Source organism: Trichosurus vulpecula, chromosome 4 (assembly GCF_011100635.1).
Source record: "Trichosurus vulpecula isolate mTriVul1 chromosome 4, mTriVul1.pri, whole genome shotgun sequence".
Lineage (NCBI taxonomy): Eukaryota > Metazoa > Chordata > Mammalia > Diprotodontia > Phalangeridae > Trichosurus > Trichosurus vulpecula.
The window spans coordinates 42,603,612-42,747,790 of NC_050576.1; positions in this window are offsets into that span (position 1 = coordinate 42,603,612).

Sequence of the window (144,179 nt, forward strand, 5' to 3'; positions counted from 1 at the left end):
TCTTCCTTTCTATTTCTCAGCCAGTACCAGATAATTTGGATAATTACTGCCTTATAATATAGATTGTGATCTGGTACTGCTAAACTTCCTTCCTTTACATTTTTATTAGTTTCTTTGATATTCTTGATTTTTTTTTCTTCCATTGAATTTTGTTATTTTTTTCTAATTCATAAAATAATTTTTTGGTCACTTAATTGGGATGACATTGAATATATAGATTAGGTAAAATGGTCATTTTTATTATATTGGTCCTTCCTACCCATGAGCAATTAATATTTCTCCAATTGTTTAAATTTGATTTTATTTGTATAAAAAGGTTTTTATAATTTTGTTTATATAGTTCCTGAGTTTATATGGTAGGTATACTCCAAGATATTTTATCCTATATAGAATTATTTTAAATGGGGTATCTCTTACTATCTCTTCCTGTAGTGTTTTGTTTGGGATATATAAGAATGATGATGATTTATGTAGGTTTGAATTATGCAAGAAAATTGACTTAATTGTTCATACCCTTTGACCTATTACTGGATATATACCCCCAAGGATGCCAGTGGCAGCAAGAAAGGTTCCACATAAAAATATTCATGGAAGAAATTTTTGTGTTAGTAAGAAAGAAAAAAAGAAACCAGGTAAGTGCCCCCTAATTGGAAAATAATTAGAGAAAATTGCAGTATATTAATGTAATAGAATATTTCTGTGCTATAAGAAATTTTGCAGCTGATAAAGAAATGGCCTCAAAGTCAGGAAGACTAGATTCAAGTCCTAGGATCATAGATTTAGACATGGAATGGACCTTAAAGAAACCTAATCCAACCCCCTCATTTTATAGATGAGGGAGCAGAGTTCTAGAGAGGTTGTCTATGCTGTCAGCTTGTGTCTGATGTGGAGTTAGAACCCAGGTCTTCCTGCCTCCATCAAGAGACCTCACAGGGTTGATCTAATCCAAATCCTACTTTTGATTGATAACTACACTAAATCTTAGAAGGGTGACATATCCCAGACCACACAGTGAGTTTGTCCCATATGTACAGCACCTCTGAGTCAGGCTAGAGAGCCTCTCTGATTCTGACCTCTACTGGCTTTGAGATCATAGATGAGTCACTTAACCTCTCTTTGCCCAAGGAAACTCTCTACAATCATACACTGCAGTCACTCTAGTCTCCATTAGTAACAAGAGCTTCTTCACTGGCTGTTTCCTACTCTAATGAAATCATAGGTCCAGGCCAAAAAAAAAATAAAGAAATTATGGATGAAGATTTCAGAAACGCACGTGAAGACTTATATGGGATGTCTAGTAGAAAAAAAAAAACAAAAGCAAGAGAATAATGTACTTGATACTACAACAATAAAACAACTCTAAAAAGCAGTTAACTATGTTGAATTATAATAAACCCTTTCAGTCTTAAGGAACTGATAAGGAAATTCACCTTTCTCTTCAGAGAGGTGGGAACTACAGATATGATTGTAGGGTATGCATATTAGATGCCTTAGCCATGGCCATTGGTTTTGCTTGAATTATATTTGTTGTTACAGAAAAAGGCTGGGGGAGGGAATTTAATGAGGAGAGGGGAAAGGAGGGAGAAAAAAGTTAAGAAGAAATAACTGAGGAGAAAAAGGGCAATAAGACAACTTTAAAGAAAATAAAAAGAAATGTGCATTGGACTGGAGAAGGCATGTATATCCAAGTAAGTATATTATAAAGAATCGTTGGATTCAGGGCCCATAGCACCATCTAATTGATCATCAAAAGGAGAAACATTTCCCCGATTCAAACTACAGAGGGATTTCAGAAAGCATAAAAAGCAATAAACAAGGAAGAAATTGCTTTGGTTTGCTACCTTGTGCTACCTTTTCCCCAGACATTTCATGGAATTTTTATCGTGATATAGGGTTGCAGGATGAGAAGCAGTGTGGGGAGTGGATAGAAAGCTGATTTTAGTGTCATGAAGACCAGGGTTCAAATCCTGCCCAGCTGGGCCATAAGGCAATTCACTTAACTTCTCTGAGACTCAAGCCACTGTCTAAGATTTATCTGACATCACACATTACTGATGGATGCTCATAGACCTTTAGAGATCTAAAGGTTCCTTTGAGGTCCATCTTCTTTATTTTACAGGTGAGGAAAGTGAGTCTCAGGGAGAAATAACTTATTCAAGGGCACCCAGGTAGCAAGTATAAGGCTAGGATTAGAATCCCAAAGCTCTAACTCTAAACGAAGTTGTCTTTCCATGATGCCAATCTGCACATGTGCCATCATACTCCAATTAGATTGGAAGCTTTTGGAGGCACAAACATGTTTTCATCATTGTATTTCCAGTTTCTAGGACATACTTAGCACATAGTGGGTGCCTAATGAATGTTTGTTGTTGACGTGATTTGTTAGCCAATGCCTCATTGTGCTAAGATGTTGGTTACCTTAGGTTCTCAAGGGCTATGCCAAGAAACCTTCCAAGATTCTATCAAGCTGGAAAAATTGAAATTTGGGCCTGGCGAGGTGCCATATGTCTGTTGTTGAAGGATCAAGGTAAGCCCCTTGAGGACAAGCACCATCTCATTTTTGTCTTTGTCTACCCAGTACAGTGCCCAGCCACCCCACAGATCCGAGATAACACTTCCTCTTTACCTCCATCTCGCACAGTCCCTCCCTTTCTTTAAGATGCAGCCCAAGCACCATTTTCTGCATGAATTTTTTTCCTGATGCCTCTACCTTCTTGAACCTTTAAACTACCTTGTGTTTAACTACTGTGTATTTGATTTATTTTTATACACTATATAATTATGCTATACACGTTAATATGTAGCTGTGGACGTCTCCATTAGAACGTAAGCTCTTTGAGAGTGGGAATTGCTTCATTCTTAGGTTAATAATAGCACCCACCTCCCAGGGCTGTCATCAGGATCAAATGAGATAATATTTGTAAAGTTCTTTGCAAACCTTAAAACACTGTATTAATGCTAGCTGCTATTAATAATAATAATAATAATAATAATAGTAGCTAACATTCCTATGGCACTATTCCTAAATGCTGTACAAATATTATTTCATTTGATCCTGATGACATCTTCATTTTACAGATGAGGAAACTGAGGCTGAAAGAGGTGAAATGATATAATAATAAGTAGCATTTATAAAGCACCCAAAGGTTCACAAAGAAATAATTCATTTTACTCTTAGAACTATGGTAGGTAGGTGTTGTTATCTCCATTTTAAAAACAGGGAAACTGAGTCTGACAGGTTAAGTGACTTGCCCAGAGTCATACAGCTAGTATCCATGGCTAAATTTGAACTTGCGTCTTCCTGACTCTAGCTCCAGAACTCTGTGCTCAATGCTACCTAGTTGTCATTAAACAATCATGAGGAAGGCAAGGAGACAAAGGGCATCCCTGAAAATAGGATTGAACCCCCAAATTCTAGCTGAAAGCATATAATCCTAGGACATCTTAGTTGATCTGTTAACTGGGATGAAATCAGGCCTTGGAAAAAATCACATACAGGGTCTCAGAGAGTCTTATCCTGATATTTCAGCAGAAATAAAACTGTTACATGAATGAACAATCCCACAGCATTGAATAAATGCAGGACACATGCACAACACCTGTGCCGGTGTTGATGCAGCAAAGACCATAGAGCTTGAAGGCACCACAACAGTCAAATGAGAAACTGAAGGACAAATAGGTTATATGACTTGTCCAAGGACATTAGGTAGTAAGTAACAGACCTAGGATTTGGGATCATAGAATCAAGATTCAGAACAGAAAGAAGCTTTGAAGAAAAGGAATCCTACTCACCCTGGAGAAACCTCCTCCCTGAGGTCCTACTCTCCTGATTGGTGTCTCCCACCCCTGCATGATTAATTCAGGAAGGGTCTCAGCCATGCTTCACCTCACTCAAGCCTCAACATAATCACTTTTCAACTCATTCTTCAGATGACTTCTCCTCACCAGCTGCCTTATCCTGGAACAGGGCCCTTTCTCCCCTCCTCCTCCTTTTCCAACTCCCTATATGTGCTGTCTTCCCTCATTAGGGTGAGTATAGAGATTGTTTTTTGCTTGTGTTTATCCCCAGCATTTAGCACAGTGCACATAGTAAGCACATAATAAATGCTTTATCTACCTACTTACCTATCTACCTGTTCATTTATCTATCATCTATCTATCTATTTATCTATCTATCCATTCATCCATTTACCTATCCATCCATCCATCCATCTATCCATCTATCTATCTATCTGTCCGTCTATCTATCTATCTATCTATATATATATATATCTGTCTATCTCCCTATATGCCTATCTATCCATCCATCTATCTATTTACCTGTCCATCCATCCATCCATCCATCTATCCATCTATCTATCTGTCCGTCTATATATCTATATCTATATATATATGTATATATCTGTCTATCTCCCTATATGCCTATCTATCCATCCATCCATCTATTTACCTATCCATCCATCCATCCATCTATCCATCCATCCATCCATCCATCCATCTATCTATCTATCTATCTGTCCGTCTGTCTATCTGTCTATCTCCCTATATGCCTATCTATCCATCCATCCATCTATTTACCTATCCATCCATCCATCCATCTATCCATCCATCCATCCATCCATCCATCCATCCATCTATCTATCTATCTATCTATCTATCTATCCGTCTGTCTGTCTATCTATCTCCCTATATGCCTATCTATCCATCTATCCTCTATCTATCTATCTATCTATCTATCTATCTATCTATCTATTTATCTATCTAATTTTACAGATGAGGAAACTGAAGTTAAGACAGGTTAGATTACCAGCCCAGTGCCACACAGCTAAAACACTTTTCATGATAGTCTTCTACTCCCCTGACTTCTGGAATCTTCTCAGACTCAGGCCTTTGCTACTCTTGCCACTGCCAATGGAACCTTCTGAATCTGCTCTTGTGCCAGGAGATGGAAGAGTCAGCTCCGTTCTACTGAAACACACCTTCACAAGGTGTGATAATTGGAAAGTGAAGAGCACAGTTCTTACACAAAAGAGAAGCAGCACTTGAAAAATAAAATAAAAAGCCCATGGAGAAGGCCTTGAAAGTATCAGAAGTGATTGACATGCGTACTCTGCAGGGAAATTGATGGGTCTTTCACAACTCTACCGCACCCCTGGCTTCTTCCCCTCCCATTTATCATTCTCTAGTCTCTGATCCACTTTCTTGACTTGGTCTATCCTTCAGAGTGGCCTTCTATTATTTTTTTCCTCCAAATTTTTATTGCCAGTGATTCGAATTTGTCCTTCCCTGTAGAGGTAGGGCTTCAATAATAATAATAATAACAGCAACAGCAACAACAAATATTTATGCAGTTCTTGAAGGTTTGCAAAGCACTTTCTATATAATCATCTCATTTAACCTGTAACAACTCATTATCCCCATATCATTATCCCCATTTTACAGACAAGGAAACTGAATCCCAGTTCATCCATATAAAGAACTTTCTGATGATGAAACTCCCTTGACCACCTTGGTTGGTATCTTCTCTGAATCTTATGGGCAGTTTAAGTCTACAAGCATTAGAGGTTAAGTGACTTGTCCAGGGTCACACAGCTACTTAAGTTTCAAATGCAGGATTTGAACTCATGCCTGCCTTACTCCAAATCAAACACTCCAGCCACTGGACCATCTAGTTTTCTTGTTCAAGTATCTTCTCCATGGTCTCCCTTTTTCTTTACTTTCTCCTATGACTAAGTCATCTTTCCTAACATAGAAAGTGTAGAACAAAGAGAAATCCTGTATTTAAACAGGGGTGGGGGGAGATTCCTTCCCCGTTCTACTTCCCCGATATAACCCTGATTGGCCTTAATCCACTGGAGAAGGAAATGGCAAATCACTCTGATATCTTTGCCAAGAAAACCCCAAATGAGATCACGAAGAGTTGGACTGAACAACAATGTTGTATTGTATTTTTTATTTATTTTGTTAAACATTTTCCAATTACTTCTAAAATTTTACTTTATTTTAATTTTTTAGCATTCATTTTTTTAAATTCCAAATCCTCTCCCCTCTTCCAGCCCTTCTCCTATCCATTAAGAAGGTAAGCAATATGACACACATTTTACATGTGATGTCATGTAAAATATATTTCCATATCAGCCATGTTGCAAAAAAATCAAGAAAAATAAGGAAAGTGAAAACAATATGCTTCAATCTGTACTGATAGTACATCAGGTTTCTCTCTGGTGGTAGGTAGCATTTTTAATCACAAGTCCTTTGGAATTGTTGTGGATCATTGTTTTGATCAGAGTAGCTAAGTCGCTCACCATCGATCATTGTACAATATTGCTGTTACTGTGTACAACATTCTCCTGGTTCTGTTCACTTCACTTTGCATGAGTTTATACAGATCTTCCCGGGATTTTCTGAAATCTTCCTGCTCATCATTTCTTAGAGCACAATAGTATTCCATCACATTCGTAAACCACAATTTGTTTAGCCATTCCCAATTGGTGGACATCTTGTCAATTTCCAATTCTTTTCCACCACAAAAAGAACAGATATAAATATTTTTGCGTATGTGTACACACACACGCACACACACACACACGCACACACACACATATATATCCTTTTCCTTTTTCTTTGATCTCTTTGGGGTACAGACCTAGTAGTACTATTGCTGGGTCAAAGGGTATGCACAGTTTAATAGCCCTTGGGCTGTAGTTCCACTCAATTACATTTTTATCTGGTTCAAGCTGCACAAGTAATTTTGCAGGGCATGAGTTTGACACTTCCACAGCTAGGAAACTCTTAAAAGACCCCTCCATCCCTGTTGCTGTCTCACTTTAGAAGATCCTTGGAATCACTTCCTCTGATTGGTCACTTCTTCCATAAGGGAAGTACCCAGGCCAGTTTCACTCATTCTTTTGTTGCCCTCAGGACTCTGTTCCTGACTCCCTGGACTGCTTTCTCTACCATTTCCCCAAGGGAGTACTTTCCTCTCCTTGCACTGACTCTTTATCTCCTTTTTATATGTTGTCTTTCCCCATTAGAATGAAAGCCTGTTGAGGACAGTTTTTGTCATTCTTTTTGTCTTTCTTTGTATTCCTGGCACTTGGCACAGTGCCTGCCATAGAGTAAGTGCTTAATAAATGCTTGTAGACTTAAACTACCCATAAGATGCAGAGAAAACATCAATAATGGTGGTAAAGGGAGTTTCCTCATTTAAGAGTTATTTATATGAATGAAAATAAGGGTCCACTCCTTATCCCTAGTACTTAGTACAGCATCTGGCACATAGTAAGCATTTAATAGATGCATGTTCTGTTGATTGATTGGACATACATCTATTGTTCCTGTTGTCTTTGGAGTTCCTCATTGGTCATCGGTTAGTCAGCTCGCACTCCTCCCTCATACCCTCCATGGACTTCTCCTTTATCCTTTATGTTATTAGGTAGCTTTAATTCTTCAGAGATAATTGTGATCCATGTATACCCATGTGCCCCTCCCTACCCTCCACCTCTCCATACAACCACGCCAGTAGAAAACTGGCATTAAAAAGATAGAGCATTGTTTCTATGGGAAGCTTGGGGTCACTAAAGGAGCTTTGCAATTTCCCATCCAAAATCCATTCTGCTCTCTCCTTAGTAAACTCTGGGTCCAGATCATTTTCTATTTGTACTGTCTGTACCAGAGGTAATCTTCTATGACAAACGATAGGTTTTCCATCCTAGTTCACGTCATAACCTGGTCAATAAACTGGCACATAGTAGGCACTTGACAAATGCTTGGTGAAATTGAATAGAATGATTCTGAGATGGATCTTCCATTCTCTGACCCCTAAGGCCTCTCTTTTGAGCAATAATTTGTGAAGCACTTAATTTTTAAAAAATTCCACTCTATTACGAACTTGACAAACCATTAACAAGCATGATCATTCTTATACACAAAGAATAGAAAAAGAAGATTACATATGAACACATTAAGTCTCTATTATGTATAGATTAGTGTTTTAAAAGCATATAATAAATTTAACCAAAGAGTTCCAAAATTGCCTTGCATATGCAAATTTCCTTCTGTCATTCAACAACAGGATTCAACAAGGATTTATTAAGGACTTTCTGTGTGGTAAGAATTGGACAACACGAAGAAATGTAAAAAATAAAGTTTCTGACCATAAGGGGCTCCCATTCTATGTGGGAGACAACATGTAAGCAAGTATGTCCGTACAAGAAATAGACATGTAAATCTAAATGTGAATGGAAGGTAATTTCAGAGGGAAGGAGGTGGGCACAAGAATTAGGAAAGGTCTCCTGCAGAAGGGGAGATTTGCATTGAGTTTTGAAGGAAGTCAGAGAAGACAGGAGGCCAAGGTGATGATGGGAGAAGATTCTATGCATCAAGGGCAGCCAGGAAAAAGCCATGACAGGGTTAGGAGATGGGGCGTCTGTGAGGAACAGCCAAAAAACTAGTGGCCCTGGAGAGTAGAGATTGTAGAACTTCCTGTTGTCCTCTTCTTTGTATTTTCAAAATACCTAAATATTTAAAATATTTTTAAAATTTTAAAGTATTTTTAAAACATTTCAAATATCTTGTCCTTTTTTTCATTCCTTAAGTACCAGCCCCAAACCCCTCCCCCAGATAAAATCCTTCCTTTATACAACACTTTAAAATTTTTAAGTACTTTAGAGATAGTCTCTCATTTAACCTTCACTATACCCCTGCAGAGCAGATACTTCAGGGTTAGAGGAAGGATTTGAAACTGAGGCTTACTGACTTGCTCTCAGTCCAGACATCTAGCCATTGCCCCACACTGTATTCTAATTACTTCCAACATCCTATTCCCATCTCACTTTCCAAACGCTTAAAATATGCACTTCCAAGAAAGTGCAACGATGATGATATTTCATTTCCCAGTGACCTGGCAGTTTCTAACTGTTTCTGTCACCTTTTTAGGGCCTTGTCCAAATCCCTCCTTTTCAGACACCAGATTGCAAAATTTCATATAAAGATTTACAGCAATTACAAATGATGTTTTGTCACCTTATTGGATGCTCCACTCTCTAGATAGCATCCGTCAGGGTGGGAATAAGCAAATCCATTTAAACCATCACAAACCCTCCTCCTTCCCCCTCCCCACTCTAATTAAAGCCTCCTGAAAGCTATCACTCTCCAACACCTTTTTATTGATAAGTGTGAAAATATGAAATATTAAAACAGACTGTTACAGCAAAGGTCTCTTGGAGTACTGTCTGCCTAGTTTAGGGTTTCAAAAAGTCAGAAATCGCATGCTCTGTCCAAGGAAGGGGAGGAACTGATAAAAGGAAGATATTATGAAAAGTGTGGACACTGTTGTTTTCCCCCAAAGTTTGGTCCTTCTGGTGCAGAGCAGCAAGTCTTGCTAACTCTGCTAGAAGGGGAGGCATCACACACATCAACCCAACCCTCCCTCAAGCCTTTCATTTCAATTTCCTGCCACATCTTCCCCCTGCCAAGGAGGGCAACAAGTGAGAGAATCAGCTCAATTGCTGGTCTATCCCAATCTACTCAGGCACTTCCTCTGATGGAGTCATTTGCTAACTGAGCAAGGGTGGTCAGCAGAGTGGAGAAAGTGCCCTCCCTGGGCTTGGACCAAGAACAAGCTTACATGTTAGATAATCCTCAATTGATTACAATACATACACACACACACACACACACACACACACACACATGTATATATATACACGTATATGCAACTGGCTGATCATTTAATTTTTAAAAAAAATTTAATTTTATTGGTTGTTTTTAGTTTTCTTATTAGTTTCATTTCTGAATTTATCTCTTCCCTTCCCCAAAGTGCCATCCTCTAAAGAAAAGAATAATAAGAAAAATAAAGTAGTTTAGCAAAACTAAGTCTGGCAATGAATGCAATGGTCTATACCCATAGCCTCCTACCTCCCAAACAGTTTTAGTATTTCAATCCCATGACCAACCACACTGGAAGCAAAAAAGTGGAGGATAAAAATAACTCACATTGCCTAAGGTTTGCAAAGTTGTTGTGGTAGTGGTTATCTCATTCTAGCTTCACAACATACCCATAATTCCTCATCCTTGCAAAGAAGGAGAGGAGTATTTTCTCATCTCTTATTTGGGGCCAAGCTTGGTCAGCTTGGGGAAGGGTTTTTTTTTTAATCTTTCCATTTATATGGTTGTAGTCATTTTGCATATTCTTTTCCTGGTTCTGCTCATTTCAATCTGCATCAGTTCATATAAATCTTTTCATGCTTCTCTGAATTCTTCCTATTGATTGTTCCCTAAGAAGCAGGAATATTCCATCACATCTATCTGCCATGGTTTGTTTAACCATTGCCCAAATGAAATGCAGCCAGGTCGCTTTTAATCCATCAAACTTTCAGGGTCAATGAATATCAGAAGGGTCCTTGCAACACTCTGGCAGGGATGATGCCTCAACTTCCACCCATTCAAGCTGTGTCCATGTTTTCCTTGAGCCTGGATGAAAAACAAATCTTCGCACTTGTATGAGATCCAGCTGTGTGGATGAATATGGTCCATTTAACACCTTACAGTGGTGTCTTACTGCCATTACAGACAATCATGTAAATAAGTCATTATGGACTTTTATATAAATTCACTATTTACTCAATAACCCTAGATGGGAGCCGTGATCCCTCTCCCCGTAATTATGGAAGTGCATAATTATGGACTTTTTACGTGCGTATTTTTTTGTAGACATTCACTTATTATAATAGATCCTTCAAAGTTGGCTGGTTTTTATCACATGAAAGGCTCAAGGAGAAAAGTTTCAGTTCTCAGTCTTTATTGACCTAATTGTGTGCAAAAGCTTCTTTAGAGAGGCAGTGCACTGATGCTGGAGAGCAAGCTATCACCCCAGGACAGACCTTTATGCGGGACATCTGGGCTTGAAGTCAAACTCACCGTCACACACACTCCTGAAATCCACACAGAATGATCCCATTTCAGAATTAGAAGAGGCTTCAATAACTACTCAGACTCCACTGGGGTTAAGTGACTTGCTCAGGGTTACACAGCTAGTAAGTATCCGAGGCTGGATTTGAACTCAGGTCTTTCTGACTCCAGGCCCTGTGCTTTCTCCACTGTGCCACTTTACGGTCTGCCTGGCACACAGTAGGCACTAAATAAATGTTTATTGATCGATCGATTGATCAATCCCTAATGAGTTTCCTGACTTGGGGTCACTGGACTTGACTTCGTACTTTTTTGATCTTTTTGAGTCTCAGTCCTATGAAAGCCCCAGTTATACTCAAATATACACATATGCACACACACATACATCATTTATATGGATTATATATGTGTTCAAAAGATTGCAACGGTAAGGATATGAAATAAAATCAGAATATGGCATTTCACAGCTGCAAGGGAGTCAGAGTGAAATCTCCTGTAACTGTATGTAGACCAGCCCCATAACAATAATAGCCAAGGCAGCTAGGTGGTACTGTGGATAGAACACCTGCCCTGGAAGCGGAAGGACTTGAGTTCAAATCCAGCCTCAGACACTTACTAACCCTGGGCAAGTCACTTAACCCCGATTGCCTCTAAAACCAAAATAGTAATAGCTAACATTCATATCACACTTGGGAGTTTGTAAAGCACTTACAAATATTATTTCATTTTATCTCCACAATAACCTTAGCAGGTAGGTGCTATAATCAGCTCCATTTTTAGGTGAGGAAATTGAGGCACAGAGATGTTAAGTGACTTGCCCTGGGTCACACAGCTAGTAAGTATCTGAAGCAGGACTTGAACTCAAGGCTTCCTGACTCCAGATCCAGAGCTCTGTCTACTGGGCCACCTAGCCAGGCCTTTAGGGAGCTGCTACAGTGATGTTTCAGGCAATAACAGGGCTCTTTAGTAGGCCAACTAAAGATCCCTATTCCTGGGCTTTCTGCAGCGAGATACAGAGCATCCCTAGCTGCTTTTGACTGGGACAAGAGACTGCCCAGGTATTGCTGTGGCATCCTCTGCTCCTGTTCCAGTCCTAATAAGGCCAACAGAAGGGAAACTGTGTATTTGTGACTACAGATATCGTTCAATTGTAACACTGCAATTTAGCTCTTCCAAAAGTGAATTCCCAAAGAGAGAAGGAGAGCTGAGGGAAATCAGTGAATCGGCAAACATTTAGGAAGAGCCAACTATGTGCCCTGTAGCACACAGAGTCTTCAGTTGGGAGTCAGAGGACTTGGGTTTGAATGGGAGCCTGGTGACTCACTACTTTGTGGGCCTCTGTTTCCTCATCTTTAAAATAAGGGGCAGGGGGGAGTTGGACTAGGTTATAACAGAATCATATAATATTAGAGTTAGAAGGTAGGTCTACCCTAACTAAACTATACCCCCAAATGACTCCCCCACTAGAACTTACCTGGGGCAGCCACGAGGTGCAGTGGACAGAGCACTGGGCCTTGGAATCAGAAAGACTCATCTTCATGAGTTCAAATCTAATCTCAGATACTTTCTAGCTCTGTGACCCTGGGTAAGTCACTTAACCCTGGTTGCCTCAGTTTCTTCATCCGTAAAATGGAGAAGGAAATGGCAAAATATTCCAGTATCTTCACCAAGAAAACCCCAGAATGGGGTCATGAATAGCCAGACATGGCTGAAACAACTGAATGACAAAGGACATAACTAACCAGTAGTCATCCGGACTTTGTTTCAATACTAACAGGGAAGTCCCTCTACCCCTTGCCTCCTAAGAGTTCCCTAAAAGTCTTTTCTGGATCTATGATCCTAAATTCCAAGAGCTTTGGAAATGGATTACAGATCATAGGAGCATAGAACTGGAAGGAACCTTGGAGATAATCTGGGTAGAAGCCAGCTCCTTGAGGGCAGACAGAGATTGACTCCCAAAGCTTAGCACAGTGCTTGGCACATGACAGGGGCCTAATGAATGCTTATTGAGGGACTGATTGATTTGGTGGTCCAAGCCCTTATTTTACAGATGATTACACTAGGTTCCACAGGTGTGGGTAAGAACAGTGCCCGGAGTAGATGGAGCCTAACTTGGTAAGAAAGGAACAGTTTCTCGACTCCAGTTTAACTTGGCTGATTCCCAAGGTCTATCAGTGCTTCAGTTTTCTCACTTGTAAATCAGGGAGAATATCACCTGCCTCACAGGGATGGCATTTGAATCCCTGAGCAGGCAGGGGTAAAGCACTTGGCATTTATGTGGTTCCTATCTCTAAGGATCTGAAAAGAGTAGTATTATTACTTCTGAAAATGGAAACTCTCATTCCAAAGGGTTATTTCAATCAAAAGGCTTTCTTCAGGAACAATCCATAAAGAAAAAAAAAATGAAAGTGTGAACATTCTCCATGGTATCATCATAATTAGTCCCAGTAACAGTTGGGCCATTTTTTTTTCAGTTCATTTATAGTCAGATTCAGCAAAATCGAAAACATCCAACATCTGGGCTAAAAACTGATACAAAGCCAGAAAGCCCCCAAAATGGGCAAGGGTAGGCTTCAGTGGCATATGAGCCAGATGTAGATTTTGCCTCAACTACTTTCTTTCAACCTTCGAGGGGAAGAAAAGGAAGCAATCAGTACATTTTTGTGTTGTTTTGCTAAAAAAAATACATTTTCTTTAAATTAACTAGGAGATATATATGTTTGTATGCATATAAATACACATATTTGTTGTTATGTGGGTATATATGTTTTCTGTATACACAGAATGTATTTTTAAGAGCTTCCCCAGCTTCTTAGAAATGAGAGCCACCAGGCATGGTAGTGTATGCCTGTAGTTCCCACAGCTGAAGAGGCTGACACTGGTGGATTGCTTGAGTTCAGGAGTTCTGAGCATCAGTTGGGCTGAAGCAGATCTGAACTAATTCCAGTACCAATATTGTGAGTCCTTAGGAGCAGGGGGACCACCAGGATGCCTTCGAAGGGTTAGAGAGGGCTTAAGTGCCAATCAGTAGTGGGATTGGGCCATGAATGATCATTGAACTTCTGGTTTAGGGAAAATAAAGAGACCAAGTCTCAAAACACAAACACACACACACACACACACACACACACACACACACACACACACACAGCATTTGAGGGCCCAACTCCAGTTATATCAATCAATTTTCTAGTCAGGCAAATGGATGGAGATCCATTCAAAGTACCTGTGTGACCCCAGGCCACTCATTCAAGCTCTGTGAGCCTCAGTTGCCACATCTGTAAAATAAATGGGTTGTATTATATGTCTTGTGAGATCCCTTACCACTCTACATCTGTGCTTTTGATTCTGTGATTCTATGAAGTCAAATTAGTAAGAGTGTATTAAGCACCTACTATTTGCCAAGCCCTATACTGCTGCATCTGGATGCTAGATTAAGAGTGAGAGGCTGAGAGTCTGAATTCCAGCTTTGCTACACCCTGTATGACTTTGACCAAGTCCTTTAACCTCTCTGGTCTTATTTTCTATATCTACGAGGCCAGATTGCCTCTGGAGTCCCTTTTTGTTCCAGATCCAGATCATAAGACCTACCCTACCTATCTCTGACCACATCACCATCCCTTAGGACACCATGCACATGAATGTCCCTCACCTCCAATATCAAAAGACAGTCATTTGATCTCCAAGCATTTATTAAGCACCCACTGTGTGCCAGGCACTATCCTAGTCCCTGGTGCTACAAAATTCCTGCCTTTAAGGAGTCTTCTACCATAAATAGGGGTTGGTTGAACAGCAAATAACTCTCTCATTCCTCAGTTTATGCCCTAGATTAGATATGTATGCAGCATCTTCTCTCCCAGCTCTCTTTAGTTAAATAAAAGATGCTCTGTATTCCTGCAGCTTTTAGAATGAATGCTACCACACAACACCAGAGAGGAGGGAGCTTCCCTTCAGAGGGAGAGGAGATTGACAAAATGGCCAAACCATCTTGAAATTCTACCAGCAGAACTAAGTGCTTTGTGAACAAAGATAAAGGGATCCCATTAGCCTTTCCTTGTTTCCTGAGAAAAAGGGAACACTGATACAAAGCCTTGATTACAAAAATCTCCATTTCCCAACCCCAGGTAAGAGCTGCTGCCCTGGGGCAATACCCCTGTTCCCACACTCCCCTCCTCTGCCATGTTTTTTCATAGCAAAGACCTGCTTAGACTCTGAGGGCTGGGTGAGATGAAACTGGAAGGGTTTCCGCGCACAGCATTTAACTTTAAACATTCTTCATGGAAATTTACAATGCACGTAATTTACATATTCAATACCAGTGACAATTTACTTCTCCCATCTGAACAGGGCTTTCAACTATGCCACTTGAACTAAATTAATAAACAGTAATTACAGAATGTTGTGCGAGCTAGCTGTTGATGTTGAACAGATTCTAATCAACACCTTCTTTTAAGGGCCAATTAAAGCGGAATGTATGCAATATAAACATCTTCTAGTATTTAGACATGAACCACAGAACAAGGTAAAAAATAAAAATCCAAACAATTCAGTGAGAGATGATAGAGCTGAGACCTGAAGAAACGGACCTTGTCCTCCCTGGCTCCCAAGTTCTGTTAATTCCCTGAAGCACTTTCCCTCCATGCAGCAGAGAGGGGGAGCTCCTAGGACTCACTGGGGTGAGCCCCGCCATGTTTGAGATCTCTCAGACATCTCAAAATGATTTTCCAGTGGCTTTAAAGTTCCATGGCTTTTTCTTTTAAATTGCCTCAAACACTTTTCCCCCTTAACTCATGTGCATCTCAGCGAAAACTTAATCTCCATATTTCTGACTCATTTATGTATAAATCATCTCCATGTTATTTGGTGTCTAAAAAACCTTCCCCTAGGCCATATTTAAGGGCTCTCCCAGCATTCCAGGTGCTGCACAAAACACAGAGTGAGACACGGTCCTGATAAGTGGGTTTTACATCCTAACTAGACGAGCAAATCACTCATGAGACGATGTGAGGCCACAAGGAGAAGAAGGCCAACAGCGTTTCTGTCATTGGTTATTCCCATCCCTGATTGCTCTGGGGCCATTCCATAACTGGTTCCAAGTGGAGCCCTTTCTAAATAATGGGGCCCCTGAAAGATACCCATAATTCAAGGCGTACTTTAGGTCAGTATCCATTCAATATCACAACTCATGAGCCCCTACTGATTTATTTTTAACCAGCCCATTCAGAAGACACTTTAGTTCAAAGCAAAAGGCAAGGTGAGCTGAATCTGTAATCAGATATTACTCTGGTACCCATGCCCAACATGGTTACTTCCTCCTCACATGTGTTTAGCAAGTGGGAACCAGTTACAGAATGCCCACACATGCTCCAGTCTCTAGAACATACTCCCCCTGGATATGGAAGAAATAACACATTTGCTCAAAGGTCAAACATAAGGAACAGGGTAAGGTTAAGAAAAGGATGACTAATAGGAAATGCATGTCCATGGCATCCACCGATGGTTCTAACGAAAGGTTTAGAGAGGAGGAAAAATTGGAGTAAACAAACGAGAATTCATTCAAAGTGTGATAGAGTGAGAAGAGCCCTGGATTTGGAGTCAGGGAACCTAGGTTCACCCCACCTGTCACCTGTGTGACCTTGGGCAAGTCACAAGCTGGGCCTCTGTTTCCTCATTTGGAAAGTGACAAGGTTGGACTGGAAGTTCCAGAGCTATGACCCTAAGTGCCTCTCACAGCCAACCTTTCCAACCATCTCTCCCACTGCTCTCCAGTGTGTCTGCTTTACACCAACCAGGGCATTCCTTGCCCCAGTTGTGCTCAAAAGAACAATCAATGGATTTTAAATCAGGGAACATGAATTTGAATCCCTGCCACTTACTCATTGTGTGACTTTGGGTAAGGCATGCAACTTCATTGGTCCTCTGTTTACTCATTTATAAAAATCAAGAAATTGGGTTGGATGGGCTCTGATCTATGATCCCACAGTTCCCTGACAACAGTTCACCTTTAAAAAAAACCTTTCTGGATCACTCCAGAACTCAGTGGCTCTTCTCATGGCATATCTCCTTTAACACTCATCAACTGACATTTATGAATCTACTGCCCCACGATACTATTTATACTGCTGTGCTGTTCCTTAAACTTAAGTGTTTTAAAATGACTCTATTTAATTTTCTGGTTTTACATCACCACCATTTTGTACTACATCTCCCAGAGTAACTCGTGTGATAATAATAATAGCTTTTGTATAACATAATATTACATTCATATTATAGTAAATTTATATAACATTTATATCATTGTTAGTTATTGGTTTTATTATTAGTTTTTATCACCTGCCTCAATAAGGACTAGGTGGCACAGTGGATTGAGCTCAGGTCTGGAATCAGAAGACCTGAGTTCAAATCCAGCCACAGACACTTACTAGCTGTGTGACCCTGGGCAAGTCCCTTAATCCTGTCTGCCTCAGTTTCCTCCTCTGTAAAATGAGCTGGAGAAGGAAATGGTAAACCACTCCAGTATCTTTGCAAAGAAAACCTATAACGGGACCACAAAGAGTCAGACACAACTGAAACAAATGAACAACAGTAACTACTCAGCCAGGCACTGTTCTAAACATTTTACAAATATTATCTCATTTGATACTCACAACCACCCTTCAATTATCTCCATTTTACAGTTGAGGAAACTGAGACAAACAAAGATTAAGTTATTTGCCCAATGGCACACAGTTAGGAAGGTTTGAAGGCAAGATTTGAACTCAGGTCTTGCTGACTCCAGCCCAGGAATTCTTCCCGCTGTATCACCATTAACTTCTTGCATCTGTACTTTCTATCTTGTCTCTTGAACTAGACAGATTTTTAAACCCCTTGAAGACAGGCACTGTGTCTTATGCTTCTTATTTCCCATAGTACCTAGCTTAATTTATTGACACAGTAAGCATTCACTAAAGAGTTCTTGAATGAATATGGATGAATCTCTCTTTAAAGCCAACAAAATGAAAGTCTCCATTTGGCTTCAAATATTTTCTCAACAAAATTCAGAAGTACTCTGACAGATAGACTTTGTGCCAGAAATTGAAATTTCAGGATAGTCATTATTCACTATCCACATGGTAAAGAGCAGGATTATGGAACCATGAAGTAGAGAGGATTTAATTCAAGTCCTACTTCAACGCTCCATCATAGCATGGAGGTGACCTGGGGTTCTTGAAGTCTTTGATGGAGGAACGCCAGTTCTGGGAGGACCTGCCAAAGTCAAAAGGCCTTGAGTTTAGGCCTAGTGAGAGATATTATGTGTGTCATGTAAAGAACAAACTCACTAAATTAAGATCCATCATCACCAGAAATGAAGGAGGTGTCTCCTTCATTCTATGAATGAAGTTTGATCCCAGAGAAGAGTTGAGAAAAATGTATTTCCCTTTCTTCTTTTCAAAGGCATGAAGTCATGGGTGTGGAATATTGCTTATAATGTCCGGTACAGTAGATGTGTTGATTTTTTTTTCTTTTTAGTAAATTTTTCTTTTCTTTCTTTATAAAAATCCTTTTCACAAAGGAGTTAATTTGCATGTAGGGGAGAGAGGAGGGATATATTGAGAAATGAAGTGGATGCAAAAACAAAAGCTATCCTCAAAAACTCTATGGCTATATATGAATATTTTTTATGAACTGATACAGAGTGATATAAGCAGAACCAAGAATATAATGCATACAGTTGTACTCTTGACATGAGATCACATGGTCTTCTCAGACAGATCATTGATTGCTTCTCTGCTCATGGGACAAGTTGACAATAATTGTCCTTTGTTTTCAAAGAGGACCAATTACATCAAGGGGGGATATTTTGACTCCAACGTGAATTGTATTTAAGTGAGGCAGAGTTGCATAAAGTCATCAGCCTCACTCTCTCTTCTAGTCATTAAAGTCCAGTGGCAAGACCAAAATCAAGATGACTGATGATGGCTCAAGATGCAGTGGATGACTTTGGCATTTTTAATGTCTGATCAAGCTCTGAACTCTCCATGGAGCCTGTTCCAGCCACCTTCATGGCTGCTGGAACAAATTGTTCTCATCCAACAATTCTGCAGGGGAAAGTCTTCACCTACTTGGGGTAGACACCCCCCTAATTCATTGATGGATCAGAGGCCTGTTGGTTACCTTTAACCTGGTTTAGCCTGTTTGTCAGGACAATTCTACCAGGGTGTGGCTACTGCACATGCTACAGCTTCTTGGAGTCACAGGTGAGAATTGGGTGACCAGTTGGACACCAAAGATGGATGAGCAGCTCTGAAAAGGGCTCAGCACCTCACCAGAGATATCAGTCCTCCCTTAACACCCTATCTATCCCTGACAATGAGAATTGTTAATTAAGAGCTCATAATGCCAGGCACTGTGCTAAGCACAAAGGATACAAAGAAAGTCAAAAGCACCATCCGTGACCTCAAGGAGCTCACAATTGTGTACATACAAGAAACAGGAGATTATCTGAGAGGGAAGGTACTTGGAGGAGAGGAGGAGTAGCCTAGGAAAGGCCTCTAGCAGAAGGTAGCATTGGCCCTGAATCTTGAAAGAAGCTTTGGAAGCCAGGAAGTGAAGGCGAAGAAGGAAAACACTGCAGCACAGCCAGTGAATGGCATGGTGTCTGGAGATGGAGAGTCGTATGTGAGAACAGTGCTACTGGCTCATAGAGTATGTGGAAGGAAGTAAAGTATAAAAAGATTGGAATGGTAAGAAGGGGCAAGGTTAGGAAGGTCTTTAAAAGCAGAATACAGAATGTAATATTTGATCCTGGAGGTAATAAAAAAAACAACAGTAGTAGCTTTCCTTTTCCACCAGAAGTCAAGAGAGTCAGGAGCAGAGGCTGTAGAGAAAGGAGCTGAACATGGTTGGTCCTTCCTTAGAGTGGAGCTTGCAGGAAGAGCTGACTAGCCAGAGGAAGGAGTTATACAGGTGGTAACATCTTCCAGGTTTTGAAGGTTCCTGGGATATGGTGGTAGAGTCATCTTCCAGGGTATGAAGGCTTCTGGAACATAATCAGTGATTCAAAAAAAAACATTTGTTAAATGCTTAATATGTGCCAGACACTGTGCTAAGTGGATGTTAACAAAGATGGAGAAATGGTAGGAAAAGAAGTCTGAAGAGTCAGGAGCAGAGACCGGAGAAGAATTAAGCACTGAGGGGTTCCATAACTTTGGGCCAGTCTCTGAGTTTCAGTGTCCTCACTTAAAAAGATAAAAGGGGAAATGACCTCTCAGGTCCATTCCAGCTGCAAATCTATGATCCTATAACAGAAGAAGACCACTTTAATTATCACAATGCCAAGAAAAATCAAGGAAGGCTCTCAGCATACTGGATCAAACCCTTGTGGAAGATCAATAGGAGAATATGGACGAGAGGCTCATAGGAGAGTCAGGCATACACAGGTTCATTTGTATCTTTGGTATAAATACACACTTAAAGGATCACACATCTATTGGAAAAATAATCATTTAAGCCCCTTCCCTGCCAACACGTCTGTGATTTGATTCAATACATAACTATCATTTTCTGAACTGAAACTGTTTTGAACTCCAGCATACCTTTTTAAGCATGAGCTCTACAAATATGTTGTTTTTTGACCCGACAACCCAATCAGCTTGTTCTCCAAGTCTCAGGCAGGCAAACTATAGCGGGTCAATAAAGGTGAGGAAGTGTTACTCTACTGCACCCACATCCATCAACCAGAGCGATTAAATCTCTATCCATCATTTGGCATAACAGAAATAAAGTCATTGTCGTTGAACACAATCACATGACCCACATCCTCTGGCTTGAAAATAAATGTCTTGGCTTTGCTTCATATATTCCCACTCCTACATACTCCTTCTTCACTGATGGCAAATTTCTTCCATCCTTGGGCAATCTCAGTTCTATTCCTCATTTGTTTCAAAAGTTTTGCTAAATCACTTGATGCCCCAGGCATTTCCTTCTGATCCTGGGGGATGGGGGTGGGGGGTGGGGGCACAGGCAGGTGGAGGAGAAGTTGATTAGAGCGTACTGCCCTTTTAGTTAAGGTAATCAGGCCTCTTTGGCTCATGGGTTACCATGGCCAAAGAATCCAGTGGCCAATCTGTAAGCGAGCACTGGGGTGAGCCACAGATACTAGACAAAGTCTTTGCTGGGATTGTCCTTTCCAGTTGGTAGAATCTGCTGTATCCTGAGCTCTGCTGATAAATTTCTTAACAAGTCAAGATTGCTGGGACACCACTTTCATTCAGAGTCGGATTCTTGTTCATGCTAAATGCCTGACAATAGGATTCATAACCATACCAGCAAGATTGGCCTGCTAGAGTTTCCTTGTACATAACTCTCCAACTCCTGCCTTTGTGCTATTCTAAAGGCAGGTCCCCATGACTCCTATCTCAAAATAGTCATGATGTTTGGGGGTAGCTGGTCATACAGTGGATAAAGCCCTGCAGTATAAAGTCAAGAAGACCAAGTTCAAATCTGGCCTCAGACACTTAGTAGCTGCATGTCCCTTAACCTCATCTATAAAATGACCACGATAACAGCATCTATCTTCCAGTATTGTTGTGAGGATCAACTGGGATAATAAATGTAAAGCACTTGGTCCCATGCATAGCGCATAGTAGGTGCTATATAAATGGTAGCTATTACTATTAACTTTGTCATTGGTGATAATAATGGGGATGACAACGATACATATAGCTGAGGGTTTAGAACACTATAGTTTCCAAAAACCAGAGGGCGATGGAGAGCTCCGTGGTGGGTTATACTACATTATGAAGAAGAAATTGAAGAACTTAAGAAATTATGATGGAGAATCATTGCAATTCCTCCTAATAGTTGCTTCATAGAATCCCCAGATTTCCTGAAAGCCGACCTCCTGTATTAAGCCTGTCCTCCCAATGCTAAGACCCTCTATCCCAGAAATTACTTCACCCATATTTTGTATTGTGTGTGTGTATGCTTGTTATGTTTTCTCCAAATGGAATGGAAGCTCCTTGAGGGCAGGAGCTCTTTCATTTTTGTCTTTGTATCTTCAGCACCTAGGCACACCTTAGCATCCTTCATTCCCCGCCCCCCCACTTATTTGTTTTCTCTTCCTCTAAAAATAATTTTGTAATACTTTGTATTTACTTACTTTGTATACACAGACACACATATACTCTCACATATGTGAGAATAGAGTGTAAGCCCCTTGAGGTCAGGGACTTTTGTTTTTGTGTTTTTTTATGCCCTGTGCCTAGCATAGTACTTTGCACAAAGTAGGTACTTCCAAAATGTATTTGTTAAATTGTTAAACACTACAGTAAGGTTAAAGATTTATGGTGGGAATAAGAGGATTGCAATTGCCAATAATAACATCCTCAGGAAATGATATAAAATATCGAACAAGAAATGTTTAATCAGAAAAGATGGTGTTCAAGTCCTCAAGAGAAACAGATGGACACTCTTAGCCACCCAGTCTTAAGACCCAGACCTTGCCACCAGCATGTTGGATGAAATCACCATGGAAAGGACAGGGACAAGAATTGCAATTCAAAGCAACAAGCATTTATTAAGTACCTACTGTATGCCAAGCAGTGTGCCACATGCTGAGGATGCAAAGTCAAACAGCAATGAAACGGAAAAATTAATTCAAAATACATACAATGTAATGTTCATTACACGACAGAGCTAACGAAAAGGGCAGGGATTCCAGACAAGAAAATGGACTAGTAAGTAAGTAGAGTGGCATAGGGAAACAGGAGGGATGGGGCTGGCACTCACACATGGATATGAGTGGTGGCCAGAGAAGGCAGAATTCAGAATGGGTGTACCCAGAGGTGAGCAGATTGTTATGCCCTTCTCAATATTAACGACGTGTGTTTGATTATCAATTTCCTCAGTCAGAGTGGAAAGGGGAGATGAGGAGGTTAGGGGTACATGTGTAGGGACTGGGCTGACAGTGAGGCCCTGGGGTTCCTTGGGGCCTGGATGGTTATAGAGAGGTGAGGTATCACCCTCCAATCAATAGCCAGGTCAGCTCTGCCCCCAGGGTTCATTCTAAATGTTGAGCAGATCAACACTTGAAGGGGGAAAAACTACATGAATGAGGTCATGGATCCATAGACACACAAATGACACACAAATGTCAATGCAAACTTGGGGTGTCAGAAGCCAGGTACAACCAGGTGCACCAGATGAAGACTGGTCTGGGAGAATACAGAGCCAGCCACTGACGGCCCTAACCCCAGGCAAGAAAGGTCATCCTAACACCGAAATCATATGGCAGACTTCTGGTTTGGGACTGGCCGGCAACTGCCACTATTTCCAAGGCCCAGAAGTACAGAAGAGGCCCCAGACCCTAGGAGGCTGATACACAGCCCACCCTCTACTGGCAGCACAAAAGTAGATGTCTGGTTTATTGCCTGTCCCAGTCATCGTGCCCATGACTACAGCCCCGCTCAGGAGCCTGGCACTAGTTGGCACTTAGCAGAGCAACATGTCAGCCAGCCCAAGGCTGAGTTAATGCTGAGCACAGCTGCCCTTCACGAGGGGCCCCCCAGACATGAGGAATCAAGGGACACTCTATACTCATACCACCCCCCAACTTCAGGCCCCCTCCCAGCATTAAGCTCTTTCTTTAAAAAAATTATTTTTTCAATTGACAAAAATAATTTTTCTTTCTACTTCCTCTTTGCCCCTAAGAAAAACAAAAACCAAAACCTCAAAACAAATATTCACAGTCAAGCACAACAGATTCCCACATTGTCCATGTCCAAAACTTCTATGAATCCTTCTGTATCCTAAGTCCAGGGTTATATATTTTTAGTTTTTTTTTGGAGGGGGGAAGGCAGGGCAATTGGGGTTAAGTGACTTGCCCAGGGTCACACAGCTAGTAAGTGTGTCAAGTTGAGGCCAGATTTGAACTCAGGTCCTCCTGACTCCAGGGCCAGTGCTGTACTCACTGTGCCACTTAGCTGCCCCTAGTCCAGGGTTATTATCTAAAGAAAAGGTCAAAGGCTAGTTCTTTCCTTCTCAAAAGTCTTCCCCATGGGTCCCCACTGCCTGTGGAATATAGGCCTGGCCTAACTAGGCTTCCTTCTCTCTCACTACTTTGACCTATCCTCTGACCAAAGCGAACTACTCATTTTTCCCTCAAGATGCTCTTTGATTTCCAGAAGCAGGGCTTTTGACCATGCTGTTCTCTGCCTGGTACGTCTTCTACCAACAGCTCTTCCTTACCCATCCTTCAAAGTCCAGCTCAAATGGGACCATTTCCAGGAAGCCTTCCTTTCCCCCCAGTTACATGGCAAACTTTTCTTCCTCTCTATTCACCTAAAACGGCTTTATTTTTCTTTAATTTAGTGACATGTGGCAGAATAGAAAGTATTAGAGTTGGACTTGAGTTCAAATATTGCCTTAGATGCTGTATGTGTTTGATCCTGTATACATATATACACTTAAATACTAGCCATATAACACTGAACGCATTGCTTAACCTGTCTCTGCCTCGGTTTCCTTCTCTGTTTAAAACAACAACAGAAAGACTGGAGTTGCCACGGACTGGGACTTGATGCATCTTTGTTTTCTCTACAGTATCTAGCCAGTGTCTTACACATACCAGGTCTCAATGAATACTTATTATATTATAGGATCCTCATGTAGGAAGGGGATGGAGCTGGTGAGGAGTGGGACAATGTTTAGAGCTCATTAAAGGTTGTAAAGCACTCTGTACTAGTTTATTGGAGCCACGCACCAACCTTGTGATGTAACTGGGGACTTTGCTGTTAAATCATTTTTGGGGAGCATCTGACTCTCCATGATCCCATTTGGGGTTTTCTTGGCTGCCATTTCCTTCTCCAGCTCATTTTACAGATAAGGAAACTGAGGCAAAGAGAGGTAAGTGACTTGCCCAAGGTCACACAGCCAGCAAATGTCTGAGGCCAGGTTTTATTTAACTCAGGAAGGTGAGTCTTCCTGACTCCAAGGCAGGGAGCTCTGTGCACTATGGCGCCACCTAGCTGCCGTTAAGTGGGGATTAGCATCATCTTATTCTACAGATGAGGAAACAGAGGCTCAGAGGGGTTAATCAAATTGTCCATAGTTCAGGGATGTGCTAGAGACAGCTCATACAATCCAAAGAGAGCTGATTGTTCAATTTTCAATATAAGCATTTACACCTGAGATAAACAAATGCTACAAATCAAGCCTTGATTTATTTTTTTTTAATTGTCGACTTAAGAAAGTGGTAGAGAAAATATCCGTAATGCACTTTAAACTTAAAAGAATGTCGTGTAGGAATTTCTCTCCCCTCCCCACCCCCATCAGCCCATTGTTAAACATCTGCCAGCATGGCCATGTCCAAGTCTATCCCTCTTTCTACACTAGCCTCCAAGGGGCATTTTGGGGTTACCCATGTGGGCCTCACTCTACCATCTCCGGGTCAGGCCAATTAGAACTTAGGCTTCTTTTCATCGCCAGGTAAAAATGGCCTCAGGGACAGAGAAGGCCTAGCCCAGACCATTGAGACAACACAGCAGCTGGGGGCCAATTAAATGCCACAGCTGTCACAAGCCTTTCAGACTCATTTCATTCTAATTGCCTCTTCCTGATTAGGAGAGACAAAGTGGGCTAGCTGCAGGCTTCGCTTAAGGTAGTCTCTGAGTAGTCGAGTAAATAAAGGGCCAGGCGTTGCACCAGGAAGACCTGGGGTGCTGTGGCACCTCGGACTCCTACCAGCTGTAAGACCATGAGCAGGTCACCTCATTTCTCTGTGTCTCAAGTGACAAAGACCCCAAAGTACAGAAGGGCTGTGTCTGCTGAGCTGGCAGAGGGAGTTCCCACAGCAGCAAATTCTATCCTCTGTTAGCTTATTAGTGGAGAAAGAGCTGGCCTAGGAGCTAGTTAGAACTGGGTTCAAGGGCCACTCCTGCCACATACTAGTTCTGTGGCCCTGGGGAGATCATTTAACCTCTCACTTGAACCCAGGCAGCTCTCAGAGACTAAGAGACTTTAAAAGAAAAAAAATGCTGATCTGCACTGCTAAACAGAGGCCCTCTCAGGGAGCTTCCCCACATCAGTGATGGATACTGTTAAAAGAAAGGGAAGGAAGAGAAGAGAAAGGAAAGGAGAGGAGAGGAGGAAAGGGAAAGAAAGAAAGAAGGGAAGGAAGGAAGGAAGGAAGGAAGGAAGGAAGGAAGGAAGGAAGGAAGGAAGGGAAAGGGAAGGGAAAGGGAAAGGGAAAGGGAAAGGGAAAGGGAAAGGGAAAGGGAAAGGGAAAGGGAAAGGGAGAGGGAAGGGGAAAGGGAGAGGGAAGGGGAAGGGGAAAGGGAAAGGGAAGGGAAAGGGAAAGGGAAGGGAAATCTTCCAAGCATACTTGCTTGTTGTTCCCTGTAGGATTGTTGCCTGGACTGTGGCAATAACCTTCTAACTGTTCTCCCTGACTCGAGTCTCAAGTTTCACGCGGGCAGAGACTGTTTCCTTTTCAATATTGTATCCCTATTAACCAGTCCAATGCTTGGCACATAGTAGGCACTCAAAAATGCTTGTGGAATTGGACTAAACTGAATTTCCAGTGGTATATGCTTCAGTTCTGGCTGCACAGTCCCTCCCCCAGTTTCACCACAAATGTCTTGCTATACCCCACGAACGGAAGCCCATTCTGTAATAAGTCTCAAGCTCCACAGGGAACTACTGGGACCATAGCATCCTCCAGGCCATTTCTGTTGAGAAGCCAAGACTACCCCACTGACCACCAACAAACAACAAAGCCCTCTTATGAAATTTGCCCCAAGGTCACTGGGTCACCCTTCTGGGAAGGGAGATGAGATCTGAGCTCTTGTTATCCACCCTACTCTGCCATACCCTTTCTTTCTCTGGCTGAACAGAGCCTTCACAGCCTGTATGTTTTCAGCTTTGATGTTGAAAAGAAACCATGTGCCCATTGCTGGGTTCTGGGATGACACCAAGGGTGCTAGGTCACTGGAAGTTTGCGGCCTGCCTCAATCCCCAAACAGATGTGCGACTTCTCTTTCAATCTCATCATGTGCTAGCCATGTGCCTCTCAACAATGCAGGGACTCCACCCCCCAACACACACACTTGAATAAACCAGTTGTGTTTGGGTTGGTTTGCAAACACACGAATCCCATAAAGCATTAGAAGGAAACTGCTCCAGACTGACCTGACCCCACATTTACTTTGTTTGGTCATTTCAATCACATCTAATTCTTCCTGACTCCATTTGGGGTTTTCTTGGCAAAGAGTTATTTGCTATTTACTTCTCCAGCTCATTTTACAAGTGAGGAAACTGAGGCAAACAGTGTTAACTGACTTGCCCAGCATCAGTATCTGAGGCTGGATTTGAACTGAGGACTCTGGCCATGGTGCTCTATCCACTGCGCCACCTAGCTGCCCCAGTGTTTAATACACTTAGAGGCGGACAGATGACTCAGTGACCAAATGTTGGACTTGGAATCTGAAGAGTGGAGTTTGAATCTTGTCTGTCACCAATTAACTTTTCTCTCTCCTTATTTCTTTTACTCTTCTTTTCCTCCTCATTGTTCATTTCCTTCTGTTGATCTGTGTAAGCCAATTTCTTAAGCACTCTAGAGGCACCTATGGGAGATTAATTGTTGAATGTTAAAATCTGAAGGACATTTGGCTCAGCCCCTCCATTTTACAGGTGGAAAAACTGAGCTCCAGGGAGGTTGGTACTGGTCCAGCATCACAAATGGCTAGTAAGTAGTGGGGCTGGGACTTGAACCCAGGGTCTTCTGAGTACTAATCCAGCACCTCACCTCATCTTATCAATTAGTCCCGTAGGTAGCATTCAGTAATAAAGAACAACGAATTCTAGACGCACCTTCAGGAATCTGAAAGATGACCATCCCCCTAGGACAAGTAGAGATTTACCTGAGGAAAGAACATGGATGATCATGGAGCCAAGTCTTCATGGGGATTTTACGCAGGGTTTCTTTAACTCAAAGAGCTAATTTCCCTTAAATTATCCTAAAAAAAGATTCTACATATCACAGTCTCTCACTTTCTTGGATTTAAATACCTTTAGGGGTTAGCCATAGATTCATAGGATTTCATACCCAAGAGTCTAGGGAAGAGATCTGAAGAGTGTGTTACGAGGTATAAACTTTCCATATAATGACAATTTGGGGGATTAACCCTTCACTGCCATTGGCTATATACAAAGAAAGGAGAAAAGATGGATTGTTTCCTTAAAAGCTACTAGTGGCCGCTCCTGCTTACTAATGAGATTGTTCCTCTCAAAGTAGGATGAGGCGCTCTTGCATGCTGGGTAAGAGGTATTGTCCACCAGAGATTCTCTGCCTTCCTTTTAACTCTTGTGCTTCCATTTATCACAAGCAAATATTTAATGTCATGGAGGGTGACATCTTCTAGCATTATACGTATGTGTTGCTATCAAAGGTAAGAGAAGGGCAGTGAGGCATTGTGGGAAGAGAATTGGGTCCAGAGTCAAGAAAGCCTGGCTTTGTGGTGCTGAGCAAGTCACTGCTTTCCAATGCTCCCAGAAATCTCTCTAATACCATATAAATTGCTGGACAGATGCTCCATGGCATTGGTAGACAGATTTCCTTACTGGGAATCTCCTATCCTAATGAAACCACAGGTCCAGCTCAGTCCCATCCAATAAATATAAAAAAAAAACTTTCTTTGTGCCCCTCTACATGTTGTATCCCAGGCTGCTGCCTAGTTGCCTATCCTTAGTCCCTGCACTAAACTATCAGACAATTGCCATTTCTCAGCCTCTGTCTTTACCTCTTTTTTTTTTTTTAAATCTGCTCTTTCTTTCTGTTCTTCGTTTTGGTTACTAAAATGGAAGAAAGCCCCCAAAGCTCATTTTATTTTTCTTTCTCTTGCCAACATTCTAGCTCTCTCTCCTTGGACTCTGAAGCACTAAGTCAGCTGCTCACTTTTGCCCTCCTTGTTCCTGTCTCCAATTCCTTCCCAGCCTCCAACTGCTGCTCACCCCTCAACCTCCCTCCTTACCCCCTGGGCATAGGCAGGGATTATTTTCCAAATTATTCTCCCAGAACTAGCTTCCCTTCGATATTATATTACTTTACTATTTATCCTACTCTCTATCCTTGGACTATTTTTATTTTCATCTCAAATGTTGTTAGGAGACTCCTATGAGGGGGAAATTATCTCTAATAGGACAGTAATGTTAAAAGGTTCAGTTTCCTAGGAAATGATTGAACCCAAGAGGGGTTCACATTCATTCAAAATTTGGAGACCAAAGTCATAAGAGATATTGTTTCTCCAAGTAGATTATTTGAACACCTGCCCTTTCTCCTCCTTCTTCTTATTGATTTTCCATTTCTGATGGTCAGACTTTGCTATAGACACAGTTTCTGCCAGTCCAGAATACAATGGCCTTCCTTCTTGTGCTCATGAGTGATACCTAAATATGTCTGATATGGAAGGTGTTTCAGAGCTTGGCAAACACCATTCCTCAGAGGCTCTGTAGATCAACACGGTGGAATTCACAGAAGGGTAGAATCTCAGAGTTCAAAAAGATCAGAGAAGCCACCTAGAGTGACCCAAACATGAATGAGTCCTCTGATATTCCCAGAGGACTTTCTTTGGAGGTTTCCAGTGATGGTGACCACAGTGTAGTGGATAAAAGATCCTGGATTTGGAACCAAAGAAGACTTTGGTTGAAATCCTTCCTCAGACACTTAACTAGCTGTGTGACTCTGGGCAGGTCATTTAATCGCTATGTGCCTCAGTTTCCTCATCTGTAAAATGAGGGAATTAGACTCAGTGGCCTCCATTGTCCTTCCTGGCCCTAAACCTGAAGTCCTCTAAATCATAGATGTCTGACATTTCCTTGACATTTCCAGCAATGCTATGTGCGCTCCCTCTGGTCATCAACCTTCTCTCTTTCCCCCTTGAAGACAGGATGCCATTCCTGGTTTTTGAAAGGCCAGCTTTGGCCTTCTCTTCCTCAGTTCCAGGCCTAAACCCTTAGATATCTCCATCCATCCCACCTAATATGTACCATCCCTCTTGCTTTCCAGCCTCCCTTTATAGGCTGTCTCCCTGCATTATAATGTAAACTTCTGTAGGGCCAGTATTATTGACATATTACGGAGCTAGAAAAACTGTGGCTATGTAATTATTTGAACAAGCCCTAGGAATTCGGCCATGGTAGAGGACGAAAGACAATATATGACCCATCTGAATCATATCAGTTCTGTCCAGATGTTCCGGTATCAGAATTTGAGGTGTGGACCAGCCCCACCTGACATGTAGGGCTACTGTAATATGGAAGTTTAGAAGAAGAGTGAGTTTAGGAGGAAAGATAATAACTTCTCTTTTGGACATGTTGAGCTTGAGATAACATCTAGTGCAAAATGTCCAGTAGGCATTTGGTAATGTGTAACTGAAGCTCAAGAGATAGACTCGAGCTGGATAAATAGATATGGGAATCCTCTGCAGAAACAATCATTGAACGGATACGAGCTGATGCGATTACCAATGAACTCACAACTCTAATCAAAATAAAGCATCTGCTGTTTACTCGTGTTGAGTTTGCAGCCCACCAAAACCTCCAGATCTTTTTCAAGAGGATCATGTGTTTATAATAAGCTCCAGGAGAATCCTCAGGATGAGCATGCCCCCCTCCTTAGAAAGCTACCCCCCTTAAAAAAGACTAATAGGGCCAGTCCAAATCAAAGGTCTTCTCTGTCTCATGTTTCCTGATTCCTACTCATTGTTCAGCTACATCAGATGCCCAGGAGAAAGCTGTGCCACTAGGAATAGAGAGAGCTGTGGTGAACCCATCATTCAGAGCAAATCATCTGCTGTCTGTACTCATGTCATATTGAAATTTAAAGTCAGATTGAAAGATGTCAAGGGAATAGAAAACCATCAAGAAAACATTTCATAAAGGGAAAAGAGAGCCTGATGTATACATCCTCCTAATTTGAAGACATATACCCCAGAAAAAACAGACATTCTTCTTGGTCACGACTGCCATCTTTTTTGAGGCATTTTGAGGCAGCATGATGGTACAATGGAAAGAGAATTGGATTTGGAGCCCCTGTTTGGTTCTTATCCAAAATCTGATATCTACTACCCATGTGACCTTGGTCAAATCACTTAATCTCTTTTGGGTCTCAGCTTTCTCATCTGTTAAATGAAGGAGTGGGACTAGATGGTCTCTATAGTCCCTTCGGGATCTAAATCTATGATGCCGCATTGCCCACTCCTATGGAATTCTATTTTCGTGCCTCTATTTCTAATGGGGAGAATTTAAGAAGTTACTGGGGAAAAGGGAGAAGGAGAAATGTAGGAACAGTTTTCTTATCTATCAAATGAGAGGTTTGAATGCAGTTCAGGTCCTTTCCAGGTCTGAAACACTCCGTTCTGCCTTGTAGTTGATGGAATTCTCTGCTTTGCCAGGGGTGAGCTGGGCTGAAAGCGTGCATATGCTTTACTAATCTCTTCTGCTCTCCTGGCAAACTGAACAACAGCTGAGGCCCACAGTCATGGCACCTGCTATGGGCTTTGCGTGAGCTGACAAGTGGGACAGAGTTCAATCCAATCACTTGCTCCATTCACAGACTTGTTCAATCTTTTTGACCCTGGTCACAGAACTGATACCCATACCCTGTGTGGCCAGGCTCCTATGAGCAAAGAGAATCATGCTGACCAGAAAGCTGCCCTCCCATGATTGGCATCATGGGAAATGTTAAGAGTTATACCCTAGCTTAGGGTGGGAGGAACCAGGGCTCCAATTGGAAGGGACTTTAGAGGCCACTGAGTCTAACTTCCTCATTTTACAGGTACAGATAATTTAAATGACTCACCCAGGGTCACACAGCTAGTACGCATGGGGGGAGGGGAGGGAGCAAAGAGGAGTATAATTTGAACCCAAATCTTCTTCCTGATTCCAAACGCAGTGTTCTATCTACTACTTCAACAACCTTCTTGTGTGTGTGTGTCTGTGTGTCTGTGTGTCTGTGTGTGTCTGTGTGTTTAATGTCTACGGGGGGAAAGGACTTGGGAAATACATCCTTGGTTGACACGCTTAGAATGCTCTCCTTCCCTTCCTCAGCCTTTGGAACAATTAGCTCCTTTGAGGCCCAGCTTGAGGTCACCTTCTTCAAGAGGCTGTTCCCCCACTGCTGTCACCGATCCCAAATCACTTTGCATATATTTTGTATTTATTTATCTGTGTGTCCATTGTCTCCTTAATAGAATGTAAGCTCCCCAAAGGCAAGGAACATTTTGTTTTTAGCTTTGTTTCTCCAGTGCCTAGCACAGTGTATATTCTTAAGAAATACTTGTAGAATTGCTTGAGTTCACATGAGTGATGGGGGCACCAATACTTGTTTTTAAGCCAGTAAAGTCTTGGCAGGAATATAATTTTTATTTTTCATTGGTGATTTCATTAGTGAATGGAACTCCCAGGCAGGAAATGCCATCTACCAATGCTGATCAGCACTTGCTCTGCGATTTATTTTCCTAGTGCACTGCCTGGGTACTGAGGGTTTAGGTAGTTTGCCCAGGGTCATGGAGTCAGTGTGAACCCAGATCTTCCTGACTCTGACGCCCCTCTCCATCTACCATGCCAGGCTGTTGGATAAACCCAGGAAAAGGACAAATGGCCATCCACTTTGGAAAGATCATATGGAATCATATTCAAATCCCAGCGTCCATTAGACCAGTGCTTTAAGGAGAAAGAAGAGAAGTTGTGGACACTTAGCCAGGTTGTTGAAAGGCAGCCTTGCCAAGGCAAACAAACATGCCAAGTTTTCACCCCTTTTGATCATCCCAAGGTATGAGACATGAATAGTTATTCTATTCTAGTTATTCTAGTTATTCATTCTAGTTATTCAACTCCAGCTTGCCTTTGCCTCTTCTCAGCTTTTCTCTTGACTTTCTATTCAGTCCTTCTGACCCAGCTTGGACAAATATGACGCCTCTCCCCCATCCGCAGAGGTGGCAGGCTATGCAGACGGAATATTACAAACACTGTTAGGCACGGTTGATGTCTTGGTTGATTTTGTTGGAATGCTTTTTAAAATTCTTTCTTTTCTTAATACAGTGCCTGGGACATAGTAGGCTCTTAGGGGATTGTTAACTTTTTAATCTTCATTATAAGGTTTTTTGGTAGAGTGTGGCAGAGGGATATGTGTGTGTATATGCATGTGTGTATTTGTGTATATATGTGTATGTATGTGTGTATCACCCTAATTTCCATGTATATGTATGTGTGTATGTGTGTGTACATATGTGTATGTGAGTATATGTGTACATGAATATGTATCACCCTAATTTCCATGTATATGTATTTATGTGTGTATGTGTATGCATATGTATGCGTATGTATATGGTTATTTCACTCTAATCTCCAAATATATATACATATATATGTGTGCATATGTGTGTATACACACTTACACACACAAAATATATATCACTAAAATAAACAATTTAAAAACCTATGTAATATCTCCTCCACCAGCTAAGCATGACTTGAATTTCACTCATGGATTAGATCACAAAGGCAGGACCTTGCTTCCAAACAAAATGCAAGGTACATCCATGTTAGCCCTTTCCCATTAGCACAGATAACTTCATCAGGTTCATGATTTGATGCCTTGGGCCTTGAGGGGAAGACATACAGAACGGGGTACATTTCAGTGTGTTTGGGTGGCTAGTGGAGACACTGGGGACAGGAAAGAGCCTCAGAACACACACAGAACAGTGTCAGGGGGCAAAGCTTAGGGACATGGGGCCCCTGAGTTGGGAAGAGCAAAGGGCAACTCAGCCCGTTTCAGTCTCTTACCTCCTAAGCCAAGTCCTGAGAAAGTCAAGAAAACTCTGGAGACCAGGAGTTGGCAGAAACTCTAGAAGGTTCTTGACATTTCTAGCCCAGCTCCCCCAACTTCTTTATCAAAGGAACAATAATGAAGCACTTTCCTGGGCACCTTTAGGTACGTACAAAGAGAATCTCAGACACCCAGACCCTTCCCTCTAGCACCTTAGGCCCTAAGGTTCATCCCGGCTCCCTCTTCTATCTAGCTCGCCAGCAGATAACACATCAGAAGGCTTTACATGTTTTTCAATTTTTGCAAATGCATGCAACCCCTGTTTTATCTTTTTAATGTAAAAGCTAATTCCCTCAAATGATCCATAAGAGTCAAGGAAAAAAAATACTCACCCCACATTAACTTTAAAAATCTAAACTGATTAATTTCTTAAATGAATAATTTAGATCCTAGACATGCAGTCATTTGGAAAAGGGCCCCAGCTCTAAGTAATTTCATACTAGACCTTTCAACATAGATGGAAGATTGCTATTTCACATCCCCCCATGTAATCTGTAAAAACATTTCTTATACAATGAGCCCAGGAAGGGAAGCTGAGATGAGTGAAATTGCAGGCTCCCTTTTCACTTATGAAGACACGTGGAGGAAAGTGTTAGAGGAGGGGGAGTTATTGTTATTATCATAATTATTATAGTTGTTATTTCATCCATTTGTAATCATGCCTCTGAACCCAGTAGCATCAATCAAGGAATCCAGAAGGCTCCACTGAGACCATTAATTCCCTACGATCTCTCTAGAGATGTTAGGAGAAGTCAAGGAAGGCCTCCAGAACACTGGGTGGGCCGCCACGGTGAATTTTGCTTGTTTTTCTTTTCTCTGTATCACCAGTGCTTAGCACAGTACCTGGCACATAGAAAATGCATGTTAAATACTAACTGACTTGACCTGACATGGATAAAAGTAGTACAGGATGGGCACGTAAATGGACCGCTATCTGTATCATTGGAGGGAACATCTAAATCAATGGGAAGAATGCTAGACTTGAAGTCAAGGAGAGAACTGGGCTTGAAACTTATCTCTATGGGAGACAAATGGAAAGTCCTGGATGGGTAGTGATCTGCAGTGTTGTAGGGTGTACCCACATTAGTGAGATCACAAACCCACTGGAGAATTACCTTAACCTCTCTGAGACTCAGTTTCTTCATCTTCAAAATGGAAACAATGATTTCCGTAATATATAGTTCACAATATAGTTCATAGAACTATTGTGAAAATGAAATGAGATAATGACTTTGCAAGCCTTAAAATGTTATATAAATTTCAGTTATTATTGTTTTCTGATGAAATCAGGAAGCAAAGTGTTAATCAGATAAAGTGACAGAATCTCAGAGTTGGAAGTAACCTCAAAGGCCTTCTAGCCCAAACCATCCCTAAATAAGTGTAATGGTAAGTCTCCATTGATTATCTGATTATTTCATCCCACTTAAAAGTAATTACCCTTCTTCTGTAAGAGTATTTCCTGGCTGAAGCAGTCAATAAGAATCAAGTCTGAATAGGGCCTGTACACCTCCTTGAATCAAGCAAAGCCATTCACAAGATACTTGGTCACATCCTGAGGAATTTATATAAAAAAGCAGCAGCAACTTCAGGAACAGATAGAGATCCTAAAGGTTTGGAAGCAGAGAGAAGTGAGGAGGAAAGAACCACCATCTTAGAGGCAACTAAAAAAACCTAAGACAAAGAAAGAAAGGAAAAATTAAGCTATGGCAGAGAAAGGAAGGTGTCCATAAGCCCTACAGGGATCTCAGAGCAGAAGACCTGGGCTATTGTACCCACCCAGTCAAAAACTGAGGGAGTTTGAAAACAAATGTCTGCTTTTCACCTCACTTCCCTTCCCCATACTTGTCCACTCAGAGACACTATAATAGAATCTGTTGCTTTCTTACCCAAACATTTCCAACCACCTGAATCTTGCCCCAAACACAAAGAGGCTAGGGGTTAACTGGAGATAGAAATGGAAATTAAAGCAGAGATTCAAAGCTCTGCCTAAATGTTAGGAATTTCTTCAACCGGGGACTCAGAGTGATTACAATTGTACTTATAACTTTATGTCTAAAATAAACTACCCAAAGCTACAGAGGAGGAAGTCACATGGACCTTAGGGGCCATTATATTGTTTATAGGCTTCAATAATTGTAACGGCCTGTTACATAAGGATCCCTTATACAACCTACCTGTCAAGTGATCTTTTTGAGAATATCAAGTGGAAGGGATCCCACCCCCTCACAAGACAGCCCATCCTACTATGGGACAGCCCTTTATAGTAATAGATTTCATTTACATTGACCCTAAATCTGCCTCTGCAATTTCTGCTTCTCATGTTCAGTTACAGTCAACAGAGTACACATAATTAGTTTAATCAAATGCTCGGATGGCTATGGTGTTATCCATGTGGACACTTAGTCCAATAGTATAGATCCCAACCCATCCACACCTACTTATCCTCTATCAGTCTTGTCCACAGCCTCCCATTAGTTCATTACCAGGGTCTTCACAACATGCCAGAGGCCTTTGTCACTTTCTCTTGACATCAATAGAACACCATGGCTATCCATCATTTCTCTCTCATTCTGACCATGGGACCAGTCCATGTCCTTTTTCAGTTATACCTTTTTTCCATCACTTCTCTTCAGCCACTTCTCCTTTGTAATGTAATGATAACCCATTAGTGGAACACCTTCCATTAAAGAGATCCAATCATAATAGCTAACACATATAAAAACTAAACCTCTGTGAGGAATATAAAGCTCTCTCATCTATAAAAGGAGGAAGCTGGAGAAGAAATCCTGCTTTTTTACATTTACTTCCAGTTTGGCATTAGTCAAGTAGCCTAACCTTTCTGGCCTCAGTTTCCTTTTTTTTGTAAGATGTAGGAATTGGTTCATCTCCACCTCCTGCCTTCTCTGGCTTCCTCCAAGTCTCAGATAAGATTTTACCTTCTGCCTTTCCTGGTCCCTCTTAATGCTAATGCCTTTCCTCTGTTGATTACCTCCGATTTATTCCCTCTGTAGCTGGTTTACATGTTTACACATTGTCTTCCCTATTAGACTATGAACTCCTTGAGGTCAGGGACTGTGTTTTTGTCTTCCTTTGTATCCTTAGTGCTTAACACAGGGCCTGGAATGTAGTTTGCTCTTACTAAATGTTTGTTGACTGACTCTTTCAATTCTATGATTATAAGTTGTTTTCTTTCATTGTTATAAGTTTTCCTTTCTTTGTATCTACAGTGCCTGGAACATGTTTATCGCCTATCTGAGTGACTGCAGGAAGCTTTTCCTGGTCCTTAATGTTATTGCCCTCCCTCTGAGGTTACTTTCTATCTACTCCACATATATCTTGCTTGTATATAGTTGTTCATGAGCAATTCTCCCCCTCCCCCATTAGAATGTTAGCTCCTTGAGAGCAAGGTCTGGTTTTTGCCTTTCTTTCTATCCTTAGCACTTAGAAGAATATCGGGCATGTAGTAAGTGCTTACTAAATGCTTGTTGACTAACATCTTTCAATTCTACGATTATAAGTTGATGTCTTTCGTTATTATAATTATAAGTTATAATTATAAGTTGTAAAGTTTGTACTTATAAATCATAAGCATAATTATAAGTTTATGGTCTTTCTAACTTGGGAAATTCTGATTCTTGTTAGCTGATTGTAATCTCCTTTAGGACGGGAACTCATCCCATTTTCTGGGTATCTCCTTCTATGTTTTTCAGGTAATAGGGTTTGAATAAATGTTTGTTGCATGGAATGTCATTCAGTTGCCACTTTACCGATGCAGAAACTGAGGCTAGTTTCCTAGGTCACCCAAGTTAGCAGCTCCCCAGACAGATGCCCTCAGCCATAGACCCTCATTCATTTGTCCGGCCATTTAGTTTCAGCCTGCTGAAGGACAGAGTCATTAGAAAATTCAGATGGAATGTTAATTACAGGAAATTCCAGACTCCAGGGTTGAGAGAGACGAATTCTCATTTATTTGGTTCCTTGGCACCACTGGCCATCTCATCCTGAATTCAGGACTCCAGCTCCATTTCCAAAGTCCACTAAACTGAAGCCAGGTGGTTACTGCTGCCTGGGGCAGGCTGGACAACACCCAGTCCCTTGAACCAGTTCCATATTTTCCCTGACATATCTCTTCTCCTCTAGCTCCTTTACATCTTAACTTGCTAACTTATTATTAAAAATTTCTTTTCATCTGACTTCCAAAAGTTCATCCTAGAGGCCAGAAACCTCTACTCAACACATTCCTTTTTTCCTTTCTCCCCCTTCTCAAACACCAACCCTGAAAATTACATCCTCCACAAGGCTTTCCTAGATCATCAGGTCAGACACCCCCTACTTGTTGGACCACACACCATGCTTTGTTTGTACCTCTCTTCTGTACTTATAAACACTAACCTCCTTAATGTTTCTCAAGCACGACACTCCATCTCTCAACACTGGGCATTTTCTCTGGCTGTTCCCCATACCCAGAATACTTACCCTGCTCATCTCTGCCTCCTAGATTCTACGGTTTCCTTCAAGTCCTACTAAAATTTTCCCATCTTCTACAGGAAGTCTCCCCTCATCTTCCTTAATGCCAGTGTCTATTTATTATGTCCAATTTACCCTGTGTATAGCTTGTTTGTACATAGCTATTTGCATGATGCCTCCCCATTAGATTGTGAGCTTCTTGAACACAGGGACTGGATTTGGGAAGATTTTGTTGTTGTTTTGGGTTTGGGGTTTTTTTTTGGCTTTCTTTGTATCTCCAGCACGTGGCATGGTATCTGGTACACAGGAAGTCACCTAACAAATGTTGGTTGTGGTTCTCGATTTGTATCCCAAATACTTAGCATAGAGCTTGGCACCTAGTAAGTGCTTAATAAACATTGAGTGATTTGAAAAAGGAAAGCATCACAAGCAAGATAGCTGGTCTGTGCAAAGGCCTGGAGAAGGAATGTCACGTATGGGCAACAACAGAACGTAAACCATTTTGACCAAAATATAGGGTGTGGAAAGGAAAGCAATCAAGCAAGCAAGCATTTATTAATCACTTACCATCCAGGAAGGGAAGGGGGAAAGGAATACGCATTTTTATAGTGTCTATTACATGTCAGGCACCATGCTAAGTAAGCACTTTAAAAATATTAATCTCATTCGAATCTCACAACAACTTTGCCTGGGAGGTGCTGTTATTCCCATTTTTACAGTTGAGGAAACTGAGGCAAGGCAAGGTTAAGTGACTTGCTCAGGGTCACACAGCTAGTATCTGAGACCAGATTTGAACTCAAGTCTTTCTGACTCTAAGCTGCCCCATCACTATGTGATAATACAAAAAAACAGCAATGGTGCAATCCCTGCCCTCAAGGAGCTTACAGACTTTGGGAGAGATAAGTACAGAAAAAAAACAAAATGCTTAAAAGGTAAATTTGGAGGGGAAAGGACTATTAGCTGAGGAGGGATGAGGATAAGGAAAGGCTTCCGGCCAAGGCTTCTTCAGCAGAATTTTGAAGAAAACAATGGATAGAAATGATTTTGACTCTTAATTGGGGATGGGGGCAAAAGTCTTCCAGCTGGGACCTGTGTGCAGTCATGAGCCTGGACACATGAGCCCTGCTCTCCCTGGAAGCTTTGTGACCGCTGTCCCTGAGGATTTGGGCTGGGGCTGTGAATGAAAAGAGAGGATGGTAATTTGGTGATCAATACTTGCATAACTGCTTCTAAGTTTTCCAGTGATGTCACATCCTTGGAATTGCTGAGCCCTTCAGTTGCGAGCTCCCACCCCCAGGGTCTGGCTAGCCCCAGCCTGGCCATGTTTCACCATAGCCATCTGCCCTGCCACTCACCCTAATGCCAGTACCTGGCACAAAACAGTCACTTAACAGATGCTTGGTTGTTGTTCTGTTGTTTTAGTTGTGTCCAACTCTTTGTGACCCCGTTTAGGGTTTTCTTGGCAAAGATACTGGAGTGGTTTGTCATTTCCTTCTTCAGCTCATTTTACAGATGAGGAAACCGGGGCAAACAGGGCTAAGTGACTTGCCCAGGGTCACATAGCTAGTAAGCGTCTGAGGGCACGTTTGAACTTTGGTCTTCCTGATTCCAGGCCTAGGGCTCTACCCACTACACCAATTAGCTTCCAAATAGATGTTTCCTGAATATACTTAGAGAAGCTTCAAACCCAAAACTTTCTCCCAAGTTTTAATTTAATGAGACAAATGTTTGCCAAGTTCCCCACCCCCACCATCCTTCATTCCTCTTGCGGTGGGTATAATTATTACTGTAAAGGCCATAACAATTGATTTGACGCTCTGTTCCTTGAATGTGACTTCCCAGACCAAAGGTCTCTCCCTGGCCACCTCTTCTCTCTGCCTCTTGTCTCTCCTATTAGAATGCATGCTCCCTCAGGGCAGAGACTACTCCACTTTCATATATCTATCCCTAGTGCTTGGCATATATTAGATTTTTGATTCACCTCATATCTCACAAACAAATCCAACAAAGTAGGTAGGATTTCCCCCACTTACCAGGAGAACCCAAGATCTAGAGAGTTGCCCCACCTACACTGGCCCAGCCAGCTAGGGGTAGAGATGAGATTAAAACCTACAAGGCCTGATTTCTAGCAGTCCTTTCCCCAGTCATCCACATTGCCTCCAGAGGGGATGACTGAGTCTTCAGTATTGCTCAGGGACCAAAGAAGCCCCCATCTATCACAGGGGCTCTTACCTTACTTCCTGTCATGGAGCCCTTCAGCAGTCTGGTAAAGCTGATGGCCTCTCTCTCAGAACAGTGTTCTTTTGTTAATGCATAAAATAGAGCACATGGGATTACAATGGAAACCAATTACAATGAAATGCATATAACCTGAGTCCCAAAGCCCATTGGCATAACAGACTCTTCCCATTTATGGAGATCAATGTCCTACACCTGTGTAATGGGCAGGGCAGAATTGGAAAGTGTAGAGAGGAAAGCTCTTCCTTCTCTTGGGGCTCTGCCATCACTTCAGGTATGAGAAGATGGATGATGCCAATCCCACCTCAGGTTGCTGAAGGGAGAATAAGATTCAGGCACGAGAGTCAACAGGAGAGGACCTGAAAGTTGCCATCATGTTTCTATCTCTAGCCTGCTATACTACCATCTATGCTGGTGATTCTCATATCTACCTTTTCTGCCCAAATCTCTCTGTTGACTTCTAATCTTACACCCTCTGACTGCCTTTCAGAAATCTTGAACTGGATGTCCAGTAGATACCTTAAACTTAATGTATCCAAAATCTTTCCCCCTAACCCCAGTCACCACCTTTGGTATGGGGATGTGACCAACAGGGATGTCTTTCCTTCCATGGACAGAGTATGCTCTGGTTTAAGTGGCATCCTGGCATGTTAAGAAAGCATCTCTGACCCCACCCCTCTTCCACTTCAACTACTGACCTCCCTGGCTTCCTTTAAGTCCTAACCTTCTAGAGGAAGCCTTCCCCAAACCCCTCTTGATTCCAGTGCCTTCTCTCAGTTAATTATCTCCTCTTTATCCTGTATATAGCTGGCTGTGTATATATTCACTTGCATGTTGTCTCTCCCATTAGATTGTAAGCACCTTGAGGGCAGGGATTGTCTTTGGCCTCTTTTTGTAAGCCTGACACTTAACAAATGTTTATTAATTAGCCGACTGATTGAGGAGTGCATTGGCTTCACCAAAGGGGTGTACAACACACACACACACACACACACACATGTATAGTTAAAAACTCATGATCTAAGGCTACAAATTTCAAATTGTATTGGTGTATTGGTGGAGGAGATTTCCTCACAAGGAATTCCCTGCACAAATAAAACCATAGGTCCCAAGCCTCCTCCCTCCCCCCAAAAGAATGATTTGTCAATCACTGCCCTAAACTTTTTAAAGACCTATTTCAGGAATCTTTCCCTTCCCCAGAGCCTTGCCTTTCACCACAAACACCACGTTTTACTGACTGATGGTGAAACAGTTCACATGTCCTGGAATTTTAGGCATAATGCTCTCCTTAGAGCCTGGGCAACTAGACCGAGTTACAATCGATGCACTGTTGGAACAGCATCCTTTCCATACTTCCAGGCAAAGATCCCCTTGGATGGGCTCCAAACAGATCCACCTTCTATCAGATTCTGCCCTGGAGGGGTCTGGGTTTTGCTGATGTAACAGTGCGGTGAAAGAGCTTTAGAAGTTGACAACAAAACGACAGCAAGAAGCCAGCACATGCCTTTGAATGATACAAGGGCAGCCATTATCAATCCATCTATTCATTCGAATGTTTACTCGGGGCCAGATCGGGGGATGCAAGAAAGGATGAATCACAGCCAGCAGTGTCCAGAGGCCAGCTCTCAAAAGCTGGTTGTTAAATTTCAGTGTGAATATTTACACCTCAGATATCAGAAAAACCCACAGATCAGGGTTTGATTTGTTGTTTTGGTGATTGCCCAAAATTGAGAAAATGAAGGAGGAAATGCAGATTAAATTTAAAATACGTGAAGAGTTTTCAGAGAGCCAGTTGTTAATACGTTTACCTGAGCCCCCCTCACAGCACATAAAAGTGAGGGCTCACTTTTTTTTCCAGCAAGGCATTTAATAGTCTTTGCAATAGTTCTATGGGCAAGATGAAAAGATATTGACTGGATATGTACAGCCAGGTGTATTTGGAACTGGTTGGACAATAGCAATAAAGGAACAGTGATCAGTGGAGGAGGAGGTGAGGTGGAGTCAGAGATGCCTTCTTAACACCCCAGGATGTCACTTGAGCCATTTATTCTGCCCGTGTTGGAAGGAAAGTCATCCCTGTTGGTCACATCCCCATACCAAAGCCCTGAGGCACCTCTCCTTGATCTAAATCCTATTCTAACAGACAGTAGTAACTGGAATCTGACACTGACTTGCACAGAGAAGGCATTTAATAAAAGATCCAATGGATTGAATTGAAGGTTGGACAGATTGGTAACTCGATAGGAAGTCTCAAATCTGACCTTAGATTCTGACTAGCTGGGTGACCCTGGGCGAGTTATTTAACCTTTGTTTTCAGTTTCCTCATCTGGAAAACGGGGATGACCATAGCACCTATCTCCCAGAGTTCTTTTGAGGACAATATGGGACCTATGTAGAGTACTTCACAACCCTATGTGCACTACATAAATCCGAGTCATCGTTACGTTTGTGTTTGTCCAAAATAGCGTTTGAACAGGAATTAATATGTTTTATATTTATTTGAATTCAAGATTGATTGCTGAAAGGTTGCTGTTGTTTGTTTATTTAAGGATCTTCTTGATGTGCCTGCCTCTTTTCATGAAGACTGGTAACCAACAAACCCCAGGTGTGAGTGGAGGCGTTCACCCAGGATACAATCTACTGGAGCAGTTTGCTGACCATGGTCATTAGCTGATTGACCGTAGATGTAGCCCTTAGATCAAAGCTCATTCGTTAGCCAACCTTAAAGAGGAGTTGAGTCTGGGGGCTCCAGAAACTCCTGTTTCTTTTAGTAATGACTGGGCATTTTACAAATTGAAGGTTGGGGTACCTCAAGATTCACTCATCCCAGGGACAATTCAAACACTGGATGGAAGAGCCAAAATCCAAAGAAATCCTGACATCTCAGGAGAGTGGGCTAAAATTAACAAGGTGGCATTTAACGGGAGACATAATGATAATGGGAACAGGGAGGGGACCATTTTCCTTGGACTATAACATGTGTGCAACAATATAAAATAGGCCTGGAAAAGTAAGCTAGAGAAAGATGACAAAGGGCATTAAATACCAAGTGGGGGAATGTGTATTTTATCCTGTCAGGAATGGGCAGCCATTGAAAATTATAGAGCAGAGGAAATGACATTGTGCTTTTGGAAGATCATTTTGGTGGCCACGTGGAAAATAGATTGGAGAGAGGATCATCTGGAAGCCTGGAGCCCAATTAGGAGGCTTTCTCAATAGTCCAATGAAGAGGTGATAAAAGACTTGAACTTGGGGCAGCTAGGTGGCACAGTGAGTAGAGCACCGGCCCTGGAGTTAGGAGGACCTGAGTTCAAATCCGGCCTCAGACACTTGACACGTGTACTAGCTGTGTGACCTTGGGCAAGTCACTTAACCCAAATTGCCCTGCCAAAAAGCAAAAAAAAAAAAAAAAAGACGAACTAGAATAGTGTGAGTAAAGAGAAGGGGATAGATGGGACAGAGGTGGGGTTAGAAAGGTCAAGATAAAAGGACAGAACCCTTGGAAATGCCCAATTTCAGGAAGTGGGAGAAAGAAGAGGACTCACTGAAGAAGACAGAGAAGGGATGGCTGGAAAGGGAGGAGGAGGACTAGGAAAGTACAATGTCATGGTAGCCTGGGCAAGAGAGAGCTTCAGGGAGGATGAATGGGATTGCCAATAGCAACTTACAGCTACCTAGACCTTTGAGGTTTGCAAAGCAGTTATCTCCCAACAACCCTCTGAGGTGGATGGTGTAAGTTTTCTTATCCCTCTTTTACAGATGACTAAGGCTCTGAGGTGTTAAATTACTCACCTTTGGTCACACAGCTAACAAGTGTCTGAGGTGAGATTCCAACCCGTGTCTACCCAATCCAGGTCCGACATTCAATCTACTTTACCATGGTGCCTCCTCACTACCCACAATGCCCAATGCAGCAAGAAACTGCAAGGCAAGTAAGGGAGGTGCTGGGTTTGTAGTCAGGTTGTGCTGGAACCAGCTCGAACTGGCTGAGGAGAGTCTGTGGTTAAATTTTCAGTGTGGATATTTATGTCTCAGATCATGCAAACACTACAAATCACAACCGGATTTATTGTTTTGGAGTTTGGGGGGCGGGGATTGTTGTTGTTCCAACTTAAGAAAGGGATGGAGAAAGTGTTAATAAGGCAGACTAACCTGAAAAGTGTTTGAGTATCTTGAAGATTTACCAGAATGCCCCTGCTCCATTTTCAAACATCGTCTCTGGCTCTTACTAGCTGTGTGACACTGGACAAACCCCTTCGCCCAACTGTACCTCAAGCAATTCTCTAACACTTATTTACTAAATAAAACAACCAGTTGCATTCTGGGATATTCCCCAAAAAACTGAAGCAGAAGAGTAAATATGGTGATGGTGATGCTGCTGCTGCTGCTGCTGCTGCTGATAACTAGCATTTATAGAGAGCTTTAAGGCTTACAAAATGCTTTATATACATTGTTAAATTTATTTTTGATTAATTAATTTATTTTTAGTTTTCAACATTCACTTCCACAAGATTTTGAGTTCCAAATTTTCTCCCTATCTCTCCCCTCCCTCCACCCTAAGCCAGTCTTCATTCTGGTTACCCCTTCCCCCAATCTGCCCTCCCTTTTATCACCACTCCCACCTTCTCTTATCCCCTTCCCTTCTATTTTCCTGTAGGGCTACATTACTGAACTTAGAGGCAGCAAGGTGTCTCCATGGGCCTGGAGCCAAGATCTGAGTTCAAATTTGGCCTCCGGTATTTACTAGTTGTGTGATGCTGGTCAAGCCACTTAACTGCTGTTTGACTCAGTTTCCTCAACCTCGAAATGGGGATAATAACGGCACCTACTTCCCAGGGTTGTTTGTGAAGATCAAATGAGATATTTGAAAAGCACTTAGCCTGGTACATAGTTGGCATTATATAAATTTTTATTTCTCTCCCTTTATTTGATCCAGCATGGTGCCACCTGATCTGAGGACTGAAAAAGACCAGTGAATTTGCTGCCTTTCAAATCACTTTCCCTTACTTACACAATAGTAGCCAAGTATTTATTTGTATTTTATTTACTAGAGTGATAATGGTAAGTAGGGCTATGCTGGGTAGCTAGCAAGCCCTTAATGATTAAAATCAATTTCTCTAATTCCCAAACTTTCCTCAGGGACAAGTGGGAAACCCACCATCGAATACATCCTTATCTCACCAGCACATTGTCAAGGAATATAGTGCAATCTGTTGAAAGGAAGACTTTGGGTGGGAAGTTTTATTTGTTTGGGATCCTCTCAGCCTATTGAGACCTCCCTTCCTACTGGAAGACATCTGGACGAAAAATGAGCAAAATTAAGTTTTTCCTCCCATCTCTGGAAATATTACTCTTCCTGGAATTTTTCGTGTTCACACAATGTCTGGAATAAGGAGATAAGGGCCTTGGGGGCGCACAATACCGCCTTAGCAACATCAAGCTGGGGAAGTATCATTTTTCCTTGTTACTTTGAAAGGCATGTGAGTCTGTCCTACCCTAACCCAGGTAATTGGAAATGAAAATAACACAGATGATGACAGAACACCAAATCCTTAGGACCCCTTAGCCACGGAAAGGAATCATTCCAGGGGTGCTCTTGCCTACCCATCTGCAAAAACGCTCAGCCATTTCTGAAGGGGGATGGCCTTCTTTTCTGCTCAGCTGCAACACTGGACTTCTCCTCAAGTCTCTTTAATGAGCATTGATCTGAAAGCTGTATCTACAGTCAATCTGCTAATGATCAAACCACTGCAATAGATTATGCCCAGGCTGCTCCTTCTCCCCACCCCTTGAGCTGGCTTACCTGGTTACGTGCACATAAAGAGTCCTGTTAAAAAGAAATCTACCAAAAGTTGACCTTGGGTTCAAAAAAGTGAATTGTAAACCCTATGGCTCCAAAATACCCAGGAACAAGCCAATGGCTGGCAGAGAAACAAACCATTCAGTTAAGAAGAAAGGGGTTAATATTCACTTTTAATTGTCATTGGCCATGATGTCAGATGTAGGTCTAGAGCTGAATAGGATCTTTGAGGCCATATAGTCCAACCCCTCATTCTGCAAATGAGGAAACCAACTTCCCAGAGAGATTATTCAATTTGCCCAATATCACACAGCTTGTAGGTGGCTAAGGGAAAATTTGAACTCACTCCTCTGACTCCAATGCCCTCTTCACTGTACCATGCTGTTCTAGAAAATGGCTCAACTCTGTTAGGATACTAGTCAAACTACTTTGGGCTCTGATAGGGCAGCTTTCCCCTTGTCTTGCCTAGAAGCAAGGTCTCACCTCACTGCCCTTCCACTTTGGCCATCAGCCCCTTCTTCCCACCACAAATCTGGACCCTACCTCGGAACCGCCTCAGGCTCTGATAAGTAAGCTTTCACCTCGTGTTGTCCTGAACAAGACCTTCACCTTACTTCCTGGTCACAAGCTCCAACTCCCCCTCCCTAACTGCTTTCCAGCTCCCTTTGATGGGTTTTCTTCCCCTATTACAATAGAGGGTCCTTTTTCTTCTCTTCTCCCTCCCCCTTTCTCTTTCCCTCTCTCTTTCCCTTTTGGTCTCTCTCTCTCCTTTCCCCTTCCTCTTCCCCTTCCCCTTTTCTTCCCCAAATAATAATGAACTCTGCCATTGTTCCTGAGAAGGGAATCCCCTAGAGCTCCACTCAGAATCCCTGTGCCTTCCCAAACCTTCTCCCACCATTCTCTTCTATGTACTATTTCCCTCTACTAGAATGCAAGTTCCATGATGGAAGGGATTGGCTTCCCTATGTATTTGTACTTAGTACAATGTTTGACACATAGTAAGAGTTTAATAAATCATTTTCATTCATTTGTTGTCCTTCAAGTGGGGTGTCCTGTGGTTCTCTGGCCCGAGGCCTATACGAATCCACTCCATTTGTCTCAGGGCAGTTCCTTGTCCAGTAACATGGAGGCCACGTTCAGCACCTCTGTCGTTCCAAAGATGGAGCCTGGCAGTTCCATGATTTCAGCCTCTCCTGGGCTCTGGTCTTTTCACAGGGCACCCATACCTGAGACAGTGTCCTTGGCTCAGCTGCCACCAGTCCTGACTCAGTGCCCTTCACACCCAGGCCAACCAGAGAAGGAACTTGGATTTCAGAGAATCTGCCCACAGAGACATTGCTGCCAACAGGATTCCACTGTCCCATCCGGAGCCAGGCTCCTCAAGTTTCTTACCTTTCTCAGGATTTGTAATCAGCAGATTATAAATCAGACTAAGGTCTCTCATTAGGCCCTCTTCCCACTGCCCTTTGGGTGACTGGCAACTTTAAATCTTCAGAGACCATGAGGGTCTGTGATTCACAACCTTCCAGCAGCATCACCACTGGAAGAATATTGGAAAACAGACTGCAGCAGATTACCAGTGAAGAATTGCCCGGTGGGAAGCAATGTTAGGGAGATTGTCTGCAGGGCTGGAGAAGGTGGGGTGAGACACTCGTGGAGTGAGAGCCAGGGGCCAATGCACTCCTGGGAGACAGCAAGGCAAGAATTATCCTTTCTCTGATCTTGAGTTTCCTCATTTGTATAAAAATAACCACCCGCCCCACATGGTAGTTGTGAGGATCATATAAGAGACCTTAGAGACCACCGAGTCCATCCCCCTCACTTTACAGACAGGGAAACTGAGACAAAGCAGTTAGGTGACTTGTCCAGGGTCACACAGTTTGACAGTGTCTGAGGTCAAGTCTGAACTGACTATTAGGTATCAAGAGACAGGGTCAGAACTCAAACTCAGGTCTTTTGAGTCCAAATCCATATATGTAAATACATATTATATATAATATTATATACAATAATTAACATATAATATATGCAAAGCCCTTTGCACAGCTTAAAGCACTATGTAAATCTCATTTCTATTATTATTGTTTATTATAATCAATTATCAGGAATGTCCTGGAGCCAGCTCGTATCAGCTCCCAAAAGCTGATTGGTTTGTTTTGGTTTTTTTTACCGTAAGCGAGGATTCATTATAAAACAATAAATTTCCATTTCAAGAAGAAAACCTATATAATAAATGCTACACATTGTTTTCAAAGCTGCCCAGCTTTTCTGTGCCTCCTTGTCGGTTTTCTTTTGCTCTCTGCTGTGCACTTTGTACTTTACTTTTCCCCCTCCTTCCTCTACCCACCTGAAAGGCTACAATTAAGCTGGGATATATATATATATATATACAGATAGATGGATAGATAGATAGATAGATAGATATAGATATATATAGATAGATAGATAGATATAGATAGATATAGATATATAGATATAGATATAGATATATAGATATAGATAGATAGATAGATATAGATAGATATAGATAGATATAGATAGATAGATATAGATAGATAGATATAGCTATATATAGATATATATAGATATATAGATATAGATATAGATAGATATAGATATAGATAGATAGATATAGATAGATATAGATATATAGATATAGATATATAGATATGGATATAGATATACTTATAGTTATAGATATACACACATATATGTATATATAGATATCTATAAACATATACATATATACAACATACATATATGTATAATATACATGTATACGCAGACACAGACACACACATATACGTGTATACATATGTATATATATATAAAACCTACACATATATAAGACTGTACTATGCTTTTTTCCCCTAGCATCTGTTCCTCTGAAGGTGGGTAGCATCTTCCTTCCTAAGTCCAAATCTTTCCACGTTTTTCCAAATCAGCCAGCTCACCATTTCTTACACCACAGCAATATAGCTTTCTTCCTTCGCCAAGATCTGATTGTTAAATTTTTAGCATGAGCATTTACACATCAGAAACTGGTAGACGCTGGGCATATTGCTTTGTTGATGTCCAGATTTAAGAAAGTGATAAAGAAAATGAAAATAACGTAATTATTATAACATCAAAGCCCGACTTACTGCTTTGTTGATTATGTAGGTTTAAGAAAGTGATGCAGAAGATGATAATAATGTAAATTAAACTTTAATAGAGTGTTATGCTCATACTTTTCCCCCAGAGAGCTGGTTGTTAAACATTTATCAACAGACATTATTATGGTTGTTATTATTGCCTTGTAGCTACTTTGTTATCTTGGACAAGTCACTTAATCTCTCTAGGCCTCATCCTCATCCATTAATAATGGGGTAAGACTAGACCAGAGGTATCAAAAGAAATGCAGACCAAACTGGGTTAAAATGTAGCTCTTATCTGATTTTAATGTATTAATAAAAAAGAAACACATAAGCGCGTGTGATTTTCTAAGTCCATATGTGATCCACAGGGGTCCTTAGATGTGGTTTGCTGACCCTTGTTTCTATTAGAGTTTGACACCACTGGCCTGGATGGTCCTCAAGATTCTTTTCAGCTCCAGAAAGAGGATCTGCTCACAGTCCATACATTCTATTGTAGTGTCCAGAGACCCAGAGGAAAATCTTAAATTTGTAGGATTGACCCCCTGGGGAGTAGTTTTAGGAGGCTGAATCGCCCAGGTTGAGAAAGTATGTGGTGGCTTGCACTTCCCAGGATGGAGAAGCACCTACCCCGATTAGATTAGATACACGGAATCCTTGAGGGACCCCTCTCAGCTGTTACTAAGGGCGTCCTTTGTATTTTTTCATCTAGCCCCACTGTGAGATCATTGAAGAGGATCCTTTCCTATGTGGAGTCATGGCACACAGAACAATTCTGCCTGATCAGTTATTCATCACCTTTAGCTCTCCTAAGGCCAAGATCAAAATGGCATGGAAACCTTAAGGATATACTCTCATTTGGGGATGCTTAGACCTCCAACTGAAAGGACCTCACCACAAATTACTCATACCTAAGTGCTCCAAAATGATTTCAGAGGGGGTGGGGTGGGGCTTATTAATACAAAATTCCTGTAAAATGAATGAATGAGTGAATAAATGAATGAAAAAGCATTTATTAAGCTCTATGTGCCATGCACTAAGTATAGCCCCATGGCTGCAGCATATTTCTCCCACAAAATTTCGTGAGCTGGGTTATGGATTTCTCAAGGAAAGGCTTGCCTCCCTCGTCCTCACCCCCTGATATCTCTTTCCCTGATTTTCATGGCATTTCATCCTCTCATATCTTCATTTGGTCACTTTAGGTCCGTCCCCTATCTCACTATTGTTTACAAAGCCCCCTCAATTTAATATCATCTTAAATTTTCATTGGAGTGCTGTTAATTCCCTGGAAGGCCCAGTCATGGATGACATTTTCACCCTTTTATCATCAATTGCAGAGTCATAACCTCCCCTAGGTCACAGAATTGTCCATTAGAGACCAGGATCTTTTCCAACTCTGCCTACCCCCCTCCAAAAAAACCTTCCCTGGGGCAGTTAAGTTAATTAAAATATCCACTCTTTCCTTCCTAGCTCTACATGACATTTTTTTTCCTCCATCAGTTTTGCCCTCTCATAATTATCAAGATTAAAAATTAAAGGAAAACTTTGCTATTCTAATGATTCTTCAAGGGCTTGGGGTCCCTCCTTCCAGACTGTCCAGAGAGACCTTCACAAGCTATTAAGGGCCAGCTGGCACACGTGTTTGGAAATTTTGATACAAAAACCATCCCTGTGGTATTCAGTCTGGGATCCTAGACCATTCTCTGGCAAGACACACCACGCCCTCCTTCCTTCCCCTGCAGGTGGGATGGGCTGGAGGGGGTGGGGGGTATGGAGATTTCTGGCCCTCGGCTCACACTCTCCCCACTACCCTTTTTTTCCCCAGGTCAGTCTCTCACCCAATGTCATAAAGCATCAGACAGCATTTCCCCATTTCCAAGTGACCAGGACCTGTGATTCCCAGACAGCTGGGCTAAGAAATGAGTACATCTGACCTTAAGAAAACACTAGAAGAAGTAGTCCTTTTGATTCCTAGGTCCATTTCAGTTGTTTCAGATACAGATCACATGAATAAGTGAACGAACAAATGAACAGGTAAACAAAAAAGCCTTTGTTAAGTGCATTCTATGCGCAAAGCAATGTGCTAAGCCTTGGAACAGGAACAGAAAAATAAGATAGTCCCTGCCTTCAAAGATCTTACATTCTAATAAAGAGAAATAATATATAGGAGGTCTCAGCAGCAAGTCAGATGGAAAGATCCAGTGGTCTTAGGGCCCAGAGGCAAAGCAGATGGTGATGAAATTTCTTTATTGCTATTTTCACTACTGCATGGCTTAAATTCATTTCCTAGAAAGTTTAGCTACATCATCAGGGGTGGCGAACCCGTGGCCTTCTAGGTCCTTGGGTGCAGCCTTTGACTGAGTCCAAATTTTACAGAACAAATCCTTTTATTAAGGGGATTTGTTCCGTGAAGTTTGGATGCAGTCAAATGGCTGCACTTGAGGGCCACATGCGGCCTCTAGGTTGCAGCTTCTCCACCCTGGAATTATTCTAGATTATTTCTTTTACTCAACCATTCTTATCCTATCTTTCCCTCTCACTTCTCCGGCAGAGACACTCCAAACTTCTGATGGAAAATGGTTTCTGTTGTAATAAATACAATAATTTTGCTAATTAATAATAACATTTTAACCTAAAAAATATAGCTTTAAAGTTTGCAAAACACTTTACATGTGTAACCTCATTTAAGAGCCATAACTAGGGTGGCCTGGATGGAGTTTTGCCTCAGGTCAATGAAATTTAGAGATTGTAGACTGCACTTGCACTCGTTAACAAGTGGAAATAACTGGGCTGAGTAAGAAAAATTAGGTGGACTAGTATGCTTTCTTCCCTCCACTTAGCCACATCCAAGGTGGGTCAGTCCCATCCCTCCTCAAGCAGGGGCTTCCCCATCAGGGGGCTTCCTTATATCTCTGTGACCTGCTGCCTCTCCCCTCAGGGCCTTATGTTCATAGATTCCAACTTCCCTGCCTTCCCCGCCTCACTCTGAGCACCAGAACAACTAATTAAAGCTCTGCTCACACCAACCAGATGATGTAGGTACTTTATGGTGTTGGTATCCCTGTTTTACAGATCAGTAAACTGAAGCTCAAGCAAAGTGGCTTCTACTTGGCTTACACACCTTTCGAGAGGGGAATGGATGCCAAGTCTTCCTGACTCCAAGGCCGGCACGCTATCTATTACACCACACACCCCCATCTTACACAGAGAACTTTCCACGCAGAGAGGTCGCCTGCCTGTCTCTGGGGCCATTGCCTTCCAACAGACCGGCCCTTTGGCCCTCGGTTTGCCCGCTCACCTGAGGCCAGGCTTCAGGGCTGCCTGTTCTCTTGGCGCACCCTGGGCTTCATGCATGACGGCGATGGGTCATTAGTCCAATTAAGCCCGAAACCATTTTTCCCCAGCTCCTCTGAGAGGAGATGGCCACACAATATGTAATTTCAGCTTTTCTTCTGAGGGTTTTCAATCCTTCCACGAACTAAATCATTTTATCAGTTTTTCTCATTTTTTTTTACTTGTCCCATTAAACTACAGGCCTGGAACATACTCATGAATAGTTTCTTTCCGCCCTAACTCAAGGAGTTCCTGACATAACAAAAACTGGTAATTAACCGGCTCGCAGACTTTTACAATAGCCTCTTTAAAGAAGTTCCGGTATGCGGCGTTTGCTGCCCCAGATCCACTCCTCGGTGCTGATACCGCCGCAATGCACCCTCTATTAAACAAGCTATAACCGCTCTGCGCCTTCCTCCTCTAGCTGCACTCCCCGGGCTGCGGTTGTGCCGGACAGGGCAGGCGTCTCCCCACACTGTCCTAGCACTGTGCCCGTCCCTTTGAATGGCTCCACCTCTGTCTGCTTCCCCCGGAGATCAGAACCCCTTCAGCTTGAAGCCTCACCTGGGCCCTGTTTCCTTGACCTCATCTATCTAAAGGCCATCCTGCATGGGGACACAAGGAGTCGGCCCAGGAATGAGGAGGATTTCATCCCCGGACCTCTAGTCCTACACTCTCATTGGATTCGAACCCAAGTCCTTTGATTCCAAATCCTTACACACACACACACACACACACACACACACACACGTCCTTTGATTCCAAATCCTTACACACACACACACACACACACACACACACACACACACACACTCCTTTCCTCACTGCATCAATCCCTTTTTTTGGCTAGATGGAGGTGTTATTGGCATTTTCTGGGTCTTGCACCACCTCTGTGCCCCTGCCAAAACCTCAACAAGGACAAAGATTATTAATTTTCTAAAGCTGATTTGATGGTTTTTGATTTTTATAGCAGAGACATTTTTCAGTACATCCCCCTACTACTTACTTATCCCTCCCTTTTAACAAATACAATTAAGCAAAGCTGTTAAGTCATGTCTGACTCTTCCATTTGGGGTTTTCTTGGCAGAGACACTGCAGTGGTTTGCCATTTCCTTCTCCAGCTCATTTTACACGTGAGGAAACTGAGGCAAGCAGGGTTAAGTGACTCAACCAGGGTCACACAGCTAAGTAAGTGGCTGAGGCCAGATTTGAAGACTGGATGATGACACTTAGCTACCCCAAAATCAAGCAAAACCAATCAACAAAATAATCACACCTTATAACATATGCAACACTCTTTACCCCTAATCCCCCACCTCTTTACTGAGAGGAGGAAAGTGTTTCATCCTCTGTTCTCCAGGGCTAAGACTAGCTTTTTAAACTCAATTAGAGTTGAGCCGTCTTTTACAGCGAGGTCCTGATGAGTACAATAATGAATCCCATGAAGGGGTCACATTATTCAAATTCACCTCACACATTTCCAATGGACTGGAACCAATTAGGATATTTCACATGATTATAACTTCGAATAGTACAAATTCTAATATGTGTGACCACTTCACAGAATTCACTATTCTCATTAATTGGGACGTAGGTCTAGAGTTGTTTTCATTTGTGTTATTGTTCATTCTGTATATAGAGCCTGCTTTGTCCTGCAAATGCCTACGTATTGCTCTTATATCAACATACTCTATGATGTGGCCATATCGGGTCATGAAAAGATGAACCCTCAGAGGCACATGGTACAAAAGTATTGACTATGCACTGCAGGAATAATAAATACCAAAACCCAAACCGAATAGAAGGCAGTTCCTAGTTAAGCCCACCATTCTATTACTCACTCACCCTGCTGTGCAAATTTATTAAAGCAGTCTCCAAATAAACAAGTCCTAAAATGAATCAGGAAGTGGAAAAACATAAAAATAATCCCCAGCCCACAAAACACACCCATGAAATGGAGAAATAAAGAAAAATGTTCTAAATAAAACTCACGAGGTTAACTCTGTCCTCAATTAGCTGTGAATGCTGCTGGTGGAAGTCAATGAGAGTTTTGCACAAGGAAGAAAAGGCAGGATTCAGGTCATAATGTGGCTAGAGTTCACTTTCAGGTAATAAATTGGGAATGCTGGGGGTGGGGCAGGAGGTATGGTGTCAGACTCCTGGAGATGGTAGCTTATAGTAGCCAGAATTATCTTGAGTTCTGAGATTTTTTTTAAAGTCCTTCCCCATCCCCCCAAAGAGGTTTTGATGTGAGTGTATGTAAAGGCGTGGTGCCAGTATAAAATGCACTGTATAGAACTGAAACTTTGGATGGGTAAGAATTCTTGGCACACCAGCCTATTCCTGGCTCCCTGTTTGTGCCCTCTGCCATTTCAGCAGGTACACGCTGCCATTTTACCCAGTGAACAAACACATCTCCCCTTAGCTTACGGATTCATCACCCCCTTATTTGTAGGGATCGCTCATCCATCCAACCTACACATCCGACCAAGTCACATCACAAGACCCTTTTGGCAAAAGAAACCATTTGTTCCTTAACATCATCCTTCCATATTTTCAAACCTGTATTTTCAAACTTGCTTTCTGTCGAAGAAAGACAATGTCATCTTTCCAGCCCTTCTCATGTTCTCCGATTTGGAGTCATACCTCACTCACCCCGCATATCTAGCAACTGCTTCACCTCTGGTGTGTCTGCCCTTTCTGTTCCCTACCCCAGGAAAGGTCCTTGTCACCAGCTAAGTGGCAAAGGGGATGGAATGCTGGTCCTGGAGTCAGGAAGATGAGTTCAAATACAGCCTCAGACACTTACTAGTTGCGTGACCCTGAAGTCATTTAACCTCGACTTGCCAAAGGTTCCTTACCTGTAAAACTGGGATAACAACAGCACCTACCTCTCTCAGGGGTGTTGTGAGGATCAAATGAGATATTTGTAAAGTGAAGTGCCTGACACGTAGAAGGTACTATATAAATATTTATTTCTTCCCCTCCCCTTTCTCCCACGTCTTGCCTTGCCTCTTAATACTACTTCTGGCTTCCCAGCCCACTCATATCTGCCAAATTAATATTTCTAAAACACAGGTCTGACTTTGTCGTTCCTCATTCAAGAAATCTTAATTGGCTCTTTATTTCTCTAGGATAAAATACCAACTCGTCAAGGCCCGAGTTTTAAAGCCCTCTACATTATGGATCCCACTTACTTTAAAAAGCTTATTTTAACATCATTCTCCTTCATATACTCTACATTCCAGCCAGGAATGTGCTGGGACCAGCTCAAACCAGCTCTCAAGAGTTAATTGTTAAATTTTCATTACTAGTATTTATGTCTCAGAAATCACTACCTATCAGGGGGCTTGATTTATTGTTTCTCTGATCGTCCACACTTAAGAAACTGATGGAGAAAATAATGTAGATTAAACTTAAAAGCGTGTGCTCCATGCATTTTTGGGAGAGATGGCTGTTAAACATTGACCTACACACACTGGTTCTAGCCAAGCTGGCTTACTTGTTGTTCTAGGAACTTGACATCCCACCTCTGATGTCCATTTGCTGTTTAGTCATTTTTCAGTCATGTCGGATTCTTCATGGCCCTACTTGGGGGGGGGGGCTGTTTCTTGGCAAAGATACTGGAATGCTTTGCCATTTCCTTTACTGGCTCATTTTACAGATGAAGAAACTGAGGCAGATGGGGGCAGACTTGTCCAGGGTCACATGGCTCGTACGTGTCAGAGGCTGGATTTGCACTCAGGAAGATGACTCCTTGAGAGAAGAGAATGTTCCATTTTTGTGTCTCTGACTCTCCAAGCACAAGCCCAGGCCTGGCCCTTAGTATCACAGAAGAAAGGGGGGACTTTAAAGGTTGTCTTGTCCAACTCTTTCATTTTACAGATGGGGAAATTGAGGCACAGGAAGAGGAAAAGGCTTGCCTATGGTGACACAGGATTTTAAGCCAGGTCCTCTGACCAAATCTAGCACTTCTCATAGCACCATGTTGCTTTAAAAAAAGTTTCTTAAATTGAATGTTTCCCTGGACATCTATCTATATGTACTATTCCAAAAGCTCCATGAATTTAGGGTCTAACCTCCACTGACACCACGTAACTCTTCCATGCTTCAGCAGACAATACTTGTGAGTTGCTATGGCCACACACACACACACACACACACACACACACACACTAGGTGGCCAGCCCTCTAGTGACAGGAACCTCTCTAAGCCTGGCTTGGGGTGGAGTGTTCTTGGATAAGAACCATGCAGCCCATTGCTAGGAGGTAGCTGTAGCATGGGGCAGCTAGGTGGTGCAATCGGTAGGGCACTGGGCCTGGAGTCAGGAAGGTCCAATTTCAAATGCAGCCTCAGACACTTACTGGTTGCGTGATCCTGGTCAAATCACTTAACTCCTATTTGCCTCAATTTCTCATCTGTAAAATGGAGGCACATTAGAAAAGAAAATGGCAAACCACTCCAGTATCTTTGCCAAGAAAACCCTATAGACAAAGGTTCATGGGGTCATATAAAGTTGGACGCAACTGAACAACAGCTATAGCATAGTGGAGAGAGTGCTAGCCTCAAAGCCCCAAAAGTCTTGGGTTTAGATCCTACCTCTGACACATACAGGCTGGTGTGACCCTGGTCAAGTCACTTAATCATTCAAATTGCTGACTTCACAGCCTGGCTGTAGGATGATGGAATTCTCAGCCACTAGAAGGAATCAATGGCTATCTACCAATAACTTGGCCCCCAGCTGGTTTTCCAGCCTCATTACACATAACTTCCCTTCCTTTCATTGTGCATAGCTTCCTTCTCATGGAAGCCAAAGTGGACTTCTACCTGCTCCTTACACATGGTACTCCATCTTCCATCTGTAGGCCTTTGCACTGGCCCTCCTGTTGCCCAAAATGTACCAACACCCAGCGCTGTCTCATCAAATCCTTGAAGAGTCCTAGCCCAAGCATCTCCCTAACCCTAACTCTAGATGGAGTTCGAGCACCACCATATGCAATTTCATGAAGCTCTTTCTGATTCCTCTAACATTTAAGGCCCTCCAACCCTATATTGTATTCAACTACTTTGCATTTATTTTGCATATTTCTACTGGAGGAGGTCACCAACAGAATCTAAACTCCATGGGAATAGGAATCATCTCCTTCTTTGTATACATATCCCCAACACCTAGCATAGTGCCTAGTGCACATAGTAGGTTCTTAATGCTTGTTGCTTGACGGATTACTATGCTGAAGAGAGTTTGAGATCTGTGCCAATGGGATTTGGGGAATTCTCACCTGTAATTCAAAATTACAGATTCCTGCATTATTGATTGTAACTTCATGCAAAAGCAGCCCTCTGGTAGTGCAGTGAATAGAATGCTGGGTGTAGAATTAGGAAGACCTGAGTTCAAATCCAGCCTCAGATCCTTACTAGCTGTGTGACCACCTATAAGTCATGGCACCTCTGTCTGCATCAATGTCCTCAACTGTAAAATGTGGGGATAATAACAGCATCTACCTCACAGGGTTGTCGCAAAGATCAAATGAGGTAACATTTGTAAAGTACTGCCTGGCACATAGTAGGTGCTGAATAAATGTTTATTCTCTCCCCCACTCTCTTCTCTCTGCTCTGGTTGGGTTACACACTCTGGGCTAGGACTGAGCTGGTCAAAATCCACTTCTTCTTTAAGAGAGCCTATGAGACCCAAGAAGTACCTTTGCCAGGATTACTGTTCCTACCCTTTAGACCAAATGAGAAATGGGCTTGTTTTTAAAGTCTGAGCAATTGGAAAAAATACTTATTTTCATAGAGGCTGAAGAGTTACTTCTTTTTCTCAGGGCTGTTAGACAATTTTACCAATGGAAGGCTAAGGCACCCAACAGCCTGATAGACGATACCAATTTTCTTGAGTGCAGAAAAATCACGTCAGGGAAAATGGCATTATTGTTATTTTTTTTACACAATTGGCTGGTTAAAGAACTGGAGTTGTTTTGCTCTCGTTCCCAGAGCTCTGAATGTCATCTTTTCACTGGATATCCAGGAGTGAACTTAATATCCATGGATCCAGTGGGGAGGGGCACTACAAAATTCCCTTCTTTATCATAACAACCAGTCCTCAGCTAATCACTCTTTATCGACAAATCTCTCTACTAAAGAAGAGCACCTCTTTTAAATTTCACATGTCAGTCAGCAAACCCAAGTCTATAAGGATTACTTATCATGTGGGTACTATAAGGATTACTTATCACATACTATAAGGATTACTTATCACATACTCAACTCATCCCCAACTCTTCCCTCAAAGCCTCTCCAAATTCTTGTATCTGTACTCAAGAGGGTAGTGACTTGTTATAGCTGGTTTGCTATTTCCTTCTGTATACCTGACTACGCCAGACAAGACAGAGGGTGGGGAAAGAAGAGCAGAAGCAGGCACTTGACAGAAAGAGTTGAACATAGCTATGCTTGATCTCAGTCAAAAAGACCGGTTCAACCATAGGACAGACTGTGAAGGCTTCAACTTTATCTTTGGGCCTTCCCACCTCTCTTGAGTCATCCCTTCCCCTCCCCCACTTCCTACATGGTCCTAATCTTCAAAAGAAGGGAATAATATAGAGTATAACCCATTGGCCAGAGAACTGGGCTCCCAATCTCAGAAAGATACTAGAAAGTTAAATTTAAAGGGTTAGTCTATGTAATGTCTAGAAAAGGAAGCAGAATCAGCCTGGTTTCATCAAGAACAGTTTCTGTTGGACTAATCTGCTTTTCCTTTTCCAACAAGGTTACCTACCACACAAGAAGATCAGGAGAATGCTATAAAGACCACCTCAATGTTACAAAGCACTCATTCTATTCTTGTGCATAAATCTATGGAGACTAGATAACATTCCTGTTAGGCAGCCTCAGAATTGGATGACTGAGCAGGCCTCAAGGGTAGCTATTAATGGCTAGATTAGAAGAAGGTCTCAAGTGGGGAGCTTCAGCAGCCTCTCCTTGATCTTGTCTGGTGTAGGACATTTATCAATAGCTTGAATAAAGACATAAATGACACTGAGCATGGTGCTGGAATTGAGTAGGGGTAAGGAGAACTTTGGACCTCCATGTTCTGAGTTGTGGGTGCCATCCAGAGAAGTGGAGATGGGTGATTTCCTGGATCCCCCAGATTTGTAGAGCCAGTCATCTTCATACCCCAAATCCCACCCCGACAGACTCTAGGAATGTTTGCATAACTAGGGCTGTTGCATGGACATAACCCATCAGTTTGTTCAGATGATGCAATTTACCCATGTAGAAAAACTGAGAAGCTCGCTTCCAGGAAGGTCATAGATATAAAGAAAGTGCCTTCTGAGCCTGTGAAGCACGGATGGACATTCTGTAGCTAGTCTGGTCAGCCAACCCCATAGAAAAGAGGAGGTTCCCTGATTGTCTTCAGAAGACTCAAAAAGTCCAGTCCATCTTGATCTAGGCCCTTTGCTGTCCGTTTTCTTCAGCTGTACTCTTAGGGGATCTTAGTGACTCTTGTAATGGAGGCTGCTGAGGGGCAATGTCTGAGGACATGTGGCACCAAGAAATTGACCTCAGTCCTTGGACTCCACATTTGTTATTTTCTCTTTTAGGCATAAGAGATGGGAATCTCCAACCTTGTGAGTTTAAAGGTCAAGAGGAGTATACAACAAAGTTCTGACACTCTGGCATCTTGGCTTTCTAGTATCCTGGTGTTCTGAGTCTATGATCTGGAGCCAATGTAGCATCAATGGTCTAAGGGGTAAAAAGGGACATTCAGAAATGGCCTCCTGGACCCAAGCCAGAGAAATCTGAGACAAGGACTCACATGGACCTTGTACTGCATCTGGACATGAACTTGGTGGGACCAAAGCTATGACTGGGGAGAGCAGGACTTGGAGGTGTTGGGTGAAATTTTTATACTTTTATTTTTGTTATATCTTTGGAGCAAGTATCCTCTCATGAAAGCTAATCGATGTTGTGTTTAAACTCTAGCCACTGGCACCTAATAATGAGCTGAACACACCTGGCGGGGCTCAACCCAATGCCCACTGAGAATAGACCAATCCAACCCCCTAGGGCGCCTGGGGAACCTGAGGCAGCAATGTGGAGAGCTAGGCTCAGGGAGAGTAAGTTAGAGCATACTTGCTAGGCTTGGTTTGGCTACAAAAATATTTACAGTCATAATATTCACTAGATATATTATTAAATATGTCAGATAACCTTTGTAGTAAGTCTTACTTGGCTTTAGCATCAGATTATGTTCAAAAAAGCCTAGCTATCATAGTTCTTTTGCTCCAGTAGCACTGTCATCCACCCAGGTTTGCAACAGCAACCAAAGAAACACTGTTAAGACCCTCACTGAACCAAGGGAACGTCCTTCACATTATTGGGATCTGCTTCATTTTACATCATTCCTCTAATTTCATACCTTGTCATTCATCTTCACTGTTGCTGTTTTAATTTGTAAATAAAACAAACCCTTCAGTTACATACCAAACAAAGATTTATTTTCCCACTCCTCCCACAGCTCACATAAAATATAGATGGATCTAATATTCTAGAGTATGTAACCCTGCTAGTAATAACCTAGAATAGCAATAGGTAGCCCCTCTCTAGTTTAATGATAGATAAAATAAAGGAAAATTCCTCGGCTCATTCACTTAAACACCAAACCCTTATAATTATTTGATTTTTGTGTAAAAATAAAAACCCTAATTTCCCCAGTAATTATCAATATATTTCTTTCACCCCAGGAAACAAGACAAGCTCCCTCCAGGGGCAAATTTAACACCTGAAAATTCCCACACATGTTAAGCTCAGTCAGTGTGAGGTGGTGAAACAAAGCATTTGTTTTATAGTCTAGCAGTTTCTCTGGGTTTTTTTGTTTTTTAAATAAGAAAAATTCTTCAATTTTATTTTTGGCCAGGGCCAAATGGATAGGATTTGAATGAAAGGACCTTACTGTAGGGTTATGAGGGAGCATAAAGTAGTGAATAAAAGGAGAATCTTGGGGATCCAAAAGACCTGAGTTCAAGTCGACCCTGTAACATATACTGGCTGGGTCACTAAGGACAAGTAATTTAGCTTGTCAATGCCCCAGGCAACTCTCTAACATTATACATCACAGAAAGCTCTTGTATTTGCATTGGTAGAATGAGTTTACATCATGACAATCATCCCCAAAAATCACAGATCAGGACAAAAAAACAGACAAAAAATTATAAGATTTAAAATTTTGTTCATCACTCCCACAAAGGCAGCATTTAACCATACATTCAGAACTGCCTAAGTGTCTGTGTTAGGAAATAAAGACAGCCATCCATCAAATTATATGATTCAGCCCAGATCTAGAAAACTGACGAAGCCTAAAATCAAACAGGGAGTGTCTGGTGAGCACCATGATGGTGGAGGTATTATGATTTTATCATTCTTTTCAGGCTTTGATGTTCTCTGCCCTTCAACATATCGTCTCTAAGATAACAGGAGGCAAGGGGCAAAGCTGGTAGACTACTTTTCAGGCAAGCACAAGTGTCTGCAGTAAGCTATCTTTCTGAGAGTGGGTGTGCATCCAGTGAAACCACTCAGCCTTCATTCCATGCCTTGCTATAGGATACAATAGTCTGGAACCATATAATGTTTGGGTAGATGAAAGAGTACTCTAAACTTGGCTTAATTCAAACCGTAATTGAACTGTTTATTGCAACAACCCAATAGGCTTCAAGCCAGCCAGGACCAATTACTACCTAGATTATCCTTTAAAGGGCCAACTGCGGCATTTTAAAAAAAATGAAATGCATAGTACCCAGTGATAGAAAAAGTCATTATCTGATTAGCTATCCTTCATTTTGAACATACATCATCTTTCCTAGAATTCTTGTCATAAGGGAATTGATTGAGAGAACTAAAGAGGTTTAGTCTGGAGAAGAGAAGACTGGCAAGGGGGAATGACAACCAACCCTCTTTAAGTATTTGAAGGGATGTCATATGGGAGAGAAATTAGATGTGCTATATATCATGCCATAGGACAGAATCAGGAGCTCTGGGGAGAAGTAGCAAAGAGGCAAGTTTAGGCTTGAGATGAGGAAACACTTTCTAAATATTAGAGTCAACCAAGAGTGGAATAGTTTACCTCAAGAATTTGTGGGTCCCCCCTCCTTGAGAGCCTTCAAGTAGGCCATTTTCTAAGTATGTTATAGTGGAGATTCCTTTTGGGTAAGGGTTGGAATAAACAGCCACTGAGGCCCTTTCCACCTCCAAATTCTTTGATTCTATATACTTATTTTCTTTGGTACTTCAAAAGATCTTTTGACTTCATTAGTGTGGGTGCTCCTCTATCCATCAACAAGGATCTTTGACACTTATGATATTTGCCAAGTCATTTAACCTCTGTCACCTCAGATTCCTCATGTTTTTTAATGTAATTTTTCAATTAATGAACATATTAAATTAATCCGTATTTTTCCTTCTAACTTCCATCAAGCAAATTAAAATAACAATAACAGTAGTAATAATACCCCCAAACATAACTTAATAGACCAGAGAAAAAATTCCCACATTAGCTATACCTGAAAATGTATGTCTCTTTTTGCATTTTTAAAATTAATTTAGTTTTAGTTTTCAACATTCACTTGATAAGATTTTGGGTTTTGATTTTTCTCCTCCTTCCTCTCCTCCCCTCTCCTCAAGATGGCATGCAATCTGATACAGGCTCTACTTATTCATTCATATTAAACATATTCTCACATTAGTCATGTTGTAAAGAAGAATTAAAACTAATGGGAGGAACCACGAGAAAGAAGAAACAAAACAACAAAAGGACAGCAAATAGTATGCTTTGATCTGCATTTAAAACTCCAAGGTTCTTTCTCTGGACGTGGATAGCAATTTCCATCATGAGTCTTTTGGAGTTGTCTTAGATCCTCTCTTTCTGCATTTGAAGTTCCTCTCCTCTCTATCAGGAAGTGAGTAGCACGTCTCATCTTTATTGTTTTGGGCTCATGGGTTATTGTTACATTGATCAATGTTCTGAAGTCTTCTCTATGATGTTATCATTGTATAGATTGTTCCTAGTTCTACTAACTCCACCCTACATCAATTTATAGAGGTCTTCCCAGTTTCCTCTGAAACTGTCCATTTCATAATTTCTTGTGGCACAGTAATATTTTATTATATTCATATACCACAATTGGTTTAACCATTCCCCAATAGGAGGCTACTCCTGTAGGTTCCGAATTTGGGCTGCCACAAAAAGAGCTGGTATAAATATTTTTGTACGTATAGCCCTTTTTCTTCTTTCTTTGATTTCTTTGGTATGTAGACCTATTACTTGTGATCTACCTGGGTCAAAGGATATGGACAGTTTGGTAACTTTCTGGGCATAGTTTCAAATCATTTTCCTGAATGGCTGGATCAATTCCAAGCCCCACCAATGGTTCACTAGTGTAGCTGTTTTCTCACTGCACCACCCCCAGTACTTGTCATATTTGCCAGTCTAATATGTGCAAGGTAGAACTTCAACGTTGTGTTGATTTGTATTTCTCTAATTTTTCACAATTTAAAGCATTTTTCCCATATGATTGTTGATAGCTTGGATTTCTTCCCTTGAAAACTGTCTGTTCATATCCTGGAACAATTTCTCTATTGAGGATTGGCTCTTTTGCATCAGTTACATATGTATCTTGAGTGTGAGACCTTTATCAGAGAAACGTTGTAAAGATTTTTTCCCCAGTTTCCTGTTTCCCTTCTAATTTTTACTATGTCATATTTGTTTGTGCAAACAGTTTTTAATTTCATGTAATCAAAATCATCTGCTTTATCTTTTTCATCATTTCTTCCATCGTGAACTCTTCCTCTATCCAAAGGTCTGAAAAGTCATTTTTCCTTATTTCTTTAATTTGCTTATAATGTGACTTTTTATATCTAGGTCATGTATCTCATTAGTCCTTACCTTGGTATATTGTGTGAGTATTTGTCTAAACCTAATTACTGCCAAACTGGTGGCCAGTTTTCCCAGTAGTTTTGTCAAATTGTGAATCCTTCTCCCAGTAAGTGAAGGTTTGGGGTTTATCCAAACTCTACTGCTGTGCGTGTTTACTTTTGTATGTTGGGCAGAGAAGGAAAAGGAGAAGGTCATACAAAGAAGGTGGAAGATACAAAGTGGAGAAGGAAAGAAGTGGGGAAAGTTGGGTAGAAAAAAAGTAAGAACTGAGATATGGGACAAATGAACAATGGAAGCAAGGTGTAGAAACTGTTGATAAGTTTATGCTCAAGCATCAGCATGTCAGGCAAGGATAATCTAGAACAAAGTTTCTTAGCCTTCTTCATATCATGGAAGCCTTTGACAACCTGGTGAAACCTATGAACACTTCTTAGATCACTGTGTTTATATGCATAAAATAAAATATGTGAGAGTACCAAAAAAAACCCAATTATATTGAAATATAATTAGCAAAACATTTTTTTTTAAATCAGACTCACATACCCCAGGTTAAGAAGCCCTGTGTAGCAGAAGAGGTAAAGTTGAACAGATTATATCCACTGCTAAACTCTAATATCCTCGGAATTCTGGAAAGTATCTGGATCAGCCTTGACCTCAGAAAACAGTTACTTAATCTGATTGTTCACCAGCAATCAAGTCTGCGAGGGACGGAACTATTCATGAAAGCTAATTAATTCACACAGGCCACACTATGGGGCATAAAGAATTCTCATTAGCCATTCCCATGACCCACATGGAAATGATATTGGTTCCACCTCTAGCCAGTTTGACTGAGTAGAAAGCAGAATAGCAACTTGTATGTGAGACAAACACCATTCTCTTGTTAAGGAGGGTGTGTGTATGTGTGTATGTGTGTGTGTGCACGTGCTTGTGCATGTGTGTGTTCATGTGTGTCCACATGTGTTTGTTCATGTCCACGTGTGTGAATGTGTGTAGCTTTGTACTTTCGTGCTTGTGTGTATGAGAAATAACATTTTAGATTTTAGTTTCTTTAGTTTCTGATACAATATAATCTTTTTGCTCTATTAATGCTGGGGTCTTAGGAGAGAAGAAACAAGGAAGTAAGCATATACGGAAAGAAGGAAAAGAGCAGCAGAAAAGGAGATCCAGGAAGGCTTGGGGCACAAATCTCTTGTTTTTCTCTGAGAGATATGCCCCCACTTCCTTCTATCCCATTCCACCACCCAACATTCTTCTGTCTTCACAAGGTATCTCAAAATTTGAAAGTTGGAAGGGACCTCAATAACCTCTGGGTCCAACCCATTCATGAAAGGAACCCCCTGAAAGCCTAGCCTCTCCCTGAAGACCTCCAAGCAGGGGAAAACCCATCATCTCCCTAGGCAGAGCATTGCACTTTGGGAAAACTCAGAGGATTAGGAAGTTTTTTCCTCATGCCAAGCCCAAGTTTGCCTCCTTGCAAATTCTACCCAATGCTTTTGGTTGCTTGGGCCCAGCAGAGCTCATGAAATGCTCCACTACAAGTTAGTCCTTCAAATATTTGAAGACATTAGCCTCCTCTTCCTCCCCACCCCCACACCCCCACCCGGCGTCTTCTTTTCTCCGGGCTACACATCTCCAACTCTTTCAACCAGTGTTCACGTGACACGGACTTAAGGTAGAGCTATCTATCGCACTTTTCAAATGTATTTTCCTCTTTCCTAAAAACATTTATGGCCATAGAGACCAGTATCTGAATAACATCTAGTTGGTTATACTAAGCATGACATCCCACCCAATCTAAGCCAGCAAGTATTTCTGGAATGCCTACTATGTGTCCCCAGGCACTGTCACTACAAAGACAAGATGAAAAATAAATGGGGAAGATGGAAAGGAAGGAAAGTGTGTTCATGGAGGAACATTTACCTCACAATTTAAGGATTAGGGAAAGAATGCTTAACAACTAAGGTGGCTGTAAACCATGCTGGCACACCCAGAATGGCTACCAGTGCAGGTTCTTTTACCTGTTTTACTAAGGAAAGCAACTTTAAAAGGGTCAATGATCTTCTTTAATTACATAAAATACAAACAGAGGAACTACAGAGAAGAGAAATAAAGACCAACAGATAGGGCTGTACTGCCTGAGTCAAAACAATACTGCTATGTACACTTTACATCCACCACTGGAATGAGAGAGCCTTTACCTTTGAGCAGTTGGGGGTCTGAACATACGGCCACTCAGAGTCTCAACCAGGGAATCACAGGGTCCTTCTTGTAAGCAAGCCCCCAAAGCAAAAGCTCACCTCTCAGAATATATACTCTTTTGGCTAATAGGTTCAGAGCCAGAAGGCATCAAAGGCCTCCTGACTCAGTGTCTAATTAGCTTAATACCAAAAGGTGTGGAAGCCTTCCTAAAAGCAAGCTTCCCCTAAGCAAGCTCCCCTTAATGGGCTCATGTGAGGCCTATTAGTGGACGAGGAAGATCTTATTCTCCATTAACCTTACAGTGTCCAGGAAAGGTTTCCTCTTAGAGGTGGCACCTGGGCTGAGCTTGGAAGAAAGCTAGCTTTTTCTAGGAGGCAGAGCAACCCCAAGAGTTTCACTCAAGATCCAGGGCTAGCAGGTACTTATTGCACTGAAATCAAGGGCAGGTACACTGGCAAGGCAAAACCTGCAGCTGTGCCCTTCCTGGTCCTTTCTCCCTAAAGCTCTGTGGGTGGCCCAGGAGTGAGCCCCTGTCCCCAACCATAGCTCTGTGAGCTCTGGCAGGCCTTGAGGCAACATCTGCCACTGGTTGTAGGGATGTCACAGAATGCAGCGGGCTTCTTTAGGGTTCCCTGCATCCCTACAATGTCCCCCCTGGTTCTTAGAACTTCATGGTTCTCGACTGAAATATTACAAAGCCTTATCTGTCTGCTCAACACGAGTTAGAGGTTCCAAGGTAAGGAGCTGCCATTCTTCTGCAGCCATTGTTTCTATCTTGGCAATAGTAGGGCCAGAGCCATTTTCAAATGAATATAAATTTAGCTAGGAGGAACTGCCATCTCAAGCAATGGAAAGAACCCTGGAGACAGAGGACCAGAGGTTGAATTCTAGGTCTGCTATTTACTATGTGACCCTGGACAATTCATTTCAATTAAGCTAGCATTTGTTGAGCTCCTCCTGTGTGCATGGCAATAGGACTACAAAAAAAGAAAACACTAAGGGGGGAGGGGGTTCCTGCCCTCAAAGTGCTTGTATTTGACAACATTTACACAGATTAGTGAGCACAAGATAAATTCAAGATGCATCAAATGGGGGAATCTGTTTATTCTTTCCCATAAGGGAAGTAGCACTTGAACTTAACCTTACAGGAACTTAAGGATTCAGAGATGTAGAGATAAGAAGAAATAGGGTACAGCTTGTGCAAAGACACAGCGACTGGAATTAATTGATCCATTGAGTTAATGATGAAGAAAAAGTACTAAGCATTTATTATACAATGAGAGTCTTTTACTCTATCGCCCTCTTCTCCTTCATACTCACCTCTCTATAGAGTCTCATGACACTGCCCTCTCTTGACTCTCCTCTTACCTGTCTGACTGCTCCTTCTCTGTCTCCTCTGGTGGATCTTCATCCACCTCTCCGTTGTAAACAATGTAGATTCCCCCCAAGTCTCTGTCTTGGGTGCTCTCTTTTCTTCTCATCTAGACTCTAGACTATTTCACTTGGTGATCTCATCAGCATCCGTGGTTTAAATTATCACCTCTATACAGATGATTCTCAAATGTATTTGTCCAGCCCTAACCTCCCTCCCAACCTCCAGTCTCACATTTCTAACTGCTTTTTAGACATCTTGAACTGGATGTCCTATATTCAATTCCAACGTCCAAAACTGAACTCATTATCTTTTCCCCCAAACACTCTCTTCTTCCTGACTTCCCTGTCACCATTGTGGACACTACCATCCTCCTAGTCACTCAAGATTGTGACCTAGAAGTCATCCTTGACTCCTTACCCTTTCTCACCCCACCCCCATAGCTAATCAGTAGTCAAGCCATCTCTCACATATGCTCCTTTCCCTCCTCTGAGACTACTACCACCCTAGGGCAAGCCCTCTTTACCTCATGCCTGGACTATGCAAATAGCCTGCTGGTTAGTCTCCCTGGTCAAGTCTCTCTCCATTGCAGGCCATCTTCCACTCAATTATCAAACTGAGCTTCCTGAAATAGAAGTCTAAGCATATCACCCCTCCATTCAATAAACTCCTATGTCTCCTATCACCTACAGAATCAAATATGAAATCTTCTGTTTGGCTTCTAAAACCCTTTATAACCTAACAGTCAGAAATGCTTGACTACTGGCTCTCCTCTGCCCCCGTGAACAAAGGACACACTTTTAACTTTAATTTGCATTATTAACATTTTCCCCATCACTTTAAGTCCAGACAATCAACAAAACAATAAATCAAGCTCTGATTTGTAGCATTTGCCAATGTCCAAGGGATAAATGGTCACAGTGGAAATTTAGCAATGGACTGAGTCATGCCCTCTTCCTACCTTTCCAGTCTTTTTACATCTTATTTCCCTCTACGTGACATCAGCCTCTTTGATCTGGTGACATCAGCCTCCTTGCTGTTCCTTGCATAGGACACTCCCTCTTCCATCTCTGAGTTTTTTCACTGTGTGTACTCCATGCCTAGACACTCTCCTCCTCATCTGCACTTCCTGGCTTCCCTGGCTTCCTTCAAATCTCAGCTAATGGTTCACCTTCTACAAGAAGCCTTTCCCAGTTCTTCTTAATCTCAGTGTCTCTGCCCCAATATTACCTCCGATTTATCTTGTATATACATATACATATATATATATATATGTATGTATGTATCTCTTTCTGTAGATAGTTGTGGCATGTCTGTCTCCTCCATTAGACCATGAGCTCCTTGAGAGCAAAAACTGTTTGCTTTTGACTTTCTTTGTCTCTGTAGCACTTAGCACAGTGTCCAGTACATAGTAGGTACTTAATAACTACTAGCAAACTAATTGCCAAGCACTGTGTTAAGTGCTGGGGACACAAATAACTGGAGTGCCTCAAAGAGCTTATATTCTGAGAGGGGGGAGATGGAGGGGGGGGAGGGAGTGAGGGAAAGAGAGAGAGAGAGAGAGAGAGAGAGAGAGAGAGAGAGAGAGAGAGAGAAAGAGAGAGAGAGAGAGAGAGAGAGAGAGAGAGAGAGAGAGAGAGAGAGATGGTAGTCAGGAAATTGAGAGCTTTGGTCTGGGAAGTAAAATAGGGGGAGGGATGAATGGAGCAATAAGTTTTCCACTGATATGCCTTTCCCAGAGGGAGTATTTTAGAGCAAGAAAGGGAATTGAGGTGAAAGGGACATGTGCAAGGCAGCAGGATCAAAGATGTGGTTGGGATAAAGATAAAGACAGATGCATGGACCCAATGAGTTCAGAGCTCAGTGGCTCCACCTGTCCTGGGCCTGGTCTCTGGAGATGGACTGTACACTTCAGGGAATAGCAAGTACCCAGTTTGGCTAGAACAGAGTGTGAAAGAATACGGTGAAGTAAGTCTGGAAACATAGGCTAGAGCCAGACTAGGAGAGGGTTTTTTTTAATCTTTAAAAAAACTTTGAATATGCAATATGTCCTCCTTTTGCTGCAATCACTTGTTTCACACAATTTGGCACAAGTCATGAAATGTTTTAAATACCAAGATGAGGAGGATTTTATTTTATCCCAAAGGCAGCAGGGAGTCAATGAAAGTTCTTGAGCAGAGGAACAGCAGGTCTCAACCTGTGCTTTATGGTCGTTTGACAGCTATGTGAAGAGTGGCTTGGAGAGAAAGGAGCCTAGAAGCAAGGAGATTGATTAAAAAGCTATTGAAATCTTGCAATTGTCTAAGGCAAGAGGTGACAAGGTCCCGAGCTATGGTGGTGAACATATGAGCAGAGAGATGGGCATGGATGTGGGAGATATTGTGGAGATAGAATGGGCGAGACCCAGCAACCGATCAAATCCACGGGGAGGTGACTGTGCATCTCAATGACTAGACAGTCACTTTAGCCTCTCTGGGTCTCGGTTTCCTCATCTGTAAAATGGGAGGAGAGGTCATTGGACTAGAATACTTCCAGTTGACATTCTAAGCTAAGGCAACTCATTCTGGAGTTCGCAGTATCATAGATTTAGAGGTTGGAGGGCCATTAGAGGTCCTTAATCCAACTTCCTCATTTTATATATAACAAAACTGAGGCCCAGAGGGGTCAAGCAAAATTATCTGAGACCACACAGGTAGAAAGTGAGTGAGATGGGATTCAGGGTTAGCTCTCCTATCTTCATGTGACATCTGACTGCCTTCTTAATAGGGTATATTACTTAACAGATATTATATTTGTATGTATATAAACACACAAGAACATATACACACATACATGTGTATATATACATATACACACATATGTGTGTGTATATATATGAGTGTGTATATAGGTGCATGTACATATACATACACACACACACACACACACATATGAGCAAAAGTGTGGCCCTCCATTCTCCCTCACCTCCCCATGGATTCGATCTGTTGCCAGGTCTTACCCATTCTGTCTCCGCAATATCTCCCCTATCTAAACCATCTCTCTCCTCATATGTATATGAGCCCATTGCTCTGTTCTTGGTGATTTGAGACAAACTGTCTGCCCTCTTCATGCCTCTTATTTATGACCTTCCTTGGAAAGAACTCTGTGACAAGGAGCTGAAAGATACCCAGCATCATACGGACACAAGATGACCATTTTTTACAATTTTTTAAAATCATGCCATTGTGTTAAATGGACAGAGATAACAACAGTAAGGACATTCCCTATGGACTCCGAGTGTTGAAATCAGTGACTTTAGAGAGGGAAAAAAGCACCGAGACATCCATGAGTGACAAGAATCCTAAAGCTCTCACTACTCAGAAAGTGACATAGAGATGTCAGCCTTATATGGGGGAAAGAGCTCTGACTTTGGAGTTGGAAGACCTGGGTTTGAATTCTGACTTTGCCACTGACTGACCTACTTGACTTTTGCTAAGTTATTTCACTTTTCTGTATAGTTTTCTTATCTGTAAAAGTAAGGAGGTTGGGCCAGAGGACCCTAAGGTCCCTGAAGGCTCCGTCTGTTCCTGTAAAGTCTTGCCCATGCAACCAGCCTGCAGAGACCACCGATGCGCTGCCTTTCTCCTTTTCCCCTCCAAACTCACCCCATTCCTCTTCCACTTTGTGGTGTGTAAACATGACATTAAATGGGGCGAGACATTTGTGAGCCAGCTTGGTAGCTGCTTCATTACCTTGCTAATATCAATATTAATTCTGTAGGCTCCTCTTCAGTCTGGTCTGGAGGTGTAACTTGTGTACATCCCACTGAGTGTCCAAGACCTCCCACACCTCAGTCTCATAGGCCCCTCTTCCCTACCTCCCCTTGAAAACCAACATGTGTGTGAGAATCTAGCTCAAGTGAAAACCAGTTGGGAGAGACAAAGAAGCAAATTCACGCTACTTCTCATAGGCCAAATCATAGAGGCTGAAAACCAGTACCTGGGTACAGTGTGCCCACCTCTCCCATGTGCCATCGCCAATTTCCCATTTGGCCACATGTACACATTTAATTAATGTTCTGATCATCGCCTCTTGCATATCATTAATAAAGATGCATGGTAGACACTGGCCCACCTCCAGTGCCTGCTGCACATCACTGACCACCTTCTCCAACTCCAAATATTTGTAGCTGATCATTAATGTACACGGTCCTTAAGTCAGGATTCAATCCGTGGGACAGTGTTCATAACCAAGTCAATTTCAATTCATTTTTCAAGTGAGATTTCTGGATGCATCCATTTCATTTCCTTCACCCGCTAATGTTGTGGGGTTGTTGTGTGTGGGCTTTTTTTTAAATTCTATTAAAAATGCAATTAAATTTGTCTCATGGAATTTGCTCTTTAAAAATCCAGACAGCTGCTCGCTCATGGTTGCATTATGCTCCTGATTCTTACACATTTTTTCTTAATCTCTATTCCATTACTTTGCTGAGGATTAAAGACAGGCTTACCAGATGGCAAATGCCAGGATCCCCTTTTCCCCCCCTCTTTGGAAGATCAGTATCATATCGGCCATTCTGCGCAACCCGGTCTCCTTTCGATGGCTTTTGGAATAAAGGAGCGATTGTTTCATTTAGTTCATTAGCTAATGCCTGAGAAGCAATTTGGGAGAACTAAACTAAAAAGGGAGGGTGGGGGGAGCTTGAGTGTGAGCCTTGGCTCCACCAGCAACAACTCCCTGTGTATTTGTGGCCAGGCCACTCATTTACAGCTCTGTGACTTGGTTTCCCCAATCTGTTCATCAGTGTTTTTTCTATCCTTCCCAGCTGGAAATAGTTCACAGTGTTCTGAGGTAAATGAGGTAATGTCTGTAGTAAGATGAGGAGAGCTCATCCAAGGAAAGACACCATATCAGAAGCATTCTGATTATTAACAGCCCAGCATGGTTAGTATCTGGACTGGCTGGGTATTTAGTTTGTAGGACATTTGGCTGCCTGCTTTTAGGGGAGAAATACTATTTTTATCAGTTAATTACACATTTTTTTCTTATTAAATAACAATGTGAAAGCATTTCTTGTTCATTTTGCTGTTATGATTAATCTCTGTCTTCCTTTATCAAATGTCCAGCTTTCTTCCTCCTCATTCTTCCCACCCTGACATGCTGTTGAAGGCCTTAATTTGTTTGGGCCCCTTGATTAACATTAACTCTTCCCATGTCTTGAATCTCTTACTGTGGTGTTTCTGTACCTCCTTTCCCCTCCCACCATCCATCCCCTTGCAGAATTGGGTTGCTACCTGAAGAAGCACCACATACTCATGGATAAATCTTTCCCTAATGACTAATACTACTTCTATTCTTTTTTCCTTCCCTCTCCTACACCTCCTTCCCAAGTTCTCAGGGAGAGAACAGATTCTAATCCAGTCCTGGGAGGGTGGAAGATGTTGCGTACATGGCAGGGCCAGACCCTTTAAAAGGTGAGGTATGAGAATGGGAGCTTCAAAGGTCGTGGCATCTGTCCATGGTATCTACCTCAACACCAAAAGCAAAGGTATATTAATTACCTAGTCTAGACAAGGTCCCCTGCTCTAGGGACTGGAGATCCAAAGATAAAAATGAAATCAGCCCTGTCCTCAAAGAGCTTAAATGCTACTGGGTGGATCCATCCTGTATGCTGATACATGGCTTCCCCTCTTCCACCATCACAGATAGCAGGGACCACCCCCTCCCCTATTCAGCCCAGAGCTGAACTGTCATGATGGGAGAGGAGGGAGGAGACAGAAGACTCAATTGGACTCAGTATATTGAACAGTGGCAGGCCATGCTTCCTAGCCATCGGATAGCCACAAGAACTCCTGCTTACCCACCTGACTCTGATCAGGTAAACCTCCCTTCACACTTTTATACCTTCCCACATCTGTTTCTTGCTCTTGTTCTGAGAATAATAATCAAATAAATAATACCAATACTCCTGGAAAGGATGCAGCCCCAAGCACAGAGCAGGCACCGGGTAAATGCTTCTTCTCTATCTCCCTATGGCTGTGCTATAACAAATTCGATGAAATCTTTCTTATGTGGCCATGTGGCACATCTTCCTATTAGAATAATAACCATAACCATAACCATAATAGCTAGCACTTATATAGCACTTTAAGGTTTGCAAAGTGTTTTGCACATATTATCTCATTGGAGCCTAACTGCAACCCTGAGAGGTTGGTTCTATTATTCTCCTATAGATGAGCAGATAGCAGCTAATAAGGGCTGAGGCAGGATTGGAACCCAGGTCTCCTGGCTCTTAGCCTAATGTTTAAACCACCTAGCTGCCTTAAGGTTAGGGATCCTCTCACTGTTGTATTTGTATCCCTAAAGGCTGTTCTTAAAATTCTTGTTCATTGATTGAACATAATTTGAGGGAGAAGAGAACTCTAATACATGTGGGGAAATCAAGGAAGTCTTCCTAGAAATGGAGGGACCTGAAATGAGCCTTAAAAGTTCATAAGGGGGACAGCTAGGAGGCAGAGTGGATAGAGCACCGGCCCTGGAGTCAGGAAGGCCTGAGTTCAAATCGAGCCTCAGACACTTACTAGCTATGTTACCCTGGCCAAGTCATTAACCCTGATTGCTTCAAAAAAAAAGTTAATAAGAATGCTCTCCACTAAAAAAAAAACTATCTGATTTTTAAATTATCATTATCTTCTGATGAGAAAAAAGGAAAAGAGACAGTTTAGTTTAGTGGAGAGAAGGCTGACTTAGAAATTAGGAAGAACTGGATTCAAGTCCTGTCTTTCTGATATGTAATGGCCACACACAATAGGCAAGTTTGTAAACAGTTCAGTGCCCTTGGCAACTTTATAAGATTGCGAGCTGCAGATGAGTTGCTGATCTGCATTAGTGGTGCGAGTTTTCACACTGGAAGTTCTGCACAATTTCGAAGTCAGAGATCTGAACTTTTATTTTAAAAGGAATGACTAGATAATGTCCTTGCCCCCTCTTGCTCTACCCTGCAGAAAGCAGTTGGACCTTAGAGAAGAGAAATAATTCCAGAAACAAAACAGGTAACTCAGACAATAATCAAAGAAATAACAATAGAAAAGGGGGCTCCTCTGGGTGCTTCTCATCTGTCAGCTGGTCAACAGAAAACCAACTTGATCCTTGGGATTCATTTCACCAAGCCAACCCTCCTTTCTCAATTCTGTTTGCTAAACATATGCTATTGTTTCCGGTTTACAATAGCAAAAACTACTGAGAAATAGAGACCCCACCGCTGTGGGCCTCACTCAAGCCCCTGATGCTGGCTTTTCTGTCTCCTGCTCAATGCTGAGATAATGGCACCCTGGCAAAGACTTATAAACTTTATCCATCCTTTACCCTATAAACAGGTTGTAGTTTGTGTCTTCTTGTTCTTGGTTTAAAATTATTTTAAAAAGGCATCTTGTATCCTGTGCTGACAACTGCTGTCTGATTGCTTAACTTTCCTTTGCTCGTAGTAGGAGCTTAACAAATGTTTGTTGAATTTGACGTTTGTTGAATTGTAGACATTTCAAAGGGCAGGCACAAAGCCAGCTTAGTGAGGACAGCAGGTTCTCCTGAAAGCGCTAACTTCTCTTTCCCCTTTCATCTCAGAATGCCAGATTGATGGAGTTTTCCTTTTCTTTTCCATCATTTACATTTATTGGAGTACTGGAGAAAGAAATGAAAGAAGGAAGGAAGGAAGGAAGAAAGGAAGGGAGGGAGGAAGGGAGGAGGAAGGGAGGAGGAAGGGAGGGAGAAAAGAAAGAATGTTTAAGTATTTACTGTGTGCCATACCATGCTAAGCACTAGAGATACAAAAATAAAAATCGAGACAGTCAGTTCTAACTCTCAAAGGAACTCACACTATAGTTGAGGGAGAAAAAGAAAGTTTGGCTACAGGGCGTATGGAAAAGCCCAGAAATTCTAAGAGTGTATCAGTGCTGTGGCTGGTAAAGCCCTAAGATACGTAATCAGGCATCAGGTCTCACAACCCGTCCATGCCTTCTTATCCTGAGTAATAATCCTTGTTCACATCTTCCCATGAATCCACCATCTAGGATCTAGCCAATGCCTTGGAGGTCCTACTCTGTGCCTTTGACTATTTTATTGGGGTGTCAGTCTAGCCCTTAGAATCATAGATTTGGACTACAGCTAAAAACCTTCAGAGTTTCTCAATTGTTTATAGGCTAAAATACACCCTCCTCATTTTCTCATTTAAGGCTCTCCTCAATCTGGCTCCAACCTACCTCCTCAGTCGTTTCTCACATTCTCCTTCACGAACTCTGCATTCCAGCCAAACTGCATCACTAACTGTTCCCTGAACTTGACAAGGTGTCTCCTGTCTCCCTGCATTCACATAAGCTCTCCTCCAAGCCTAAAATGAACTCAGTTAAGTGAAACCTCCTCTCTGTCATCTTCAATCAGCCTCTTACCCACATTCCCCTCACTAAACTAAAAGTATTCTCTTTGTCTGTCTGTCTTTCTCTCTCCAAATTTTCCTATGGTGCTCTTTGCCTTTCCCCCACCACCCATATAAACCCCTATTTTGAATTATAATTATCTCTGTGTCATATACATATACATACACATACATACATATATATGTATAGGGCAACTAGGTGGTACAGTGGATAGAGCACCAGGCCTAGAGTCAGGAAGACCTGAGTTCAAATCCAGTCTCAGAAACTTCTTAGCTGTGTGAACCTGGTCAAGTCACTTACCCCTGTTTGCCTCAGGTCCTCATCTGTAAAATGAGCTCAAGAAGGAAATGGCAAACCACTCCAGTATCCTTGCCAAAGAAACCCCAAACAGGGTCATGAAAATTTGGACATAACTGAAAAATGACTCAACAACAAAAATATCTATATCTATATCTATATCTATATCTATATCTATATCTATATCTATATCTATATCTATATCTATATCTATATCTATCTACATATATAAACATTATCCACTCCTTTACTCCACCCCTGAATGTTAATTTCCTGAGTATAGGAATGGTTTTATTTTGTATCTGCAGTGCCTTGTACATAATAGATGTTTAATAAAAGTTTGTGGAAATGAGTTGGATTGGATTGGATTGACTCCCATCTAGCAGTTTGCTTCCTAGTCCTAGATAGACAGCTTTGGCTATTTGAGACAAGAGGCACAAGGCAACAACACTATGTTGTTGTTAGAAAGATTGGAGTTAGAAGACGTGGGTTTGAATTCTAACTCTGCTACTTACTGACTATTTGATTCATTAGAATGTAAGATAATTGAGGACGGAGATCATTTAATTCTTTGTATTTTGATCCTCACCACCTAGCCCAATGTCTGGCACGTAGTAGGTGTTTAATAAATGCTTACTGGTTGATTGGTTGATGGACTTTGGGCAATCCATCCATCCTCTTTGGGTCTGTAGTCCCCTCATTTACAAAATGAGGCATTGGACTAGATGGTCTCATAGATCTCTTCTATCTCCAAATCTATGACCTAAAGGCACATGTAGATGCTCAGGAAACATTTGTTGAATTGCTGAATTGATTTCTGGCTGAGGAAGAACCTAAGGCATATTTCTCATATAGGAAAAGTCATTCCCTGAGTAGAAACAACAAAAAACCAAAAACAAATCAAAGCCATAAGAGCCACAGTGGTGGTGGTTCTCGCTGGGAGTGGTCCTGCTCTGAGTTTCTTCCAGAGTCTATCTTCATAAGCCAAAAAACTCTGTCTTGCCACAAAGATTATTTTTCTTCCCCAGGAAAACATCCTTGGGTATCCTTGGTACCCACAGCCACTCAAGGGAGGAAGCGATGAAAGGAAGAATTGAACCATACAGCAGAAAGGATCTCTGTGCTGGTCAGAGGTGAGTAAAGCTGACAAGTGAGGCTGGCTGGCTGGCAGTTATTCATAAAAAGGCAAGACTGTGGAACAGGATTTCAAGAGTTGAGGGTCATGACCTTGACTTCTTCACCTTGCTTTTGTTTTGGCCACAACTTCATTTGCATGTAAGCCAATCAAAGACAATCTTAGGAGTGAGGCTCTCCCCCACTTTTATAGCTCCAGCCTCCATATAGTTCCTGTGGTTTGTTTTTTTTTTTTAAGAAGAGTTCCCCAAATAGGGTTTAGGATGTCTGTTGATAGGCTATCTAACAGATATGTAACGACAGTTACAACAAATTCCCTTACCCTAAGTCAGGTAGTTGTCCAGGACCAACCATTTCAAATCACCACCAGACAAAGGCGTTTAAAATCACATACTTAATATTATCCTTGACTATTCTATTAGATTTTGCAGGCCATTTCCTGGCAGCATGTAATGTCAGATAGCTCTTGGTTACTCAGTTGAAAAAACTGTAGCTCTCCCTGGCAGGGAGAAGATACCTTAGCCATCACAAGATGGTAGTACAGAGAGTAGTAACAAGACCAGAAAAAATAGTGGAAGCCCAGCAATATGGTGGCAGAGAAAGTCAGCAGAAATTATCTACCCAACAGAACAAAAATACAATATATAGTTTGTTGTTGTTCGGCCATATTCAGTAGTGTCTGACTCTTTGTGACCCCATTTGAGGTTTTCTTGGCAGAGATACTGGAGTGGTTTGCCATTTCTTTCTCCAACTCATTTTACAGATGAGGAAACAGACAAACAGGGTTAAGTGACTTGCCCAGGATCACATAGCCAGTAAGTATCTGAGGCTAGATTTGAACTCATGAAGATGAGTCTTCCTGCCTTCAGGCCCAGCACTATATCCACTGTGCTGTCTTTATTGTTATTATAATTATCATCTCTCTTGCATCTCCTCCTACCTGTCTGGCCTTTCCTTTGCTGGCTCATTATTTACATTCTAACCTTAACTGTGGTTATATCCCCCAAACCTGTCCTGAGCTGCCTTCTCTGCTCTCTCTACATATGCTCTCTTAGAGACCTCATTAGCTTCCATACATCCAATTATCATTTCTATGCCAACAACTCCCAGATCTCTCTCTCTCTCTCTCTCTCTCTCTCTCTCTCTCTATATATATATATATATATATATATATATATATATATATATATACACCCAGTCCTAGTCAATCCCACATCATCAACTATATATTGTTTGAAATTGGATGTTCCATAGGCATTTCAAACTCAATCTGTCCCAAACAGAACCCATTATCTACCCTCACTCAAACCCTCCCTTCTTCCTAACTTCCTTGTTCTTGGTTGAGCCGCCATCTTTCCTCCCCCTAATCACTCAGGTCACAACTTTGGAGTTATCCTTGCCTCTTCACCCTTCCTCCTCCCCCTCTCCCCCATGTCCAATCTCGTTACCAAGTCTTACCACCTCTGTTTCTACATCTCTAGTATTTCTCGCCTTCACTCTACTCAACACCCCAGTCTAGAAGCTCATCATCTCTCTAGTAAACTATCAAAATAAGTCTCCTAATTGGCTTCTCTGTCTCAAGTCCTTCCCTTCTTCAATCCATCCTCCACACTACTGCCAAAATGATATTTCTAAAGAGCAGGTCTGACCGTGTCAAGCCCCTGCTCAAGAAGCTTCAGAGGCATCCTCTTGCTTCTGAGATAAAACACAAATTCTTCCACCTGACATTTCAAGCCCTTAACAGTCTAACGCCAGCCTGTTTTGTCAATGAAAATTTCATAAATGGTTGTTGAGGATTGATTCATAAATGTCTATTTTGAACCAGTGAGCCCTCTGACTGCCCGATAAAAGTAAACATGTTGGTGGGGGCTCGTAAGCAATGCTTTCTGAATGCGTGTTCATAAGCCTGTCACAAATCTGCAGTACCTTTGGGAGGTACCTATGTGTAAGTGGGTATCCCAGGGTATCCCAAGTCCCTGGTGTAGAGGATAAGAAGACATTCAATGAATTCCTCCATTTCTCACCCTTTTGCCAGATGCATAGAGCTGGCTGGCCTATATGCCTCAGTGGAACAGCCAGGCCCACAGATCGGTCACTGGGGTGGCTGAGGCCTTTGCTCATTCTTCAGGACTGACCTGTTCCTCTCCAGGGGCTAAACAGGCAATGCTCTCTGTGCCTCCAGCCCCCGGCTGGCTCGGGGGGACCCCAGACAAACTTTTCCAGAAACTTTGTGTTTGGAGACGATGAAAGCAAAATCCACGCTTCTCCTCCTCGTTTTCCCTTCGATTCAGACAAAAGGCTCCAAACACTGAGGCACATCCATCCTGCCCCACATATGTCGCTCCTGAAATCATATCTAAGTGCCTGAACATGGATCTGCCCACCCGTCCCTTCAACATTAAATGACCTAAACTTTGTCAGGTTCACATGTCCCTGGAGATGATCTCATTTCATTGCTTCAAAAGAGCTTTGGTCTGCACAGCCTGTAGCAGAAAATTTACACTTCAAAAACCAGACAGCTTTTTCCACATCTTATTCACTTAATGGGTGAGAATGTAAAATTAGTTCCGTTGCTGATGAGGACCTTGAGCCAAATGAAAAGTGTTCATTTGTCAGCACAGACTTACAGCCTGAGCCATGATTATATGGCTAATCCAATAATGGGTTTGGATGCCGAGCATTTATTTATATACAGTATGTCTTGTTATCTGTTGATAATCAGGCTCTACAATTTACTCTTTTTTGTGTAGTGTGAAATAGCAGCCTCTCCCAGACATACTGCATTAAAGTACCAACATGAAAACAGGGACAAAAGCACAGTCATCAGCAAAAAAATGTATTTTCTCTTTTTCAAAAAAAAAAATAAATAAACCAGTGTTTGAATTGGAGCCTTGAGATTTTCAAATCTGAATGCTGAATGTCTGGGGCCTTTCCAGTGTCTGTAGAGAAGAAGGAAGGAAGGAAGCAAGGAAGGAAGCAAGGAAGGAAGGAAGGAAGGAAGGAATCGTTTGAACCAGGGTGTTGGCTGTGCAAGTAGGGGAAAGGAAGAAAGGATAGGAAGAAAGAGAAAGAAAGAAAGAAAGAAAGAAAGAGAGAGAGAGAGAGAGAGAGAGAAAGAAAGAAAGGAAGAAAGGAAGGAAAGAAGGAAGGAAGGAATCGTTTGAACCAAGGTGTTAGCTGTGCAAGTAGAGGAAAGGAAGAAAGGATAGGAAGAAAGGGAAAGAAAGAAAGAAAGAGAAAGAAAGGAAGGAAAGAAGGAAGGAGGGGAGGGAGGGAGGAAAGGAGGAAGGAAATACTTTAGAGTGTTGGCTATATGAGTAGCAAGAAAAAAAGAAGGAAGGAAGTGAGGAAGGAAGTACTTAAACTGGGGTTTTGGCTAAGTGAGTAGGAGGAAGGAAGGAAGGAAGGAAAGAAAGAAAAGGAAGAAAGAGAAAGGAAAGAAAGGAAAGCAAATATTTTGTTATATATCACTTTCCTTAATCAACTGAGCTCTTCTGGTCTAAAACAACACCTGGTGGTCCCATTTTACACATATTATTATCTGCACTAAGCAAAATAAAAATAAGTATGTGGAACAGTAAACATACTTGGGCTACCTGACCTCTAAATGTCAAAAACAGGGAGTTGGATGTAGAGGCACGTGAAATGTAGCCTGAAGAATGAGACCTGTAATCTCTGTCCCAGCAAAGCTTGCCTCGAAAATAAAACAAAGGTAAGCACAAATTAAACACACACACACATATTTAAACCCACTGTATTTCTATCAATTCTTGCCGAGACCGCACACTGCTGAGGGTGGATTATTCCTTACCTGGTAGATGAGTATAAACATCTATCATCAAAATATAGGGACACTTGAGTTCTAATACAAACATAAAATGCATAAAACCCGACTTTTAAAAGAGGCAGCCACTTTTATAGCTACCATCTAGTATAATGCATAGTAACATATTCTCAATATAATAAAGCTGATGGGAAAGGAAAAATGTTGTAGAATTAAGGATTCTACTAATTGTTCATGGGTAGGCCACCTACAAAATTTGTGAAAAGGTTTCCCACAGTAGGATGAAGTCAGTGAACATCTAGAAAAGCTCATTGATGGTTCTCTACAAATGGGCCTTCCAAAGGCCATGTCCTCAGTTTCCCACCTTCCCCCCCAACCCCCATGGAGAAAGGTCACCTACTAAAACGAACCTTGTAGACAGGAATGGAACTGGCTTGGAGCATGCAGGGCTTTGTCCCAGGCACCACCACCCATGTCGGGGGTCAGTTGAATTTGCCCCAGGTGTCCTAATTCCTGGATACGCCTCTGCTCATAGGCCACAGCAAGTTTGTGATATATGGGAGAGAAGAGGACTAAGTGCCGTTTTTGAAGCTGAAATTTATCCTGCAATAAATATTTCAATGTTGCCGCGACATGATGCTTTATTGGATTATGCTAGTTTGCTAAGGAAATCATGTTGGGAATAGCAAAGCTGGTGGTTTTGCTGGTAATGCATTCCTAGAAGGGAGAGTTCTGCTCCGGCAGAGAGGAGAAGGAGTCTAATAAGCCAAATTAAGAAATGGCTAAATATATTATTCAGCAGCAATGTGGCATGGGGAATAGAGTGATGGGCACGAGGGTAGGGAGCACCTGGGTTCAAATCCCACTGCTGACATTTTCTAGTGTTGTCACTACAGGTGTATTGCATTCTCTCTCTGAACTTCAGCCACCTCACTTACAAAATAGAGATAAAAAACACCACTAGTTCCTAACTCATGTACCTACAAAAGAAAGGTGGGAGAAAGTCCCATGTTCCATTGTATGATTCTCATACAGTCTAGAGCAACGGTTCTTCATCTTGGGTCTGTGAACGTGTGTGTGTGTGTGTGTGGAGCAAGAGATACATACATGAGTATACACATATATACACGTATATACTATATATGTATATACACATATATTTGTATTTCAATATAATTAATCTCCTTTGTAAACCTATGTATTTTCTTTTATGCATTTAAACACATACTGAGAAAAGGTCTGTGGACTTTTCCAGACTGCCAAAGTACTACTACTACTACTACGGCTGCTGTGACGACTACTGCTGCTGCTACTACTGCTATTATCACAACTACTATTACTACTACTACTACTACTATGATTAACACTACTACTGCTACTGCTGCTACTATTATTACAACTACTGTGATTACTGCTACTATTACTCCTACTGCTATTACTAGAACTAGTATTACTACTACCAACAATTACCATTATTATTACAGCTAGCATTTACATAGCACTTTAAAATTAGCAAAGCTCTTTACAAATATCTCACGTTATCCTAACAATAACCCTAGGAGGTGAGTGCTATTATTATCCCCATTTTACAGACAAGTAAACTGAGGCAAACAGCAGTTAAGTGGCTTGCTTCAAGGTCATACAGCTAGGAAGTGTCCGAAGCCAGATTTGACTTCCCATCTTCCTGACTTGAAGTCCAGTGTACCGCCTGCTGCACCAACTGACTATAAATGAAGAATCTCAGGCTTAAAGAGATTGACCCGAGGTCAGCGGTGGGATGCCAAGAGGCTCAAATCAGAGGATCTCTATCACATGCTTTGCAAACTTGAAAACAATGTGTAGCTGTTGTTATCATCATCACCGTCATTATTTTTATTATGTCAAGGATACCCTGGCCGAGTACCTCCTAGACTTTCTTTTTCCTCCGGCTCTTGTCATTTTAGCTTCCCGGGATCACTTGTCCCTATCACCTCCCTGGGGTTAAAAAGCCATTCTTTGAGCCCGCCTCATGCTCCTGACTTTGGTGGCCGGAAACAAATCTCTCTGGCGCCCACAGGAGCCCAAGTGAGTGCGTGTGCGCAGTCTTCGGGAAGGGTTTTTTTTTTTTTCGTTCTATAAAACACCTCCAGAAAAATGCACCTCGCTCAGATTTACACTTTATTACCCTAATGATTCTACAAACACCGCCACAATGTGATGAAAGGCAAAGCAGCCCCGATCTGATTGAGAGCTAATAAAAATCAGTCCCGAAAACTGAAAATAGCAGCCTTATCATCTTTCTTTCATTTAGACCTGATTACTCGGGGATTATAATGCAATCACAGCCATGTGTGAGAGGTAGCTATGGGAACCAGTTTTAACTGTTTATCTAGCCAAAGATCTTAATTTAAGTTTGAACACTCTGATTCATTTATATGTAAGACACCAAGGAGACAAAATGCACGAGAAACAGATGCTTGCTTGTTCTCCCCGTTTAACTTCATAAGCTACCAGCCAATTTGTCTTTCAGGGACGAAATTAATTTCTGATGACAATGTGAGCAAGTAATAAACTAAGAGTTCCTGTCCTGGGAAGCTTGTTAATGCCATGTAATGTTCTGAAGTTATTTAGGGGAATTTTTTTCCTTTTTTTTTTTTTGCTCCTAGACTCACCCGCCTGGACATCTGTAACAGGGATTTCTTTGTCTGGGCTTTTGCTCATTTCTGGGGAGGTTTATGACACCTTTTCCAGAGGTTGATTGGAGAATGTTCAAAAGGAAACATAGTGCCCAGTATTCCTTTTGGGTGGAGGTTATTTTCTTTTTCTGAATGGCTTCTTCTCCTTTGGGGGCCCACTAGGGCTCAGTCCCAGGCTCAGGGGTAGGCCTCTTGCTTGGCTGTCCTAATGGGGCCACGAGTCGATTAGTAGCCCAGGAAGAAAACAGACCAAGAGGCACCTATGGCCTTAAATACAAGAGTACGATCCCTGGTAGATTGGGGTTGCTTCTAGCACGCTACCCCATGGACCCCCTTCTCATTGGCTGCTTGACGGGGAGGATTTACCTGGGGATCGTCTCACTGATGGAATTACGTGTGTTAATCTACTTCCATCAATGGAAGAAAGGATGCCCCAGGGCTTCCCACAATCCATACACACACTTCAGTGGCAGCCTGGGAAGGGACCAAAGCAGAAGCTGTCTTTGTCCGTGCATGTGTCCATTTTTCAATGGGCATACTAGAATGATGATCGTGACAACGGCGACAATCATAACAGTTATCACAATTCATTTACATAGCCCTTTTTCACAAAGTACTTTCCAAGAAAACGTGACGGTGCTGTCAAATGCTATGTTCTCTCCCTCCCTTCTCTGCAGAAGTGAGGGACTGTGGGTGTGGAATGCTACATAAACTATCAGACAACACTCGTGTTGGTTGGTTTGGATAAACTGTATTTTGGTTTTTTCCTGTTTAAATTTCTGTTCATTCTTAACGTGGTGAGTGGAGGGGTATAGTCTGAAAATAATGTGATTTTTAAGTGGTATCAATAAAAATAAGGGGGGGAAGAAAAAATAAATATTTTCCATATATTATTTCATTTGATCCTCACAACAGCTCTGGGAGGTAGGTGCTGTGGTCACCCCCAGTTTGCAGATGAAGAAACTGAGGCTCATTGAGGTTAAGCCGTTCACCCAAGGTCACTCAGTTAGCTTCATAGTACCAGAGGCACAGAGCTAGAAGGGATCACAGAGTCAGTCTGTTCCAACCCTTTCATTTTACAGATAAGAAAACCGAGGCCCAGGCCTCAAAGGCAGGAAACAGCAGAGGCAAGATTCGAACCAAGGCCTCCAACTCCAAAGCCGGGGAGGTCTTTCCAAAATACCAAGTGTATCTGAGGCAGGAGTCAAACGCAGTCGTCTCGTTCCATCTTCCAAATCCATGTCTCTAAATATCCATCACACCTTGCATTTCTAGCATGGAATTGAGAATAGTGTGCTGGTCCTGGATTCAGATCCTGTCTCTTACACTTAATAGCTGCATCGCCAAGGGAAAGCTGTCTCCCCTGTTTTGAGCCTCAGTTTTCTTCATCTGTAAATTGGACAGAAAGGCCTACAGAGCTTACGTCGTAGGTTTGTTGTGAGGCTCCAATGAGATGATGTATGGAAAACTCTGCCGATCTTCAATGTTTGTGTGTATCTGCCTTTGTTCACTCTGAGCAGGGTGAGTGGAGGGATGTGTTCTGAAAATAATGTGACCAAGAAACCCAACAGTTTTTATAACCATCATTAGCATAAATCTAGGGATATACGCTTGAAGAGACCTCAGAGGCATCTAGTCTGACACCTTCATCTAACAGATTAAAAAAAAAACCTGAGGGCCGGGAAAAGACTCACCCAAAGTCACACAGGTAACAAGTACCAGAAGTGGGATTCGAACTCAGGTCCTCAGATTCCTGAGCTTCTCTGTATTATGCCATAATGCTGCTTCCTCATTTTTATTATCACCCGGATCAGTATGATTTTCCCACTTCTATACTTGTTCCTTAAACGCTCCTCCTTCTTGGACTGTTTTTATGTCTCTGGGTCACAGTCATCTCTGGATACTCATTCAGGCGTTTTCCTGCTCTGCTCCCCTCCTGCTTCCCCAGCCTGTCTTCTCTGCCCGCACAAGGAACTCCCCGCAGTCTAATGCCTGTCCATTAGTGTGTTTTAAAAACCTTGCTATCTGCCATACTCGGGAAGGTTTTATATGCACCACATGAAGGATCCTTTTCCAGAAACACTTTTGAAGAAAGTCCAAAGTAAGCCGAAAAGTATTACATTTTTCATCTCAATGGGGAAATAGATTTAAGAAAAAGGAGAGAAAGAGCCTTCAGGCCTTTCAGATTTTAAAAAGACTTTAAGCACACTGTTCGGTTAGAACTCGGAGCACATCTATCGCCAAAACGAAAACAATGTCTGCATTTACTCTCTGAAATGCTTCCCTTCTTCCTCGGTAATGATAACAACTCGCAGGCACATCAGGCTTCTCATCCATATGGATGCCAAAGTGCTCTGCTGAATTAATACTGGGCAGGGAAACCTCCACCGGGGCTAATGAGCGTGTTCCGCCATGCCCAATGGGGAGAAAGGAGCAACAGCTTGGTTCAGTGGAGGGGCAGCGGGGCAAGATGATGCTGGGATTCTATTGCCAAGCTGGGAAGCGAGCTGGGGTGGTGGGTCATCCCTCCTGGATCCCTCGGCTCAACGTGGAGCTTGGCCACAGCCTCGTGGCCCTGCTAAGGCTTGTTGTTTGATTGATCGATTGACGCAGAGACAAGGGCTACATGTGAAAGGAGGGAAATGTTTTCCCAGCCATTGCCTCTCAGCACCACCTTGTTTTACTAATATTCTGTTTCTTGTTAGAGGGGAACAAAACACCAACCAATCATGATGCTCTGACTTTCCCTTCCCTGATAGCCATTATCTGACCACATCAATCGAAAAGTTTCATCAGCTCCCTATTGCCTCTGTGATAAAAGACCAACCTCTCTGTTTGGCATTCAAAGTCTTTCATGGTCTGGTTCCTACCTATCTTTCCAATTTGCATGACACAAAGAACAGAGTAAGGACAGGATTTGGGGTCAAAGGTTGTTGCTGGATTGCTTCAGTCATGTCCGACTCATTGTGACCCCATTTGGGGTTTTCTTAAAGATACTGGAGTGGTTTGCCATTTCCTTCTCCAGCTAGTTTTACAGATGAGGAAACTGAGGCAAACAGGGTTAAATGACTTGCCCAGGGTCACACAGCTAGTAAGTATCTTGAGACCAGATTTGAACTCATGAAGAGGAGTCTTCCTGATTCTACACCCAGAACTCTATGCACTATGGCACCACCTAGCTGCCCTGGAATCAAATCCTGGATCTGTCATTTCCTATCTGTATGACTTTGAATGAGCTATTTCTCTTAAGATATTCTCTAATCTATAAAATGAGGGGGATTAGACTAAGAGCAGAAGTTCTTAACCTTTTTTGTGGTCCGATGGCAGTCTGGTGAAGTCTGTGGACCCAGTCTCCAAATAAGGTTTTCAAATGCAAAAATAAAATACACAGGATTACAAAGGAAAGCAATTACATTGAAATAAAGATATTATTTTCCTCATGCCAGTTGATAGACCCCCTTGAAATCTATCCATGGATCCTAGATTGAAAACTTTGATAAGATATGAAACATTCCATACCCATAGTCCCTCACTTCTGCAAAGAAGGGAGGGAGAGATCTTAACATTTGATAGCATGCCATGTTTTCTTGGAAAGTACTTTGTAAAACCTTAAAGAGCCACATAAATGAGTTGTGATGATTAAAACCCCACGGGCTTGATCATCTATGAAATCCCCTACAGCTCTAGAGAGAAGTCCAGGTTTCAAGCATGAGTGCATGAGAAAAATGATGGCTAGGTACCACAAATAGGAACAAAGAATACAAAATGGGCAACAGATTTAGGGGAAAATAGAATGTTTGGTTTTAGGCAAATTGAATAAATGAGTAAGTGAAAATTCATTTATTAAGCCCTTACTATGTGCTTAATAAGGAAATGGCAAACCACTCCAGCACCTTTGCCTAGAAAACCCCATGGACAGTATTGGCAAGATCAGGTCCACGGGGTCACAAACAGTCAGACACAACTGAATGATTGAACAACAATGTGCCAAGTAGAGGGATTGTCCATATTATAGAGTAGTGATACCTTTCTTGCCATAACTGAAGGGAAGGAAGAGACATTAGTTGCTGGTTCTGAGAAGTTTTAAAGATTATAGAAGCACCTCCCTTCAACTCTATGAAAGTAGGGAAGTGGGAGTCTTGGTCATCTGCTATAATTGTGTTCAATTGGGGCATGATGGGAAGGGGCAGAGATTCAGATGGTAGTTGGGTAACTCAGCTCATCCTCTCCCTCTCTCTCTCCTTCTCCCTCTCCCTCTCCCTCTCCCTCTCCCTCTCCCTCTCCCTCTCCCTCTCCTTCTCCCTCTCCTTCCCCTTCTTCTTCTCCTTCTCCTCTCCAAAGGAAGATAAATTTTGATGGCAAGAAGCTGTCCACTTAACTTGGGATTTGCTGGCTAGATTCCTTCCTTTCTTCCCTCCTTCTCTCCTTCCTTCCTCCCTCTCTCCCTCCTTCCTCCTTCTCTCCCTCCTTCCTCCCTCCCTCCCTTTCTTTCTTCCTTCCTTCTTCCCTCCCTCCCTTCCTCCCTTCCTTCCTTTCTTTTTTCTTTCTTTCTTTTTTCTTTCTTTCTTTTTTTTGTTCCTTTCTTTCTTTCTTTCTTTCGTCCTCCCTTCCTTCCTTCCTTCCTTCCTTCCTTCCTCCTTCCTTCCTTTCTTTCTTTCTTTCTTTCTTTCTTCCTTTCTTTCTTTCTTTCTTTCTTCCTCCCTTCCTTCCTTCCTTCCTTCCTTGCTTACTTCCTTCCTTCCTTTCTTTCTTTCTTTCTTTCTTTCTTTCTTTCTTTCTTTCTTTCTTTCTTTCTTTCTTTCTTTCTTTCTTTCTCAAAACCTTAAACCCAGTTCACTCTGAAGCTCATAGATTGGACTACAGTAAGTCCTTGCCCAAACTCCACTTAACGGCTGTATTTTGGGCCCTCCTGACTTAGAGTGAATGTCAATGGTAACTATTTCTCTTTGGAACAGGCAACCCTAAGGGTCTTCTGCTCCCAGCTTGATTATTTTTTCTTTTTTCTCCTTAAAGGGGCCATCCCTTGACTCACTTCTTAAAGAGGCCTATTCACTGAATGGGAGTTACCTCACTTTAAGTGAGCACATGGAAAGGCCTGAGCCTGAAAGGGCCAGGGTCTCCCAGTGCATCCTGGGTCATCACCAGTCATCCTGGTGAATATAAGGTCACTGGACCCAGATGGCTCTGGAGGAGAAAGTGAGGCTGGTGACCTTGCACAGCCTTCCCTCACTCAAATCAAAGTCAACTGCAAGTCGTGTCGTCATTTCCATAATGTCATGGTCCTCTTCAAAAACGAAGGACCGAACACAACAACATAAGAAGGAAAGGTATGCGACAGCCGTGGGGGGAATGTGATAGATTCTGAGTCAAACAAAGGGGTTTTCTGATCCAGACATATGATTTCATCCCTACAGAAAACTCCTGAAGATTAGTAACTACTTTATATATACTATAGTAACTTCTATACTCTCTACTATATATACTCCCATATTAGTAACCTCTATAGCATAGTTTTAAAGAGTTGCTTGAGGAACTGAGAGTTCAAGTGATTTGCCCGTGTTCACACAGAGAATAGGTGAGACACAGGACTCAAACCCAAGCCTTCCTCCCTCCAAGGCAGGACCTCTCTTCCCTAAACATATTGTCTCATCATCAATCATCGTCATCATAGCAGCTAACATTTATGTAGATCTTACTATGTTCCAGGTACTGTGTTATGTACTTTACTTAACATTATCTCATTTGAGCCCCACAATGCCCCTGGGAGGTAAGTACTTTTATTATCCTATTTTACAGATGAGGAAGCTGAGGCAAACTGGGGTGAATTGATTTACCCAGGGTCATGCGGCTAATAAGTATCTGAGGCCAGATTTAAACTCAGGTCTTCCTGAGCCTCTACTCACTGCACCACCTGGCTGCCTTTTATGGCTATGATCCCAAATTTGCAGTGGATAAAAAGCAGTCCATTTCATTACTTCCTTCTATGATGTATACCATGCTAGGTGCAGAGAAATCAGGTGGGAGATGTTGCCTCGGGATGCACCATCCATCATAGGTCAAGAATGACAGAATGCCATGGTGGCAAGTAGTAAAATGTTACCATGGCAGATCATGGGTTGCAGGAGGCAAGTAAAATACTTTGGAGGAAGGATAGGTGGAGGCGCAAGAGGATGAAGAGCAAGAGACAGTATGTATAGTGAACAGAGAACTGCACTTGGAGTCAGGAAGACCCAGGTTCAAATCTCACTTCAGATGCTTACTAGCTGTGGGGCCCTGGACTAGTGACTTACCCTTTCTATCCCTTGGGTTATCTAAAGTCCCTTCCACCTCTATGTTTATAATCCCATGTGTTAATGGTGGAAAGACAGAAGATGCTGGCCAGAAAAATCTAATTTCAAAATTCATTATGTTGTAAGTGTTCCATTTTGATAAGATATAAAGATCTAAGGTATGATCATGTAGATTGGTAGCAGGCATCAAGTGGAAAAAAGAGTAAAGTTGAGAAAATAGAAGAATTGCAGAACCTTACGTTCAAAGGGAGTTCAACACAAATAATGGAGTCCCAAGGATGATGACAGGCAATGCTAGCATGGGAAAGAAGGCCAGGAAACTTCTTTACCCTATTCAATCCTCACAACCACTAAGGAGACAGATAGTACAGGGAATATTACCCCCGATTTATGGGTAAAAAAAAATTGAGGGATGTTAAATCGTTCACTCCAGTCTACACAGCAAGCTAGGACCTGAACCTAGGTCTTTTGGTTATAAAAACATTGTGAATTCCTCTGTCATGCCTCCATTATACCTGGTCCCCCAACCATTGTTTTTTGATAGATTGGTTAACTGATAGCCTGCATTTGCAAGTTGACTCTCAAGGGGCACTGTCTACAGCGATATGACCTGGTTTGTGTAGAAACCCAACTCCAACCTTGGCTTCCTTAGCATCGTGACATGACCAACTAAGCCACTAGGTTTTTGCTAATTAAACAACAAATACACAAGCAGCCAAAGGACCCAAAGGATCTCCCAGTGTGGGAAGTCCCCACCAATGACTGACTTAGTAGATAAATCTGAGGTAGCTACTTGAGACACATGAAAATCTAGCAACTTTGCCACAGAGTAAGTTAAGCTTCAGAGTCAGGATTTGAACTCAGGCCATCCTGCCTCACAGACCAGCACTCTAGCCAGTTTACCACAGTGTCTTTTTAGTTAATGAAAAAATCATTGGAAAATGGACAATTATAACCAATTGTTCCATGATTGTGGCTTCCCTGGATTCAGTCAGCTCTTTGACAGAATTCAAACACGATGCAATATGGGCTCAGCCTGTGAGGCAGGAGGTGTGACTTCTGGTGTATCTATTGTTCTATGTTATTACACAATTATTTACATCAAATTATCATTACCCTTCCTGATAGTTGCTGTTGCTGCTGCTGAGCATATTTCTTCCTATGAAAACGGACATGGCTGGAAAGCCTTGTATGCTAGGATGGTCACCAAAGGGCTCATCCTCTTCAGGATGATCATAGTCCTCTCTGTCTGACTGACAATCAGGTCTGATGTTTGCCCTACCTCCCTCTCCAGGTGTCCCCATTGCAGTTGTCAAATATAGAACTAGTCACCTTGATCTCACTTCTCCCTTTTGTCCCATGGCCAAGAACAAATCAGTAAACCTATTGATCCTTCATATTGCTTCTACCTTCCCTAATTTCATCACTCCAAGCCAGACCAGAAATTCCTTATGCAAAAACTAAAATAATAACTTCCTAATGGTTCTCTTTGTCTTCTCTCTGAGTACGGGGTCTTTTAATCTTTTTATGTGTCACAGAGCCTTGTGCAAACTGATTAAGCCTAGTTAAGTACTAGGCTAAGCGCTACTAGGGTTAAATTGTAGTGACTACTTGTTGCTCACGAAAAGTAGGACTCCTTAGGATTACATTTTCTTTTATATTAGGACTATCTGAGTACATACTTCTCTTGTCTACTTGATTAAAAGCTACTTGAAGGTAGGGACTGTGCCCTATTTATTTTTGTGGCAAGAATTGCTGTGGTTATAGAAAGACTTACATAAACTGATGCAAAGTGAAGTGAGCAGAACCAGGAGAGCATTGTAAACAGTAACAGCAACATTGTAAGATGAGCAACTGTGAATGACTTAGCTATTCTCAGCAATACAATGATCCAAGACAATTCTAAAGTACTTATGGTGAAAATGCTATTCACACCCAGAGAAAGAACCAATGGAGTCTGAATGCAGCCTGAAGCATTCTATTTTTCACTTTCTTTTTTTTTCTTTCTCCTCCTCCTCCTCCTCTTCCTCCTTCTCCTCCTCCTCTTCCTCCTTCTCCTCCCTCTTCTGTTTGAGTTTTCTTCCACAAAATGACAAATATGGAAATATGTTTTACATGATTGTACATATGTAATCTATATCAAATTACTTTTTGTCTCAGGGAGGAAGGAAGAGAGGGAGTGAGAGAATTTGTGACTCAAAATGTTTTTAAAAGAATGTTAAAAGGGAAAAATAAAATATTATTTTATAAAAAAGAGAATTGCTGTGGCTAAAAAAATTAATCATTCAGCAGCCAATTTGGTTATATATCCCTCAAAACTTGAGGAAACTGACCCTTGAACAACAGACATATAATTTACCATTTGGCCCAGCTTCAAAGACTTTCCAGCTGGTTGGACCAGCCAGAACTTGTGTTTTTCTAGTATGGCCTTCAAGAATCCAGGATCACCTCTACACATGTTGAAAAATAGTAACATTTTAGTGAACAACTATTAAGAGCCACAAAGGACAGAGAATTGTTTTTCAGACTTGCACCGGTTATGCCATATTTGTGTTCTTGCCAGAAGCAATCACTATTCACTGAATACAGATTAGTCCTTTTACCTGAAGAAAAAGTAAAATGAGTGGAGCGTATTCCCAACATGATAACATCTCTGCTTCTGTCTCCACTGATCTTCTTCCACATGTTCTCCATCTTACTTCCTTTCCTCAGGTTCTTAAATTTTAATTTCTTGTGGTGTATAATTTAAATTCAATAAATATTTATTAAGTATCTTCTATGCGAAAGGCAGTAGGAGTAGGTAGTAGGAGTAGTAGTAACAGTTGTAGTAATAGTTGTAGTAGTAGTAGTAGTAGTATAGTTGTAGTAGTAGTAGTAATAGTAGTAGTGGGTAGTAGTAGTAACACTTTAAGGTTATCAATTTTCACAATAACCCTGGAAGGTACATGCTATTATTTTCCCCATTTTACAGACAAGGAAACTGAGGCTGAAAGGGGTTAAATGACTCACATAGGGTCAAACTCAACTCTTCCTGCCTCCAAGTTTCTGTCATTGCACCACCTATCTGCCTCTAAGTATATTCAGGGCTGGGTGCAACTAGGTGGTACAGTGCATAGAGCACCAGGCTTAGAGTCAGGACCTGAGTTCAAATACAGTGTCAGACACTGACTAGCTGTGTAACCCTGGTTGCCTCAGTTTCCTCATCTATAAAATGAGCTGGAGAAAAAAATGGCAAACCACTCCAGTATCTTTACCAAGAAAAGTCCAAATGGGGTCACAAAGAATCAGACACAACTGAAATGACTGAACGATACAAATATTGAGGATGTGAGAATCTTTCTTTTTCCCCTTTCCTTTTCAGTGTAATATCCTTTCCATCAGATCTGCCAGTCTACAGGCAAATATATCCCTCCCTGTCTGACCCTGGTCAGGAGCCCATCACTCCTGTATCTTGTGCCAGGAACAGAGCAGGAAATCCCTCCCTTTCAATACTACCTTCTTCACCAGCTGCTCAGTGCCTATGTCCCACTTCCACTTTCTAAGCCTTCACTTGGCTGTAGCAGTGAAAACACCACCTGTTCCCCCACATCCTGAGGCTTTTCAGGCTAGAGGTTCTTCCTAATCCCTAGGAATTCATTTCGGGTTCCTTCTAGTGTTGGTCACCAGGCATGAGTAATGGTCAATCCACAAGTTCTCTGTGACATTTTGAATGCACACGCTGAGAAAACATCCCCTTCCTCGATGGATATGGTTACTTCTGTCTGTCACAGCAGGAGTTTACCTATCCCAGAATGCATCTTAATTTCCTGGGGCCAGTATAGCTTTGTGTCTATTTTACATACACTTATATGTTGAGCGTGTTATCTCCCTTGAAGAGTGTAAGCTCCTTGAGGGCAGGTTCTATTTCATTTCGGTTTTTTCACCATATAGCCTAGCAGTGTCTGACACAAAGAAGGAATATGTGGACTTGTTATGCGCCAGGTACTGTGCTAAGCACTAGATAGACAAAGAAAGAAAAACACAATGACAACAACAAAAATAGCCTAGTCCCTGGTCTCAAGGGACTAACTCCCAGTCTAATGGGAGAGACAGCATGCAAATGACTACATCCAAACAAGATGGAGATGGGATTCGTTGAAGACAATCTCACGGAGAAGGCACTAAGATGAGGGAAAACCAGGAAAGCTTTTTGCAAAAGGTGAGACGAGCTGAGATTTCAAGGAAGCCAGGGAATGCAGAAGGTAGAGATGAGGAGGAAGGGATTTCCAGGCATAGAAGGCAGCCAGTGAAAACACCCCAAGTTCAGGAGATGGGGTGCCATGTACAAGGAACATCCATGAGACCAGTTTCACTGGATCGTAGAGTACACAGAGGAGGGTAAAGAGGAAGCACAATTTCTAATTCTGTGATTCTTGAACTGTGCATGTACTAACCTCACAGGTACTAACAAAGTTCCTCACATCAGAAATTCCAAAGGAGATTGCAAAATTTTCAGAAAAAAGTAAAACTGACAGAATGTCTTAGCATGCTTGGAACATCCAGATTTGTTCTTCCCCAGGAGGAATACAGAGGGTGAAATAAAATTATAAAAGTTCAGTTGAAATGGAACTCTCTTTGGGGAGAAGGAAGAAGCTTGAAAAGGTATCAGTTTCCTGCCTTTGTATGCCTCTGTTGGTGGTCTCAAGCACATTGACCAATACTGGATCATAGGATCAAAGATTGAGAATGGAAAGGGAACCTCATGGTCATCTAATCCAACCCTGAAGCAGCAATTCTCAAAGAATGGCCCTAGGACCCCGGAGAGTCCCCTGAGACCCTTTCAGGGGGCCCATGAGGACAGAGCTATTTTCATAATAATACTAAGATATTTTAATTTCTAATACAGTAAATAGCAATAGACATAGGCCTCAAAACCAAAAGCTTTTTGTGGCTCCTCAATAATTTTGAAGAGTATAAATTTGAGAACCACTTCACTGAAGGAATCTCTATCTGATCATTTGTTAAGAAGATCCCCAATGAGGAGCTAATCCACCACCTCTCAAGGAAGCCAGCTCTACTTTCAGATAGGTCTAATCATGCTGACATTTTTTCTGATATCAATTTTCCTTTTACAATTAAGAAACTAAGTCCTAAAGAGTGTAAGTGGTTTGACCATAGTCACATAGAAACTAAGCATCATAGCCAGAATATGGACCTTCGCCCTCAGATCTCAAATTCCATGATTTTTCTACTGTATCAGAATGCCTGTCATCAATCAACAAGCATTTATGAAGCACCAACTGTGTGCCAGGCAGGGTATTGGATACTAGGAATACAAATGCAAACAATATAATCACCCCTACTCTCAAGGAGTTTACATTCTAATGAAGGAGATAAGTATATACATATACATGTATATATGCATATGTACACATATATATGTAGTGGGGAAGAGGACTCTCTGTCAGAGGGATCAGAAAAGGCTTCATGTGGAAGGGGATGCTTCAGCTGTGGCTGAAGGAAGAAAGGAAATCTATGAGGGAAGAGGTAAAGAGTGAGTTCATTCCAGGCATCAGAAAGACATAGATGTAATAATGTGTGAAGAACAAAGAGAGAGCCAGTTTGGCTGCATCATAAAGGGAAGGAAGGAAGGAAGGAAGGAAGGAAGGAAGGAAGGAAGGAAGGAAGGAAGGAAGGAAGGAAAGAAATATTTATTAAGTGCCTATTATGTGCCAGGTACCATGCTCAGAACGTTACAAATATTTATCTTATTTGATCCTTACAACACCCCTGTGAGGGAGGTGTTATTAGTACCTCCACTTTACAGATGAAGAAACTGAGGCAGACAGCCGTTGAGTTGCCCAGGGTCACACAACTAGTAAGTATCTGAGGACAGATTTGAACTCAGGTCTTCCTTAGACCAGACCTGTCCATTATATCACCTAGCTGCCACTAACATACAGTACATCAGGGGCAATAATATACAATGAGAAGTGGAAAATTTGATCCTCATGGTCTAGGATTGGGTCAATAAAGCTTTGATGAAAATAAAACCTTCAAGAAGTGGTTCTTCCCCAGTACGTGAGTGGGCGAAACAAGGTGAGACATAGGCACACAGTTGATATGGAAATCAACATGAAAAACCTGGATGTCCCAGTTTGATTTTAGCTCAATTTGTGAGTTACCCCAAGTACCAGATGGTAGTGGCTAGTTCGTATTCTTACTGGGTACTGACTTCCTACAAATATTGCTCTGACTTTGAGAGCCAAGACCTCATCCCCCAATCCCATCAGGTTCTATTACCCAGAGAAGAGTTCCCCGTATTAGTAGACTTGTTAGAATTGATATTGAGGGATGATAAATGAGCAAATTTTATATCAAAGATTAATCTGAAGGACAAGGTAAGCAAGGATTGAGGTCGGTTGGTTACTAGAATACTCACAGATATACAACCCAACTTCAAACAAGGAATCAGTTGACTTGAGTAGGGGCAGAAAGGAGCTGGGTGTGGGGGTAGGTGGTCAAAGCCAAAAGCAGAGAGGAACAGAGACAACATTCAGTGTGCAAGCCTGGATCAGGGCTTAGAAGGAAAGCCAGAGGAATTGTCATGTACTGATTTCAACAAGGGCCTAACTGCCTCATTTTGAAACTTTTTTATGGCCAAAGTTGGCAGGACCTTAAAGTCCTTTGAATAGGAATGCTGGATGGTGTTCGGCAAGAGTAGCTAATAACATCGAGATTAGTTTGAGGTCCAGATTGGCTAAAAGATAAGCCAATATTTTTCGATAGGCAAAAAAGTTTCCCACAGTTTGTTCCAAATTTCACATAAGATATGTGTATATACATGTGTGCAAGAATTCTAGGAGCCAAGCACTCCTGGCTTTTCTGCATGTGAATATTTTTAATTAATACATATCTAGAATGAAACATTTCTACCATTTTGGCTTTCCTCAATGTTAATGATTTTATATCATCCTCTACTAAAATTCTCCTTGGATAAATTGAAATAATGTATGTAAAGTGTTTTGTCAACCTCGAGGTACTATATTAGTGTCAGATATTTTTATTGTGGTCAGTATCCTGGTAAGAGGAAGCCATGGTGGAAGTCCAGTAGTTCCAGGGATAAGCTGGAACCATGTCATGCCAGCTTGTGAGCAATGTTGTTAAATTTTCAGTGCAAGAATTTACATATCAGAAATTGACAAATGCTGCAAATCAAGTTTGATTTATCATTGTATTGACTGTCTGGAGAGATCTAGACTTAAAGTGTTAATGATGCAAATTAAACTGAAAAGTATGACGTGTACATTTTTCTTAAAAGAGCCAGTTGTTAATATCTACCAGAGCACCCCTAAATGGTTTCAAATTTTTCAGCCTCCAGAGTCCTTTATACTCTTAAAAATTATTGAGGAGACCCCAAAGAGCTTTTGTTTATTTGGTTTATACTGATTTATAGTTACCATATTAGAAATTAAAAACTCTTAGTATTATTACAAAAATAGTTTTAACCACCTAGACCCACTTAGGGGGTCCCTAAGGGGCCCATTGAGAACTGCTGGTGTGGAGGATTGAGACATGGTCTCCTTTCGGGTCTCACCTCTGATACATACTTGGTGTCTAGCCTTGGGCAAATCACTGAACCCCTCAATGCTCCGGGCCAGTGAAATGGGGCCACTAATCTAAACATAAAGATGACTGAAGGCCACATAGTGACTCATTTTTAAAATGTAACATTATCCTGCTGGAGAAGATGTGGGAAAATTGGAACACTAATGCATTGTTGGTGGAGCTGTAAACTGATCCAGCCATTCTGGAGAGCAATTTGGAACTATACCCAAAGGGTTGTAAAACTGTGCATACCTTTTGACCTAGCAATACCACTTCTAGGTCTGTATCCCAAAGAGATCATAAAAACAGGAAAAGGACCCACATGGACAAAAATATTTATAGCAGCTCTTTTTGTGGTGACAAAGAATTGGAAATTGAGGGGATGCCCATCAATTGGGGAATAGCTGAACAAGTTGTGGTATATGAATGTAATGGAATACTATTGTGCTATAAGAAATTATGAGCAAATGGACTTCATAAAAACCTGGGAAGACTTATATGAACTGATGCTGAGTGAAATGAGCAGAACTAGGAGAACATTGTACACAGTAACAGCGACATTGTGTGATGATCAATTATGGCGGACTTAGCTCTTCTCAGCAATACAATGATCTAAGACAACTCCAAAAGACTAATGATGGAAATTGCTATCCACATCCAGAGGAAGAACTATGGAGTCTGAATGCAGATCAAAGCAGACTATTTGCTCTCCTTTTCTTTAGTTGTTTTGCTTTGTTTCTTCTTTCTCGTAGTTCCTTCCATTAGTTCTAATTCTTCTTTACATCATGAATATTGTGAAAATATGTTTAATATGAATGTATAAGTTGAGCCAATATCAGATTACACACCATCTTGGGGGAGAGGGGGAAGAGAGGGGGAGAAAATTTAAAACTCAAAATCTTATGGAAGTGAATGCTGAAGATGAAAATAAATTATAAAAAATAAAATGTAACATTATCTATGTTTTATTGTCTTTTTATTTATTTTGTTGACTATTTCCTAATTATATTTTATTCTTGTTCAGCTAGGAGTGTTGGCCCCTAGTGGACCATTTGATATTTCTGACCTAGGCACATCTCTAAAATTTCTTCATAAGGGAGTAATTCCCTGTATCAGTGAAATCACAGGTCCAGGAACTATCCATATTACATAGCACAGAGTTGACCCTAGATTCTTGAAAGTGATGTCAAAAATAGTACAAGTTTGGGTAGGTAAGAAGGTTCTAAAGAAGATGCCTGGTATGGCCTACATGTTGGCATGCAAAAAACAACTTAGCTAGGCCAGAGAAGGTATTAGGCTTTTAGGCCACAAAAAAACCTCATCAACTGAATACTAAAGTCAGAGAGAAATAAAGTCTACATCAGGAGAAAATGCCTACATGGACAAATTCATGGCTCCCTCGAACTATTTGAAATTTACAGATTTTCTATATTACCCTGAATTGTTATTTAACATTTCTATCGTCAACCTCCTTGTGTGTTTAGTCTGGACTCATTTCCATAGCCAAAGTGCAAGCCTCCAGAAGGCAGGCCCAGAGGGTTTTACTTCTTTGAATTCCCTACTAGCACCACCACAGTACTACATACCTGTCAGATGCTTGATAAATATGTTTTAAATCCAACAAACATTTATTAAGGCACCGGGGGCTACAAATGTGAAAAAGATAGGCCCTGCCCTCAAGACATTTACATTCTAATGGGGAGGTAAGACAGGTACACAAATAGATACAATAAGACAGAGGAGATTAAGTAACAAAGGAGAACTCTGGCAAACATACTAGAAGACATCTGTGTGTGTATAATACACATATACATATACATATATAGTCTTAATTGATTATATAATTCTTACTGATAACATTTGTTCTCTCTATAATTATATGTATATATATATATATATATATATATATATATATATATACTCTACACAGAGTACATACCTAGAAATTATATATAATAAATAATCTAGAGAGAAGAGTTTATACAGTGTATATATTATACATACATATATATAAAATCTAGAGAGATGGAGAGTATATAGAGTATATTTGGAGAGAGAGAGAGAGAGGAGAGAGAGAAAGGACAAATATTATCTATATCAATTTTTTTTAAAGTCTATAAACTATAAATACTCACAAAGTTATCTCTTTAATTATATGTTCCGGAATTTTGCTATGAATCAAAGCCAAGCTTTCTGGATCATAATTAGGACAACCTACCTTCTTCCATTTTTTAGTTGTTTTCACTCGACGGAAACCAGGAAAGGCTTCGTGAAAATAATAGTGTGTGACCTGGGCCTGGGACCTTCCTTCAAGAATTTCACCAAGTGGAGAAGTAGATGGAGTACAGGGTGGCATGGCAGGGTAGCCTATGAGAATTCCTACAACAGCCCTGTGTTATAGATGCTATTATCATGTCCATTTTACAGATGGGTACACTGAAGTGAAGAGTGGGTGACTTTCCCAAGGTAGTAAATGCCTGAGGCATGATTTGAACTCAGATATTCCTAACTTCAAATCTTGATTTTTATCCATTTTATCACCCATGCCCCTCATTATATTAGTGTTCTCTGGATACTCTCTAGTTTATCATTGTCCTAAATATCCAGCACTGAGAACTGAACAGAATTTTCCAAATGCAATCCACCCAGGGCAGAACACAGAAGTACCATCATTTCCCTATTTATGGATCCAGTGCCTCTCAATGAAGTCTAAGATCTCATTAACATTTTTGGCTACCATTAATTCACTGTTGACTCATATTAAGGTTACCACTCACTAAAACGACTCCAAATACTTTCCACATGAACTGTTGTCTAGCCGTGTTTTCCGTGTCCTATATCGTAAGGCTGACTGTTGATCTCAAGTTTGGTGCTTTACATAATTGCTCATGGCATTCCAAATGTGCTCTGACCAGGGCAGAGTACAATGGGATCATCGCCTCCCTTGCTCTTGACTCTATGACTCTGCTGATGCAGCTGGGGATCACATTAGTCTTTCTGGCTGCCCTATCACGCTGCTGGCTCATAGTGTTCTCTACAGCTCCCAGATATTTGTCATAAGAACTGCTCTCTAGGCACATCTTTCTCATTGTGTACTCCTGGAGTTGTTTCCTTTTCTCTTAACTGAAGCATAGGACTTTAATAACATGAAATGGGGAGATGTAAATTTTTTTTCCATCTTTCTGTGCTATTCACAATCTAGACTCTCAAGAATGCCCCCAAATGCCAGCCTTCAACATTCTAGCTATGCCTCCCAACTTTGTGATGTCTGGAAATTGGATAAGCACTCTATGAAAGTCTTCATCCAAATCACTGATAAAACTGAACAACAATCAACATGAATCTAAAGATAGCTCCTTGAGGCACTCCACTGGAGATCCCCTTCCAAGTCAATATCAATCCATTTTGGGACCATTCAACCAAGTAGGAATCCACCCAACTCTGCAATCATCTATGTTATCATTTAATATTTCTCCATCTTACGGGAAAATCAACAAAGCAACAAGCATTTGTTAAGTACTGACTATGTACTACTAGGTGCCAGGAATACAGAGAATGAAACAGAGAAACTTAAAAAAATGACTTACCAAAATCAAGGTGTAAGAATTTCACACCATTCCTCTTATCTACCAGTCTAGCAACCTTGTCAAAAAAAAAAAAGAAATGGGGGTGGGGGGGCAGAGCCAAGATGGCAGCTGGAAAACAGGATCTTGCTTAAGCTCTCCCCAAATCCCTCCAAACACCTGTAAAAGTGGCTCTGAACAAATTCTAGAGCTACAGAACCCATGAAATAACAGAGGGAAACAAGTCTCCAGCCCAAGGTGGCCTGCATGTTCACTGGGAAGGTTCTATCACACAGTGCTGGGAGCAGAGCACAGCCCAGGTTGGGCCATGCCAAGACAGATCAGACTGGGAGTCGGGAGGAAACAGACCTGAGGGCCATGAATCACTGAGCTGTAGCAGTTACCAGACTTCTCAACCCACAAATGCCAAAGACAGTGGGGCAGGTCAGTGTGAAAACTGCTGGATCTGGGTGAGAGAAGTGCACAGTCTGGCTCCAGCCCTGGAGATGGCAGAGGTGGCACAGCTGCAGCAGCAGGAAATTCTGGCAGCTGCTTCCGGAGCTCCAGCTGTGGCTGCTTCCAGCCCCAAGGAGGAATCAAGCGGTGGATCACAGCAGGAGTGCAGGGAGAATTTTGCTGGCACAGAGGCAGGATTCTCTTGCTTTGCCCTGCTTGGATCTGTGTCACGGTCCTGGTTGACAGTTCTTGGGGGAGGAGGAGTACTGCTGTGGCAGAGCTTGTGGTGACAGTAGAGGTAGCTCTGAAAACAGCAGTACAAGGTCCCTAAAGCTTGGGACAAAGTACTCTCCACTCTAAAGGCAGTCATACCCTGATGAAAAACTCAAGGGTCAAGTAGTTGGCTAGGAACATGAGCTGGATGCATAAAAGGACTCAGACTCAGACTATTGAATCTTTTTTTGGTGACAAAGAAGATCGAAACACACAGCCAAAAGAAGTCAACAAAGTCAAAGATCCTATGTCAAAAGCCTCCAAGAAAAATATGAATTGGCCTCAGGCCATGGAAAAGCTCAAAAAGGATTTGGAAAATCAAGTAAGAGAACTAGAGGAAAAATTGGGAAGAGAAATGAGAGTGATGCAAGAAAATCATGGAAAACAAGTCAATGACTTGCTAAAGGAGACTCCACAAAAAATACTGAAGAAAATAACACCATAAAAATAGATTAACCCAAATGGTAAAAGAACTCCAAAAAGCCATAAAGAGAAGAATGCCTTAAAAGGCAGAATTAGCCAAATGGAAATGGAGGTCCAAAAGACCACTGAAGAAAATGCTACCTTAAAAATTAGAATGGAGCAAGTGGAAGCTAATGACTTTATGAGAAATAAAGAAATTATAAAATAGAACCAAAAGAATGAAAAAATGGAAGACAATGTGAAATATCTCATTGGAAAAACCACTGACCTGGAGAATAGATCCAGGAGAGATAATTTAAAAATTATTAGACTACCTGAAAGCCATGATCAAGAAAAGAACCTAGACATCATCTTTTAAGAAATTATCAAGGAAAACTGCCCTGATATTCTAGAACCAGAGGGTAAAACAGAAATTGAAAGAATCTACCAATCACCTCTTGAAAAGATCCCCAAAAGAAAACCCCTAGGAATATTGTAGGGGGGAAGAGGATAAGAGAGGGGGGATGATATAAGGGAGGGCAGATTGGGGGAGGAGGTAGTCAAAAGTAAACACTTTTGAAAAGGGACAGGGTCAAGGGAGAAAAGTGAACAAAGGGGGACAGGATAGGATGGAAGGAAATATAGTTAGTCTTTCACAATGTGACTATTATGGAAGTGTTTTGCATAATGATACATCTGTGGCCTGTGTTGAATTGCTTGCCTTCTCAAGGAGGGTGGGTGGGGAGGGAAGAAGGGAGAGAATTTGGAACTCAAAGTTCTAAAAACAAATGCTCAAAAAAAGTTGTTTTTACATGCAATTGGGAAATAAGATGTACAGGCAATGGGATACAGAAATCTATCTTGCCTTACAAGAAAGTAAGGGGAAAGGGAATAAGGGAGGGAGCGGGGTGACAGAAGGGAGGGCAGACTGGGGAAAGGGGCAATCAGAATATATCCCATACTGAAGGGTGGAGGGTAGAAGTGGGGAGAAAATTTGTAGCACAAACTCTTGCGGATATCAATGTTGAAAACTAAAAATATTAAATAATAAAAATATGAAAAAAAGAAATGGGGTTAATCTGATCCAACCCATTCTTGATGAACCCATACTGACTCTTAGTTATCATTGATTTCCTTTCCAAATACTCACAAATTATCTCTTTAATTATATATTCTAGAATTTTGCTACAAATCAAAGTCAAGCTTTCTGGGCTATATAGTTCGAAGAATCTATTTTTTTTTCCATTTCTGAAAATCCTACAGTACTCTTACTAATCATAAATTTTCAGAGATAATCAATGACCTTTCATCTTTCTGAACTACTGGTTTCATTTTGTTTTCAGGACCTTGGGATCTAGTTTGTCTAGGCTTGATGATTTGAATTCATTGAGGAGTTAGGTACTCTCTTACCATCTCCTCACTTATCCTTGGTGGAATAGAAGTGGATTTGGGGTCAGAAGTACTGAGTTCTAGTTACATCTCTACTACACTCACTTCTTAGGTGGGTCACTTCACTTGCCCAGGCCTCAATTTCCTCATAAGTAAAACAAGAGAGTTGGACTAACCAATCTCACAGGTCTTTTCCATTTCTATAAACTCCCTGTTAGGTATTTTTGTTCTTTGTTCCTCAGTCTGAAGATACTTCTCCTTGGCAGAGAAAACAGAAGCAAAAATAAAGAGTTGAGTAGTTCTTCCTTCTCTCTCTCATCTGTTATCATCATCTTATCTGACCATAAGCAGCAGTCCTATCTCTTATTAGACCTTCCTCTTACCCAACAGTTAAAAAATCAACAGCCTCTTTTTTGTTCTTAGCATTCATTGCCAGTCTCCCTCTGGGATATAGTTTACTGGATATTATTCTTACAGAATGTGATGTACTTTTATATTCATCCTTAGATACCTGCCCTTGCTTCAATATCATATATGTCCTTTAAAATTCTAAGGTAGTTAGTGAGTTCTCAAGTAGTCTCTCTAAATAGCCTCACCTTTTCTCACTCTTAAGAATCAGCTGTGTCTGTGCTGTAAGAATTTCATTCTTGAGAGCATGCCATCTTTCTGTGTAGAACTTTAGATTACAGGATCACAGAATTTTCATAGAATCATATTTTTTTTTAGTTAGGGAAGCCCTCAACAGCCATCTAGTCTAGTCCACACTTGAAAAAGAAAGCCCCCTATAGCATACTCAGCAAGTTATCCAGCCTTTGCTTGAAGACCCCTTAAAGACTCCAGAGGCTACCCATTCCACTCTCTAATTGCCAGGAAGTTTCTCCTACCAACCTGTTCTCTGAATGCTTTGAAATCTGTTCTCAAATCTGTAGATGATGTCCAGCTTGACTTTCCATGCCTATCATGAATTCAAAGATGAAATGGTCACTTTTCCCAACATTCTTTAATCAGGTCTACCAGTTCCTTCAGACCTATGGGATGAAATTGATCCGAGTCCAACAAATGTAGCATAAAGTAAGTGAAGGGGGAAAGCATAACATAATTTTGGAAATATAGGTTGGGGTCATATTGTGGGAAGTCTTACAAAAGAAGATGAGGAGTTTGAACTTTTTCCTGTAGCCAACAGGGACTTATTGAAGATTTGGGAATAGGGATGTAATGTGATCAGACTAGTCCATTAGAAACATTGATCTGGTAACAGCATTTCAGATGGATGGTGATCGATCAATCCTAAACATTTATCAAGCATCTGCTTTGTGCCATACATACATACATACATATGTATGTACAAACACAGAATATACACATGTGTATATATTACCTATAGTGTATATATTTATGTGATACACACACACACAGAGCTCTCAATAAGAAAACTCCCTTTACTATTGGAAGAAAGAGCACAAGCATTTTAAAGCACCTACTATGTGCCAGGTACCATACTAAGCACTTTACCAATATTATCTCATTTGTTCTCTACAACAATTCTTCAAAGTAAGTGCTATTATTACCCCCATTTTACTAGAGGAAACAGGTTAAATGACTTGCCCAGGGTCACACAGCTAGGAAGCATCTGTAGCTAGATATTAACGTGTGCCTTCTTGACTCCAGGCCTAGCTTTCCATCCACTGAATCACCTAGCTGCTTCTCTCCATTGGTACCTACTTTGCAACTTATAGTCTTAAGAGCGTTGCCTGGAGCACTGAGAGATGAAATGACTTTCCTAGAGATACATGCATGTATAAATAAACACATGCATGTATACATGGGTGTGCATATTTGTATCTATATGTCTATGTGGCAAGATAAAAGTTTTTGTGACAGACATCTAGGTCAAACTCAATATGAGTCATCAGTGTGATATAGCAGCTGCCTAAACTAATATAATCTTGAGCCATATTTATAGAGTCCAGTGTCAAGAGCAAGGGAGGTGATACAAACATATGTACATATATACATGTGTGTGTGCACACTCTGTTGGCCTCCATACAAAAGCACAAGAAGTAAAGGAAGAATAATAATGGAGTAAAAAACCACCCTGAAAGACCTGAAAGAATGTTGAGCATCCCCATGACACTCAGGACTTCATAGCTGGCCTCATAGCTCTTGCCAAAGAGACAGTGCAGAAGAAGTCATGCAATATATGTTCAGACATAACCAATGAGTTAATTTATTTTGTTTAGTTCTACTTCTTTGTTACAAAGGAAGGTTTTAACAGAGAAGGGGAAGTAATTTAAAATGACAGTGAAATAAATAAAAAGAGAACCAATAGAATAATTCTCCTCTCTCTCTATTCCCTCCGAAGGACTTAGAGGAAAGGCACTGCATTTACTGTTAGTAAGAGAACCTGAGTTCAAATACCAGTCCTGCTACTTACCTTTTAAGTGATACTGGGCAAGTTAAATAATAATAACAATGATGATGATGGTAGTGGTGGTGGTGGTGGTGGTGGTGATGACAGCCTGCTTTATGTATATTATCACATTTTGATCCAAACAGCAACAATGGGGGTTAATTGCAATTATTACCCCCACTTTACAGATGAGGAAACTGAGACTGAGAGAGAATATGCAACATATGTTGTCCAATCATTCAGTTGTATCCAAATCTTTGTGGCCCCATGGACCATACTATCCATGGGGTTCTCTTGGCAAAAATATTGGAGTGGTTTACCATTTTCTTCTGCATATTTGACATACTCAGGATCATGTAGCTAGTAAGTATCAGAAGCAGGATTTGAACTCAAGCCTTCATCACAAATCCAACACTCTATTCTCCATTCCATTTCTACATTTGTAAAGTATGAATATTATTCCAGATCAGTTCTGAGGTCCATTTTAACTCCAAATTGATGATCTTATGACCCTTGAGGCTCCCATTATGTTGGAAGAAATGCCTATAAGCAGATTTATGGGAGGACAAAAATGTATCATACAGGACAGGCAGTCATGGATGGATTGAGGGGGGTGTCAAAAGCAAATATTTTTGAGGAGAGACAGGGTGAAAGGAGAGAGAGATAAGGATAAACTGGGGTGGGGGGAAGTAGGATGGAGGTAAATAATAATCATAATTGTGAATATGAATGGAATGGACTAACCCAAAAAAATAGAAGCAGATAGCAAAGTGAATTAAAAACCAGAATCTTACAATATGTTGTTGACAAGAAACATACTAGAAGCAGAAGGACACAGAGTAAAGGTAAGTGGATGGAGCAGAATCTAATATGGTTCAGCTGAAGTAAAAAAAAAATCAGGGGTAGCAATCATGATCTCAGACAAAGCAAAAGCAAAAATAAATCTAATTAAAGGAGATAATCAGAGAAACTACATTTTGCTAAAAGGTACTATAGACAATGAAGTAATATCAATACTAAATATATATGTGCCAAATGGTATAACATCCAATTCTTAAAGCAAAAGTTAAATGAGTTACAGGAGGAAATAGAAAGTAAAATTCTACATGTGAGGGGCCTCAATTTTCCCCTCTCCATACTAGATATCCAACCAAAACATAAATAAGAAAGAAGTTAAGGAGATGAATAGAATTTTATAAAAGTTAGATATGATAGCCCTCTAAAGAAAACTGAATGGGAATGAAAAGGAATACACCTTTTTCTCCATGGAACATGGCACCTGCACAAAAATTAACCATGAATTAGGACATAAAATCCTCACAATCAAATACAAAAAATCAAAATATTAGATGCATCCTTTTCAGATCCTAATGCAATAAAAATTTTTATTCAATAAAAAGCCATAGAAACAGATTAAAAATTAATTGAAAACTAAATAATCTAATTCTAAAAAATGAGTGTATCAAAAAACAAATCATACAATCAATAACATCATTAAAGAAAATGACAACAATGAGACAACATACCAAAATTTAAGGGATGCAGCCAAAGCAGTACTTAGGGAAAAATGTGTATCTCTAAATACTTACATGAATAAACTAAAGAAAGAGCAGATCAATGAATTGGGCACACAACTAAAAAATAACTAGAAAAAGAACAAATTAAACACCAAATTGAAAATCTTGAAAATCAAAGGAGAAATTAATAAAATTGAAAGTAAGAAAACCATTGAGCTAATAAGCAAAATAAGGAACTGGTTTTATTTTTTAAAAAAAACTAATAAAATAAACCATTAGTTAATTCGATTTAAAACAAAAAGAAAAATACACCAAATTGCCAGTATCAAAAATGAAAAGGGTGAATTCATTACCAATGAGAAGGAAATTAAATCAATTATTAGTAGGTATTTTGTCTAATTATATGCCAATAAATCTAATAATCTGAGTGAAATGGATGAATATTTACAAAAATACAAATTTCTAAGATTAACAAAAAAGGAAATAAAATGCTTAAATAGCCCTATCTTAGAAAAAAAAGAACTTGAACAAGCCATAAATGAGCTCCCTAAAAATAAAATTCCCAGGATCAAATGAATTTACAAGTAAATTCTATCAAACATTCAAAGCTTCAAAACATTCAATACTATATACACTATTTGGGAAAATAGGCAAAGAAGTTCTACCAAATTCCTTTTATGACACGAATATGGTGCTGATACATAAACTAGGAAGAGCAAAAACAGAAAAAGAAAACTATAAACCAATATCCCTAATAAATATTGATGCAAAAATTTTGAGTAAAATACTAACAAAGTGATTACAGCAAAATATTACAAAGATCATACACTATGACTAGGCAGAACATATACCAGGAATGCAGGACTGGTTCAATATTAAGAAAACTATCAGTATAATTGACCATATCAATAACAAAAACAACAGAAATCACATGATTATCTCAAAAGATGCAGAAAAAGCTTTTCAGAAAATACAAACTCAAAAACACTAGAAAACATAGGAATAAATGGAGTTTTCCTTATAGTGATAAATAGTATCTAACTAAAACCAACCACGAGAATTATCTGTAATGGGGATAACCTAGAAGCCCTCCCAATAAGATCAGAGGTAAAGCAAGGATGCCCATTATTACCTATTATTCAATAATATACTGAAAATGCTAGCTTCTAGCAATGAGAAGAAAAGGAAATTAAAAGAATTAAAATAAGCAACAAGGAAACAAAACTACCACTCTTTGTAGATGATATGATGGCCCACTTACAGAATCCTAGAGAATCAACTTAAAAACTAGTTGAAATAGTTAACAATTTTAGCAAAGTTACAGGATATAAAATAAAGTCACATAAATCATTAGCATTTCTATATATTACCAACAAAGCCCAGAAGCAAGAGGCAGTTAGAGAAATTCCACTTAAAAATAACTGCAGACAATATAAAATACTTGGGAGTCTCCATGACCAGACAAATGTAGGAACTATACGAACACAATTACAAAACACTTTTCACACAAAGAAAGTTAGATCTAAGCAATTGGAAAATATTAATTGCTCACAGATAGCCTGAGCCGCGGTCTGTCTACAAGGTGGTGTAGTGGAGAGAATTCTAACCCTGGAAGACTCATCTTCCCGAATTTCAAATCCAGCCTCAGACAATGGCTATGTGACCCTAAGCAAGTCACTTAACCTCTTTTGTCTCAGTTTCTGTATCTGTAAAATAAGCTGGAGGAGGAAATGGCAATCCATTCCCGTATTTTTGCCAAGAAAACCCCACATGGGGTCACAAAGAAAGAGTTGGACATGACTGAAGCAATTCAAGAGCAGCAGCAGCAGCAGGCTGAGCCAACGTAACAAAAATGACAGTTCTACCTAAATTAACACACTTATTCAGTGCCATACTGATGAAACTACCAAAAATTATTTTATAGAGCTAGAAAAAATAATAACAAAATTCATCTGGAAGAACAAAAGGTCAAGAATATCAAAGGAATTAATAGGGGGAAATGCGAAGGAAGTCATACCAGATGTATTACAGAAGGGCAATCATCAAATCAATCTGGTACTGGCTAAGAAATAGACTGGTGGATCAATGGAATAGATTAGGTACACAATACACAGCAGTAAATGACCCTAGTAATCTATTGTTTGATAAAACACAAAGATCCAAGCTTTGGGGACAAGAACTCACTATTTGACAAAAATTGCTGGGAAAACTAAAAGTAGTTTGGCAGAAACTTGGTATAGACCAACATCTCACACCATATGCCATATGATGTCAAAATGATTAGACATAAAGGCTTATACCATAAACAAATTAGGGGAGTACAGAATAGTTTGCCTGTCAGACCTATGGATAAAGGAAAAATTTATGACTAAACAAGAGTTAGGCAGCGTCATGGATACTTTTGATTACATTAAATTAAAAAGGTTTTGCACAAACAAAACCAATGTAACCAAGACTATAAGGAAAGCAGAAAAGTGGGTGCAGAGGTTGGGTTTATAGCAAGTTTCTTTAGTGAAGGCCTCATTTCTCAAATATATAGAGAAGTGAGCCACATGTATAAGAATACGAGTCATTCCCCAATTGATAAATGCTCAAAGGCTATGAATAGGAAATTTTCAGATAAAGAAATCAAAGCTATCTATAATAGTATGAAAAAATTGCTTTAACTCCCTATTTATTAGAGAAATGCAAATTTAAAAAACTCTGAAGTACCACCTCACAATCATCAGATTGGTTAGTAAAGCAGAAAAGGAAAATGACAAATGTTACGGGAGGGGAATGTGAGAAAATTGGGAAACTAATGCACTGTTGGTAGAGTTGTGAACTGATCCAACCATTCTGGAGAGCAATTTGGAGCTATGCTTAAAGTTGTGCATATCTTTTTGACCCAGCAATACCACTACTAGGTCTGTATCCCAAAAAGATTAAAAAACAACAACAACCAAAAAGACCTATGTGTACAAAAATATTCATAGCTGTTCTTTTTGTGGTGGTAAATACTTGGATATTGAGGGGATGCCCATCAATTGGGGAATGGCTGAACAAGTTGTGGTATATGATTATGATGGAATACTATTGTGCTAGAAGAAATAATGAGTAGGATACTTTCAGAAAAACCTGAAAAGACTTAGATGAACTGATGCAAAGTAAAGTGAACAGAACCAGGAGAACATTGTACATAGTAACAGCAATATTGTACGATGATCATCTATGAATGCCTTGGCTGTTTTCATCAATATAATGATGTAAGACAATTCTTAGGGACTTATGATGAAAAATCCTATCCACCTCCAGAGAAAGAATCAATGGAGTCTGAATTCAGATCAAAGTTTATTTTTTTACTTTATTTTTCTTGAGGGTTTTTGGTCTGTGTTTTCTTTCACAATGACTAATATAAAAATGTTTTGCATGACAGCACCTTTAAACCTATATCAAATTACTTGCCTTCTCAATGAGAGAGGAAGGGAGGGAGGGAGAGAATTTGGAATTCAAATTTTTTTTAAAAAAGCATGTTAAAAGTGGTTTTTACATGTAACTAGAAAAATATATTTTTTTAAAAAAGAAGTAAGTCTATGTTGATGAAAGGGCAGATGCAACAGAATCTTAAACTCTTCTGCTGTTTATGTTTTTACCCAGAATCCCCTAACCCCTAAACTACTATCCTCTTCCTCAGATGGTCTCCACAATGATTTTAAGAACTATGATCCGTGTAGGGATCATAGGCAGTTATTATGAATATGATTTTTGAGTATGTACAAATATTCAACATATGTGCTTCTTGTTAATATTGATTATTCATGGATGAATTCTCTCTAGGTTGCACATCAAACTATACCTGTTCATGAGCTAAGCCCTTTTCTTGTCATCCTTTTCCTTCTAGCTATTTAAAGATCTACTTCAACAAATTTTATCGTTTGTTAGCATAGCAGGATATATAACTTTTTGGATTCGGTCCTGGAGTTTCTGGCTGGTGTTTCCCCAATGACTGCTTTAGTAGGACACTCCCCAGACTGAGTAAAGTGCAGTTGGTGGTGGTATAGTCTTCACATGCTGACTTTTAGGGTGTCACTGACTTATAGCACTGGAATTCGTGGTTCTGAAGTCATTAAGAAGGAAAGATGAAGGGGTAAACCAAGGCGAGGGAGAGTGAATGATCACACAGTAGGAAGATTCCTACTGGCCATGCCTCCTCTGTCCTGGGTTGATGAATGTTGATGGTCCTATTCTCCTCCCTCCTTGCACACTGACAATGTCCTGACATCAGGATGTTTCCAGCTGGGAGTACCTGGAGAAAAAGATGCCCTCTTGCCATTCTGTTGATGATAGTGAACTTGATGGCCAAATATTCAGGGAGCATCTGGTTCATGAGTCCAGCTTAGTGGTCATCAACCTCCCTAGAAAGTGGGGACAGTAACTGAGACAATCCCCCACAACGGGGCCATCAGCTGTTTGGTAAGCATATAGAAAATCAATGGATTTCCTAGTTTCTTCCCTTCAAGTAGGGAGATGGAACTTTACTGAGAAGGGGGGTGGGGTGGGGATTTGAGATTTGCTCTTTTCTGCCACTAGGCTTGTTATTTCTGATGCTATTTTGTTCTTACTAATTAAATTATTTTTTTTCCAATGAATAGTCCTTTATTTGCTAGCTCAGTGGTTGTCCTTGAAAATGAGATTTAAAGGGGAAGAAAATGATAGTCTTAAAACAGAAAGAAACAGTAACACCCAAACAGAGAGCTGTCAATGGTTACAATGTTTACAAGGAAAGTTGCCCTGCACTGTCTCCAGATGAACATCCCCTAGCTCTATGTAAGGATATCTGTGTCCAGAGAAATAAATCAACCCAAGCTAAACTGGGTGAGCCATTTTAAGAAGTGATGCACTATCGTGGCTAACCTCCTTTCACACATAGGGGAGAAAAGAGAGAGTTTAATCTCATGACTGACTCACCAAGGGCGACTGCCAAGGGAAATCTGTCCTTCTTTGCCACGATTCTTAATGCAAAAATAAGCAGCCCATGAAGCGTTTTAGCTGAGGAAATGAATGAGTCAAATAATAACGGCAACTGACATTCATTTGGGCTATAAGGTTTGTAAAGCAGTTTGCATACATTATCTCATTTGACGCTCCTGACAACCCTATGAGGCAGATCTATTCATTATAATGTAGGTATCATTATCCCCATTTTATAGAAGAGGAAACTGAAGATCAGAGGTTAAGTGACCAGCCCATGGTCACACAGCTGTTAAGCTCTGAGGTGGAATTTGAATCTAAGTCTTTCCTAACTCCGCCTCGAGGAGAATATAATTAATGTCTTCAAGCATCTGAATGGCTATCATGTGGAAGAGTCTTTCTGTTTGGTTTCAGCTAACCAAATGAGAGCTATGGGTGTTGTCGCTTATTTGTTTGTTTGGTCTTCATTTTAAAAGAGGGCCCATGACGTTGTGAGTTATGTCTAGACTCCCTTGTGAATTGGATTTAAGTGAAACAGAGCTGCACAAAGTCATCAGCCTCATTGTCTCTTCCAAGGTCATTGAAGTCCAGTGGCAAGACAAAAGTCAGGATGACTGGCAATGGCCTGGAATACAGTGGATGACCTTGGTGTTCTTGATGTCTGGCCAAGCTCTAAGCTCTCACAGAGGCTGCTTCAGCCACCTTCATGGTTATTGGAACAAAGTGTTCTCATCCACCCATTCCACCAGGGGGAAATCTTCATAGGCTTGGTGTAGCCACCTCCCTAACTCACCAAAGGACTTGAGGCCCCTCAACCTAATTTAACCCATCTGCCAAGATAGTTTAACTATCTTGCACATGCTACAGCTTCTTGGAGCCACAATAGAGTTGAGTGCTAGGTGGACACTGAAGGTGGGTGAGCAGCCCTGAAAAGGGCTCAGCAAACCCTCCTACCAGTGGGGCTAGTCCTCCCAAAACACCCCATACACCCATGACCCTGGTGACAGAACTGAGAGTAATGTATATAGAAGGTACAGAGAAGACAATTTAGGCTAGAAGTTAAGAAAAACATCCTAACCGTTAAAGCTATCCAAGAGTGGAATGAATGGGCTGCCTTGAGATGCGTTAGCTTTCCCCCTCCTTGGAGGTCTTCAGGCAGAGGCTGGATAACCACTTACTGTGTATGTTACAGTGGGGATTCCTTTCCCATGTGAGTTGGGCTAGATGGACACTGAGGTTCTTTCCAGTTCTCAAACAAGGTGAATTTGAGATGAGTTTTTAAGGTGCTTCAAATCTCTGAAATCACCAACTAAGTCCTAGAGATAAGACTTGAATTCAGGTCCTCCTGACTCCTAGGAGGGTGAGAGGGAGGCTTTACTAGCCTAAAATTTCATTGGGTGAAGAAACTCCCCCTACCAATGCCAACTGACACCTACTCTACAACTTGGAGACTTAGGGAACTGCCACAGTGTATGAAATTCTGCTTTTTAGAAATCCTTTCCTTCAGGTTATTTTCTTTCTCCAGGCGTCAGCTAAAAATATTTGTCCCCTAGTCATGATGCTTACAATTTTTTATCTTGTATATTCAATCTGTGGTTTTTTTTCTGATGTGAAACAGCTAGCTAGAAAAGTGGATTGGAATCAGGGTGACCTTTGGCAATTCACTTGACCACTCCTTCCCTCAGTTTCCCGAACTGTAGAATGAGGAGATTGGACTCAATGGCCTCTAAGGTCTCTTCCAAGCTCTTAGTCCTATGATCCTAAATCACTATGGTGTGGGGAGCATGGCTGGCAATGGTGTTCAAGCCAAAGACAGCTAATAACTCCTTTACCTTCCTACAGCACTTTCAAATTTACCAAGAAGCACAAAGCCTAGCACATATAATTCACTATATAAACATTAGCTATTATTATTAGAGTGCTGGGCCTGGAGTCAGGAAGGACTGAGTACAAATCCCACCTCAGACACACGCCAACTATGTGATCCTGAGTATTTCACTTAACCTCCACGTGCCTCAGTTTTATCATCCACAAAATAGGGATAATAATAGCACCTACTGCCCAGGGTTGTTGTGAGGGTGGAATTAGTTGTATTTTTTAAAAATGCTTCACAAATCTTAAATAGCTAAAAAAAAAAAAATCTTACGGCTACTACCACAGCTGCTGCTGTTTCTCCTCCTCCTCCCCCTCCTTCTCCCCTCCCCCTCCTCCTGCTCCTCCCTCTCCTCCTCCTCCTCCTCTTCTTCCTCTCTTCCTCCTCCTCCTCCTCCTCTTCCTCTCCCCCTCCCCTCCTCCTCCTCTCCTTCTCACCTCCTGCTCCTCTTCCTCCTCCTTCTCCTTCTCTCCTCCTCCTCTTCCTCTTCACCTACCCCTCCTCCTCCTCTTTCTCTCCCCTCCTCTCCCTCCTCCTCCTCCTCTCCTCCTCTCCTCCTCTCCTCCTCCTCTCCTCCCCTCTCCTCCTCCTGCTCTTCCTCTCCCTCTCCCCTCCTCCCCCTCCTCCTCCTCCTCCTCCTCCTCTTCTTCCTCCTACTGCTGCTGCTATTTTCCAATTCTATGACTTCCTCCAAGACTCAGCTCAAGCATCAATGCTGTGAGGCCATTCCTGGTCCTCCCCAGCTGCCAGCACCTTCCTATGCTATTTTGTATATAAAATATATTTACATGTTGTGTCCCTCATTAGAATGTAAACTCCTTGAGGGAGGGACTGTTTTGCTTTTGTCTTATTATCCCTAGGACCTGGTACAGTGCCTGGCACACAGTAGGTGCTTAATAAAAAATTGCTTGCTTGATTAGTGTTTCTATTATTCTAGTGCAAATGTCCCTGGAAGGGAAGCACAGTATGATTTAGCATTGGAAAGAACGTTAGAAATCATCTAATCCAACCTAAGTACTTGAAACATGAGAAAACCGAGGCCTGAATGGGTTAAATGAGTTGGTCAAGATTGAATAGCTAGCAGGTGACAAAGGCAGAATTCAAATTCAGATCACCTGGCTCCAAATAGGCCACACCCACACGTAGCTGAGCAAGACTGGAGAAAAGAGGTGTCTTCCGAAAGAGAAGGAGTGGCTTTTCCACTGGAAAATGTGACCTGGGAAGGGAAGGCCAAGGTGAGATGTCACAGTCAGGGCTCTAGGGGTGCTAAGATATAAGAGGTCACTAAAGGTGTAGGTGAGAGAAGACAAAAGGCAGGCAAGCTTCACAACATCAAACCATTTAATCCTGTACTTTTAGCACTAGAAGGGATCTTAGGAAGCATTTTGTTCAATTCAGTTGTTTTTCTTGGTCCTGGGGATAGAAACAGGAACAATGCATGAAAATGGAGGAAAAAAGAGAAAATTTGGCTCAAAGTAAGAGGAAAACTTCCTAATAATCAGAACTATCCATAAATGAAATGGGTTGCCTACAGGGGGTGGGGAACTTGCAGCCCCAAGGCCACATGTGGTCCTCCAGATCCTCAAGTGTGGCCCTTTGATTCAGTCACTGATTTGACTCATTCAGTCAAAGGGCCTCACTTGAGGACCTAAAAGGCCACATGTGACCTCAAGGCCACAGGTTCCCCACCCCTACTAGCTGAAGAGATAATGCATTCTGCATTATCCTGCAAAGGTTGGATAGTCAATAAACAATCATTCAACCAACAAACATATATTATTTGCTGTCTGGCTGCCATTGGGCTAGGTACCGGTAAAAGAAAGATGAAACCCAAACATTCCTTGCCCTCAAGGCTCTTACATTCTAACAGGAGAGACAACAGGTACATGTATACATACATGAAATTCATACAAAACAGTTACAAGCCAGCCTTAGATAGGAAGGTGTTAACAGCTGAGGGGAAAGCCAAAAACAGTGCCTCCCCTCAAGAAGCTTATATTCTAATGAGGGAGACAATAGAGGAACATCTGAGATATACACAGAATAGGTAGAAGGTAACCTTGGAAGGAAGGCAGATAACTCGTCCAGTATGTTGAAGAGGGAATCCTTTTTCAGGAAGAACACCAAAAGCCCCTCCACCTCTAATATTCTGTGATTATATAATCTCCCACCTTTAAAGCGATTCTTTTCCTGTTCCCTAGGCAAGGCACAGAGTCCACCTGAGAATGTCTTCTCTAAAACACCTCCGCCATTAAACCCTAAAAACATGGAAGGCATTCTGTCCTTAAAATTGAACCTGTCTCTTTCCTCAAAAGCTACAAAACCAATCATTTTTATTAAATGTAACTTTTATTGCACTTTAAACCCAAAGTACGGGATAAACTACGTAATGTAATCACCACACGACTATCTCTTTGAATTAGTGTTGCAGATACTTCTAACTACTTAATTATTTATTTAAAAATATATTCCAATATTTTAATTATGTTCAGTTAAGTGTACTTGGATATTTGCAGCACTTTGCATTATTTATAGGAGAGAAAAAGCCCCCTAAATCAACTTGCCCTGGCATCCCATAATTCCTGTTTGCATATCTCTAAAATAGATTTATATACAGCTATCAAATGGTTATTCTGGATCTGCTAGGATTTTAAAATTTTATCTGAATTTTATTTTAATGTACTACAAAAATAAAATTTATTAGTTTTTTATACTAGTGAATGTCTTCTCTGATTATTCATATTCAATATTTGAGGAATACTAACTAGAGTCACACACGCGTCAATTAAATAAAAAATGGGCTCATTTCTTCCCCATTCCTAGAAGGACTCGTTTTGGCTGGCATTCGCTCTCTCGGCTGAAGGGACGGACAGCAGCACAACGTAGCTGGGAGAGCCGGATTTGGTGTCACATGATTTGGGTTCGAATCATCATTCTACTACTTCCTCTCAGTTCTTTCATTTCTCTGGGCCTTGGTTTCCTTACCCATAAAATAAAGGGGCTGCACTAAATGACCTTTGGGATCCCTTCTGACTCTAATCCCATGAGGCCGAAAAAAGTGTCTCAACCATGGCAGCTCAGACTTGCCCAGGAAAGAACAGAGGAAAGAACCCTTGAGAGCTTGGGCCAAGTAGCGCAGAAAGTCAGCTCATCGAAGAGCAGCCCGATGTATTGGGAAGAGCACTAGGGAAGGAGTCTGAGGACAGTCCCCTTCATAATCCTGCTTAGAGTCATGAGTATGATGACGGCGTACCTAGCACACCCTCCTTACAGCAATAATAAATATAATTACATAATAATAAAATGCTTCAAGATTTCTGAAGTTATATATATATAATATACATATATACATACATGTATATATACATGTATGTATATATAACATATATGTATATACACACATACGCACATATATGTTGCAGTAGATAGAGCACTGGGCCTGGAGTCAGGAAGATCTGAGTTCAAATCCAGCCTCAGACACTTATTCTCTATGTGACCCTGGGCAAATCACTTAACTTCTGTCTGCCTCAGTTTCCTCATCTGTAAAATGTGGATAATTATAACGGCCACCTCCCAGGGTTGTGGTACAGTTCAAAAGTAATTATAAAGCATTTAGCATGGTGTCTTGCACATAGTAGGTGCTATATAAATATTAGCTGTTACTATGTGTATGTGTCTATGTATGTGCATATATAAATAAAATCTAATTTGATCTGTATAACAACCCTGTGAGGTAGGTACTTTTATTCCCCTTTTCCATGTGAGAAAACCGAAGCTCAGAGAGGTGAAGGAACTTGATCAGAGTCACATAGCTAGTTAAGATGAGACAGGATTCAGATTCAGGTCTTCCTGACTCCAAGTCCAGTACTCTAGTTAATCAATCAGGAAACATTTATTAAGTGCCTACTGTGTACCAAGCTACTGTGCTAAATACTCAGGATATAAAAGGAAACAAAAGCCAGGCCCTGCCCTCAAGGAGCTCATGATCCAGTGGGAGAGACAAAATGCAAACAAATATATAAATAAAGTAACTATATACCGGATAAATAGGAGATAATTAACAGAGGGAAGGCACTGGCATTAAGAAGGGTTGGGGAAGGCTTCCTGTAGAAGATGGGCTTTTAGTTGGGACTTAAAGGAAGCCAGAGAGGGCAGTGGGCAGAGTTCAGGAAGGAGAGCATTCCAGGCATGGGGGAAAGACAGGAAAATGCCTGGAGCCCAGAGACAGAGTGTCTTGTGCATGGAACAGCCAAGAAGCTGGTGCCACTGGCTCAAAGACACCACGTAAAATATAAGCTCCTTCAGGGAAAAGATTATTACATTTTTTTTCTCTGTATCTTCAGCACCTAATAGCATATTTGGCACATAGTAGGTACTCAGTAAAAGCTCATTATTGTTTATGGCACTTGTTCATTGGGGATCCTTCAACAAATCACTTTGTCTCTCCGGGTCTTTTTTGAAACAAAGACTGAAAAAGAGAAAGGAGTTGGATTACAGGATGTCTGTGGTCCCACACAGAGCGAATGTCTTCTGTTCTGTTTCACGATTCCATAACTGGTTCTGTAGGAAGCTTGCCCACTCACCGCCCTTGCTTATAACTGTCCTATGAAACATGCCCTCCAACAAGGCTGCAAATACAATGTCTTTCCCGTTTCTAAATTAATACAAAAGTCATTACTGTATACAAGAAAAAATAATGCTAAAGTTACAGTATTTCAGTTAGTCTTCTACTTAATACAAATCCAATATCCAGCTGCCCACTGAGGAGATGACAGCCTGAATACTTAATCCCAATTTGGACCCCTTTAAACAAGACAAAACTGGCCTTAAATATAATACACACAATTTAGCTAAGTATAGAACACTGATGCAAAGACATGACTGTAAATACAGCAACAGAATGGAGCAGGCAGGACCCCACCCCCACCCCCAATGGATGCCTCTCCATATTACACTTCCCAATAAAATGCTAGATGAGTAATAAGGGCACTTGGCTTGTTACCCATTCCAAAGTGCAAACTGTTCACCGTTGTTTTAAGGGATGTTTAGACGAAGTCATTTCAGAGGTGGCTGCAGAAATGTTAACATTTCTTCTAGAGACAGGATTTAGCCCCCATTCTTTGCTGCTCTGGTCATAGGGGAATGAACCATCTTTCCAAAACAGAACAGATTTCTTTACGCCAGGCCAAAGATGTCCTTTGCAGCCAGAGGTTCACCTGCAACAGTGTCTCCTAGCTGGGAGCTTTGAGTGCTGCCACTGGGCCATCATCTTTCTACTCTGTAGCCTTTCCCTCTGATGGAGTGGTTCCTGCCCATTTTAAGGAGGCCCAGGCCACCAATTTCTTTATTCTTCTCTAGGCTATCCTCCTAGCTCTCTTGGAATCTCTCTATAATACCTCAGAAACCTCTTCACCTTGGAAATTCCACCCCCTGGACTTCACACATTATGAGTGCCTTCAGTCACTGTGACTGGCTGGTTCCATTTTAAGGAGGAGACCTAGGTCAACCATATCTTCATTCCTCTCCAGGCTGTATGCCTGATTCTCCCAGACTTTCTTTATACTTCTCCCACATTGCACACCTTCATCTTTTCCCTTCCCACCTTCTAATTTCTAGTTTCCAATTCTGTGTTGTCTTCCATTAGAATTCAGGCTTCTTGAGGATAGGGACTGTTTTTCTTTCCGCTTGTATTTGTATCCCCAGTTCTTAGCACAGTGCCTTGAATACAGTAAGCACTTAATAAATGCTTGTTGACTTGATTCAATTCTTCACCCCTAGTTCCTTGCCTTTCTCCTCACTCTTTGTTCCCCATTTGTCCAATCCCTAAACTCAAGGTTTTGTGTGTAAATTAATCAGAAATCTCCTAGCCAAGCTAATTCAGTGCCTTTCTCCGAGTACCTCCTCCTGCCTATTCCCTTATAATTATTTCATATGTGTCTTGTATATACTTATATTGACATTGTCTACCCCTCACATTCAATTGAATACAAACTCCTTGAGGACAAGAACTATTCAAATGATATTCTCTGCAGGAATATGATCCCCTCTGCTGCTAGTGAATTTTCTGCCCTCTAAGGTTATCTTCCATCTATCCTGCATGTGTCTTATGTGTGCCTGTTTATTTACATGCTTCCTTATTTGACTTTTTCTTTGTACTTCCCATGCCTGGCACATAGGAGGCATTTAATAGATGCTTGTTGACTGATTTTTGTCTTTGTACCCCTAGCACCCAATATGATGATGGCGCATAGTAGGCACTTAGTAAATGCTTATTGTTTAATTGATACCTCTGAACTATGGTAGAGATCCTAAAAACCACAAGAAATGCCAATGTCTCAATGTGTTGGTAGATCTGTATTAATGCGTGGTTTTCTAAATCAGTAGGCAGCATAGTTTTGTGGCCCCTGTTTTTATTAGAATTTATCACCACTGATCCATATCATTTCTTGTGCTTGTAAAGGGGCATAGGCAGAAGTAAACTGGAAAATGTTTAACAACCAGATTTCTGGAAAAACCTTTTTTTTCTTCACATAATAGGAAGGGGGAAGGGAACAAGCATTTATTAAATGCCTACTGTGTGCCAGGCACTATGCTAAGCACTTGACAAACATTATTTTATTTGATCATTTGATATGATACACTTTCTAAGTTAAATTTTATTTTTTCCATCACTTTCTTAAGTCTAAAGAATCAACAAAACAATAAATCAAGTCCTGATTTGCGGAGTTTGCTGATTTCTGATGTGCAAATGCCAATACTAAAAAAAGAACAATTGACTCCAGCCATGTAAGCTGACTTTGGCACGCCCTTAGGCATTGCCCAATAAACACAGCTTTCTAACCACAGCTTTTAGTGGAAGCTTCTACCAAATTTCCAGCACCCGATGCCTCCTGATTAGCTGAGAAAAGATTTAGGAAGAGAAGGGCCAAGATTAAGACTGGGCAAGAGAAGACAGAAGTTGTAGAGGGAAGAAAATGGCTACTGAAGCTCAGGGACTCTGCATTTTTAGGGAGTATGAGAGATCAAAAGGGGATCCCCTGAGGCTTTCCATTAACCTCTTTCTTTTCTTTTCATCAAATACGGTGAGCACAATTTGTCTGGTCAGAGAGATTTTCAGTGGGAGAGGGAAGGGGGAAACTTCTGACTCTCAATTAAAATTTAAAAGAGAGAAAAAAACAGGAAAAAACCTTCAGTGGGTCCTACCAATGCTGGAGGACACGACCTCAGTTTATCTTTCAATGATGTGTCCTAACCAAGATTCAAAGGGTTCCTAACTCAGTGGGCAAGTCCTTTCCCCTGAGAAATATCATTCCCTGTCTTATATTTGCACTGGCAAATAACAACTTACTACAGTTTACTGTTTATTCTCTACTATACCACTAGCACGCGAGATATCTTACCAGCTAGCAGATGCCTTGAGTGAATGAAAGAATGAACTGAAAAGAATTTATTAAGTGCCTACTATGTGCCAGACACTGTGCTAAGCATCTGGGAATACAAATACAAATAATCAAGAAAGACTATTACTATTACTACTACTACTACTAGTAATGATAACGATAGTATTTATATAGCCTTTTACGGTTTGCAAAGCATTTTACAAATATTATTGCATTTGATCCTCACAATAACCATGGGCACTAGGGTGCTACCATTATCTCTAATTTATAGATGAAGAAACTGAGGCAGATAATGGTCAAACTTGCCCAGAGTCACACGGCTAGTAAGCACCTGAGGCTGGGTTTGAACTGGAATCCTCCTGACTCCAGGTCTAGCCTTTTATCCACTGTACCGTAAGGAGCCAGCCTTCTCATAACAGAAGATAGAACATAGAAGACAGTGCTGGCCAGGCAGGATTGTTTTGGACAGCAAAGTCTCAATGATTTCATTTATGGATGAAAAATCACTTCATTTGTTTTCAAAAAGAAGACTTAGAAACAAAATAGTGAAATAAAGGCAACCTGCCCTTTAGCCCTCTTGCACCATCACTGGGATGAGAAATATGGCAGGCATTCAAGGACTTGGTCACCACCTGCCTTTCTACATGCAGTGTTAGTTAATGCAGACCCAAGCAAACCCTTTGTGTTACAAACAAATGCTAGCCTAAAATCCATGAAAGCAGTTTCATACCAAGAGAATGATGGGCACTAGGAATGTATTACACTTGCCAATAGAGGACTTATTGGAGCTGTAACTCATTATCATATGCACAAATTGGAGTTCTTGACTTTGAGGTGGTCTGTCACTGATAAATTCAGAGACCATGAGTTGAGTTAATTCCCAGTGCAGACTGACAAGCATTCCCTGACAGTCTAACCAGCACTAAATTGGAGGCTTCCTACAAGAGATATGTTTCAGCATCAGTCAACTATTAGTCAGATAACTAGTTACCTAGATCATCATGAACTACTAGCCAGAGAAGACAAATGAGGATGAAAATTCTCTAAACCTTAGGTCTTGTGTGTCTGGAACCATGGTACTACTTAGAGAAGGACCAAAGACCATCTATAATACACATAAAAAGGCAGCCCACTCGTGTGAAAGTGTAGCACAGTTCCTGAATGGCTAGACAGTGTGCCATCAGAGGAAAGAAATTTGGTAAAATTGGACCCATCCTCCAAAGGGACTTGTCCTTGAAAACATCAAGCACAAGTCTCTCACTTTTGACAGATCTGCTGCCATCTTGAGCCAGGAGAAGCTGCTTTGTACCAACTCCAAGGTTCTTCTTCTATCCAAGTATTAAAAACCATCATATGAAGCTTCTGTGACCACTGAGCAGAAGATCTGGGGTAGCAATAGCTGCTTTTTTGTACTTTGGGTTGGACTGGTTACAGTCCAGTATAATATTCCTCTTTCAATTTCCAAAATGGTAGCACATATCTGTAAGAACCGTACAAAGGAAAGTACCACCAATTCAATGTTTAATATCTATGATCTAGCAAGTCTTCAGAGCTTGTGAAAGAGACTGTTTATCTCATAAGAAAATATGAAGAACATAATCGATCCTATACTTACAGATATTTCACTAGGAATCAGAAAGGTGATTCCTAATCACTAAGTGATCCATGAAGTAACAAGTTCTGGCAGCTCAAACATCAAGACAAAACCCATGTTATGCTCATCCGAGGGACAAATTCTCATACCAATTCTTACGGCTTCTGTAGATTAACTCCAAAGCTGAAGATGACCACAGGGCCAGCCAGGAACCTGGATGAGCTCACAGCCTCCCATTCTTGGAAGGTTAGGAGGAAATCATCTCTTAGGGCTCATGTCTTATTGGCATAGTGGTTTTTGGAGAGGAGGGGCTAGGAGTATCTGCTGTTCATGAATTATCTTAATGTCACAACACTATTTTGAGTAAATGGCTTTTGCTCTCACCATACTTTAAGGAAACTTGTTAAACCCTGACTTATCTGAAATAGGGAAAAATTAGTGGGTGGGGCCATGAGCATAATCATGAGTAGTTTCAAACCCAAAACCTAGATTTGCTTTGTGATAACCAAAAAAAAATGGTTATATACAGTCATCACTGGCAATGTGTCATAGCCCACTCATACCCTCCATTGCCGTTTGAGCCACTGACCATTCAGATTCAGAGGAAGTTAGGCTGTGTGATGGATGGGACTCCAGACTGGAGTCAGGAAGAATTGAGTTCAAAGACGACCTCAGACACTTACTCTCTGTGCAACCCTAGTCAACACACTTAACTGCTCTCAGCCTCAGTTTCCTCATCTGTAAAATGGGAATAAAACTAAGTTATTGTGAGGCTCAAATGGCATCATAATATATGTAAAGTGCTTTGCAAACCTTAAAGCACTACTTACAACTTAAGTGTTATTAATTATTATTATCATCACCATCATCATCATCATCATTATTATTCTGAGACCAAGGTGTTCCATGACCACAGCCAAATAGCAACACTGGGAGAAACCAAGAAAAACCAAGTAAATAAAGAAAAAGTGATCTGAGTGCTAAGAGAAGTCTCAGAGCAGTCCTGTGAGTGTCAGGGATGAGGGAGTGGGGATCCAAGGGAAGTAGAGAAGCTGATGTGGAGAATGCTGTTGAGCACAATAAGAGATGAATTCTATTGAAATATTACTCTAATGCGTTAGTTTATAAAAGTGACCCTAGCTTCTCAAAGGCTATAGTGCTGCTGGATCATCAATTTAGAGCTGGAAAGGGTCTCAAAAGCTTTCTAGTCCAAACCATTCATTTTATAGATGAGGAAACTGAGTCTCAGGAACGAGAAGTGATCTGCTCATAGTCACACAACTAGCAGACATCCAAGGCAGGATCTGAACCCAGGTCTTCCTGCCTCCAAAGCCAGCCACTCCACCATAACACTTGACTCTTGTTATCTCAGGATTAACCCATGTGAGTGTGGAGAATACTATCATGAGACACTTGGTCACTAGGTGATGAATGTTTGAATAACCAAAATGCATGAAGACTACCTACAAAGGCAGTGGTTTCCAAACCTTCATATTGCAATGCCTCCTCTCTCTCTCTCTCTGTCTCTCTCTCTCTTTCACTCTCTCTCTCTCTCTCTCTCTCTCTCATACACACACACCATGCCTACCATACAACTTTAAGAAATCTACACAAATTATTTTCTTAGCTCATATTTTATTCAATAGAGAATTTATTATAATTTTATAGCAACACAAACAAATCTTTAAAAAGAGTGCCTTCCAGCCAGTCATCCCACAAGCATACCTTTCTCTCCCAGCTACTTTCCATCCCTTACTCTCAGGACAGTAATCACATCAATGCTACTATTGCCTCTGGAAAGGACCTGACAATCACCTGCCCTGTGGTTCACTTTCCCTGCGAGTCCTCAAATCCAAACTCCCTTGGCTGGCCACTGCTGTTAGAACGTAAGCTTCTGGGGGGGCAGGAATTACATTACTTTTATATCTCTATCACCTAGCACCATACTTGGCACATGATAGGTAATAAATGCTCTCTCATTCATTTTCTCACTGTTCAGGCTCCAAGAAGCATTTGAACGGATATCATAGAGCACATGCTATCAGTAAATATACATTGGACAGACACTGCAGGTGGCCGATGAGCTAGGCCTAGAATGGAACAGAAGAAAGAGTTTGGGCTAGAATGAGTTTGTGAAATTTTGCAGCACTTTCCATGATCCCAAGGTGCTCCTGTAACAAAAACCCATCATTTCAACAGGGATGCTAAATGACTCTGAATCATGGAGTTCTCCAATCATGCTCAATGGCTCCATGGGTGCCAAAGACATATTAAAGCCTCCTGGCCGGGCTCTCCTGGGCACATAGCAGGTGTTACATTTCAGTGGCATACCTTCCAAGTGGCAGAATCATCTTGCCTCTCTTTATGGTACTTCTGAGTCTGAAGCTGCCAGTATTACCGCAAGGAGAGTTCCTCCTACCCAGCACCAAGCTCATAGCAACTTGATGGCACATGCCACCAAGCTAGCATGCCACATGGTATCCTGTCTGCTACTGCTAACCTCTCCCTGGTGATCTGGCTGAGAGAAGCCACTTCCAGTCATGTTCCCACATCGTGGGTGAGCATAGCAGGGCAACAGCCCAGTCTCACAAGAAACAGAAAATGTACCTGGCCAATGGCCGAGGACCTGCTGTTCTTACATGTAAATCAAGTTTGCAGAGAAGTGTGCCATTGGGGATCTTTTTCCCACAGTTGTCACCAAGATTTTCCAATAACTTTGACTGGACAGAGGATGGCCCACAGAGTTAAAAGTTAGAGAAAAAAATATAAAACTCAAAAAATGTATGCTCTCAAGGGCAGCACATTGCTTTGCACAGCTGAACAAAACAGGTACCATTCCGTTCCTTGTTTTTCTAAGCAAGGAGGAAGTGATAATTACCAAGGACTTAAGGATATACATCAAGTACTACATTAAGAATTACTGAAAGGGGGGAAACTAACTGTGAAATTTAATCAAAAGGCAAATATTTTAATGAAATCAATTAGTTGTGTATACTTAAATACATCAATTCATTTAAATATGTCATGTAGCACATGTACAGGGACATATTTAAATCAGATCCTACTAAAAATGAACCAAACAGGATTTAGCCATCCAATGTATACAGATGTTAGGCTAGTAACACCCTCTGCTACAACAAAAACCAACTGTGAATTATCATTATCTCACTATCCTCATAGGTCCCCATTAGGTGAGGAAGAAGGACTTTTCCCAAGGAAGAAGAAGAAGAAGAAGAAGAAGAAGAAGAAGAAGAAGAAGAAGAAGAGGAAGAAGATGATGGTGATGATAATGATGATGACAGCATGACACAGTGGATAGAGGACTAGCCAAGGAGTCAAGATGGCCTGTGTACAAGTCTTACCTCCAATACACTAGCCTTTCAACCCTGGGCAAGTCACTCAATTCCTCAGTACCCCAGCCACTCTCTAAGATGAGAATGTATAGACACATTGCTGATCTGGGTCATAAGAGGACATTTTGTACAAGGATAAAATCTCAGGTCTGGACAAAATACACACACATACACAAGTGTGTAAGTGTATATGAGGAAAGGGAAGGATTAAAGAATAAATGCATTATGGTACTGTAAGAAAAGAAGCATTGGCTTTTGAATCAGAAGATCTGGGTTCAAAGCCGGTCTCTATCATATACTAACTATACGATCTTGAGCAAGTCATTTTAATCTCTCTGTGTCTCAGCTTCCTCATCTGTAAAATGATAGGTTTTAAGATGCTTCAAAATCTCTGGTCTTATGGTCTACCCTTTATCATCTGGGCACTCAGAGTCCTGGGAACATAGGGACATCCACTCACATTCATATATACAACTTTGAAGGTCGCCAAAGCATAAGTACTAGACTAAGAAGCAAAAATTTAAAAAAAACACAGAGACAAGAGGTAAATGAAAATTGGAGTGATGTGTAACCTCAGTCCCAATGCCCATTGGCATGGGAATCTCTCCTTATTGGTGAAGATCAATGTCCTGTGCCTATGGGAAAGGGGAGGGTTCCTCAGTCTTCATACTTCTTTCAAGTCTCTGAGTTTTTCAGTCACTTTGAGCACTTCAAGCTTCCTCCTTTGAGAGAGAAGGTAGATAATGTTGTCTTCACTTTGGGTTGTTGAAGACTCTGGGAAGAAGCTGGTGCGAGAGGAGTCGTCGGTCTCCATCATGTCCTGATCTCCAGCTTACTACACTAGAGACTTTGGAACTTCACCTTGGGGAAGATTTAGCTCTCTCGCTCTCTCTCTCTCTCTCTCTCTCTCTCTCTCTCTCTCTCTCTCTCTTCTGTCTCTCTCTGTGTCTCTCTCTTTCTCTCTCTCTTGGTTGAGCTGAGTCACCTCACTCCCAATGGGAGAGCTTCTTTACTCTGTGTCATCTGGTATACATTCTCCTACATGTACTTTCTTTGATTTCTCTTTTTTCTTGTTCGACTTAGATAAATGGGTTTCTTTGTTATTCACTCTGTGTGTTCATTGTAGAGCTGATATTTGGTGGGAAAGCAGTCAAGCCTTGGCTATAGATAGAGCTTCTCCCCTTAATGAAACAGCAATCAGAAGTTAGATCAAACCTGAAAACTTCATCCCCTAAACTAATAATACCTAAGGAAGCAGGTAAATATAATTCTAGCCTGGTACCTCTTCTCTCTGAGGAAAACAGAGTGGCCCCAAAACCCTGCTTCTATTCTGGCTCCCTTTGAGCCCCACGATGACACTCCAATGCTACATGTGGGGGACAATCCTTGTGACATTGCATAGAATGGTAGAATTGAGTTCCCTGAGAGTAGGATTGTTTCAGGGTGTTGTTTTTTCCCATATGAAAATCTGGTGACTAGTCCAATGCTTAATAAATGCCTGTTCATTGACTGAGGTTAGCGAAGATCTACAAAATAAGATGCTCTTTTGGAAGGGGATAGGGAGGGGTCAGACCATGGGATCATTGATTTAGAGCTGGAAGGGAACTTTGATATAATCTTCTTCATTTTAGAGATGAGGAAGCTGAGGCCCAGATAAATTTAGGGACCTGCCTGAGATCAGAAAGCTATTATAAGGCAAAAGCAAGTCCTGAATCTAATCCCAGTGTGCTTTCCACATGCTATGTTGTAATAAATATTTCTTCTTTTAAAAAACGATCACCATGTTAGACGACCTTGTGTGTGACCTTGGGCAAGTCTCTTCACTTTTCTAGGCCTCACTCTCCTCATTGGTAAAATTAAGGAGTTGGACCAGCCCATCTCTAATGTCCTTTCCAAGATCTAAATCTTATGGCAGCAGCAAAGGAGAAATGGTGGTCTCCTGAGATGGCTTAGATTTGTTGAGAAGACCCTAAAAACAATTGCTGAGAAACTCAGGGGGGTGTAGTAATAGATAGAATCAGAGCCAGAAAGAAGGGAAAAGAAAAGGGAAAATGTTGAGATTAATTCAATTCAATAAATACTTGTTAAGTGCTCACCAAGTGCAAGAAAACTATATTAGACATTGGGGAAACAAAAATAACATCACTGTCCTTCCAGGCACCCAGGTTTGCAATCTGAGTGTTTCTCAGCTCCTCATTCTCGTCCCACGGAGCCAATCAATTGTCAGGTCCTGTAAATTCTGTCCCCACATCTTTTTGCTATGGTTCCCTTCTCTCCACTCTCATTCCCACAGCCGCCACCCAACCCCCCTCCCCACCCGCCAAATCCCTTCCCCGACTATTTCAGTAGCCTCCCACTTGGGCTCCCTCCTCACTCTGATTCAGCCTCCACACAAATGCTTTTCCCTAAGACACAGATCTAAACATGACCCTCCCTTCATCAATAAACTCCAGAGGCTCCCAGTGGTCCCTAAAATCAAGAGCAAACTCCTGCATTTGGAATTTAAAGGATTCCACAACATAACCCCAACCTATATCATTCCCCTTCATGCTCTCTACAAGCCAGCCATGTGGACTTTCTTCTTGTTACTCACGCATGTTTCCATCTCCTGTCTTCACGTCTTTATACAAGCTGATCCCCATGCCTTGCTAGGAGGCGCTCTGTCCTGGGCCTCCTAAAATTCCCAGTTGGCTTTAAAGTCCAAATGCTGCCTTCTACAGGATTCCTGATTCCTCCAACTGCCCCTTGCAACCCTCAAAATTATTTGATATTTATTTTTTGTATGTGCATATTATAAAATATAGAAGCATATTTTATATACTTTTGGTTTGTATATATTATACAGAAATATATTTTATATATCAAATAGAAATATATTTCCATTTTATTTATTATATGGAAATATATTTTACATAGAAGCATATGTGTCTATTTACATGGAAATATATATTATATAGAAATATATTTTATATATATTTCATGTTATATGGAACTATATTTTCTATAGAAGAATATATTTTATGTATATATTTTATATAAAATATATACATATACATATACATGTCATCTCCTCTGTTTGAATATAAGCTCCTCGAGGGAGAGAATTATTTCATGTTTGCCTTTGTTTCCCCAGCCTCCAGCAGAGTGCCTGGCACATAGTAGGTGCTCAATAAATGAACATAGACCCATAAATCTAGAGTGGGAAGGAAATTAAAGGGCCATCTCTTCTTACGTCCTAATTTTACAAATGAGGAAAAGACTGCCCAGGCAGATAAAAGGGAATTGCTTATTGGTTGACCGATATTCTGCCGGAGATAGGACACAACATGGACACATGTTAATTGATACGAGATTATTTGTGGAGACAGAGGGCATTAACTATTGGGAGAATCAAGGAAAGTTTTGCAAAAGAGGCTGAATCTGAGAAGAACCTTAAAGGAAGATCAAACTAAAAGGAAGCAGGGTGGAGGAGAGAGTGAGTTTATTCCAGGCAGGAGACATAGCGTCAGTGAAAGCAAGAGATCGTGTCAAGTTCAGAGAAGAGCCGGTAGCCTCTTTGGGTTGAACCATGAAGCACATGAACCGAGTCTCAGAAGGTAGGCTGGCACTAGATTAAAGAGGCCCTTAAAATGCCAGGCTGAGGAGTTAGATCATTTGAATTGGTCTGGGGAAAGCAGGGTCTGAGTTTTTGAGGAAAGCTTGGATTGGGATGAATGAACTACAACTGAGCAGGGCACTTCATTGGAAATAACTCTAGAAGTGGCATCAGTTTGGATCTTTGCTCTGCAGCTCCCTACTTGTAGAATCTTAGGAAAGTCATTTCATGTTCACATGGCACAAGGCTCTCTGATTTTGAGAGTATTCAATTAATCTTACTTGCCTAATTAATTCTCCAGTGTCAGCCCAGCATCCCAGGTCTCAGAAAACCTTCAGCTGCCTGAAAGAGGGGAAAAAAAAACAGATGAAGGATCACAGATTTAGAGCTGGAAAGAACTTGGAGGGCATCTAGTCCTACTTCGTAAATAAGGATTGTTACTGTTGTTCTGAACTCTATATAAACTTACGGACTTGTCCGTAGAGTTTTCTTGGCAAAGATAGTGGAGTATTTTCCCCTTTCCTTCTCCAATGTGTCCCCACTTTACAGATGAGGAACTGAGGCAAATAGGGGCTAAGTGACTTTCCCAGAGTCACATAGCTAGTAAGTATCTGAGGCTGGATTTGAACTCAAATCTTCCTGACTCCAAGCCTGGTGCTCTATCTACTGCACCACCTAGCTGCCCACAAGTGAGGATACTAAGATCCAAATAATTTTAGTAACTTACCTGAGTTCAAATAGATCGGACTTGTTAGATGTAGAATTCGAATCTAGGTCTCTAACTTCAAGGCTGGGTTCTTTGCATTGTAGAGACAGAGACAGAATAAGACACAGAGAAAAGAATCAGGTAGGGAATGACTCCCACCAGACAAAGTGTCAAATAATCCTGCCTCCAAAATGATTTAGGTGTGTCTCAGAGACAATGGATGGGCATTTGAAGGAACATACAGGAATATAGATTTCAAGGTGGAAGCCCACCCACTTGTCCCCATTTTACAGAGGAGAAATAAAGTTATTTTCCCTTATAGCAGACAGCTAGTAAGTAGCCATCAGGATTCAAAGCCAGCTCCTCTTGCTTCAAAGTCAGACCTCTTTCCATTACAAGGCACAGACACCATGTTTCTAGTAGATTACAAGGAATGCCTAGGGTGCGAATAACAGTTGGGTTCAAAACAGAAGTGCCCAATCTGCACAGGGACTCATGAAAGTTTGATATGAGCTGGGGCAACAGTAGCCCCCAAACACCCACTTTCACAACAGGCCAGCTGGAGGTTGAGATAATCATGGGGTGACGGACACAGGCTCTCCTGCCCGAGCAGATAATCACACCAGAAAGAGGAAGGGGCCCAGGAGACATATGAATCTTTGGGCCAATATGACTTGCAAGTTATTATCATGTCAAAAGCATAAGGGGCAACAGCGTTTTTGATTTTGCCCCTCCCGCCACCCCCCTATCATAGGTTACAGAAAATGAATAACATCAGAAGAGAGATCTCTTTAGCGAGTCTCCTGTGCCTTGATACAGAAACTCGTAGCGCAAGCCTAGAGGGGCGTTCCCATCTTATTCAATCGAGGGGAGTGGGTCACCTGTGGTTAGCCAAGTTTAAGGTTGTGAAAGAGGGCATGACCAGCGGCCCGAGGGACCCTTTTATGCTGCAAGAATACCGTTGAGGACAACGGCCGATCATGACACCACATGGGAGGGTTCGGCCAGCATCCCAACCATTCCTAGGAACGTCCAAGGGAAAAGCCACGTTAATGATGATCAGGGAGTCATGGGCCACAGGAGCTGCCATGGTGGCCGGGTTTCTTTGGCCTCACATCTGTCTTCCCTCCTGCATCTGGATGAGCTCTTCCCCAGCAAGAAGGGTAGACAGTGCTTTAAATCATTAAGAGGCCTCAGCTACCCTCAGGCAATGACTGAGACTTTCCCCCCCATTACCAATCTGCCTTTCTTAGCAAAGGTCATGAAGTGGGCAGCCAACGTCTCATCTTCGTTGTGATACGCTGTTTGAAACATTTCAATTAAGCTTCAGATCAAGCCCCAGTACTGAGGCCATTTTAACGAGGGTAAGTAATGACCTTCTTTGTCAGGTGGCTTCTGGCACACCATCAGTTTTAATTCTCCTTGATCTTCCTGTACCCTTTGATTGCCCGGATCAAGGGTTCTCTCAAAAAGCTCCGAGCATGTTGGAGGACTTGCGGGGACTGTTACTGACAGGGTTTTCATCCCCGCAGCCTCAGCCGAGCGGGCTTGTCACCTGCAAGTTCTCCATATTCTTTCGAATGACTAAAGATTAAAAGGCAGCTGGGGAGACGTGGCCCATGTGCTAAAGTAGTACCTGCATGGGTTCCCAGAGCCAACGAACCCCTGGGAAGAGTCTGACAGCGCTGGGGAGATCACCCCTTTGATGCAGGCTGCTCCGGGGGAATGCGCGCTGATTTCTTTAATCAAGGCAAGCAGGCGAGAGAGTCGGGGCCTGGGGTGCCCGAGAGAACACGTGCTCTGGAGCGCAGGGAGTCTTTCATTGTCTCGGCATCACCTCCCCCTCCCCCAACGCGGTGCACACAGTAGGCACTTAATAAATGCTTCTGGTTGACTGACGCTGTGCACGTGTCCAATTGTATATGGGAACACTGGGAATGGGAGACTTTTGAATGTTGGACAGATCTTTTCTGGGACCCTTGGATTTTACTAATCTATCGTATTCATAGGGAAGGGACATGAATGCCCAATTCAAATGTCACCTCCATTAAACTTTCCCCATGAGAAATATCTTCTCCCCTTGGATTTCTCGCAGAATTTTGTTTCATAACTCGAATGTATTCCTTTTTTTCTTTCCTTTGTTTTTCTTTTTTCTCTTCTTTTTTTGGGGGGTGGGGTGGGTGGAGGAAGACAGGGTGTCCCCCATCTCATTTAGGCTAGAAGTATAACAGCCACTCATAGGTCCAGTCCCACTGCTAATTAGCAGTGTTCAACTACTTTCAACCTGGGCTAGTTGATTCCTCCATAGGCAGCCAGCTGTCCCTCTTCCTTTTGGGGGCTCACCACATCGGTGCCAAGCACCCAATTGACTCAGCCCACTGTCCCTCAGAACTCCCAAATCCAAGCAATCCACCAGCCTCAGCTTCCCCAGGAGCAGGGATTACAAGTGTGCACCACAACCATATCTAGATCTTTTATTTTTTTTAATATATATGTTTAATTGCTATATTTTTCCATTGCCTCACTTCTCTCAACTATCTCTCCCTCTTGCCCTTCCAAAGAGGCAATCTCTTCCTTTTTCTTCATTTTTAAAAAACTAAGAAAAAGAGGAAGAGAAAAAAATTCAGCAAAATTGATCAAAGCTTCTTCTAAACATTCTAATATTATATTCAATCTTTCATACACGTAAACCCCAATGCATAGGGACCCCAACCTCTTGACAATGGAGATACCTCCTCATATCTCTCATTTGGAGCCAATCTAATTAATTCCCTATTCATCCTTCTCCGCATAGATATCTATGTACTTTATTTCTCTATGAGACCATAAGGGGCCTGAAGACAGACAGCAAACCTTATCTAATTTGCTTGTTCCCCAGTGGTGCTTCAATAGTGCTCAAGCCCTTAATATATATTACTTAGAAGGAAGGAATCATAGGATTAAGCTTTGATCTGGAAGGGAACTCACAAGGCATCTAGTCAATGCTTTCGTATTAGGATGAGAAAACCGAGTCCAGGATAATTAAGTGACTTGGCCAAGATCATACTTACTATGTAGTAAGCACTCAGGAGGGATTCAAACTCTCTCTCACTCACTCGTGCTCTTTTCAAGGAAGGAAAGAAGGAAGGAAGGAAAGAAGGAAGGAAGGAAGGAAGGAAGGAAGGAAGGAAGGAAGGAAGGAAAGATGGAAGGAGGGAGGGAGAGAAGGAAGAAAAATGAATGTGTTCCTTTTGAAAGAATTTTTCAAATTCTTTTGTTACAATAGAAACATAATTCTGTTTGCTGCTAGGCCCTACAGGGCTGGGGCACTTACCAGAGCCCCTTGCTCTGAATCCAAGCACAAGAACTGGACTGGGTTCAGTCCTGGGGGCTAGCCCTTTCTTCTTATTCTTTGATTCTTTACACCCCAAATTCAGAACTCTAAGGAAAATCATTTAAAACTTAGGTTTAGCTCATGTCCAGGATCTCCCCAAAAGGAGTAGAAAGTTATCCAATGTAAAATGTAAATCAGGTATAGGGTAGCTATTTATTTCATTCACACAAAGGAAATGCTTCACATGAAAAAACTCACCAGCACACATTAAGTAAGACTTAAACAAGCAGCAGGTACTTAGGATACTCTGATGAATTGGCCCTATCCCTCCTCTTTACCCTGTTTTCTTTACCACCCATGTCTTCAGGACTTGGTTTGTGCTCATCCTCTCAGCTGTGATCTTCTCTAAGAAACAATGTAGTCGTTGCTGGGAGCTCCCTCTGAAGAGCGGCTGGAACCAAGTGAGGCACTCTCCAGGTAGCCACACCTGAGAAAGCTCTCTCAGGTCCTCTATTTGGTCGCTTGTAGTTCAGCAAAGAAACACAAAACAAAAGAGGCAGGCACAAGCCCAGGCCCAAGCTTAGCTGACCAAGCTCCTGCTCTAGCTGCCACCATGTTGGAATAGGGGTCATCCCCTGCTCTGACAGGTAGGAACAGCTGCCCTTCCTCCACCTCTCATGAGAGAGTTACTTGCCATGCTCTTCTTAAAATATATATATTTATTTTTTTAATTTATGGAATAAAACAAGCATTTCCATAATATAGTATAATAAATAGTATAATAAAGAAGATGATTGCACATGAAACCACAAGTCTTGCTATTCCTTTTAATTTTATAAAAAAGTTATCATGTAAATTCCTCCCCTTTTTTTTACTTCCCTCCCTCCCTGCCCTAGAAATGGCTACCATTAGACACAAACAGGTGGATATATGTGTGTGTGTGTGTATATATATATATGTATGTATGTGTATATGGATATATGGATATGTGTGTATGTATATACATACAGATATATGTATATATATGTATGTGTGTATATGTATATATGCATGTGTGTATATATACATCCATATTTATATATACATATATAATTATTCTAGACATACTTCTACTTATCAGTTCTTTCTCCGGATGCCGATAGCTTCTTTCTTCATATGCCCTTTATAGTTAATTTGGAGAGTTAAATGGAGAGAGTTAGAAATAGTGACAGAGGCAGACAGAAAGAAACACACAGAGATAGAGATCTCCGAAAGGAACCTGAGATGATTTGCATTCGTATAACAAATATTTATTCATTCCCCTCCAGGAATCAAAGGGCTGTATGTGCTATGTTTGGGATAGATTGTGTCACGTCACAGGAAAAAGAGTAATTTACTTCATGTCTCTTTTTGGTAATCCTAGGATAGGGTATGGATGAAAAAGAAATTGTATTCAGACAATGGCAATTATTAGGTGGTGCTGCCCGGAAAATTCATTCAAGACTCTATTGTTAGCACCCACATATAAAAAACAAATTTTTAAAAAGACTGCGGAATTATTTCATATGGTAGATTTGAATCTCAGCAACAAGGAAATATAATGTACTCTCAGCATTGGTCGAACTACATAAGGAATTGGTTGTTATTCAGTCGTTTCTGACTCATTATGACCCCACTTGATGTTTTCTTGGCAAAGATACTAGAGCGGTTTGCCATTTCCTTCTCCATCTCATTTTGCAGATGAGCAAACTGAGGGAACTGTGGTTAGTGAGTGTCTGATACTGGATTTGAACTCGGGTCTTCCTGACTTCAGCCCCGTCGCTCTAACCACTGTGCTAGGGGATCAAGGGTTTATAAAGTAGGAGCTCTTCCTAGATACCTTTTTGGGGGCCTCACTGTGACTCAAAGGTGACCTTGGATTCTTAAAGGCTTTGTCAAAAGAATATAAGCCCTGACAGGGCCAGCTCAGAGAAAAAACCTTCACATTTGGGCCCCATGATGGACAACGCATCTGTCACCAATGTGGTACAGTGGACAGGAACTAGGCTTCGGGGGATGTGGGTTCAAATCCACATTCAACCACTTACTGCCTACAGCCAAGTCATCGAACTGTCTGGGTCTTTGTTTCCTCATCTATGAAATAAGGAAGGTGCCTTCAATCAATAGGCATTTTTTTAAGTACTTAATGTGCACTAGGACAACATTGGTGCTTTCTTCCCCCAGATGGCCTCCTACCAACTCTCTCTCTGTCTGCATATCTCGTTTGTCTTGAGTCATTTTCTTATTTCTTCTCCTCATCCCTCCCTTAGAAGGTGAGCTCCTTGAATGCAAGGCCTGTGTTCTAGCCTTTCTTCATACCCTCAATGTTTAGAACAGGGGCTAACCCATAGTAGGCATTTCATAAATGCTTGTTGATTGACTAACTGACTGAGTAGTGCCATGCCTGGAACATTTTTAATCCAGGCCTGTAATTTCATCAGCGCAGGTGAGGAAGCTCCCTCCAATAATGCAGGTCAGCAATTGTTCCCTAAGTTATATTTTTAGGGAGAATTGTCTGAGGCACAGAAAGGGAACCTATCTAGGATCAAATAGATGTCCAGAGGCATAACTTGAACCCAGACCATCTTAAGTTCAAAGCCAGTTCTCCATCCACTCTCCCATGCTGCCTCTCTCTTCCAAGGTGGTACAGTGGGTAAAGCCCTGGGCCTGGAGTCGGGAAGACCTAAGTTTAAATCTGGCCTCAGTTACTGACTAGCTGTGGTACCCCAAACAATTCATTTATCCTCAGTTTCCTCAATTGTAAAATAGAAAACACCTACCTCCCAGGGTTGTTGTGAAGATCGAATGTAATAGTAATCAAAAAAGCACTTAGCAAGTACCTACACATAGTAGGTGCTTAATAAACGCTTATTTACTTTATTCCTTTCTTCCTGGCATGATGGCAAGAGTTGAATAGATGTCTGTTGATTGGCCCTCTTCCCTAAAAGGCAACTAATTCCTGGTCATTTTCCTTTTCCACGTTGGCACTGTGTTTACTGCACTATCACTGGGCACAGACTGAGCCCCTTCGGATCTTCCCATAATCCACAGCTCTGGGTTCCTTCTGAATAATTCCCCAGTTATTTTCCAGAATGTCACCCCGGTTGGAATGGCAGGAGTCATCACCTCCCTCAAGAAGCTTAGGCTTGAATCACTGGAAACTAACAGGTCCCCGTGCCTGTTCATTCTTTAAGTTGCCTTTACATGCAATACACTGGTTTATCAGGAAGGGCATCAGCAAATTCTGTGTGTTTTACTGCCTTTGGATGCCACTCGCGTTGAATTGGAAAAGCCTTAAAAACTACCATCCATCATTTGCTCCACATCTGCAGTGATCTATATTGATATGGCTCCAGCCACCCTCAGAAATGTTTTACCTTTCATTTTCTCCTTTATGGGAGGGTTATTACAGTGTACTCCACTTAGTACCGAAATGGTTATTATGGACAATTGGTTAGAGTGGACAAAAATGATTTCCCAAACCAAACGTATGAAATCCAATACATTTTTCATAGGTGGTAACGGACAGAAACCTTGGTTTCAGCTGACATTTTCCAAGGGCTTTAACAGCATTACTCTAGGACTCTGAAGGGGGAGAAGTGAGTTGGCAGGTATTGGAATGAGACAAGGGATCACCGGAGGTTTCATTTCTGACCAAATAATTGTTTAAGAACTGAAAAAACAGGGGAGGGGGGGACGGAGCCAAGATGGCGGCTGGAAAGCAGGGACCAGCTTGAGCTCCCTGCCAAGTCCCTCCAAAAACCTATAAAAAATGGCTCTGAACCAATTCTAGAACAGCAGAACCCACAGAACAGCAGAGGGAAGCAGGGCTCCAGCCCAGGACAGCCTGGATGGTCTCTGGGTGAGGTCTATCCCGCACATAGCTGGGAGCTGGGAGCTGGGAACGGAGTGGAGCAGAGCCCAGCCTGAGCGGAGTGGACCAACAAGACCAGCAACCGGGCAGAGCATGCCCTAGCACCCTGATTCAGTGAGCTGCAGCAGTTACCAGACTCCTCAACCCACAAACACCAAAGACTGCGGAGAAGGTTAGTGGGAAAAGCTGCCGGAGTGGAAGGAGTTCGCGGTTCGGCTTCCAGCCCCGGGGGCAGCGGAGGTGGGGCAGCTACAGTTGCTGCTGCTTCTGGCCCCAGGCCCACCTGGTGGGAGGAATTAAGTGGCGGATCAGAGCAGGAGTGAAGAGCTGGGGGTTCTTGGGGAAGGAGGAGTGCTGGGGTGACAGAGCTGGCATCTCCCCCCAAACGTGGAACATAGAACTCGTTAGTCTACAAGCAGTCATACCCCACTGAAAAACTCAAGGGTCAAGTTAGTTGGTTGGGAATATGGCCAGGCAGCGAAAGCATACCCAGATTCAGTCTCAGACTTTGGATTCTTTCTTTGGTGACAAAGAAGACCAAAGACAACAAAGTCATAGAGCCTACAACAAAAGCCTCCAAGAAAAACATGAACTGGTCCCAGGCCATGGAAGAGCTCAAAAAGGATTTGGAAAAGCAAGTTAGAGAAGTAGAGGAAAAATTGGGAAGAGAAATGAGAAGGATGAGAGAAAACCATGAAAAACAAGTCAATGACTTGCTAAAGGAGACCCAAAAAAATACTGAAAAATACACTGAAGAAAACAACACCTTAAAAAATAGATTAACTCAAATGGCAAAAGAGCTCCAAAAAGCCAATGAGGAGAAGAATGCCTTGAAAGGCAGAATTAGCCAAATGGAAAAGGAGGTCCAAAAGACCACTGAAGAAAATACTACTTTAAAAATTAGATTGGAGCAAGTGGAAGCTAGTGACTTTATGAGAAATCAAGATACTATAAAACAGAACCAAAGGAATGAAAAAATGGAAGACAATGTGAAATATCTCCTTGGAAAAACCACTGACCTGGAAAATAGATCCAGGAGAGATAATTTAAAAATTATTGGACTACCTGAAAGCCATGATCAAAAAAAGAGCCTAGATATCATCTTTCAAGAAATTATCAAGGAGAACTGCCCTGATATTCTAGAGCCACCGGGCAAAATAGAAATTGAAAGAATCCATCGATCACCTCCTCAAATAGATCCCAAAAAGAAATCTCCTAGGAATATTGTCACCAAATTCCAGAGCTCCCAGATCAAGGAGAAAATACTGCAAGCAGCCAGAAAGAAACAATTTGAGTATTGTGGAAACCCAATCAGAATAACCCAGGATCTGGCAGCTTCTACATTAAGAGATCGAAGGGCTTGGAATGCAATATTCCGGAGGTCAATGGAGCTAGGATTAAAACCTAGAATCACCTACCCAGCAAAACTGAGTATCATGCTCCAAGGCAAAATATTGACTTTCAATAAAATAGAGGACTTTCAAGCTTTCTCAGTGAAAAGACCAGAACTGAATAGAAAATTTGGCTTTCAAACACAAGAATCAAGAGAAGCATGAAAAGGTAATCAAGAAACAGAAATTGCAAGGGACTTACTAAAGTTGAACTGTTTTGTTTACATTCCTACATGGAAAGATGATGTGTATGATTCATGAGACCTCAGTATTAGGGTAGCTGAAGGGAATATGCATATATATATATATGTTTATGTATATATATAAGTGAATGTGTATGTATGTATATATCTATGTGTATATATGTGTGTGTATATATGTATATATATATATATATATATGTAAAAGAGAGAGAGCAAACACAGGGTGAGTTGAAGATGAAGGGAAGATATCTAAAAGAAATAAAATGAAATTAAGGGATGAGAGACCAACATACTGAGAGAGGGAGATAGGGAGAGATAGAATGGGTTGGATTATCTCACATAAAGGTGGCAAGAGGAAGCAGTTCTGTGGAAGGAGGGGAGAGGGCAGGTGAGGGGGGAATGAGTGAACCTTGCTCTCATCAGATTTGGCCTGAGGAGGGAATACCATACATACTCAGTTGGGTATCTTACCCCACAGGAAAGAAGAGGGAGGAAGATAAAAAAAAATAAAAGGGGGGGGATGATGGAGGGGAGGGCAGATGGGGGTGGAGGTAATCAAAACAAACACTTTCGAAAGGGGACAGGGTCAAGGGAGAAAATTCAATAAAGCGGGATGGGTTGGGAAGGAGCAAAATGTAGTTAGTCTTTCACAACATGAGTATTGTGGAAGGGTTATACATAATGATACACATGTGGCCTAAGTTGAATTGCTCGACTTCTTAGGGAGGGTGGGTGGGAAGGGAAGAGGGGAGAGAATTTGGAACTCAAAGTTTTAAAAACAGATGTTCAAAAACAAAAAAAAAAGTTTTTGCATGCAACTAAAAAATAAGATACACAGGCAATGGGGCGTAGAAATTTGTCTTGCCCTACAAGAAAGGAAGGGAAAAGGGGATGAGAGGGGAGGGGGTTGATAGAGGGGAGGGCTGACTGGGGAACAGGGCAACCAGAATATATGCCATCTTGGAGTGGGGGGGAGGGTAGAAATGGGGAGAAAATTTGTAATTCAAACTATTGTGAAAATCAATGCTGAAAACTAAATATGTTAAATAAATAAATAAATAAATAAAAAGAACTGAAAAAAACATTTTGGAGTTAACCCCAAGGGTGCAGCTGGCTCAGGGGGCCAGGTGTCAGGTAGCGTTCCCATCTTCCCAAGTGTCCCAGGAATGGGACTTTGTGCCCTGCGCCCAACAACGGTAAGTCACAAAAATATACGGACTGCCCAATCAACCAGAAATCAACGATGCCACCACCTCCTATCACTGCTGTAAGACTACCTAGCTCCCTGCAATGAACATTCTGTTCTAGTTGGCATTACGAATACACAGAAAACTGATTTTTTGAAAAAAAAATCATATAGAGGTTTATGATTACAAAATGCTTTGTATATATTAATTCATCATTGTTATGATTAATAATAATAGCTGATATTTATATAGAAACTTTAAAGGTTTACAAAGCACTTTACATACATACATTATCACACTTGACCTACCTCATTCTACACTGGTACCACGTCCCATAAGCATTTCAAACTCATCATTTTCAAGATAGAACTCTTTATCTTCCCTCCTCCCCCAACCTGTCTCTTCTCCAAATCTCACCATTTCTGCCAAGAGTACTGCCATCCTCCTAGACAACCAGGTTTACAACCTTAGAGTCATCCTTTACCTTTTCCTCTCCCTCACCTTCCATACCCAGTCAATCGCCAAATCTTGTTGACCGTGTCTTAACAATAACTCTTGCATGTGTCCCCTTCCACCCACTGACGTAGCCATTGCCCTAGTTCAGCTCTTCTCTGCTAGACTCTTAGTTAGACTCCTGGTTACCAGTCTGTCCTCTCTTGGGTAGCTGGATTGGGATTTACTCTGCGACCATGGGAAAATCACTTCTTGTAATTATCTTCCTAAAACACAAGTCTAATTGCCAAAGAACTTTCAGTAGGTCTTCATTGCCTCTAGCACAAAATAGGATGATAGACTGATATTTGGAAGGGACCTCTTAAGAGATGGTCTAGTGCCCAAAGCCACACAACTAATGAGTGACAGAAGCAGGATCTGAACCCAGGTCCTCTGAGTGAAAAGCCAGCATTTAACCCCTCATGCTATGCTATAGACCTCTCACTTGATTTCTAAAGCTTTTAACAATTTGGCTCTAGACTACCTTTCCAGCGTGATTTCACATTGTTTTCCTTCATGCATTCCGTGTTTCAGCGAAGCAGGTTTCATTTCCTAAAATGGAAATTCCATTGTCCTCCAGGCAATCTGCCATGTTTAAAAGGCACTATCTTCATTTCCTCCTTTTGGAAACCCAGGCTTTTTTCTAGGTTCAGTTTTTATGCCATTTCCTACAATCAGTCAGTCATTAAGTATTTATTAAGGACTATGAGCCAAGCACTGTGCTAAGTACCTGGGATACAAAAAGGGCAAAAAAAACCAACCCTTACCATCAAGGCATTCACATTCTAATGGGGAAGACAACATGTAAATAGCTAGATGGAGAGAGAGAGAGAGAGAGAGAGAGACAGAGAGAGGGAGGGAGGGAGGGAGACGGAGAGGGAAAGGGAGAATTAATGGAACATAATCTCATATCACCAACTTCCTATTGGCTGTCTTGAATTGGATGCGCCATAGACATCTTAAATACAACATGTCCATAATAGAACTCATTATCTTTCCACCTAAACCTTCCTTTCTTCCAATTTCCATATTACTATAGAAGGCACCACCATCTTCACAGTCCCCAAGGCTAGCATTCTGTTATCACTGACTCCTTATTTTTGCCCCATATAACCAAGTCTTGTCATTTCTACTTTTATAAGATCATGTAATACATACATATGTGTATATATGCATACACATGTATACATATGTATATATCCTCTTCTCTTCACTCATACAACCACTACCCTGGTGTAGTCCCTCCTCACCTCACACCTGGACCATTACAATAATCTTCTGGTGGGTCTCCCAGCCTCAAGTTGGACCCCATTCAGGCCTATCCTCCACTCAGCTGCCAAAATGATCTTCTTAAAGCACAAGTCTGACCACATCACTCATTAAACTCCTGTGGCTCCCCATTAACCCCAGGATCAAACATAAAATGCTGTGTTTGGCTTTTAAAGTCCTTTAAAATCTGGCCACTTCCCACCTCTCCCGTCTTCTTACACTTTCCTCTCCTTTATATACTCGACAATCCAGTGACACTGGTCTGCTTGTTGCTTTTCAAAGAAAATCCTCCATCTCCCAACTCTGGGCATTTTCACTGGCCATGCCCCATACCTTGGCCTTCTCTCCTTTCTCATCTCTGCCCCCTGGATTCCCAGGCTTCCTTCAAGACAGCTCAGACTCTGTCTTCTACAAGAGGCCTTTCTCAGTCTCCCCTGAACACTAGTGCCCTCCCTCTGAGATTATCTGCAATATAACCTGTATATATATAGTGTATGTATAGAGTGGTTTGCATGTTTTCTCCTCCAT